Genomic DNA, 144,179 nt, shown 5'->3' on the forward strand with positions numbered 1-144,179 from the left:
TCAGTACTATGTCATAACAGACAGATAATCGTCCACTTGATCATCAAGATGGAAAACTCAGATTCTAGCGATCAAGGAAATGACCAATCTGCAGCACAGCACAGAAGGCAAGGGGATCGCTTGGATCGGGAAGAAGCTTTCTATGGATTTGTCAATAATCTGAGCGGAGAAGACTCTCGACTTCTGAGAGACAACCATTTGCTAGGCACCCCAGGTCAAAGTACTGGGGAGGAGCTCTATAGAAGACTTCAGCAAATTAAACAGTGGCCGGTGCTGCCACCTCTGCCTCCGCAGCCGCCGCAGAACTCAGAAGAAAACGGAGACTCTTCAGATGACAAGTCCAATGGTGACTCCATAATAGATTGCCTTAGCTCTGTCAGACAGACTGGCAATACAACAAGAAGTGGTCAGAGAGGTAATCAGTCCGCGAGGGCAGTGAGCCACACTAATCCAAACAGTCGTGATTTCAGATTCAGTTTAGAGACCAAAGTTAACCGTAATAATGGAAGCCAAACTTCAGAGAATGAAAATGAACCATCTGCTACAGGTCTTAGTTTAGAAAACATGGATCGCAGTATCCTCAGTCAAATGGAAAGTACAGCATCTGAGACATCATCTGCCAGAACACCTAGGTCAGAACACAGTTCTGCTGAAGCATTAACAGATGTGCCATCCACCAGAGGTCGGAGGAGGGCAAGAAGCCCGAAACCAGAACACCAGCGAAGAACCAGAGCCAGAGCTGAAAGAAGTAGTTCTCTGCCCCCAGCAAATGAAATTCCACGAAGATCTCATCATAGCATCTCATCTCAGACTTTTGAGCTGCCTTTAGTAAACGAGATCGAGGGAAGTTCTAGAGCCCCTCACCAGATAACTAGCCCTGAGTTGCTAGGTAGAGGTCGTTTTGTGGCTTCTGGGTCAAGAAATTCTGCTGCTCAAGGGACAAGCTCTTCAGACACAGATGCCAATGGTGAAGCGGCAGGATCTGGTCAAAGACCTCCAACCAGAGACCTTCAAGTCAGAAGAGTTCTGCTGGCAGAAGACCGGCAGAGAGATAGCGCAGCTAGCAGAACTCTGTCGAGGTCTCAGATCCCAAACAACACTGTCACTTATGAAAGTGAACCTGGCGGTTTTCTAGGCACTTCTACACATTCTGAACGTGCAGCTGGGACAACCTCTATGAGTACTCACAGCTTTTCCACTCTTTCAATCTTCAATACTGGATCAAGGGAAACTACATCTCCTCCAATTCAACCCAGGTTCAGGCAGAGAACAACACCTTTTGGTGAGCTTGCATGGAGTGGAAAAAACTCTGCTTCCATCCCCAGCTACAACCCTGGCCCCATTTCCATTGATGAATATTCAGAAAGTATCTCACAGATGTTTCAAGGAGGTGTTGAAGCAACCCAACTTTACCCCTTTAATGACAACCACCTAATGAGAAGACCCACCAATGTCCAGATTAATAACTTGGCAACGAGAAGTTTTGGTGAAAACGATGCATTGAAGACATGCACTGTTTGCATGACTCAATATACAGAAGGCGACAGAATTTGTGAGCTACCTTGCTCCCATGAGTACCATGCCCCCTGCATCGAACGCTGGTTTTGGGAGCATAACACCTGTCCCGTTTGTCGCACTGTTGTCTTAACTTCCTGGAGCAGATGAAGGGTTATATAATGAGGACAGAACTCTCGAAGCTGTGTTGCTAAAATAGTGACCGGCAAATGGAAATCGCTTCCTTTATCTCCATGTTTTGCATGGCGCTTTAATATAAAGTCACATCCTGAATCGAGTCATTGCTTTCTGAGGGAATCGTGTCTTTTTTCTAGTTTCTCTTTCAGGATAGAAAGAATATTTCAGACGCTACGTGCATGTGGACACTTTTGAATAGCACTCCTATCTCTTGAGATCTGTAGGATGAATACAAGTATTTTTAGTGGGAGTTGCTTTTTTATTTGACCAAGTCCATGACTATTACATATTACTAGTGTTGCAGACATTAAAGATAAGGTTGTTCGTATAGGTGTCAGGTGTCCAAAGTATTCTCTCTCAACCTTTGTAACAGGCAGAGAGCGCACGTGTGAGGGTGTCTGCTTTTCCCCTTCAGTACAGTTCACTATGTTTATGATCAATAACAGTGTTGTCATTGAGTTACCTAGTATATGGTTCTTTTCAGAAAACTGTTTTGAAATGTACATTGCTGTATCATGCTTAACTTGGCAAGGTCTGAGGAAAGAGTATCTCAAAGTCCCAGTTTAAGCAAATATAAACAGCTGTGACCTCAAAAAAAAAAAAACCAGAAAACTTACCTTGATACTTAGATCCATTAAATAACGTAAGATCATTGGTTTCAGTAACTGAAGCTAAATAAGCTGTTTCCAGCAATGCCTGTATAGCAATGTTGAGAAAAACCAGAATTTATATTAAGGATTCCAGGAGGCCAAGCTGTTTCTGGCTCATGAATACATCATGGAAAAACATTGTTCCTCTTTTCAGACCAAACTTTCTAGTTACTCAGGAAGATTAATAAGACATAAGTGGTAGACATTGAAGAGTGTCACAAAGAAAGCAGACATTAAAGAATCAGTGAAGTTGAGAATAAAAAAGGGGTTGTCGGATGATTTCAACCCAAGTGAGGATCTTGCCATGAGAGTGTAAATTGGAGAGGAGGTGAGTGGGACAAATTGAGTTTGTTTGAGTCTTATAATTGTGTGTGTAGGAGTTTCTCAGAGTGTTTGATCTCCAAAGGCACCTGGATCACCAATGTAGTTATGGGAACCAATTGATAGTGATTATTAAGTGTAGTCATGAGTTTCCAAGATGTAAATGGGTTAAAATGCTTTCTATTATACAATGCACCTTGAAACCAAGGGTCCCTTCTATCTTCCCATTGGTCTTGGTTATACATTTGGAGTGTGTTGACAATAGTGGTTTGGAGAAGTCAGAATTCCAATGACTGTCTGGTGTCATCTGCCCACTGTGTGATGCCAGTACTTGGCCAATAGATTTTGGAAATGCAATTGGGACATCTTTTGTAATTGGGAAGATCTCATAATTTTGGGAAGATTAAGCAGGTGGAGGGTCATTCATTGTGTTTCGATGAAATAGAGCAGGACTGAATAAGAATTGTTACAGGAATACTGCACCCAGTTTTGAGACAGGAAGCTTTACAGATAACACAGGTAGAATCCTTTTTTGGCTTCTAAGATTTCCATGGCCTGAATTTCTAGACATAATCTGACATATTAAGGTTGAAGAGAAGCATGAGAAGACATAATATTCATCTTGTTCAAAGATAGAGGCAATGGGGATTTAAAAATAATTAAGGGCACAAGGACCATAGGGATGAGAAAGTAAAGGAGGGTCTTAGAGAGTGTTAGTGAATGAGGAAGGCGAGGGGGATTGAAAAGGTTTTGAATGAGACAGATGTACCCAATTTGAGATTTTCCAGAGTCTAACTTCAGTCAGTCATAAATACCATAGTATAGGTTACTTGCCATTTGAGTTGCATAGGCAGAAGTGGTTTCTTAAGGCTTGCAAGGAGAATCTTTTCTGTCTACACAGAAAAAAAATGCAGGATTTGTGAATGACCTGAGAAGTAAGCTGTTAGTATGTGTTCATATGAACCATTGGATTTCCTGCAGGAGGGGGGAGTTAATTAGAGATGGAATGGGTAAGGGATATAGTCCCAGAAAAAGAAGGGGTCTCCCAAACATAAATTCAAATGGAGAATGATTGATGGGTTTTAGCTAGAGAGATAAATTTAATACAATTGAAAAGAAGGTTCACAGTAAATTTGTTAAGTATTTTTTAGGGTTCTACAGGTGTGTTATACCTTACGAGAAAACATTAAAATTATGGATATGGGATGGGAAAATACCAGGGCATTTACAAAGTTTAGCTCAGGCCCTGGGTAATCTGAGAGGTGAATTCTGGACTCTATGGAAGTAAGCAGTTCAAAGAAAGACACTATGTAATAGAGTAGAAGAATAATTACTGTGAATAAGTCAATCCAGCAAGAGTATTTGTCAATTCAGACTAAAAAATATTAATAACATTTTATAATGGGCAATTGCCCTAAGTCATTTTGCCAATCACAGCCAGGAAACAGTCACTGGGTATGGTGAGTTGGAAACAGGGGATTATATATTGGAGGTCTATTTAGCACCCTCTATACATTGTAGTTTTAGGATATATTATGTACAAAGGTCCTATCTACTGTAATGAGAGTCAGGTGGGTTTGGAGAAAGGATAGAATGGATTTGGTATTAGGGCAAAATATGTGATAATATTTGTGAATGATGTGTTGAAGGAGGGCTATGTATGTTTTTATCTGGGTCATGCAGTTGTGTACCTTGGAGGGAAGTAGGGTGAGCTATAAGGGATCAAAGGGCAGCTTGAGAGCTCCTATGTCAGCACAGGTATTACATTTACTACAGTGGAGTGGACAGTCTGATGTGCTTTAAAATGAAGAAAGCCAATTTGAGAGGGTAAGAGAGAAACCTTCAGGAATTTATGACTATATGAACAGTTAGTGATATAATTGTCTTTTGTCTTCATAAATACTGTTACCTTCCCGATATCCAAGTGTGTTAAGAGAATGGGATAAGCATATTTAGGGTCTGTGTACACTGTTGACACATATTTCGGACAATTTGGATGTCTCTGGTTAGGGATACCTATTCTGCCTGCTGATGTGTCTTTTGTGGACATATGGAAGCTGCCTGATGACATCAACTGAGAGACTACTGCATATCCCATAAACATGGTGAGCATCTCAGAGCAAGGAATTGCCATTTCTTTAAAAAGTAAAATCAGAAATAGATAGAAGAATCCCTTATATATGGAACGATGTGGGAGGAGAACTTCAAGGTTCTCATTGGAGGAGTGAAGAGCATCTGAAGAATGTTGATGCAAAGGGAATAAGTTCAAATGTGTTAATGGGGTACAAATAAGAATTATGAGTTATTTTTTATAAAAGAAGTTTGGTGATATATAATTGAGATAGCAGAAGGGATTGGAGTCCTTTGTAATTAAGGAGAGAGAGAGAGAGAGAGAGAGAGAGAGAGAGAGAGAGAGAGAGAGAGAGAGAGAGAGAGAGAAGATATGTTGTAATGGAGTTCCCTTAGTTAATGTTTTAGATTCACAGAGAAGGTTTGAAGCAGCCAGCCATGAATTGTATTGTTCAGAGTTTTGGAGAGGTAAGCAACAAGGACAAAGAAAGGCCAAAAACGTATTCGAAGACCCCATGTTTATAACCTTGTTTTCAGAAGTGTAGAGATGTAAAGGTCTGTATAGATTTGGGGAACAGAGTCCCAGGGCAGAGAGGAGAACACTTTTTTAAGTCTAAGGAACTGTTTTTTTTTTTATGAGAAAAAGTGGCTCATGAGGAGATTTAGAAGTGTTTGAGGATATGCAAGTGAAAGTCCAGTGACATGAATGGAGGAAGTTGGGCCAACCTTAATAAAAGAAATTAAAGCAACTGAGATTTTGTTGAAGGTAGAGATAGGGAATAGAGGTAAGCATGGTGGTTCTGAGTGAGGTGTTTATTGGTTGGTGTAAAAGAGATTCCTAGGCTTGTGGTGGGGTAGGGGAGAGAGGAGTTTTGAAAAGTGAGTTTTGTATTCTCTAGAGCTAGGAAATTGATGAGAGAGGCAGTGTCAAATTGACTGTCATCAAATGAAGGACTGTAAAGGAGAACATGTTCCTCTTCAATTTCTTTCTTCAAAGACTTAAAGTTCTTTTTTTGTTTTACTATTTTTATTTTTTTTCATTTTTTTTGAGACAGGGTTTTGCTTTTGTTTCTATGGCTGTCCTGGAACTTGCTGTGTAGACCTGGCTGGCCTCGAACTCACAGAGATCCACCTGCCTCTGCCTCCTGAATGTTGGGATTAAAGGCGTGCGCTACCACATCTAGTCAAATACCATTGTAGATACTGTATTTCTGAAGAGAATCTGAGACATAGTTCTTCTCCCTTTTTTGCCATATTTGCACATACATGCATGGGTATGTATGTGTGTGTGTATGTATATCCGTCCATCCATCCATCTATCACTCCCCCCTCTCTCTTTCTCTCTCTCTGAGAGAATATATGTTGTTATTTATTTATTTATTAAAGATTTCTGCCTTTTTCAAGCCACCGCCTCCCATTTCCCTCTCCCTCCCCCGATCAAGTCCCCCTCCCTCATCAGCCCGAAGAGCAACCATATCTTTCAATCCATTGGATACATTTACCCCAGGATATTTTATGCTATTTGTGGCTATCGTGAAAGGTAATGTTTCTCTGATTTCCCTCTCTGCTTCTTTGTTCTTTGCGTATAGGAGGGAAACTGATTCTTTTGGAGTTGATCTTGTATCCTGCCAAATTACTAAAGTTGTTTATCAGCTGTAGGAGTTCTTTGGTAGAGTTTTTGGGGTTGCTTATGTACAGTATCATATCATCTGCAAATAACAAAAGTTTGACTTCTTCCTTTCCAATTTGAATCCCCTTGTTCTCTTTATGCTGTCTTATTGCTATGACTAGAACTTCAAGCACTATATTGAAGAGATATGGAGACAGTGGACAGCCTTGTCTTGTTCCTGATTTTAGTACGATGGCTTGGAGTTACTCTCCATTTAATTTAATGCTAGCTGTCAACTTGCTGTATATTGCTTTTATTATATTTAGGAATTAACCTTATACCTCTAATCTCTCCAAGACCATTTTCATAAAGTGGTTTTGAATTTTGTCATATGCTTTTTCAGCATCTAATGAAATGATCATATGTTTTTTTTAACCTTCAGTTTGTTTATATAATGGTTTACATTGATAGAATTTTGTATGTTGAACCAGCCCTGCCTCTCTGGTTTGAAGACTACTTGATCATAATGGATAATTTTTTGGTTATGTTCTTAGATTCAGTTTGCCAGTATTTTATTGAAAATTTTTGCATCGATGTTCATGAATGAGATTGGTCTGTATTTCTCTTTCTTGGTTAAGTCTTTGTCTGGTTTTGGCACCAGGGTGACTGTAGCTTCATCAATGGAGTTTGGCAATGACTCTTCTGTTTCTATTTTGTGAAACACATTAAGAAGTATAGGTATTAGCTCTTCTTGGAAGATCTGGTAGAATTCTGCATTGAAATCATCTGGTCCTGGGATTTTTTTGGTAGGGAGTTGTGTGATGATAGCTTCTAATTCCTCGAAGCGTACAGGTCTATTTAAACTGTTCACATGGTTTTGATTTAATTTTGGCATATGGTATTTATCTAAAAAAGTGTCCATTTCTTTCAAATTATCCAATTTTTTGGCATAGAGGCTTTTGTAGTAAGATCTAATGATTCTCTGAATTTCTGTGTCTGTGGTTATGTCTTTCTTTTCATTTCTGATCTTGTTAATTTGCATGTTCTCTTTCTGCCGTTTGATTAATTTTAATAGGGGTTTGTCAGTCTTGTTGATTTTCTCCAGGAACCAGCTTTTTGTTTTATTGATTCTTTGGATTGTTTTCTGTGTTTCTATTTTGTTGATTTTAGCCCTCAGTTTGATTATTTCCAGTCTTCTACTCCTACTAGGTGAATCTGCTTCGTTTTTTTTTTTTTCCATAGAACTTTCAGGTGGGCTGTTAAGTCTCTAATATGTGCTTTATCTGTTTTCTTTATGTGGGCTCTTAGTGTTATGAACATTCCTCTTATCACTGCTTTCATAGTGTCCCATAGGTTTGGTTATGATGTGTCTTTATTTTAATTGAATTCAAGGAAGACCTTGATTTCTTTCTTTATTTCTTCATTGACCCAGGTGTGGTTCAGTAGTTGACTGTTCAGTTTCCATGAGTTTGTAGGCTTTCTGGGGTAAGAACTGTTGTTGAATTCTAACTTTATTCCATCGGGATCTGACAGTACACAGGTGGGTACTACAATTTTTTGTATCTATGGATGTTTGCTTTGTTACCAATTATGTGATCAATTTTTGAGAAGGTTCCATGAGATGCTGAGAAGAAGGTATATTCTTTTCTGTTTGGGTGGAATGTTCTATAGATGTCTGTTAAGTCCATTTGTTTCATAAATCTGATAGTTCTCTTATTTCTCTGTTAATTTTCTATCGGGTTGACCTGTCCATTGGTGAGAGAGGAGTGTTGAAATCTCCTACTATTAGAGTATGAGGTTTAATGTATGCTTTGAGTTCTAATAATGTCTCTTTTACATATGTGGGTACTTTTATATTAGGGGCATAGATATCCAGGATAGATACTTTCTCCTGATGAATTGTTCCTGTTATGAGTATAAAGTGTCCATCTCCATCTTTTCTGATTGATTTCAGTTTGGAATCAATTTTGTTTGATATTAGTATAGCCACACCTGATTTTTTCGTTGGTCCATTTGACTGGAAAAGCTTTTCCCAACCCTTTACTCTGAGGTAGTGTCTGTCTTTGAGGTTGAGGTGTGTTTCTTGTATACAGCAGAATGTTGGATCCTGATTTCATATCCATTCTCTTAACCTGTACCTTTTAATAGGTGAATTGAGTCCATTGATATTAAGTGATATTAATGACCAGTGGTTGTTAACTCTGTTTTTTTTTTTCTGGTGGTAGTTTGTGTATTTTCCATTTTTGAGTTGTGCTGGTAGAAGGTTGACAGATGTTTGTGTTATTATGGATGTTGTTGGCTTCCTTGGCTTGTGGTTTTCCATCTAGTATTTTCTGTTTGTCTGGGCTTGTGGCAATGTATTGTTTAAATCTGTTTTTGTCCTGGAATATCTTGTTTTCTCCATCGATGGTGAATGCACAAATTGGTGGGTATAGTAGTCTGGGCTTGCATCCATGGTCTCTTAGTATCTGCAGCACATCTATCCAAGACCTTCTGGCTTTCATTGTTTCCATTGAGAAGTCAGGTGTAATTCTGATAGGTTTCCCTTTATATGTTACTTGACCTTTTTCCTTTGCAGCTCTTAATATCTGTTCTTTATTCTGTATAATTTTTTTTGATTATATGGTGAGTGGATGCTTTTTTTTTTTGATCCAGTCTATTTGGTGTTCTGTATGCTTCTTGTACCTTCATAGGAATATCATTCTTTAGGTTGGGAAAGTTTTCTTCCATAATTTTGTTGCATATATTTTCTGGGCATTTGAGCTGTAGTTCTTCTCCTTCTTCTACCCTTATTATTCTTAGGTTTGGTCTTTTCACAGTGCCCCAGATTTCGTGGATGTTTTGTGGTAAGAATTTGTTGGATTCGTTTTGTTTTTTAATCTGTGAGTTTATTTCCTCTATAGTATCTTCAGTGTCTGAGATTCTTTCTTTGATCTCTTGTATTCTGTTGTTAATTCTTGTCTCTGTAGTTTATGTTCATTTATCCAGATTTTCCATATCCAGCCTTCCCTTGGTTTGTATTTTCTTCATTACCTCCATTTCACTTTTCAAGTCTTGAACTGTTTCCCTTACCTGTTTGATTGCTTTTTCTTGTTTTTCCTTGGTTTTCTTGGGTATCTTTGAGAGATTTATTCATTTCCTCTATCTTTTTATTTGTCATCTCCATTTCTGTAGTAATATGATTGGTGGGGCTGCGTCCCTGGCACCCGGCAGCCCGCACGGCTAGTTTTACACCTGAAATAATTACATGGAAATGGTATTCTTTTAAACACTGCCTGGCCCATTAGTTCCAGCCTCTTATTGGCTAGCTCTTACATATTGATCTAACCCATATCTAATAATCTGTGTAGCCCACAAGGTGGCTTACCAGGGAAGATCTTAACCTGCATCTGTCTGGAGTGGGAGAACCATGGCGACTGACCTGACTCAGCTTCTTTCTCCCAGCATTCTGTTCTGTCTACTCCACCTACCTAATTTTCTGTCCTATCAGAGGCCAAGCAGTTTCTTTATTACTTAACCAATGAAAAACAGATAGAATGATGACCCTCCTCCATCACATTTCTTTTGGGCAGTTTTCACGTCTTGTTTAAGATTGTCCATTATTTTCGTAATGTTCCATTTAAAGTTGATTTCTTCTATTTCTTCTGGAGTAGGGTGTTCAATTCTTCTTGTTTCGTGATCCATGTATTCTGGTGATGTAATATTGCATTTCAGGTTTTTAGAGGATTTCTAGCATTGGTGCCTGCCCATCTCTTCCTTCAAATGGAGCCAGGATATTCTTAGTGTCTTGGTCCAATCTTTGCCGTGACTGACTCTTTGGGTGGATCTCTTCAGTGCAGGAGAAGGAACTGTTCCTGTCTGGATGGAACTCCTCAGCACAGACACAGGGTCTCCTGGTAATCCAAGGACACCCTCAGACAAAAGGGCGAACATAGAGGGAGGGCAGGGTCCAGTGGAACACAGAAGACCCTGCAGCAAAGCTGAAGGTGCCCTACACTCCCTCTCGGGGACCTTCTGGCCTGCCTGGCAGAAACTCAGCACTCTGGGTGGATAGCCGTAGTGCAGGAGCAGGAAATGTTCCTGGGCCAAGGACCTTGGAGACAATAGGGCAGGCTTGGGGGGGCAGTGTAGTGTGTAACAAAGAAGCCCTTGCAGCATGAGCTAGGTGGTGTGGGCTGTGCTCCCTTCCGGGATAGTCTGCCCCGGGGATGGCACACACTCACCCTTCTGGATGGAACTCCTCAGCACTGAAACAGGGATGCCTGGTAGTCCAAGGGCACCACAGACAAAGGGTGAATGTGGGGGCAGCATACAAATAAATTTAAATAGCCACTTATATTTGATCATGTACTCATATAAATAAATATACAATGAGAAGATGTTAGCTCAAGAATGGCCATGCAATGATAATAACCAATTTTCTAAAAACTGAAAAATAAACTGGGCATGGTGACATATGCCTTTAATTACACTTAGGAGGTAGAAGCAAGCAGATCACTCTGATTTTCTGGTCATCTTGATTTGCAAAGTTCAATACTCAATACTTTTTAGAAAGACTTTGTCTTAAAAAAGTGGAAAATCTCAGGTGGCCCATCTAAAAGAGCACTGATAAAAAGAAACTATTGTACTTGTGCAACAATTTTCTTTTAGCAACATAAGGTAAAAGTATTAAAATAAACATAATTAAACTAAAAATCATTAGGCTGAATATATTAGATATAATAAACTGCATTTTCTCTATGATTTAATATACATAAATTCCACAAAATGCAAAATAATTTATGCTTACTGAAATATTAGGGATCAGATATTTAGGATGATTTTTAAGAATGAATCAATATGTATGTACTAACTGAGAAATGAAGATTATTGATATTTGTAAACCTTGTGCTATGAGCACCTCCACACTTATTGCTTTAAACAACATAGTACTTCAAGGATATGTACAGATTAGGTATTGCCATTCTTTTAATAAAATTGTAGTCAGAGCTGAAGAGATAGCTCATAGAACTATCATATAACCTTGATATTGTACTTTTGTTAACATACCTAAAGGGTTCTATCATACCACAAAGACACTCGTTCATCTATGTTTTGATGCTGTATTTACAATAGCAAAGAACAAGAAGTAGCTTGTAAGTCCAAAATCTGAAGAAAATAAAAGAAAAATGTGTCATATATTCACAATGGCATACTATTCAGCTATTAATAAAAGTAATTTATGAAATTTGAAGGTGAATATATAAAACAGGAAATTTTATTAAAGTGAGATAACCAAGGGTAAGAAAGATAAATATCACATATTCTCTCATACATGAATCTTTATAGTGATATTTTGTTTATGTTTAACACATAAAGCTGTCTGAAAAAAAAAGAGTGCAGAGCTAAGTCACTAGAAGCCAGGGAATGGTGGCACACACCTTTAATCACAGGACTCAGGAGACGGAGGCAGAAGGATCTCTGTTAGTTCAATGCTACCCTGCAATACACAATATGGAATGTGTCTAAAAGAGAAACAGAGCACAGACAAATGTGATCCCAGCACTTGGAATCACAAGCCTGTAATCTGAAGAACTAGGGAGGCAGAAACAGGAATGATACGGCTTAGGGGAAAGAAGAATATAAGATAGAAAAAGATAGGAGCTCAGGGAAGTCTGAAGTTTGTTGGAGACAGTTGCAGTCTGAGCCATATTACATGCGTGAGATCTGACCACAAGATATACAATGATACCCACTTTAAGAGCTTTTATTGAAAAAGAGTGGGGAAAGAAAGGAGTGCACAGGCCTCTCTGAAAGAAACATGGTGAGTGTGTGATGGGCATATCCACTTTTAAAGATAGTTCAGTGCGTGCATATGGGGGCTTATACAGCCCTGCCATGCATGTGTATAAATTATGTGGCCGCACCATGCAAGCACATATATTACATATGGCAGAGGGCCCTTGGTTGACTAGACAATTTGGCTGTGTTTTTATGTCAAACATGTGGCCTTGAGATCTCGGACATGTTAACATCTGGGGTGACTAAGCATTTTGCCTGAATGCTGATGGCTGTGTGTCCTCAGATATAATGGAAATGATAGTATGCCACCATTTTGTTTATTACAAAACGTGGGAGAATAAGAGTAGCAGGAAGGTGGGAATAGGGTGTCAAGTCTCTCAATGCTGCCCTGATGGGGATTGGTCATCTATAGGGGGTTTATCATGAGGTGGAATTGTGTTTCCCCCATGTTTGAGCTTTGTATAATTGTCTGACTGACAGTTTGGATGTGACAAATTTTGAATAGGCAGAAAAAATCCTTTAATTCTGGTAATTGAAGGAAGAGGATTCCAAGGTAAAAGGGTGGAATCCTGAGGGATCCCAAGATGCTGAGATTTCTGAGACCTGGGAAAAGTTGAATGATATTTATCTTGAGTGAATCTGATCTGTTCCGGTGGGTCCATTTCACCTCCCTGGAGCTTCTAAGAAATTTTAAGTTTTCACCTACTAACATTCGTAACCTGCAACTAATTGGACAAAAATCAAGGTTAGATTTAGCATTTATGCCCAGTTTAAATAAACTAGTTCTCAAATGCCTTTACATATCTGATGGCATGGCATTTTAACAAGAGATTCTAACACAGACATGCGGTTCCAGAGCACCCATTAGCTCCTCCAAAAAGACAAAAGACTTTCTACCTCCAGGCCTTGCCTCTAGTTTTGGCAAGGCAACCCACATAGCAGAAAGCAGCCTTCCACCTCTTTAGCTTCCTGGATATCTGTCCAGGAATTAATCATCTCATCCTGCCAAGACAGGTGGACAGATCTTCCCCTCTTCAGGAAAAATCTTTGGGCCTCCTGTACTCAGCAGATAATTGCAAGCACTGCTTCCAAGACTGGTGTTCTCCAAGGACTAAGGAGAGGATTTGGGACTGCCTGTGTAGATAAAAAAAAGCTGTCTCATTTTGATTATTTATCCCAGATCTATCTAATGACATTTAACAACTTAAGGAACTATCAACTTATTACTTCATCCATGACATTTAATGAACTTTACTGCTAAAATACCTACCAACAAGTATGCCTCTTTAACAGATTTCATAGTCAAGGATTAACAGGTTTCAGGTGTGTCTTCAGAGGTTCAGAGTTTCCAACTTTCTTTAATTGTCTTCTAAAATGTTCATACCTCTTAACCTAAAGCAACATCCTTTTGATATATCTGTTCCAGTTATCTTAAAGTTCTGCTACACTAACCCCGGCCGGTTTCAGGCATATTTTATAGGTCACTCCTGCTGCCTGGGCAAACACCAACTCACAAATCACTCTCCAGATAATGCCAAACACCTGTAACAGCTCCTGGGATTTCACCATAGGTACCAACTCTTCTGGATCAAGGACACCTGCCAACTAAACTCTGGTTTTATCTGCTATTGTGTCCCATCCTGTGGCTAGCCCCATTTCATAGTGCCAATAATAACAATATTTTTTCCTAGCCACCTGTTTTCTCATCTCCCTCAAAAAGCAACTGCTTAAGGACTCCAGGATGACAGCAAACCGGATGCCAGTCCAGCCAATCCTCTTGTTGAGTGTGAGCACACAAACTCTCAGCTCTCCCTTCCTCCCACATCATCCCATGCCCACAGAAAAAAAGCCAGACTTGAGTGAATGCCCCTTTATCCAAAGAGAGCCTAAAATGTTGATCATAAATATCACCTCAGCTCCTTGTCAAACCCCAATATCCAAAGAGTCTGGAATGTAAGATTAAGTTGGGGACATCACCCCAACCCTCTAACACGCCTATATCTAAGAAGTCTGAAATGATTGGAAACCCCTGGCCTGAGACTCGTCCCAGTCCAGAGTCCAACTCCCAGTCTTCCAAGTGCTGACCTCTCCCCGGGGAGGGTCAGGACTACTCCAACAGTCTATTTAGGCTCATGACAGAAAAAGGAACACGTGGTTTGGGGTTTCTGTGGGCTCCTCTTCCTCCCATTCTATCTCAGTCTACCTGAGAGTGCTGCATTTATTAAACATGGACGTGTTAATTTGGTCTAATTTGGTTTGATTGGAGTTCTTTGTGTCAGTGGAGTGGATCGTATTAAGATTAAATCAAACAATAGGTAAATCCACTGAGGAAGGCCCTCAAGTTTAGCAACTGTGGGATTTAATAATTACCTTAAAAAGACCCTGCCCTTTAGGGGAAAAATGGGGGGGCGGGATAGGGATTGGTCTGGAGGAGAGAGAAGGACCTGGACCCCAGTGTTGATTGAAGATGGACAGGGGTCAAAGTAGGGAGTAGTCAGTAAAGTTCCATAGGAGGAAATGGAGGTGATAAAGTAATGGGGTGAGTTGATGATCAGGGTTCAGATGAGAGATAAGGAGTTGGAAACATTTGCCCATATATGAGTTCAAAGAGTGAGATTGAAAAGGATAATTTGAAGACAATTCAGAGCCTTAAAAGAGTCAGAGGCAAGGTAAAGTTCCTGTAATATTTTAACAAGTATAATTTTTGAGGAACAGTTAGTTCATTCTATCTTTCTTAAGGACTGGGTGTGATATGGCACATGAAAACGTCACGGGATGTGGAAAACTTTAGATAAGGTTTGGGAAATATGGGAGGTGAATTTAGTATCATTGTCAGACTGCAGGGAGGGAGGAATCACAAATTGGGGAATAATCTCTCAGAGAAGGAGGTCAGAGATTGTCTGGGCTCTCTTGGTAGAGGTCAGAAATGGTTCTATCCTGCCTGAGAACATATCTAGTAGGACTAGGAGATATTTAACCCATCTGGATATGGGCATATCAATAGTGAAGTTACCAGTCAGTCCCTGGAAGGGAGCACCTGGCCTGATCTATAGGAAAAGAGAAGCTATGATATATGGAATTGGGATTGGACTTCTGACAGATTTTAAAAGAGGCAGTGATAGATTTTAAAAACTGTAAGTGCTCATGAGGTAGGCTGGAAGTGAATCGTGGCAAAATGGGACAAAGCCTGATTATTATGATGAAAGAGCCAGTGTATGTTGGACAAAATTTGTTGATTGTCAGGGGGTGACTATGAGGATGTTGTTTGTAGTGTATGTATTACCTGCAGTGGGTGAAGTGAGTCAGGGACTTGAAGGGCTGCTGTTTTAGTTGCGTAGTCAGCTCCCTTATTTCCCTTAGAGATGGAGTTGTTGGTCTCCTAAGAATGACAGTAAGTGATTTCTATAGCTTTGGAGAGATGAGAGGCTTTTATCATGACCATAATTAGGCCTGAGTTAGTTATGGATCCTTCTTTTGCTGTAAGAAGCCTGTGCTTTTTCCCAATAGCACCAGAAGACAGGAGGATATGAAAAACATATTTGGATTCTGTGTAAACCCTTGTGTTAATTGTAAGGCAGATGTTAGAGCTGTTATTTCAACCTGCTAGTTTCTAATATGTGCAGGGCGTACCTGTGCTTCAATCAGTCCAGTATCTGACACTATGGCATAGCCTGCTCTATGGTTTCCCTTATGTAAAAAGGAGCTGCCATCTGTGTACCAGGTATAGGAACCCTGAGTCAATGTGCCCTTCTGTATGTGTAAAGTATGTGGTGGAATTTCCTCTGTGGTTTTAATACAGAAATGAAATGGAGAATAGTCAGCATTAAGTTGAGGCAGAAGATATTGAGGGAAGGACAAGATTGGAAAGTAAGTGTGGTATCGTCCAGTAGTGCTCCTTAGAGAGTAAGAACTCTTGAAGTAGAGTTTGTAAGCCTTTATAAGTTAAGAGATAGGATAGGCTGTGGTGGGAGAATAGTGGTGGGTAAACCAAATGTTAGTTTTTGATTCACATAGAAGGAGCTCAGTAGCTGCCAGGGCACATATGCAGGGTGCCTATCCCTGAGTTGTAGAATATAGTTTTTTTTTTTAACAGATATACTACAGGTTTAAAAGAAGGTCCCTGCTGATAGTCTAGAACCCCAAGGGTATATGCCTCTTCTTCTGTTATGAAGAGGGAGAACAGGGAAGTTAGGTCTTGGAGATGAAGAGCTGGAGCCAGGAAAAGAGCATGTCGGAACCTCTGAAAAGGTTTAGTAACGGGATAGAGGAGAGGTTCATGTGGAGAGCCAAAAGCTGCCGCATATAAAAGGCAAGTAAGGGGGAAAAAGGGGGGATCCAGGAGCATAAGAAAGCAGCTATTCCTAGAAACAATAAAATCTTCTCTTTGATAGAGGGGACTAAAAGAGACTGGATTAAGTGCTTTCTGCCTAAGGTAATGGTTTTGTGGGTTGGAGGAAAGGTTAGATTCAAGTAGGTGACCTGAACAGTGGACAGTTGAACGTTGGAAGGTAAGCTCTTATATCTCCAGCTGAACAAGAAATTTAGGAGGACAACAGTGTTTGTTTGGCTAATTTGTAATGGCAGGCTTCAAAGTAGAATGTCGTGTATCTACTGTATGAGTTTACAGTTTGGGAGAGAAAAGTAGAGTAAATCAGAAGCTAGGGCCTGGCCAAAAAGATGTGGACTGTCCATAAAACCATGGGGTAAGTGTAGTGTTAAGCCCAGCCTTAGGGGGCGTGTTTGCCTTGGGCTAATGTTTACCTATAAATCTGCTGGGCTACACCCAGCCGCCCCTTCTGCTTCCTGTTCTCTGTGGGAACCTTGGTACTGTAAGTCTACTTCCCCCATTAAAGTTGTATATATTTTTTGCAATCTGTCTGCATTCATTTACGCCACTACATCTTGGTGCCCAAGGTGGGACTTTGCAGATACCTACCCCGAATCAGAGCCTCCTGGGGCGACCGCTGGGAGTCAGCAGCAACCCCCCACTCTGGAGGCCTCTCTCTTCACGCAGATTGTACCCTCTCAGCACTGCTCATTGCCGGTTCGCTTCTGCCTGACTTACAGCAGCAGAAGCAGCTGAGATTCTGAGTCACTAAACATCTACAGCATCTCAATTTTTCTTGGCGCCTGCCAGATAGTCGACAAATAAGACAAGAGACTTAGCCCTGGAAGTTTGGTATCGGCCCCGCCCTGCCCCACAGCGCTGCTCTGCGTCCCCTCCCCACGGGTGGCTTAGTTCGGCCTTGGCTGTGCCGGGCTTCCTGACCTCCCCCCCACCCCAATTGCTATTTATCAGTCTGGTGTTTGCTCCAACTTTCAGTTTTGAGTCTAGTGTTTCAGACTTCGGCAATGTGGACTCAAGTGGACTCTTTCGCCACCACTGGTAGGAACCGGTCATTGCAGGTAAAAAAAAATTGTCTTTTATAAATAAAATGTCTGAAAACGTTACCATTTGAGACTTTAACAGCCTTTTTGAGTGTCCCATGTGGGAGATTTTACAGGAGGTGTCTGTCATCCCACATCTATGGATCTTTCTGGGATTCGTAGTTTTCCTTGGTACTATGTGGTTAGATAATAGAAATATGATAAAGTCTTTACGAGACAAATCCAGGATTCTTAAGGCAGAAGTTGAACATTTAAAAACAATTGAGAATGACAACAATCTTCTCAAGAATCAGTTTGAAGTTCTCCAGGAAGAGAACAGATCTTTGTTTAACATGACTCGGTCAACTGAGCAAAATTTAGAAAAGGTACAGGCTAATGTTAAGGAGAAATTCATTACTATGGAAGAAGGAACAGCTGATTTGGATCATAAGATTAAGTCCCTTTCTGTAGGAACTGAAACATTAACTGAGAGAATCAAAACTGCTGAATGTGACAATCAAATTTTGTCTAAAGCTTATGACAGATTGGCAGAAAGATTGTCAATACAAGAAGGCACGGTTTATGCCATAAAAATTTTGTCCAAAGATGAGAAGGTATCTCTAATGGACAAACTTCATACTTTAGAATCCTCAATGAAGGCTTTGAAACATAATTCTGGACAGGAGATTCAGACATTGCAGAAGGCAATGATAAATAGAATTGAAAAGATTGAGGAATTTCTAAATTCTGATAATGAAGAGCAAAGGGTAGAAAGGCAAATTTTAACTACATCTGTGGGTAAATTTCTCCAGGACAATTTCCACAAAGTTCTACCTACAGCTCTACCTGCCTTTCCAGTAATAACAACAGAGAAGGTGATTGGTTCCAGAAACCCTAGGGTCATCAAGGAAGATACATGGGAGCCTGTCCTTATGAATGATCTCAAAGAAATTAATCAGGCTGTCATGTATTTGGGATGCACACCTCTTTTGTTAAAGAGATGCTAAAATCTTGGGCCAAAACGAGCAGGACAACCCCCTCAGACTGGCAATAGCTGAGCTCTGGAGTACTTGAGAGTGGACTGCAATTGAAATGAAAATGCTTATTCAGGCCAGAGGCTAGACTTTTAGAACAGCAGAAAAAAGGGAAGGAAACTAACATTTCTCTAGATCAAATTCTAGGTGAAGGGCTCTTTTCCGACCCTCAGGAACAAGCTAATTTGGATGAAAACACACTCTCCATGTGTACTACAGCAGCCTTAAGGGCTTGGGACAGGGTACAAGACCCAGGACAGAGAATGGAATCATTTGTCAGAGTTAAACAGGGTCAGAGAGAACCCTTTTGTGACTTTTTACAAAGACTACCTAAGGCTGTACAAATAGGGATATCTGACCCAGAAGCAAGATGTATAATGATTGAGTCTTTGGCTTATGAAACTGCAAATGTGTAATGCAAAAGGATTTTGGGGCCTTTAAAGCTCAGATCAGCGCCCTTGGAAGAATCGGTCTTGCATATACTGAATGTTGATACATTTGATTATGGCACTGAAGCACGGGTAGAAGAAGCAATTTCCAATGGTAAAAGGAGACACCAAAATACCAAATATTTTAATTGTGACAAAATGGGTCATATGAAAAGGAATTGTAGACAACGGATTTTCAGAAATAATAATAATGCATCTTCTAGAAATAACAGAAATAGGAGGACTTAGCCTTCAGTTTTACGTAGAAGATGTGGAAAAGGCAGACATTGGACGAATGAATGCAGGTCTACAAGAGATAGACAAGGCAACCTGATACAGACGGGAAACTTGAGAAGGGGGGCCTCACAGGCCCCCATGGCAAACATGGTTCAGTCATTTCCATGTTCTGCAGAGTACGTGCCTCGTCAGGACAATTAGGAAGCCCTATGCCTATTGTAACAAGCAATAATGATCAGAAAAATAAGTTACGTGTGTTTTGGCAAAATTCTATAAATGATCAAAGACCTAAGCTGAGAATGTATGTAAATGGCATTTTTATTACTGGCCTGCAGGACACAGGTGCTGATGTAAGTATCATTACCCCCGAATCTTGGCATCTGTATTGGCCTCTTCAGATTGTAAATGTTCAGCTCCTGGGGATTGGGACCCTATCTCGAGTAAGGCAGAGCACAAGAAGGGTTGAATGTATAGGGCCAGAGGGACAAATAGGAAAATTAAGGCCATATGTAGCCAATATTGCAATAAATTTATGGGGCCGTGACCTATTACAACAATGGAATACCCAAATTAACATTCCTGCTACTTATAGAGCCTATATTTTTGAGAATAATATTAAAAGATATTACAAATGGAGAAAACCGACCATTCGGGCTGTGCATGAACAAGCAATTGATGTCCCTTCAGAGATACCAACAGCCTTGCCTCTAAAAAGGTTGGCTGAGAAACCAATATGGACAAAGCAATGGCCTTTAGCTGAGAAAAAGTTACAGGCTTTAGAACAGCTGGTACAAGAGCAATTAGATGCTGGACATATAAAAAAAAATCTACCAGCTCTTGAAATTCTCCTGTATTTGTGATTAAGAAAAAAATCAGGTAAATTGAGAATGGTGATAGATCTCAGGGCCATCAACAAGGTTATTCAACCTATGGGCCCTCTGCAATCTGGAATTTCTTTGCCCTCTTTATTACCAAAAGGATGGCCTCTCATAGTTATTGATGTAAAGGATTGTTTTTTTAACTATACCTTTATAAAAAGAAGATAGAGAAAATTTTGCCTTCACAGGGCCTACTTATAATAATTCTCAACCTTCGAGGAGGTACCACTGGGCCGTCCTCCCCCAGGGTATGTTAAATAGCCCCTCCTTATGCCAATATTTTGTGAATCAACCATTGCAAATGATCCACAAAGAAATTCCCAAATCGAAAATATATCATTACATGGACGACATTTTGTTATCCGATTCAAACATGGATACATTGAATAGACTGTTTGAAGAAATAAAGATACTTTTACTTAAGTGGGGATTGCAAATTGCTCCTGAAAAGATTCCGAAGGGAGATTCTGTTAATTATTTAGGTTATAAAATAGGTTTGCAAAAAATTAAGACACAAAAGGCACAAATTAGGAGAGATTGCCTATGGACTCTTAATGACTTTCAAAGACTATTAGGAGACATTTCCAGTCTACGACCAGCTATTTGGATAACACCTGGTTCAGGATTGAGGGGGTGGGGAGATATTTTATGTTATTAGGGGTATTTTCGGGAAAAAAAGTGGGGATTAACTGGTTTGATGGGATGATGTGTATTTGTGAATTATTGTTTTTAGAAAATTGTATTGGTACTGTTTCCTGTATATTGATATATTGAATATTGAATGTGAGTGTTCCTACCTCTATTTTTGTATAAGAGTATGCTTATAACTTTGTCTATATTGTTTTGATACATCTACCATATTACAATGTACATTTCTACCTCTGATACTATCTATATAATAACATTGTTTACAGTTGAAGATCATTGTCTTCATATATTGCACAGTTGTTTATTCTTTTAGTCTTCAAGTAAGATAGGTATTGAGAATTCTATATTTGCCATATTTATTTTTAGGTTAATTAGGTCTTTAAGATACATAGAGATTATATTTAGTATAGATAGTATGCCTCCTCGAAGACCTATAGAAAATGGCCTTTAATCTAACCTAAAATCCTGTGCCAATGAGACACAATTACTCTTTGCAATGCCACCCCACTCCAGAGAGAATGTTGAGCACCAAAGACACTCTACTGGGAGCTTGTCTTCTTGGCAGAATTGGCCTTTGGGTTAAGAAAAGCCCATACCTCAACTACTGACAAAAATATGAAACAGGATTGTCTTATCTTGCCAAGACAGGGTAGTATAATTCAAAGAAAGTTCCTTACATTTATAAATGGTATGTCAGTTATGTTAGGCCTTAGCTAAAGTTGGTTGACTCAACATTGCAAACGAGACTGTGGATGATTGCCCAGGTAGTCAGTTGTCTCTGTCAATTGTTGCACATTTGTTAAGTAATATTTATTCCCTTCTCAGATCTTTGATGGAATTGAAGATTATATCATTGTAGTTATTCTCTACATTATTTAGAATCCTTGAGATAAAATGTCTAGCAAAACTTCTGTTCTCAATATTGTTTGTTATATTTATTATTTGTTATTATTGTATATAGTTGTATTTTGTTTAGTTCTGTCTTATTTAGACAAAAGGGGGGGATGTAGGGTTAAGCCCAGCCTTAGGGGGCATGTTAGCCTTGGGCTAATGTTCACCTATAAATCTGCTGGGCGTGTGCCCAGCCACCCCTTCTGCTTCCTGTTCTCCGTGGAAACCGTGGTAGTGTAAGTCTATTTCCCTCATTAAAGTTGAATATATCTTTTACAATCTGTCTGCATTCATTTATGCCGCTACAGGTAAGATAGTCTAAATAAGCTCTGTGAAGTGATGAGTATCAGGATCAGTCAATGTAAATGTGAAGGTATTTGGAGATGGAGTGTTGAAAGGGATAGAGAAGAAAACATCCTTGAGATAAAGAACTGAGAAATGGGAGTTTCCTGAAGAGATAGTGGAAAAAAAGTGTATAAAGCTTAGGCACCACAGGATAGAGGGGGCCACTGCAGAATTATTGAGCCAGATCTCTTGAACCAAGCTGTAGGTTCCATCAGATTTCTTAAGTGCAAGTACAGGGGTATTGAATGAAGAAGAGTTGGGACAAAGGAACTTTTGTCTTAGAACATCAGAAATGATAGTTTTAAGTTCCCTAAGGCTCTGGAGTGAGATTGGGAACTAAACTTGGGTAATGTACTTGATAGGATTCTCTTATTGGATGTTAATGGGGAAGTGATATCTAACAACAAAAAGGGTTTTGGAGTCCCAGACTTGGGGGCACAACTGAATGGCTGACAATGAAAATAACATCTTGGAACAAGTACAGTGGGTGGGAGCTTCTGGAGAGCCTGTGGTTAGGCAAATGGGAGGAGCAAATGAAATAGAAGCTATCATTTTGGCTAAGATGTTTCTTCCCATTAGGGGTATAGGGCAGGTTGGCACAACTGAAAGTTAATGGGTATGAGAAATAGCCCTGAAAATGCAATTGAGTGGTGGTGTCTGGTGAAGTAGGTAAGGCTGTCCCCTGATCCTGACAATAAGAAAATAAAGAGAGGTAGGACCCCAAACTCCCTCAGGACAAAGGATGTGGCTCTGGTGTCCAGAAAATAAAGGAAATGGTTTGCCCTGATACCATGATGTCTCTTCATGGCTCCCTGTTAGAGATGACAATGGTTGGATCAAGGGAGCCAAGGCAATCTCAATAGTCCAAGGGTAAGCCTAGAAGCTCAGTTAGGAGGTGGTCAGCATTTGGTGTCTTCATGAAAGAAGATGCATGGGGGCAATAAATCAACCAAAGTCCCTCTCCATGACACATTGGACATGGCCCAGGGGTCCCTAGGTAAGGATTAGGACCAGCATGGACCCAGTGACCATCTTGACCACATTTGAAACATTGACCTAGTGGCCCTTGAGCCCCAGGGGCAAGGAAGCCCATGCAGTGACCCAGGGCTGGTTGGATGGTCTTGGTCAGCATTTGATATTTCTGTCTAATGTGATTTTTCATATCTTTCATGATACACCTTAAAACCCAGCACTAGGACTTCTGCCTGTAGGTTCAGAGGCCCTCTTTCCAAATGCTTAAGTTTGTTCCTAATGGAAAGGAAACTCTGGGAAAAGAAAGGGGTCATAAGAAGCTATTTGCCCTCTGGACTTTCTGAATCTAAATTGGAATATTGTAATGAGGCATTGGTGAGGCATTCTAGGAATTGAGACATATTTTCTTGTCTATTCTGAATGATGTCTTGAAGTCTACCATAGTTCACTGGGGATTGGGCTGCATTAGTCTGGTGAATTTCATCTTCAGGTACTCTGGCCTACTCCCAAACTCACTGGCACTCCTCAGAACGTAGGTTTTTAGTTAGGTTTATATGTATAATGAAAGGTGTGACTATAAGGTTGGCTGATATATTGGAAATGTCTTATGAAAGAAGTAGGGTGAGATAGATGTTTAGGAACCCAGTTTCTTTTCTATCTGAAAGAATTCTACTGATGAGAAAGGGATATGTGCCTTAAACAGACCATCCAGAGTCTGGCTACCCCGAGAACTGTGACTGACTGGGTTTGGTCAGTGTGGGGTAGTTTTGTCCCATGAATACTTGTAACAGGAGCAGTGAAAGTGGGTACTAGAGTATGGTATTTGGAATGGACCGGTACCAGAGAGGAGGAATGACGAGAGGAATCGAAGAAACAGCTGTAGAGAACAGAGAGGCTGGAGAAGCCAAAGGAGCAGTTGTCTGCTGGGGCTGGAAAGGTGGGGCTTCATTAGCAGGGTCCAGAGTGGGTGGTTCTTGTAGTTAAGATGGCATAGCTAGGAACATGTGAGTGGGTGAACAGGAGGCAAGGTGGGAGAGTTTAGAATTAAGATAGAAAAAGGTTTGAATATATGAGAGCTCTTTCCATCTCTCAGTTATTAGAAAGTTCCTGTAAAATGTTGGGATCTGGGATCTAATGAGCCATTCAGTAGCCAGTTTAGATTGTTATCTAAGGTATATTTGGGTCATATCTTAGTGCAAAGGTAGATAAGATTAGGAGTCTTTAAGTAGGGCATTAAGCTTAGGGGTCTGAGGGTTTCTAAAAGACAACTCAGAGGAGATGTCAGACTAATAGTGTTTGAATGTTTATTCCTTACAGCTAAGTCAGCGAAAAATAAACAATTTATTTTTAATTTTAAGTGTCCCAGAAATTAAGTGAGGATTGAGTTAAACAGTTTAGGCTGCTCAAAGTTCTGTCAAACACAGAGCAGGGACCATAGCTTAGAAGCATGGGCGACAAAAGTCTGAGAGATGAGAAATGAGGGGCAAAGTATGAGGTGAAAAATGAGGCCTCAGTCCTCAAAAATGGGGAATTGATGGAAATGATTGTGTGTGAAAGGGGCAAGCCATAGGCTTGAAGACAGTGGCTTGGGGTACCACCATTTCCAAGAACAGCAAAAGGGTGTTGGACACTCAACAATCTCTCCCATGCATTCAGGGAAGCATGTGTGTCCAATAGATGGGGGCAAACTCATCTACTGAAGTAATCACTGTTGTGAGAAATGACCCAGCAGCCTTGCACAGGGAATATTGGTGGCTGTAGATGAACTCAGCCCAGGTCCCCAGCTTGGTGGGATGTGTAGGAGAACCTGTTAAACCTCAGCACCAATGATATTACCATACACAAGAAAAGACAACAAGATGTACAATGAATCCCACTTTAAGAGTTTTTCTTGATAAAGAGCAGGCAAGGTAACAAAGCAAGTGCATAGGCCTGTTTGAAAGAAACATGGTGAGAGGGCATGTGGCAGGCATGTTTGCTTTGTAAAGGTAGTTCAGCACATGAGTATACTAGCTTATGTAGCCACACCATGCGAGTGCATGCATGCAGACTGCATGGTCATACAGCTCGTGTGCATAGATTACATAACACACAAGGCCCTGGGGTGACAAGGTAATTGGGCAAATGCTGATGGCAGAAGTGCAGCCATGGGACCTTGGAAATGTTAACACCTGTGGTGTCTAACCTTTTTTCTGAATGTTAATGGTCATGGGACCTTGGACTCCTTCAGTCTGAACATTCACAGATGTAAAAGAACACCCTAGTGGCTGACACTCTGCTTCTCAGATCTTCAGAATCAACTCCTATATCTGACTTTTTTTTTATTTCAACACTTTTTTTTATTAAAAATTTTCGCCTCCTCCCCACCTCCCATTCCCCTCCCCCTCTCCCCATCCCCCTTCACCTTCCTCTCCAGACCAAAGAACAGTCAGGGTTCACTGCCCTGTGGGAAGTTCAATATCCCCCCCCCCCATCCAGGTCCAGGAAGGTGCGCATCTAAACAGACTAGGCTCCCTCAAAGCCAGTACATGCAGTAGGATCAAAACCCAGTGCCATTGTCCTTGGCTTCTCAGTCAGCCCTCATTGTCCACCACGTTCAGAGAGTCCGGATAGGGGTAAGGGGAGACAGGGAGAGAAAGTGAGAAGGGGAGGATGGGGAGAGCTTGGGGGAATGGGATGGTTGTGATGGAGGAAGGATGGCTATGGGAACAGGGAAGTATATATCTTAATTAAGGAAGCCATTTTAGGGTTGGCAAGAGCCTTGACTCTAGAGGGGTTCCCGGATGTCCATGGAGATGTCCTCAGCTAGTTTCTTGGGCAGCTGAGGAGAGAGGAGAGGGAGCCTGAAATGGCCCGATCCTATAGCCATACTAATGAATATCTTGCATATCACCACAGAAGCTTCATCTGGAGATGGATGGAGATAGAGACAGAGACTCAAATTGGAGCGCTGGACTGAGCTCCCATGGTCCAAATGAAAAGTAGTAGGAGGAAGAACATGAGCAAGGAAGTCAGGACCATGAGGGGTGCACCCTCCCACTGAGACGGTGGGGCTGGTTTAATTAGAGCTCATCAAGGCCAGCTGGACTGGGACTGACTTTTTTTATTTTAATTATGAACAAGTATAGTTTGTGCTACAAATCCTCAGTTCTAATTTTTTAATATATGTATCTAAAGGTCATTGAGATAGTTTAATAGTTAAATTGCTTACTAAACAACATGAGATTCTACATTTGGATTTCCAGCAACTACACACAAAACTGGACTTGGAAATATATTCCTGTAACTTGAGTGTGAGGCAAAAAGATATGAAGATTGTGTGGCTAGTTGTCATTCCATTCTAGGTAAAGGAACAAGTTACAGGTTTTGTGAGAGATTATGTCACAAAAAGTAAGGTGGGAAATGAATTAAAGAAGGTATCCCAATGAAAACCTCTATAATACATATGTGCCTGCATACATCAGTTCACATGAACACACAAATACCCACACACATACTACATTCACACATAAAATAAATACACATAAATAAATGAATAAATACATAGAATTAGATAGTAGTGATATTGTTAAAAGCCAAGAAACTAAAAAAAAGCCCATGAAATTGAGAAAAGGGACTTTAAAGAAAGGGTGAGAAAAACAACAGACACTATAGAATACTGAAGGTGAAGAGGCTTACTGAATTTAAAAAAAAAAAATACCCAAAGCGAATGAGGTAGGAGAAGGAATAAGTCAAGCAAATGAAATATGAAAGGAAAACTGTTACTTTATAATCTAGAAATATATATATATATATATATATCTTTTTTGAAATACTTTTAAACATCCATTCATAACTACGTTAGAATTATTTTAATGCCGAAAATATATTTTTAAGTGAATGTTTTTTATTTAAATTTTTTATTTTATATACCAACTCCAGTTTTCCTTCCATTCCCTGCTTTTGCACCCCACCTCCTCCCTTTACACTCTCCCATACACTTCTCAGAGGGGGCAAGCTGAAGCCCTTTCCCCCTGTATCAAGGCTGAGCAACATATCTCACCGCAGGGAATGGGCTCCAGAAGCCACGGAGACAGCAGAACAGAGCAAGTGTGAGCTCAAGTACTCTGAGTTTAAAGTTGGGGACCCTGTATGGGTCTTCTGAATGTTGGAGACAGTTGTGTGAATTGATTTGTTGGGGGGTGTTCTGGCAATGGGACTAGGATTTATCCCGGGAAAAAATGTATTTATAATAATAAAATGAATATATGTTGGCTATGAGAAAACACATTAATTATTAATAGCCTCAACTCGCTTTAAATTAATTTCATCAGTTGGGATCCTGGACTGAATGAAAAGGGAAAAGAGACCTGAGGAGCAGGATTTGTCTCTCTATGATTCTTAGTGAAGACACAATGCAACCATCTCCCTCAAGCTCCTGCTTCTGTGCTTTTTCTCTGACATGATGGATTTATACTTGTTCAAGTTTCACATTGGTTCCTGACAAAAAGTGATTTAAGCAAGAAAATAGTTTATAAGAGTTTAAAATTCTAGGTTGCACTCCATCATTGTGGAATTCTCTGAGAAGGAAACTTTTAGCAGCTAATCACACCACATTCACAGTTAGGATCAGAGAGAAATATATTTATGCATACTTAGAATGTAGAAATCTTTCTTGGCTGGTACAGAGTTCATGACCTCCTGACTAGAAACTGACACTACGTATAGTTAGTGGGAGTTCCTAAGTTAGGTAACAATTAAGACAATCCTCCACTGACATACACACAGGACAACACAAACTAGGCAATCCCTCACTGAGACACTCTTTCCAGTTGTCAAATAAACCATGACAACTGTAAATTTTTTGAGCTCAAATAAACCATTCTTTTTTAAAAAAGAAAAATACAAACATAAAAACATACATTCCAGTCATCCCTGATGAATTAGCGAGTTAAAAACCATGACCTAGCATTTCAGAGTGGAGATTCTTAGCTTTCACAGTAATGATTCTTTCTTTAAAAATGTAGTTTTAAGGAATGTGTTTTTAATAAATCTATTTCAATGATATTATTGTCTTGTATTAGTCTGAGCTTTGCCATCAACTGATTATTGACATGACTTTTCACTGTGCAGCTCTTCAAACTTTTATCTCCTGCAATTTAAGACAGCTATGTCTGAGATGCATGTGAAGAACAACACACACTATTTATCTTCCATAGCACCTGAAGGAATTTTTTATTCTCTTTATGGTAAAAGTTACTTTGTGACTGTGACACAACACAAAATATTGTCAGGTATAATAGGTAATCACGCCAAATGTCCTTTTTTTTCACTATTTCACACCTGCTTTCATCTATGGGATAATATGTTAAAAGCCTCATAACTCATATGTTATCTACAAAATATCTATTAATGATTCACAAGAAACAATATACAATTAAAGCACCATAATGAAAAACTGTTGAATTAAATTAAAAATACATAAAATCGGGCTGGAGAGATGGCTCAGAGGTTAAGAGCATTGCCTGCTCTTCCAAAGGTCCTGAGTTCAATTCCCGGCAACCACATGGTGGCTCACAACCATCTGTAATGAGATCTGGTGCCCTCTTCTGGCCTGCAGACATACACACAGGCAGAATATTGTATATATAACAAATAAATAAATATTTAAAAAAAATACATAAAATCAATTGTTATATGAAACTTTAAAAATTGATTGCTAAAGTTTCTCTATAATTATTGCAAGTCCATTTCAAAGAAACATGTCCTTCAGTTACAATTATGATTCAAGCATGATTGAAGAGAGTTAGAATTTCAAAGAACTGGATTCTCTTTTAACAACCTTGAACTTGCTATATAATGATCTTTCTAAAGATGCAAATCTCAATTCATTCAACTTCTAAAAATTCTCTGTTGAGATTTTTTATTCTATACAATTATATCAATAGACTTCAAACTACACAAATTCCTTCAGGATGTAAATATTCTGCATTTCTTCACTTTTCTAACATTCTAAAAGTACTTTTCATCAATTCTTTTAATTAAGGTATAATGACATTGTGTGTTTCCAGTCAATTTTAGGATTGATATTTTTAGTGTTTCTAGGGTCAATATTTCTAATGAATTAACACATGCTAATATTGTGGCTTTATAGTGGATATTCTTATTCATGCTTCTACCAGAAAATAATCTAATTTTCTAAGTTATATACTTATTCTTAAAACTAAACTGGCCAAATAAGGCAGATTATCCACAGAAAACATATATTACAGATTGTTTTCATTTGCATTGTAACAAATAGAAAAGTTGGAATTGTAGTAATTTGTGAACACTCCTTTTAGACTCATAGTAAGTAAGGGAAATATCAAAGTATTTTCCATTTAAATGTTAATAAATCCAATAAAATAATGCCTTTCTGGATATCTTGGATTTCACAATCCATTTTGAGAAATGTACAGCAATATGAACTGTACAATATGAATTGTAAAATATGTGTCCTTGTATAGGGATAAAGTAAGATGAACAAATGGAACACTAATAATTCTAGTATCAGCCAAAAATTTTTAAGGGTATGTATACAATATTTAGGTTTGTTGTTTAACACCAACATGAATGTGGTTCTGAACTGTAGGTGATCCTCAGTCAAATTTTTTGATAAATTATAACCTATATCTTATTCAGTCCCATAGCTATGATAAATGTCACAGATTGCGTAATTTATAAATAATAGAGAATTGTTTCACATACTCGAATAAACAGAAAGGTCCAAGATCAAGATGCTTACAGATCTGATATGTGATTAGGAGTCATTCTCTCTTTCCAAAATGTTGCCTTGTCATTGAATCATCCAGAATGTATAAATAGTGTCATCACTTAATGAAAAAGCATAATAGAATAGGAACACTATCATAGACTATAGTACTCCCTTCAAACTTTGCATGTTCCTAATTCAGCTAATGAGGGTTTCACTCTTAAAATTCATTCACTCACTTCAAAAATGTAAATGTAGAATGTTTTAGTACTTATATATAGGCTTTTAGTTTTTACAACTAGAATTTGAGGAGAAAATCAATATCATTTTGCCAGCATCAGCTCACATTGGTGTAACTTTACAATGTTAAAAAAGGCGTGTTCAGAAGTGCTTCTTTGCTACATTTTCTTTCCCTTTTCAAAAACACCTGAGATTTTCTTTGTCAAGTTCTTAGTTGTTGCATCAAATACTCACTCTCATCCCCAGTTCAGGAAACTTCCTCCTTTCTTAAAAGTCTAAGCCTTTGCTAATTCTGTTTCCAATCTTTCTAAATAGCAAAAACTCAGATTACAATACTGTGAATTTTAATTTATATATTTGATATTTTTAGATACTGGATTTTGATCTAAATAATTCCTGAACTTGAAAGTGAAAGTTTAAGCTTTCAAAATTGTCACATATTACATAGATTTACATTAAAAGACAAAACAGATATATTCATATAAATGTTTATTTTCAAAATATTAAGTAAATGCACATCACTTGAAAAAGTAGAAAAATGAAATTGATATTACTAATTATTTCTCTACTTTGTTATTTTGTCACTTATATTATAAAACATTTAGTTAAGTAAGTAATAAGTTTCATTCACAAAATAAAATAGTAATTCTTACAGAAAGATCACACACACACACTCACACACACACACACACACACACACACATATGGCATCCCCTGCCAGCCCTTACATGGCTTTATTGAGAGGAGATTTTTAGTGATCCCTCATAAAATCTTGAGTTTTTATCTGGAAATTTTTTGTGTTTATTTTTCAAACAGCCTTTATAGCAAAAAGTAAACTGACGGGGGAAATTTATTAGCATTTTGTTTTCTAGGTAACAGGGTGAATGGACTTAGTAACACCTACCTCTGCCTGCTCTGTCATATAGGCCATTTCAATGTACCCAGATTTATTGACCTGGTCACATAAAGGCTATTGGCTGAAGGAGCAGAATGTGCTCCCACAGCACTTAAACAAAGATATGAAAAATTAAATATATTGAAAAGAAACAATAATGTTTTTATGGATAGCTTGATTTTATGCTATTAGAAAATATCTGCTAATTATTAACTATTTCCTTAAACTTTAAAATGCCTTTAGAATGTTTGTAAAATGCAAAGTTAGCAGACAAAATCCATTTACATAATTTATATTACACGAAATACATTGGAGAAATCTATATTCAAAAGAGTGAAAAAGTTCAGGTATGTACTTTAAGTGATTACAGAAAATAATCTAATTTTAACTATGTCCATAAAAGCATAGATGAGATCTAAATAAACAGCTAAGAACTTGAAAAAGCTAAGAAGTGTATTAGACATGAATGTTTGAAAACAAGAGACTATTTAATTCTTAGTTCCACACATTGTGATAATGATGACTCTATAAAATTAGATTTAATTATCCAAATAGTAACATTTTCTGTAGTGCCCATCGTAATTATAGATATGAATCCATAAAGTACAACTATGTTCTGGTTGATTACCTGAATACCTGACCACACTGAATGTAGAAAATAAATACCATTCTTTTGCTAGTTTTTGTTTTGTTTTGTTTTTCTTTCTTTCTTTTTGTTTTTTTCAAAACAGGGTTTCTCTATGTAGCTTTGGTGACTGTCTTGGAACAAGCTCTTGTAGACCAGGCTGATCTCAAACTTACAGCAATCCACCTGCCTCTGAGTCCAGAATGCTGGGATTAAATATATATGTTACCACTGCTTGGCTTTGTCAAATATTTTGATTCATGCTGTGGTGTATCTCACACTGAGTTGTTTACTTTTTACCCTACTCAAATGCTTCTCCATCATTGTAAAAGGAGGAAATGTATACATTAGGAGAAGATAATTCACATGTTATATAGAGGTATACCTGAACTCATGAGAAAGTATATATATTGAAAATGATTTGTTTCCAAGTATATTTGGTGATGGTGACGAGATGACTCTGGGTATGTCTTTTATATGAGAAGTCATATAACCATTGGGATAAAGGTAAAATGTAACACATAGGTGATAACCCATGTACAATATTAAATTTGAAAATAAATGGTCATTCTTTTTATTTAGTTTTTTTAATATTTTTTATTTAAAAAAATTAAAAAAAAACTTCTTTATTTATTTGTATGTGCCAGAGTGGGAATATGCCAAATTTATGGCGGTGACAACAAAGTCAGAAAAGAGCATTGAATTCCTGGGAGCTGCAGTTCGAATGGTTCTAAATTGCCTGATGTGGGCACTGAAAATTGGACCTGTATTGTCAGGAAGAGCAGCAGCCTTTATTAATTTATAAGCCATCATCCAATCTTTGATATTTTCTGTTTAATTTTTGCTTAATATTTCTGAAATTCATATAAGAATACAATGTATTTAGACCACATTACCCCCTGGTTCCTGATTCCCACTCTTCCTGAACATCTCTTAAACAGCTTTCCAATGTCACTTATTTCATTTTTGTTTTGATAATCTACTGAGTCCAATTAGTGATTTCATTACGTGACATTCTTCACCAAACTCAATAATTTTCCCTCCTAATGTGGACAATTCCTGTTTATGACAGCACAACTGTATATGTCATTCTTTCATTCTCAGGAAAGCTTTGATTGAAATAAACCAAGCAAAACATTCTTTTTGCTGTTTTGGAAATTTCTATCTTCTAGGGATGGTGGCATAAATAGAAATGAAAGATATTGATGATTTAATTACTTCTCTACCCCTTAATTATAATATTTTTGGTATATGAAAACAAAAGATTTTAGATATAATGTTATAGCTATGTTTTGTTAAAAGATAAGATTTATGATTATATTTTACCATGAGAGGTAGATATAATGAATATTTTCACAGTAGAAACAACTGTTCAATGAACCAAGTAGTTTTTAGGAAACAGGTTGATTTAATTTTTAATATTTAATTGATTAAAGTGATAATTTATTTAATTTTATTGCATAGAATGTTGTGCACTATTTTATGCTATTAAATTAATTTGTTATAATTGTTGATAAATGTTTATTGATATCACAAAATTAATTGGCAAATATTATTTTCTCTATTTTCAAAATTATAGGTTTCATGTTTTCATTTATTAATGAAGAGATGTGAAATTTTTAAGAAAAGAATGGATATTTTTGCTCACTCAATTTACATTTATATTATTTTGTGAGGAGTCATAAATTCCAGTAGATATAGTATTTATGGGTTTGGGTCGGTTGGTGTGTTGCTGTTGTTTTTGTTGTTAGTGACTCTAGGGTAAATTATATCCCCTCTTTCTGTTACTGATACTGTAATATGGTGCTTACTTAATTGTTTATTGAACAATTATTGCTTATAAATATAATATTTATTGACACAGGTCATATGCAGTAGAAAATTAGAAAACAAGGATAGAATACATTGAGGAGGTGTTAAAAAAGAAGTAGAGTGGAGCAAGCTTAAAAAATAACATTGAGGATGTTTGAGTCATAAAAAGCATAATTTTAAGCAAACATCACACAGCACACACACAAGCATGCACACACACATGTATGCACATTTTCAGAGACTCCCTTTCTATTTCTTGGTCAGGGAGAATTAAAGAGTCTTGTCAAACAACTGCTTGACTGCCTACCAAAAGTTGAAAGTAAGTCTTTATTGCATAACACATTACATGCTTTGGATATAGTATTTCAGGGAATTAATCTGGATCTAACCTGAAAGACTCCCTCTTGCAGACTAGTTTTCATAGCATCAGAAGTTGCTATGAAAGATTTCAAGTGAAGAAAACAATCAGCAATTAGTCCTACCCAGTATTGATGTCAATGAACAGCAATTACCATTGTGACATGATAATCCTGAGGGTACAACGCTGGCACACATACCTTGCTGGTAGCCAACAGCTGTATAATTGAAATTAAGGCCTGTTCAAAAGAAGAGAAATCATGTCTTGTGCTGGAAATACACAGGTAGCTCATGGAGCATATAGGAGAATGGAGTACTGTCACTCTGTTAAACCCACTTAATTTCTAATTGTATTCTAAATATTTACCCAATAATAGACAAATAAGAGTTGATCTCACCTCTCTTTATGAATCATGTATAAATGACCGCAGAAAACTACAATTGCTCAATATGCAGAATGAATCATTAATTATGGGATACTGGACTACAAGTGATAAAAGACCTGAACCTCAGGTCTCAGAAAAATTTTCAATAAAGGCATCAAAAAGATGATAAGAAACAAAAATGGTGAGTTGCTGAGGAATCCCATCAGGACGGGTGAGTGTGTGCTACCCAGGGGGGGACTGTCCCGGAAGAGAGCACAAACCCCCTCCCCCAGCTCCTTCTGCAGGGCTGTCTTTCTTTCGCACGACCCAGCACCCCCAGCACCACTCCCCAACCCTGCCCTGCTGTATGCTAGGACCAGTGCTCAACTACAGTCTTAAGCTCCTAAACTAAGGCGACCCACCCAGAGCAGTGAGTGCCTGCCAGCTGGGCAGGCCTCAGGGTCCCCTGAAAGGGAGCTGGGCACCTTCAGCTCCAGCGCCAGGCTTCCTGCGCGCTCCTGGATAACACCCCCCCAACTTGCTCCATTCATCCTGTTGGCCCTGGATCATTGGGCTACCGGCGGCCCTGTTTAGTTGCTGAGGAATACCATCAGGACGGTTGCAGAGGAATCCCATCTGGACGGGAACGGTTCCTGCTTCTACACTGAAGAGATATACCCTGAGAGTCAATCACAGCAAAGACTGGACCAAGAGACCAGGCCTCTCCTGGCTCCATTTGAAGGAAGAGATGGGAAGGCGCCAATACAAGAATTCCTCCAACAATCTGAAAGGCAACATGACACCACCAGAAACCAGGGATCCCGAAATAAGAAGAATTGTACACCCTACTCCTGAAGAAATAGAAGAAATCGACTCAAAAGTGAACTATATGAAAATAATAGAGGACCTTAAACAGGAGGTGAAAAACTGCCATAAACAATTAGAGATTACAAACAAAAAGGTAGAGGAAATGAATAAATCGCTCAAAGACACGCAAGAAAACCAAGAGAAACAAGAAAAAGCAATCAAACAGGTTAGGGAAGCGGTTCAAGACATGAAGAATGAAATGGAAGCAATGAAGAAAGCACAAACCGAGGGAAGAATGGAGATGGAAAATCTGGGTAAACGAACAGGAATGACAGAAGCAAGTACTAACAACAGATTACAAGAGATAGAAGAGAGAATATCAGACACTGAAGATACCATAGAAAAAATAAACACACTGATCAAAGAAAACAGCAAAACCAACAAATTCTCATCACAAAACATTCAGGAAATTTGGGACACAATAAAAAGACCAAACCTAAGAATAATTGGAGTAGAAGAAGGAGAAGAAGTGCAGCTCAACGGTACAGAAAATATACTTAATAAAATTATAGAAGAAAACTTTCCCAACCTGAAGAAAGAGGTACCTATGAAGGTTCAAGAAGCATACAGAACACCAAATAGGCTGGATCAAAAAAAAAAAAAATCCCCTATCCCCTTGCCATATAATAATCAAAACACAAAATACACAGAATAAAGAAAGAATATTAAGAGCCGCAAAGGAAAAAGGCCAAGTTACTTTTTTTTTAATTTATTTATTTATTAAGGATTTCTGCCTCGTCCCCACAACCGCTTCCCATTTCCCTCCCCCTCCCCCGATCAAGTCCCCCCCCTTCATCTGCTCGAAGAGCAATCAGGGTTCCCTGACCTGTGGGAAGCCCAAGGACTGCCCACCTCTATCCAGGTCTCGTAAGGTGAGCATTCAAACTGCCTAGGCTCCCACAAAGCCAGTACGTGCAGTAGGATCAAAAACCCACTGCAATTGTTCTTGAGTTCTCAGTATTCCTCATTGTCCGCTATGTTCAGCTAGTCTGGATTTATCCCATGCTTTTTCAGACCTAGGCCAGCTGGCCTTGGTGAGATCCCAATAGAACATCCCCATTGTCTTAGTGTGTGGGTGCACCCCTCGTGGTCCTGAGTTCCTTGCTCGTGCTCCGTCTCCTTCTGCTCCTGATTTGGACCTTGAGATTTCTGTCCGGTGCTCCCGTGTGGGTCTCTGTCTCTGTCTCCTTTCATCGCCAAAGGAGACAGAGGCCAAGTTACTTATAAAGGTAAACCTATCAGACTTACACCTGACTTCTCTATGGAAACCATGAAAGCCAGAAGGTCCTGGATAGATGTACTGCAAAAACTAAGAGATCATGGATGCAAGCCCAGACTACTATATCCAGCCAAGCTTTCGTTCACTATAAATGGAGAAAACAAAATTTTACAGGATAAAAACAAATTCAAACAATACGTAGCCACAAATCCAGCCTTACAGAAAATTATAGAAGGAAAATCACTAACCAAGGAGTCCAACAATGCCCACAATAACTCAGTCATCTAGAGACCTTTCACCAGCGCAACTCAAAGAAGGGAAACACACAAACCCTACTACTAAAAAAGTGACCGGAGTTAACAACCACTGGTCATTAATATCACTTAATGTCAATGGGCTCAACTCACCTATAAAAAGGCACAGGCTAAGGGATTGGATACGAAAACAGGATCCAACGTTCTGCTGGCTACAAGAAACACACCTCAACCACGAAGACAGGCACCTACTCAGAGTAAAGGGCTGGGAAAAGGCTTATCAAGCAAATGGTCCTAAGAAACAAGCAGGTGTGGCCATACTAATTTCTAACAAAGTTGACTTCAAACTTAAATCAATCAGAAGAGATGGAGAGGGACATATTATACTCATAACAGGAACAATTCATCAGGATGAAGTCTCAATCCTGAATATCTATGCCCCGAATATAAAAGCGCCCACGTATGTAAAAGAAACATTACTAAAACTCAAGGCAGCCATCAAACCACAAAAACTAATAGTAGGAGACTTCAACACTCCTCTCTCACCAATGGACAGGTCAAACAAACAGAAACCTAACAGAGAAATTAGAGAATTAATGGAAGTAATGAAGCAAATGGACTTAACAGACATCTATAGATTATTCCACCCGAAGAGGAAAGAATATACCTTCTTCTCTGCAGCTCATGGAACCTTCTCGAAAATTGACCACATACTCGGTAACAAAGCTAACTTACACAGTTACAAAAAAATATTAGTAACCACCTGTGTCTTATCAGATCACCATGGATGAAAGTTAGAATTCAACAACAATGCTACCCCCAGAAAGCCTACAAACTCATGGAAACTGAACAGTCAACTTCTGAACCATACCTGGATTAAGGAAGAAATACAGAAAGAAATTAAAGTCTTCCTTGAATTCAATGAAAATAAAGAAACAACATACTCGAACTTATGGGACACTATAAAAGCAGTGCTAAGAGGAAAGTTCATCGCACTAAGTGCCCACTTAAAGAAAACAGAGAAAGCACATATTGAAGACTTAACAGCCCACCTGAAAGCTCTAGAAAAAAAAGAAGCAGACTCACCTAGGAGGAGTAGAAGATTGGAAATAATCAAACTGAGGGCTGAAATCAACAAAATAGAAACACAGAAAACAATCCAAAGAATCAATGAAACAAAAAGCTGGTTCCTGGAGAAAATCAACAAGATTGATAAACCCCTATCCAAACTAATCAAACGGCAGAGAGAGAATACGCAAATTTTTTATTTATTTATTTATTTTTTTTTTGGTTTTTCGAGACAGGGTTTCTCTGTGGTTTTGGAGCCTGTCCTGGAACTAGCTCTTGTAGACCAGGCTGGTCTCGAACTCCCAGAGATCCGCCTGCCTCTGCCTCCCGAGTGCTGGGATTAAAGGCGTGCGCCACCACCGCCCGGCCTTTTTTTATTTTTATTTTTTATTTTTTTTTATTTTTTTTTATTTTTTTTTTTGAGAATACGCAAATTAATAAGATCAGAAATGAAAAGGGGGACATAACCACAGACACAGAGGAAATTCAGAGAATCATCAGATCATATTACAAAAGCCTGTATAACACAAAACTGGAAAATGTAAAAGAAATGGACACTTTTTTAAATAAATACCATATACCAAAGTTACACCAGGATCAGGTGAACAATCTAAACAGACCTGTTGCTCACGAAGAATTAGAAGCTGTTATCAAAAACCTCCCTACCAAAAAAAGCCCAGGACCAGATGGTTTCAATGCGGAATTCTACCAGAACTTCCAAGAAGAGCTAATACCCATACTCCTTAATGTATTCCACAATATAGAAACAGAAGGGTCATTACCTAATTCCTTTTATGAAGCTACAGTTACTCTGATACCAAAACCACACAAAGACTCAACCAGGAAAGAGAATTACAGGCCAATCTCACTCATAAACATCAACGCAAAAATCCTCAACAAAAGACTGGCAAACCGAATCCAAGAACACATTAGGAAAATTATCCATTATGATCAAGTAGGCTTCATTCCTGAGATGCAGGGCTGGTTCAACATACGAAAATCTATCAATGTAATCCAGCATATAAATAAACTGAAGGAAAATAACCATATGATCATCTCATTAGATGCTGAAAAAGCATTCGACAAAATTCAACATCCATTTATGTTAAAAGTCTTGGAGAGATTAGGGATACAAGGGTCATACCTAAATATAATAAAAGCTATATACAGCAAGCCGACAGCTAACATCAAATTAAACGGAGAGAAACTCAAAGCCATCCCGCTTAACTCAGGAACACGACAAGGATGTCCACTCTCTCCATACCTCTTCAATATAGTACTTGAAGTTCTAGCAATAGCAATAAAACTCCACCAAAGAACTTTTACAGCTGATAAACAGCTTTAGTAATGTGGCAGGATACAAGATCAACTCCAAAAAATCAGTCGCCCTCTTATACACAAAGGATAGGGAAGCAGAGAGGGAAATCAGAGAAGCTTCACCATTCACGATAGCCACAAACAGCATTAAATATCTTGGGGTAAATCTAACCAAGGAAGTGAAAGATCTATTTGACAAGAACTTTAAGGCATTGAAGAAAGAAATTGAAGTGGATACCAAAAAATGGATGGATCTCCCTTGCTCTTGGTTTGGGAGGATCAACATAGTAAAAATGGCAATTCTACCTAAGGCAATTTATAGATTCAATGCAATCCCCATCAAGATCCCATCAAAATTCTTCACAGATCTGGAGAGGACAATAATCAACTTTATATGGAAAAACAAAAAACCCAGGATAGCCAAAACAATCCTATACAATAAAGTATCTTCTGGAGGCATTACCATCCCTGACTTCAAACTCTATTACAGAGCTACAGTAATGAAAACAGTGTGGTACTGGCATAAAAACAGAGAAGTCGAACAATGGAATCGTATAGAAGACCCGAATTTTAACCCACAAACCTATGAACACCTCGTTTTTGATAAAGGAGCTAAAAGTATACAATGGAAGAAAGAAAGCATCTTCAACAAATGGTGCTGGCACAACTGGATGTCAACCTGTAGAAGAATGAAAATAGACCCACATCTTTCACCGTGCACAAAACTCAAGTCCAAATGGATTAAAGACCTCAATATCAGCCCGAACACACTGAAAAGGATAGAAGAGAAAGTGGGAAATACCCTACAACAGATGGGCACAGGAGATCGCTTCCTATGTATAACCCCAGAAGCACAGACATTAAGAGCAACCTTGAATAAATGGGACCTACTAAAACTGAGAAGCTTCTGCAAAGCAAAGGACACTGTCACTAAGACACAAAGGCAACCTACTGACTGGGAGAAGATCTTCACCAACCCTGCAACAGACTAAGGTCTGATCTCCAAAATATATAGTGAACTCAAGAAACTAGACTTTAAAATGCTAATTAACCCAATTAAAAAATGGGGCACTGATCTGAACAGATAATTCTCAACAGAAGAAGTTCAAATGGCCAAAAGACACTTGAGGTCATGCTCAACTTCCTTAGCAATCAGGGAAATGCAAATCAAAACAACTTTGAGATATCATCTTACACCTGTGAGAATGGCTAAAGTCAAAAACACCAACGATAACCTTTGCTGGAGAGGTTGTGGAGGAAGGGGTACCCTCATCCATTGCTGGTGGGAATGCAATCTTGTGCAACCACTCTGGAAAGCAGTGTGGCGGTTTCTCAGGAAATTCGGGATCAACCTACCACTGGACCCAGCAATACCACTCTTGGGAATATACCCAAGAAATGCCCTATCATATGACAAAAGCATTTGTTCAACTATGTTCATAGCAGTATTATTTGTAATAGCCAGAACCTGGAAACAACCTAGATGCCCTTCAATGGTAGAATGGATGAAGAAAGTATGGAATATCTACACATTAGAGTACTACTCAGCGGTAAAAAACAATGACTTCTCGAATTTTGCATGCAAATGGATGGAAATAGAAAACACTATCCTGAGTGAGGTATCCCAGACCCAAAAAGATGAACATGGGATGTACTCACTCATAATTGGTTTCTAGCCATAAATTAGGGTCACGGAGTCTACAATAGGTGAATCTAAAGAAGCTAAGTAAGAAGGGGAACCCAAGGAAAAACATATAGTTTTCCTCTTGGCTAAGGGAAGTAGACAAAATTGCCGGGGAGAAAATTGGGATCTTGGGGTGGGGTGGGTTCGGGGTAAGGGGAGATGGGGAGAGAAAAGTTAGAAGGGAAGGAGGTCGGGCCTTGGGAAAGCAGGAGGATTGGGATAAAGGAAGGTTGGACAGGGGAGCACGGAACCACAATTCTTAGTTAAGGGAACCACTTTAGGGTTGGCAAGAGACCTGACACTAGAGGGGCTCCCAGGTGCCCAAGCTGAGGTCCCCAGTTAGTTCCTTGGGCAGTTGAGAATAGGGAACCTGAAATGACCCTATCCTTGAGCAATACTGACGAATATCTTGCATATCATCATAGAACCTTCATCTGGTGATGGATGGAGATAGAGACAGAGACCCACACTGGAGCACTGGACTGAGCTCCCAAAGTCCCAATGAGGAGCAGAAGGAGGGAGAACATGAGCAAAGAAGTCGGGACCACGAGGGATGCACCCACCCACTGAGACAGTGGAGCTGATCTATTGAGAGCTCACCAAGACCAGCTGGACTGTGACTGAAAAAGCATGGGATAAAACTGGACTCTCTGAACATGGCGAACTATGAGGGCTGATGAGACGCAAAGGACAATGGCACGGGGGTTTGATCCTACGTAATGTGATGGCTTTGTGGGAGCCCAGCCAGTTTGGATGTTCACCTTCCTAGATATGGACGGAGGGGGGAGGTCCTAGGTCTTACCATAGCGCAGAAAACCCTGACTGCTCTTTGGACTGGAGAGGGAGGGGGAAAGGAGTGGGGGGAGGGGGAGAAGGGTGGGAGGAGGGGGCGTAGGGGGGGAGGAGGGGGAGGGAAATGGGAGGCTGGGAGGAGGTGGAAACTTGTTTTTTTTTTCCTTTTCTCAATAAAAAAAAAAAAGAAACAAAAATGGTAAGGAGGGCTTCTCTAAGATTGTCTCCTAGAAATGGAAGGAAAGCTACAACCATGATACAACATAATAGCTGTCTAAATAAGACAAAGACAAGGGCACTACCAATAGACATCATAATAATGGATTCTGGGGGAGGGAGATTTAGTTTTTTTCTTTTTTCATTAAAAACATTTGAACTTTATATACTAGCCCCAGTTCCCCCTTCCTCACTGTCTTCCACCCCTCCCCCCACTTTCTGTTTTGGATGTGTAGATCTATTTGAGGAATATTGGTACTAGTTCTTATTCTGAAATTCTTGTGGAATTCTGCACTGAAATTACCTGGTTCTGGTTCTGTTGGTTGGGGAGATTTGTGTGACTTTTGATGATTGCTTCTATTTCCTGAGGGATTATAAGTCTTTTAAATTCTTTATCTGATCTTGATTTAATTTTGGTATATGATGTCTATTCTGGAAATTGTCTACTTCCTTTACAATTTCCAATTTGTGGAGTATAGATTTTTGAAGTGTGACCTAATGATTCTCTGGACTTCCTCTGTGTCTGGTTTTATATCTCCCTTTCTATTTCTATTTTTATTAATCTGGACATTTTCTCTCTGCCTTTTGATTTGTTTGGATAGGGTTTATCTATTTTGTTCATGTTTTCAAAGAACCAGCTCTTTGTTTCATTGCTTCTTTGTAATGTTCTCTTTGTCTCTATTTATTGATTTCAGTTGTCAATTTGATTATTTCCTTACATCTACTCCTGTGTGAATTTGTTTTATTTTGTTATAAAGCTTTCAGGTGTGTTATTAAGTTGCTAGTGTGCTTTCTCCAAGTTTTTTTTGTAGGCATTTAGTGCTATGAACTTTTCTCTTAGCATTGCTTTCATAGTGTGCCATAAATTTGGGTATGTTTTATTTTCATTTTCATTGAATTCTAGGAAGTCTTTAATTTCTTTATTTCTCCTTGACCCAGTGATGATTCAGTTGAGCACTGTTTAATTCCAATTATGTTTCAGGCTTTCTGCAATTAATAGTAATGTTTAATTGTAACTTTAAGCCATGGTGATCCTGTAAGATACACAGAGTTATTCCATTTTTTAAAAATATCTTTTGAGGTTTGCTTTGTTTCTGAGTATGTGGTCAATCATAGAAAAGGTTATGCATGGAGTTGAGTAGAAGGTATATTCTTTTGTACTGGGTAGATTGTTTTAAAGATATCTGTTAAGTCCATTTGAAACATAAAATTTGTTAGTTCCCTTATTTCTCTTAACTTTTCTATCTGGCTGACCAGTTCGTTGGTGAGAGTAGGATGTTGAAGACTCCCACTATTTGTGTGTGGGTTTTGATGTGTTATTTTAAGATTTAGTCACAATTCTTTTAGAAATGTGTGTGTTCTTGTATTTGGGGCACAGATGTTCAGAAGAGAGACTTCATCTGGAGGTATTTTATCTATGGTGAATATGGAATGTCCTTCTCAATCTCTTTGGATTAATTTTAGTTTGAAGTCTATTTTGTTAGATATTAGGATAGCTATACCAGCTTGTGATTTAGACCCAGCTTTTTGGAAAATATTTTCCCAACCCTTCTCTGAGGTAATGTCTGTCTTTGAGTTTGAGGTGCCTTTCTTGAATGCAACAAATTGATGGATCCTGTTCTCAAACCCATTATGTTAGCTTTCATCCTTTTTAAGGCAACTTTACTCCATTGATATTAGAAGATATTAATAACCAGTGATAGCTAAATTTTGTTGTTTGTGGTGGTAAAGTTTGTTTCTCTACTTTGAGGTTTGTTTGTGTGAGATTATCTATTTTCTGTGTTTTTATGAGTTCGGCTAACTTCCTTGGGTTGGAGTTTTCCTTCTAGTACTTTCTATAGGGCTGGATTTGTAGAGAGGTATTGTTTAAATCTTGTTTTGTCATGTAATATCTTGGTTTCTCTATCTATGACGATTGAAAGCTTTGCTGAGTATAGTAGTCTGCACTTGTATCCATGGTCTCATAGTGTCTGGCTTTCAGAAAATTCATTGAGAAGTCAGGTGTAATTCTGAAAGTTCTGCCTTTATATGTTATTTGGCCCTTTTTATTTTCTGGTCTCAATGTTCTTTCTTTATTCTCTATGTTTAGTATTTTGATTATTATATGTCAATGGTACTTTTATTATGCAGTATATATGGTGTTCTCTAACCTTCTTGTACCTTCATGGACATATCCTTCTTTAGATTAGGAAAGCTTTCTTCTTTGATTTTATTGAAAATATTTCCTACTCCTTTAAGGTATAATTCCTCTCGTTCTTCTATTCCTATTTTTCTCAGGTTTGATCTTAATATGGTATCCCAAATTTTCTGGATGGTACATGTTAAGAATGTGTTGATTTTTCCATTTACTTTGATGTATCTATTTCCTCTATTGTATCCTCAATGTCTGAGTATCTCTTTTCCATCTTTAACATGTTGTTGTTTATATTTGCATCTGTAGTTCCTGTTCATTTACTCATATTTTCCATTTCCAGAATTTCCGTGGTTTGCGTTTTCTTTGTTGTCATTACTTCAATTTCCAAGTCTTGAACTTTTTCTTTAACTTGTTTTATTTTTTTTCTCTTCTGTTTCTTTACTTTCCTTAAGGAATGTATTGATTTCTTCTAATTTTTGGCTTGCCTTTTTCTCCATTTATTTAAAGTAATTTTTCATTTCCTCTTGACGTGCCTCTATCATCTACATAAGGTATTTTTAAAGTAATTTTCTTCTGTTCTACCTAAGTTGGGATGTTAAAATCTTTTTGACGTAGAACCTCTGGTTTTTTGTGCTGTCAAGCTGCTCTTTATGATGTTAAAGATATTGTTACTCTGTTGTCTACTGATTTCTTTCTTGAAAAATTGCAGGTGTGGCCTATGGCTCTGAAGGTCACTCTTCCTCCAGATACTCCTGAGGCCTGTTGCTCCAGAAATTGCAGATATATCAGGGGATGTTCAGGGTGTATGGGAATGATGCTGATGCCTGTAGTAATATGGGGCGGCAGGGCTGCGTCCCCCACACCCGGCCGCCCACATGGCTAGCTTATGCCCCAAAATAACAACACACAAACTGTATTCTTTTAAGCACTGCTTGGCCCTTTAGCTCTAGCACTTACAGGCTAATTCTCACATCCCGATCAACCCATCTCTAATAATCTGTGAGAACCGGTCTTACCGGGAAGATTCTAGCCTAGTCCATCCTGGGTCGGAGCTTCATGCCGGGAGCAGGGCATGGTGTCTCTCTCTGAGGCGTCTGCTCCCGAGAGAGCTGTGGAGTCTCTGAGCTCACTTCCTCTTCCTCACAGTGTTCTGTCCTGTTTTCTCCTCCCACCTATCCTCTAACCAATAAAATGGGCCAGGGCAGTGCCTTTATTAGCCAATGACCTTCCTCCATCAGATGCCTGGAAACTGGAGGGAATAGAAAGTGAAGATTTGGCACATCAAGTGCCCTGGGGTTTATGACTGAGAGAGCAGGGTTGTCCAGCTGGTAGATACAATATCGCCAAGTTCTCCATGGTTTTATGGGGCCTGTGGCTCTGTTGGTCACAGATACAATTCAGTTTTCTTTAAGGATGTGATTCTTGATAGGTTTTTGGCTGTACACCCTGAAGTATATGGATAACACAAATTTGAGTTGGTGGTATATTAAATTTAAAAAAGATAGCATAAAGCATGCAGGAAATAAGGAAGTGAGGAGAGTTCAGAGAGGAGTTGCCAGTGAATATGTCTGAAATATATTATATGAAATTATTTAAGAATTAATTAAAATATCTGTGAAAACTTAAAATTATGGTATCATTAGAGTTAATGATGTCATGATGATTCAATAATTAGACAACATGAAAAAGTTTCAAAAATATACAATAAGCTATTTGTTGCATCCCTTCCATGTTGCATAAAGATATGAAGACCCATAGTGTATACAGTGAAGAAATTAATTGAAATGAGTTCGTAATGCATTTTCTATTTTACTTATCATAATAAAAATTTTATTTCCTTTTGACCTTAGAAATATGGAGGTTCTGGAGACAATGCCCTGGTGATGACCCTGTCCTATTCAAAAGGTAAAGAATTGGCAAAGGAAGGAGTGATCCAAGCCATGGTGTTGTGGAAAATCTTGCAGCCTGATTAACTAGCCTTCAGAATGCTTCTTTCCTCTTGAAAATTCAGTAAATAGGAATAGATTCATATTGTTCCAGAGCATAGATAACATCACTTTTTTTCTGGACTTGTGTTTAACTTTTCTCTTGCATATCTGGGGCCATAAGCTTAGTATTTTTTTAACAATCATTATTCCTCAAGTTTAGTCATTATTTATAAACAGAGTCATCTTTTAAAACAACTATACCCATCAACCTAGTAATCTAATTTTTAAGCATTTAGAGGAATATGATAGCTTGCTCTCAGGCTGGTAACTCTTATGTCTTCAAGAAAAATAGACAGAACAGAAATCCCCAAGTCAGCCTGATGCATATTGACATGTCCAAAGCAGTGTATTATTAACACTTAATGGTCACAGTGTCTGTAAAATCATTAGGCCAAAGCTATTACAGCTATATTTAATTTCTGGAATAATAAAATGTTCATGTTTTATTTATTTATTTATTGTATTTATTTTCTTTATATGTCTTATCCCGGTATTGTGTTCCTTAATCATATGATGCCACAGTCAGTCTGCATGACTCTTATAATATAAGAAGGCCCGGACACCTCATTCTTTTATCACTTTCTACACCTTTCTTTGTCTACCAATATAAGTCCCTATATAGGGCAGACATAACTCTGGATAATCTAACTGTATTGCTCTATTTGCATGTAACTGCCTGAGCTTCGTAGTAGGAAGATGTTTGTAATCTAATCTGTGGCCAACTCCTCTAGCTCATGAAATCCTGTTGACCATTTTAAGTTTACTTTGTTTTGATTATCTTATTTTGAGTAAGTACAAAGGCAGATGTTTCAAGAATATATCAGAACCTCATGAAGATATCTCTGGTATTTTTATTTGTGCCAAAACCTCCGTGGCATAAGAAAGAACTTCAAGTATATAAGGACATCTCCCTAAAAGTGGTAGAGATAGTATGCTCACGACTTTCTTGGTAAAAATTAGGAGCAGTACTACTGAGCATAGGCATAAATGATTCTTTAAAAATTTCCAATCAATCCAATATTTCCAAATTATAGATATATTAAAAGTCCCCAAGCATGTAAAATGTAGAGATCAAAACCAAAAGTAGCATGGTGGCCATCAAGTGGCTCAATTTTGAAAGATCTTTGTTAAGAAATTGTGGCTTTATGCCTTTTCATTCCCATCACATATGGATACACACCATACAGGGGCTGAACTGGGCCAGCCATTAAAGTACAGAGACTCAAATATAAAATAATTTATACACACAAATTGCAATGAGAAAATATATTGTAGAAACCTAAACAAAATAGGAAAGAGAAAAGTAAATATTTAAAATGTCAAAACAAGAAAGAAGAACCCTTCCTTTGACCTTTGAATTTTTTCTTTTATTTTTGTCTATCTGAGAAGCTCATTAATATTTGCTAGTTAAAAATGCCACAAAGAGTCACAATTTTATGTTTACTATAGATACATAAAGTATTCATATGCATATACACATTTATATAGTTTTATGAAATTATTCTGTTTAGGATGATAATGATCCCCTTAAGAGCCATAGAATATATAACAAAATCACCAGTATTAGGTAGAAGAAATTTTCACTGACAAATTGTTGATAGATGGAGTACAAGAGACACCATAAAGAACATAGTCTATTGATGCTACCCAGAATGGCTTGTGAGAGGTTGAAGATAAGTCTGGATTGTTGAACACATCACATAATTTTGACTCACTGTTCAGTGCAAATGAATGAGATCTAACATGAGGCTCTTCCCCAATGACTAGTTTTCATAGATTCTGAAGCTGCTATGCAAGCTGCAATTGACAAGAAGCAAGCAATAGTCTAACCAAATATGACATCTATGAACCACAAAAGATCAGGATGGTAATATAGATCTAAAAGAGCAGCGTTGGTATTTTGATGGGGATTACATTGAATCCCTTTGCAAGATATTTTATTACACTGTGTAAAAATACATCAATTAGATCGGTTCAGTAAAAAAATTGAATGGTTAATAGGTAGGCTTTTCGAGTCAGAGAGGAGAGTGGGAAGAAGAAAGTAGAGACACCAGGAGACACAGGAAGCATGTAATATAAGTTATGAGAAAACAATCCATGAACCACCTGTAGCACATAAGTTAAAATTACTGGATCCATTTAAGTTATAGGAACTAGTTTAAAAGAAGTCCCTGCTATTGGTCAAACAATCATAATTAAATATAAATCCCCTTGTCATGTTTTTAGAGGAGACTTGTGGGACAGAGAATTACTTGCTACAAATCTATACATTGCTTTTGGTAGGAAGAACATTTTTACTGTTAATTTGACCCATTCATGAGAATGGGAAATCTTCTTAAACTTTTTTCTTCAAAGACTTAAAGATATCACATAGAAATCGTTCACTTGTTTGGTTTTAATTACCCCAAGATATTTTAAATCATTTGAGATTATTATGAGTGGTTTGGTTTGCCTGAATTCTTCCCCTCTATGCTTTTTATGTGTATATTAAAGGGAAACTAATGTGGAAACACTTTCAGGCAATAGCCTTAAGGGTACCTGCCCACTGGGGCATGGTCACTTGTATTATAAACAGAAAGTCAAATCTAGTGTGTCCTCTTTCTTGGCTGCTGGATTCAGTTCCTTTTCCCTGCTTGTGCAGAAGGCTGTGATCTGTGAGTCTACTCCTAAGTAAAGATCCCTTTATTATACTCAATTCCAAGCTAATGTGGGACTGCTTTATAGTATCCATCTACATCTGGCACCTCCTTGTTCCTGACTCCATACCTGCCAAGACCAGCCCAAAATGTCTGAGGCCCAAAGGTACATGGACCAGAAGGTCTCCCACCCTTGCCTCTCTGGCTTAATTTTATCTATTCAGTGGAATAAACCCCACCATAGTGGAGCTACAGTGTGGTGATTTTGTAATTTCATGGACTCACGCCATTTTCTCTGCCATTCAGTCATCTGGTGACTTGCCTAGCTTCTGGTTTATGTTCCCTGCTAGTATGCTCTGGGTTCTTTGATATTATGGAAAACAAAAACAACCAAACAAACACAAAAAAGCGACTCACTAGATGTATTGATTTAATTGCTCTTAATTAGTCAAGCAAAGCTCCAATGTGGAACTGAATGGGACTGTTCATGCTGCTGCAAATCACATATCTCTACACTGTGACTGCTAATGCAACACTTGCTTGTCAATAAAAAATATTATACTTGCAACAATATACTAAAATTTCATAAAGAAGATAAGTCATTTAATTAATAAATAAATCAATAAATTTGAAAGCTATATAATTGCAGACTGTAGCATGAGGTCCTGCTTGTTGGGGTTTCTGTCCTGCCCAGTTCCCAAAGCCATTTAGCCCCAAAGAATCACACTGAAGTCTATATTAGATATAAACTGATTGCCCCATTAGCTCAGGCTTCGTATTAGCTCTTATAACATATACCAGCCCATTATTCTAGTATATGTTAGCCACATGACTCGGTACCTTTTTCAGCAGGGCAGGTCACATTCTGCTTCTTTGGTGTCTGGACAGTACTGCAGGAAGAGCTTCCTTCTTTTCAGAATACTCTTGTGCTCATTGCACAGCCTGTACTTCCTGTCTGGTTGTCCCACCTATATGTCCTGCGTTGGCACTCCAACATGATAGACTGACTACATGTGAAGCCTGGGAAAGCTTGAAGAGGAATTCTAGTCACAAATATAGAAATTAGCACAGCTGGTGGCATGCTGTAACTCCATTGGGAGAGAGTCTCCTGACTCAGAAGGTGTACAAAACAAAAAAGAGTTGCATGATTTTGAGACACAGCTTCCTGGGCTGTGCTGCCAGTACAAATTCCAGCTAGTAAGCATTTCAATGACATTTGTGGGCCTGGGTATTTCTGTGCCCACTCTGGTGAGGGAGGAAAGTGTCTGAGATTATGTCTGTGGCTCAGCTCTTCCTGCCTGGGCAGATGGCAGGTTCAGGCTTGGGCAGGCAGGAAAACATGGTAGCCACCATACACAGAGATGTTTCCAGGCTGTGCAGCGCTCTGAGTGGCAGAATTGGCTGTAATTCAGATAAAACATGTTTATGTTCTGCACGCTCATTCTCAGAGTTAAAGTGCTGAGTGTGGCTCCTATCTGGTGGCCCCAGAGCTAGCAGAATGGTATGTCCACAATTTTAAAATTGGAGAGAGGTGGAGCCAACATCCAGAGCAGGTACAACCACACTGCTTAGCATTTTAAAAGCTCTTCAAGACAGTAGAGAATTACAAACAATGTAATAGGAGAGATTCAGATATAAGCGACTTCTAAATGGGTCACAATGTTGTATAAATGTATGCAGGTTTGAAAGAGAAAAGATAAAAGAGCATAGAGAGTAATAAAATAAAGTTGATGCTTTAAAAAAGGTAAAGTTTTTAAAGTGACAGAGTACAGATAGTCATGGATTAAAAGAAGTAAAGAAATATAAGCCACATAAAAATGGAAATTTCTCAGAGAGTCTGTATTATGTATATTATTATGTTTTCTTTAAATATTTACTGTGAAGGAGCTAGGTACAGAGAGACATCTCATTGTTTGGGCTGCTAAGCTAAACCAGCATGGATATTATGAAAGTATTATGACTTCAGATTTGTGGTCTAAGGATATGATGCTTTGGAAAAAAGGTTCTTTTATTTTCACAGAGGATGAGACCCTGTGGATTCCTTCTTGACCATTATGGTATGATAGACCAGGCCTTCTTGAAAGGTTGCTTTCATTGGTTAATAAATAAATAAACTGCTTGGCCTGATAGGGCAGAATTTAGGTAGGCAGAGGACACAGAACTGAATTCTGGGAGCAAGAAAGCAGAGAGTCAGAGAAAGCCACCATGGAGCTGCCAGGTCAGATATGCTGAACCTTTCCCGGTAAGCCTTAACATATAGATTATTAAAAATGGGTTAAATCAAGATGTGAGAGTTAGCCAATAAGAGGATAGAGATAATGGGTCAAGCGTAATTTAATTAATACAATTTCTGTGTGATTGTTTTGGGTGTAAGCTAGTCAGGTGGGACAGGACAAAGGACCTGCTCTCCTTTCAACAGCAGACAATATCACCATCCAGGAATTTAATAACCTTTTTTGCTTATACTATGGATGGTATTCTGCAGCGGTTTTTCTGACACATCCATTTTTTTTTAACAGTTTGGGGACTTTTTTTTATTGAAAGAAAAAAAAAGGAAATTACCACCTCCTCCCAGCCTCCCATTTCCCCCCCCCTTTTCACTCTTCTCCTCCTCCCCCCACTCCTCTCCCCCTCCATCTCCAGTCCGAAGAGAAATCAGGGTCCCCTGCCCTGTGGAAAGTCCAAGGTCCTCCCCCCTCCATTCCAGTCTAGGAAGGTGAACATCCATACTGGCTAGGCTCCCACAAAGCCAGAACATAAAGTAGGATCAAAACCCAGTGCCATTGTCTTTGGCTTCTCATCAGCCCTCATTGTCCGCCATGTTCAAAGAGTCCGGTTTTATCCCATGCTTTTTCAGTCACAGTTCAGCTGGCCTTGGTGAGCTCCCAATAGATCAGCCCCACTGTCTCAGTGGGGGGTGCACCCCTCGTGGAGCCATCTTAGGGTTGGCAAGAGACTTGAACCTAGAGGGGCTCCCAGGTGCCCAGGGCGATGTTCCCAGTTAGCTCCTTGGGCAGCTGAGGATAGGGAACCTGAAATGGCCCTATCCTATAACCATACTGATGAATATCTTGCATATCACCATAGAACCTTCATCTGGTGATGGATGGAGATAGAGACAGAGACCCACACTGGAGCACCAGACTGAGCTCCCAAGGTCCCAATGAAGAGCAGAAGGAGGGAGAACATGAGCAAGGAAGTCATGACATCCATTTATTTGATATTAGGACTTAGCTTTGCCTTTCACATTATATCCTAAAAAAAATGGTTTGATAACAGAGCCAAGAATCAGATACTTTTAAAAATAATAGTGTTTCACAGACTAAAAATGAACAACTGAAAATATTAATACCATGAAAAATCAAAGATTAGCTGAAAACATTAATTTGTCTGACAAAATTGAATCCATTTCAATGGGTGCTGAGAAATTATCTAATAGAATCAATGCTGTTGAATTTGACAATCAAAATCTGTTAAAGTTATGATAAGTTACCGGATAGAGTATCTCTCAAGGAAGACAATCTGCATACCATCCAAATAATATCCAAGGAGGACATGTTATCCTTAATGGAAAATTTTCATATTTTGAAATCATATTTGCAGAATGAGGACTAGAGGTTATTTGAGTAAATTAAATTATTAGAAATACTCACAGGTCAAAAGATTTAAGCTTTATCAGACAGTGGTAAAAAATAGGAAATGATTGAGGAAATTATTGGAGCTGATGAACAGGCTTTAGCATTTCTGGCTTTTGAAAATTACATTTTAGAATGCAAAAATGTACTTGGAACTTTAAAGGGTAGGTAAGCATCAATGGATGAATAGATCCTGCATACAATGAACATTGAGACATTTGACTATAATACTGAGGCTTGGGTTGAAGAAACAATTTACAAAGGTGTGAGGAGATATCAAAATGACAAATGTTTTAATTCTGGTAGAATAGGACAACTGAGAAGAGATTGGTAAACAAGGCATCCCTGGAAATAATGTCCCCTCTAGAAATGATAAAAATAAAATGTCTCAATCTTCTAGATTAGGTAGAAGATGTGGTAATGGTCAACATTGGAACAATGAATATCGATGTAAAAAAGGAAACAAGGCAACATGATACTATCAGGAAACTCCATGGGGGGGGGGACCTCTTACAGGCCCCTACCTCAAACATGGTCCAGTCATTCCCAATCAGTTTGGAGAACATGTATCACGAGGAAATTAAAAAAAAAATCCAGTGCCTGCTGAAAAAAAAAAAAAACCAACAACATACTTTTCAGATGATGGAACAAACCTGAAAGATAAATTAATGAATCAAAAATTCCAATAGAAAATAGGAAACACATAATTTGGCAGACTTCTATGAATGATCAAAGACCAAAACTAAGAGTGAGTATAAATAATAATGTATGAAAGGGCTTACTGAACACAAGTATGGATATGACTATCATTTTCAAGAATCTCGACATCCAAATTGCCTTTTCAAGTGGCAGATGTTCAATTCCTATGAATTTAAACCATAGCTCAAGTGAACCAATTATAAGAAGGGTTGAACTCATAGGGACAGAAGGAAAGAGAGGAAGGCTGAGGCTGTATGAGGCTAATACAGTAGTAAATTTATGGGGTTGTGACATGCTGCAGCACTGGAATATGATGATTAACATTCCTGCAGTCTCAGAAAATCAAAGGTCTCCAGCCATTCAGTTTGTGCACGAACACAAAACAATTAGCAAACCTTCAGAGGTACCAATGGCCCTACCTTTAAAATCATTAACTAAGAAACCAATATGGGTTAACAATGGACTTTAACAGAAGAGAAACTTCAGGCATTAGAACAGCTGCTACAGGGGCAAGTAAGTGCTCACCATATTGAAGAATCAACTAGCCCTTGGGATTTTCCTGCATTTGTTGTTAAAAAAATCAGGAAAATGAAGAATGGTATCAAATCTAAGTGCAGTTAACAAGTTAATCTAACCTATGGGCCCTATACAATCTGGAACTTCTTTGCCTTCCCTATCGCCTAAAGGAAGGCCCCTTATACTTATTGATTTAATATATTGTTTCTTCACTATAACCTTACAAGAAAAGCACAGAGAAAAAATTGCTTTCATAGTGCCTACTTATATAATTCTCAACCAACTAGGAAAGGTCAATGAACCATCCTCCCACAGGGAATGCTCAATATCCCTACACTGTGCCAATATTTTGTAAGTCAGCCATTGGAAATAATATGAAAACAATTCCCTAGATCTATAATTTACCATTACATAGGTGACATTTTACTATCTGATTCAAATGCAGATATATTAGAAAGAATTTTTGAAGAAGTAAAAAAAGTTTTTACTAAATGGGGATTATAAATTTACCCTGAAAAACAAAAGAGGAGATTCTATCAGTTACCTAGGTTATAAAATAGGTTTAAAAAAAATTACAACACATAAAGTACAAATTAGAAGAGACCGATTGTGAACCCTTAATGACTTTCAAAGTTTCCTAGGAGACATTTCCTATCAATGATCCATTATTGGGATAATACCTGATATGATAATAATTCATTCAAACAAACCTGAAATAGTGACAAACACCTAGTCTCAGGGAATTAACAGGTGAAGCTGAGAAACAATCAACTTTGGTTGAAGAGAAATTACAGACGGCACGTGTGGATCACTTGGATTCAAATCTTAATTGCATTCAATTCATATTGCCTTATACAAATTCTTCTGAAGGAATTTTAATGCAGAAGGAAGATACTTTCTCAAAAGGACGTTTTTACCTATAACGAAAAAACAATTATGTGGAAACGGTCTCTGAATTAATTATAATAGAAAAATTGAGACTGCATCAACTAAATGGAATAGACCCAGCAGAGATTATAGTGCCCTTTACTACTCATGAAATTAAAAAAAAAAAATCTGGAAAGGGAATGAACCTGGCAAATAGCTAGCACTATTTTTTTAAGAGAGATTAATACCAATTATCCAAAAAGAGATAGAATTAACTTCATAAAGAAAACTACTTGGGTCCTTCCCTGTATTGTACGTGACACAACAATAACTGAAGCCTGTACTTTCTATACTGAGTCAAATAAATCAAGAGGGGCAGGTTAATTAAGTAAGATTTAAGTAAAGTGGAAAAACACCCTAATGATTCTATTCAAAAGGCAGAAATATATGCTATTCTCATGGTACTAAGGAATTTTGAAAGAATCTTTCAATACAGTTACTGATTTACAATATGCAGAAAGAGTTGCTTTTCATTTTTAAACTGCATAATTTATACCAGATGATACAGAATTGACTTTATTGTTCATTCAGATTCAAGATATATTTAGGAATATGCGTGGTCCCACATACATAACACACATCACATCCCATTAGGGTCTGCCGGGTCCTGTGCCAGGTCCTGTGGCTATGAAGATTATAATTAGATGTTCCTTTTGTTCTTTCTATAATGAAACACTGCTATCCACATGGAGTATCCTAAAGGGTATGCAAAGGAATTAAATCTGGCAGATGGATGTGTTACACTTTGCAGATTTTGGAAAATTAAAATATGTGTACTACACCATTGATATTTATTCAGGCTTATAATGGTCAACTGCTTTGAGTTAAGAAAAGGCTAATTCGGCAATCACACATTTATTAAGATCTATGGAGATCATAGATATACCTGCATAAATGAAGACAGACAATGCTACAGCATATGTCTCTGAGAAATGAAACAGGTTTTTGCTTATTATAATATAAAGCATATTACAGGTATATCAAGCAATTCTACAGGTCAGGCAGTTACCGAAAGATCAAACTGAACTATAAAGAATATATTACACAAACATAAAGGGAATGAAAATACCCCCAGAAATACATTCCACAATGCCTTATTAACTTTGGATTTTCTTAATGCTAATGAGAAATGAACAACAGGAGTAGAGAAACAATGGATAATAGAAAAAATTATGAATGAAATCATTCAGTGTATTTCAATGAGGGTTGACCTCACAATGGAAACCAGAAGATGTGCTATGTTGGGAAAGGGGTTTTGCTCTTGTTTCTACAGGAGATACCTGTACGGATACCATCAAATTTAATAAAGAGTTGGTTTGAAAAAAAGAAACCTCTTGAGAAAAAGAAATGACAGCTCATCCACAGAGGAGACAATCATACAGGTGATGAGAAAATCTCATAAGAGTTTGGGAAGGTTTCTGTTCTTGTCTGTGCAGGAAAATTCTCACCTTCAAAATATCAAGAGACCTTGGATATCTAGATGCCTAAAGGAGAAAAGATACTATGTAGAAAAGATCACCAAGTGAAGAGAAATCTGACTTATAAGGACAGGTCAACTGCAGGGTAAAATTTCATTACCTGAATATAATTAAAGCTGGCTTTGGAGCTGGATAATGGCTATCTTTATTAAATTAAAGCATTTTGCTAAAAGAAAAATTCAGAGTTTCTGACTCATGATAGGAGCCATCTTGTATGGAACAGAAAGAAGAAAGAATTTAGGAAAAATTTTACTTTTCTCCATACCTATTTTTGTCTCTGTCATACCATTTGTTGAATATATGTTTATATAAATAATCTTTAAGTTTTCCACAAAGAACAATACATTTTCCTGTAGTAATCTTTGAAGTTTCCAGGAAGAAGACAGGACCCCACAACAATGATTCCATCTTCTTAATATGATGTCATGATGCTGATTAGTGTTATTTTAAGATCAATTTTGGGTACCATCTACTCAAAATGATTCGAACTTGATTAAATAAAATGGTGTACCTTCCTATAATGTTCTAGCCAGAATTTCAAATAAGAATTTCAGAAAAACCTTACCAATGACTCAGAGACTTGTTGCAATTATACAAGACAGTAATTTTAAAATGTAGCCATCATTTTACTATTAGAGAATCCTATACAAAAAAGACAGCAGCCCTATGACAGCTGGAAGCAATTCTAGAAGACGATGTCCCCTCTACAAATAAAGTTTGTACTCAGGGTCAGGGACATCAATTAAGGGTTGATCGTAATTGACATGTGATTCAGTTTCGGGGTGTGAATTATGTAGACTCAGGGATCTTCTTTGAAAAAGAAAAGGTAAATTGGATAGAATAATGGATTAGTGTGATCTTAGTCACAATAATAATAATAGTGAGTAATATAGTGAATACTTGTGAACTATTATTTATAGGCAATTTATATTGGTATGGTACCTATATATTGACATAACTTTAAATTATATCTGTTATATCAAATATACTCCTATTTATCTTTATAATATTTGTACACCAATGCAAAGTTATTTTTCTTATTATATTCATTCATGCTTTTATTTCCCCTTAAGATATTTTGTATATTGATACAAATTTAGGATATATTTATCATATTGCACTATATATTTCTACCTCTAATCAAATACTTATACATTGTTTACATTTTGAGGTTATTGTCCTCATTTGCTACACAGTTGTTTTAAGATTCTTTAATATTCAAATATGAAGTCTTAGTCTTTAAGATATATAGGTATTAAGAATTATAGGTCAGTAGTCATCCATGTTTGTCATACTTATAGTTAGACTAATAAGTTTCTTTAGACACATACAGATTGTATTCTTCATGGATAGGTAGGTAATCTTCAACCAATTCAAAGAGCTGTAGAATAACTAAGGTTTTTTTTGTTTTGTTTTGTTTTGTTTTGTTTTGTTTTGTTTTGTTTGACCCGAGACATGATTTCTCCTGGCAGAATCAATGTATTCCTGAGAGTATGTTGGGCACTGAAGACACTCCACTTGGAGGTTTTTTTTTTGTTTGTTTGTTTTTGGCAAAACTGGTCTTTGAACAAGGAACTGCCCATGCTTTGAACATTGACAAATGCATGGTGTCTAGACAGGACAAACAGGATATTAGAAAAACAACTGCAAATCTTGCCAAGACACTGTAAGATGATTTTGAAAATTTGGTTGAATTTTTAAATGGTCTGTCAGTTACTCTAAGCCTTAGCCAAAGTTGGCTGCTCCAACATTGCAAATGAGACTTTGGTTAATTGCCCAGGTGGTCAGTTTTCTCTGTCATTTATTGCACATTAATTTTTCTTTCTTTAAATTATTTATTTTAAAATGCATTATAAATACATTCTGCTGGGATCAAATTTGTTCAATTTGTTAGAGTTGGCAAGATACTTGAACCTAGAATGGCTCCCAGGTGCCCAGGGCGATGTTTCCAGTTAGTTCCTTGGGCAGCTGAGGATAGAGAACCTGAAATGACCCTATCCTATAGCCATACTGATGAATATCTTGCATATCACCATAGAACCTTCATCTGGTGATGGATGGAGATAGAGACAGAGACCCACACTGGAGCACTGGCCTGTGCTCCCAAGGTCCCAATGAGGAGCAGAAGGAGGGAGAACATGAGCAAGGAAGTTAGGACCGTGAGGGGTGCAGCCACCCAAGGAGACAGTGGGGCTGATCTATTGGGAGCTCACCAAGGCCAGCTGGACTATGACTGAAAAAGCATGGGATCAAACCGGACTCTCTGAACATGGCGGAAAATGAGGGCTGATGAGAAGCCGGGGACAATGGCACTGGGTTTTGATCCTACTTCATGTTCTGGATTTGTGGGAGCCTAGCCAGTTTGGATGTTCACCTTCCTAGACCTGGATGGAGGGGGTAGGATCTTGGACTTTCCATAGGACAGGGAACCCTGACTGCTCTTTGGACTGGAGAGGGAGGGGGAGAGGAGTGGGGGGAGGGGGAGACGGGCGGGAGGAGGGGGAGGGAAATGGGAGGCTGGAAGGAGGCGGAAATTTTTTTTCAATAAAGAAAAAAAAGGTTTTTTTGTAAGGAATGAAGGGTTTTATTGTTAATACATTACTGTTTTATGTGGTGAGCCCTCTGAAACACACACACACACACACAACTCAGAGCTAAGAATACTTTTATTGTTTCTTTTTTACTTTCTTTTTATTTGTTCAATGAGTCTTGCAAATCATGTATCTTTAACTCATTTATCTCCAGCCCCTCAATCTGACCTTGTAACCACTCCACTAAATAAAACGAAATTTAAGACCAAGAAAGAAAAAGAAAAAAAATAATAAAAATCTCTTCACAATGTGACAAAGTGTGTCATGTAGTATACCCCTTTGTTGATATAAATTTACTTGTGAGTTTTCATTGCAAAGAGATTTCATTGGTCTAGTACTAAGACTCTGATATCTACTACAATATCAATATTAGGCCCTCACTACTGCTCTTCTTGGATATTCTATTGTCACCCTGTGTTGTAGAGATCCCGCAGCTTTGAGTCTGTGAGTAAGGTCCCTTCACATAATCCAGAAGATCATAGATAGTGTGGGTCTTGGGGCAGGTCAACTCATAGCCCTGATTTTGGGCCTGGACAGTTGCAGGGTTGGTCACCTCACCAATGATTCCTGTCCTCACAATCAAGATGAGCATTTTAGCACTGGCTGGTTAATTCACCCTTAGCATCAAGAAGCCAGCGCAGAGGTCAAATCTGCTGCCTTCATGCTTTCAAGTTCCTTACACTGCAAGTATTAGTGCCAGCTCCCCTATATTGCCCAGGATAGGTAGAGAGGCCAATCTCCCTAGCCTTGCAGTTGCTCAGGGGAAAGACTGTTCTCCCTCTCCCGTGTACATAGGTTCAGACTCTCTCCTTGTATAAGACATCGATGGGGTAATAGGGAGTTTATCTCTCATCTTCCAATGCCACCATATGTTAGAAGAGTAATAGGGACAACCAAGCCCATTCACAACTTTGGAGCTAGTCACCCACACCTTTGATAGCAATGCCAGTTTGCCTGTGATGCCTAGGCAAGAAGCAGTGTTAGTTTTCTCGAGTGATGCATGTGGGGAATGTCAACTCTGTCATCTCCTGCACATTGTTAGGGGCAAGGGGTAAGAGAGGGCATCTCTCTCGCATCCACACCACCACATGACAGATGTGTAGTTGGATAACTCTTCCAAACATAAAGCTTCAGGCCTGAAAAACTCACACATCTGCCAATAGAGCTGATTCTATTGTGTTGCCCAGGTGAGGTGCAGGGCCTGCTCACCCTAGTGTGGGAGCTCATGCGGGGCAGGAACATCTCTCCTGCTCTTGCAACCTCAGAAACAGTTCGCCCACCTTCCCCAGACATTTATGGGTGCCAGGGGACATTTCTGCCTCCTACCTATGCCACCACAAACAGATGAGTAATGGGAACAACTGCCTCTTGCTCACTATTTTTGAGCTGATTCACCCACACCTCAGCAAGTAGGTTTGGTTCCATTGTGTTGTTCAGATAAGGCACAAGGCTTGCTCTTCTTAGTGTGGCTACTGGTGGGGGACCATGTACAGCTGTTTTGTTTTTGTGATGCAGGTAAGAGAACTGGCATCTATCTCATGCCTGTGCCACCATACAGCAGATGAGGTGTGGAGCTAGGTCTCCCTTGCTCACCACTTCAGGACAGGCTCACCCACACCTCCACCAAAAGGGTTGACTTTATGTTATTGTCCCGAAGAATTAAAGGTCCACTCTCCTGAGTGTTGCAGCTGTTTAGAGGCAGAGACAGCTCTCCTACTCTTATGAACTCACAGCCAGTTCTCTTACCTAAGTCACTTATTGAATGGCAGGAGAGAGAAGACATCTTTTCTTGCCAACAGTTTTTATTTCTTTTTGACTTCAGGAAGATGACTTTCCAGGTTACAGACTTTTATGGTGGTAGGATTTTCTTATTCTCAAACATTAAACATTTTACTCATTCACTTTTTGTTTATATAGTTTCAGAATGAACACAAGCAAATATCAACACTTACTCTGGAGCTACAATTTTCAAAGAGAGCACTGGCATCTATAAACATAATTATATGTAATTTATCCTTGTAAATGAAACAGTGAAATTCAATGAATTCAAGGTTGATATTTTCAAACATGCTATTTTAGTAATTGGACAAGTTTGCAACATAATTAGCCAGGAACAAAGAAATTCTATATATTGATTCTTATGTTTTACAAAAATAACTTAAGCCTTTTGTGTATATCTAAATGTAAAATGCAAAACTATACAATTTTCAAAGGAAAATATGGGGAAATTATACAAAATTTGACTTTGGCAATGACTACTGGATGCAATACCAAAAGCAAAATCATTAATAGAATGAACAAATCCAAATTACTGTGAAAGGAATGAAAATATTTATAGGAAATTATAAGAGAAATGTCTCATAAATTAAAACTTTAAATGTATGTATTTATAAATATATATATGGAAACATATACATATATATATGTGAAACTATCAATATCTCCAAATATCTCATCAGAAAATATATATCATATGTATATATGAATAGAAATTGAAGACACAAAATGATGATAATCTTCGTATTTCTTTATAAAACTATAAATTATTCAAATAAATATGTAATATATAACTAATAGAAAAGGAAATACCAAAATAATGGCACTAATACAATCTGACAATTATGGAACATTACATGAATTCTGATGTTTTGCTACTAACAATGCAAATTCACTCCTAAAGTATATTACAAAACAAAATTTACTGAATTACATAACAATCTGATCACTAATATTTGTTCTAATGATATAAACAAGTATATATGGAGAAGATGATGCCCCACTTAAATGTTTATTGTTGATATGAGCATGGTCAATCCCTCAGATCCATTTTAATTAAAAGATATTATCTAGGTCAGGCTCAAAGGAATGACAAAACCTACACCTGATCTGAGTACAAATGTTGATAATGTATTGAAAATATTGCTCATATCTTCCTTTTCTTGGATAATTGCAACCTAAGACTGCTCCTCTAGAAAGACTAAAAAGCTACCTCCTCGTTAAGCTGTGTAAAAAAAACCAAGTTGTATTGTATCTCTTAATGTCAGAAATAACACTTATAAACACTCACCTACATGCCTATCTCAACTTGAGCTGGAAAAGAACAACAACAATGGACATGCCAAAGTGGACAAAGTGGGTGGGGAAAAGATCGTATGTCTCAGCCCTACACAAGGAACTAGAGACAACTGAGCAAAGCTGGAAGAAGGAGAGGAAGTCTTCCCCAGGGAAGAACCTAAAATCTTGCTGCAAGATTTTAGATGCCAGGTGGTCAGACCGGAAAACACACAAGTTATATGCTATATACTCAGCACACACACACACACAAATACACACAAAAAACACATGCACACATGCATAGCGTGTATACTCCTTACAGTTGTATGACAATATCTAAATACATATATTTGCAATGAATTTGAAAGAGAGGCAATGCATTTGAAAGAGAGAAGGCTGGTTTATATTGGAGGGTTTGAAAAAAAAGGAAAGAAGGGGAGAAATATGATTATATTATAATCTCAAAAACAAAACAAAATCCATGGTGTTGTTCTTAATTCTGCAGGTTAGACGGTAGAGACGTTACGCGAGGAAAAAGACACAGACACGCAGCGGTCCCACGTGGGTGCACTTTAATGGGGAAGGGATAACAAACAGGTAGGGGGCATGCAGACACGGTAGGAAAGGTGGGGAGGAAAAAGGGAAGAGAGAGAGAGAGAGAAAGAGAGAGAGAGAGGGGCTCGTGGCAGCCCCTGCTTTTTAACGGGGAATGCAAAAGCTTCTGGGAAATGTGTCCCACGCTTGCGTGTGCTGGAGTCCAGGGCAATGCTGGGAGTTGTAGTGTTGCAAGAGAATAACACATGGATCTGTAGATAATGGGCCCTAAGACAAAACTACTCCTATTACTATAAGAAATGAGCACATTGTTCAATTGTTCCCTTAGTATTTATCTCTATATCAGTAAATTATAACCTAACTCAGCACCTGTCAGAGGAGCTTCTTTTTGAAGAAGATTGAAAAAGTAACAGTGATGCAGACTATGAATGTGGTATTATTCAAACCTCAAAGTTACATCAATACCACACTCCTTGTTCCTAGGACTTCGAGAATCTCAAGAATGTGGAAATGGAATAATGCTGAGAGATAGAGGTGGTGGATAAGTATAGTGCAACATTATTTCTGAGCAATAGTTATACCTGCCATCTATAACTGCATGCTTAAGACCTTTGGAAAATCAGATCTGACAAAATTCCAGCACGTATGTAGGAAAGGATTAAAACATTGTGCTGCTCACCTACATGAATTTCTAGTCACAAATTCTGACTTGTGGGAGGACAATAACTTTTTTGTAGCAACTTGACCTGGGATATAAGGAAATAAGTATGTCACAAGAGATGGTCCTAAACCTCTGCATATACTGAAGCACTAAGTGGACTCAATGGGTTTCACAAAAGTAGCACATGAAATTGGCAGGAAAGTGTAGTAGTGATGGTAGGAATTTGAAGGGCACAAATGGAATATGGATTTAATTAAAGCATATGTGAAATTCTCAAACAAAAAAAGCAAAACTTATTTACAAACAATTTGTATATGATTACAAGCTGGAGGGATGGCTCAGTCATCAAAGGCTAGACACACTACCAAAGATATAAGAGTTTAGAGAGGGAATATGATTACATTGAATAATTTTGAAATTAAGTTTTATTTTTGAAAATGTTATTCATAAATGATAACATTTTAAACTGACATGATAAATTTTATTTGCACATGCTTTTTTATTTAAGTGTTGATAAATAACATTCTATTTTGCTGAAATTTATACTATTTCTCTACAATTTCTGCATAACATCTTTCTTGTGCCTTTCTTTTCTGGACGCAAACTATGTATACCTATATAAATACATAGTTTTTTTTAATTATTACTTAGTATAATAATATTATTATTATTACTTAGTATAGTAAAAATATATTATACACATTTTGCATTATATTCATTGTTAAATTTCAATGTGTTTTCTCATTTTCTAAAATAAGGTATTGATGTTATTTTACCAATGTTACCAATAACATCCATTTTGCCAGTCACAATTAATGTATTTTAGTCTTATTTGATAGCTCAATAACTGAGGCAAGACAATAGCAAAAACACAAGTTAACAAGGCAAACTCAAAATGAAAAAGCAAAATTGGCCAAAAAAATTTGGTCCTGGCAGTGGACCAAAACAATGGTACCTAATGACATGCACTCCTAGATAATCACAACATGTTAGCTGTGACCACCATTTTCAAAAGAATCAACTAGAAGTGTTACTGCAAAAGTTTAATTTTCCTAACCCTATAAAATTCCTGACCCTTTTACAATAAAGAGCTTCTGCATTAGAATCTCTTCAAGACTATGTCATTGTCTCTGGCCACAGGAAATGGGAATTGTACAACAAGCAGCAGCAAAATGTCCACAACAAATGTCACCCACAATGGACCTTATTCTTTTGCTCGCTTTTTGAGTCCTTCTTACCTTTTTTTGAGGCATTTTTCTTTCTTGTTTGCTTCTCCTACTGCTGTCCCTCTTCTGACTTTCTGCAAGCATCTTGAGTTTGCCCCCTTCTGCTTTTTCTGTTTAGTTGACCCCTATTCTAATTTTCTAAGCCCTTGGTGAGGTGGGGTTTTCTTTCCTACGACTATATTTCCTTTTCTTTTTTTATATATTTTTTATATTATTATTAAAAATTTCTGCTTCTTCCCCACCTCCCATTTCTCTCCCCTTTCCCCCACTCCCCTCTCCCTCCCTCTCCAGTCCAAAGAGCAGTCAGGGTTCCCTGGCCTGTGGGAAGTCCAAGGTCCTCCCACCTCCATCCAGGTCCAGGAAGGTGCGCATCTAAACAGACTAGGCTCCCTCAAAGCCATTACATGCAGTAGGATCAAAACCCAGTGCCATTGTCCTTGGATTCCCAGTCAGCCCTCATTGTCCACCATGTTCAGAGAGTCCGGTTTGATCCCATGCTTTTTCAATTCCAGAGGAGCTGGCCTTGGTGAGCTCCCTTTAGATCAGCCCCACCGTCTCAGTGGGTGGGCGCACCCCTCGCAGTCCTGACTTCCTTGCTCATGTTCTCCCTCCTTCTGTTCCTCATTTGGACCTTGGGAGCTCAGTCTGGTGCTCCAATGTGGGTCTCTGTCTCTATCTCCATCCATCGCCAGATGAAGCTTCTATGGTGATATGCAAGATATTCATCAGTATGGCTATATGATAGGGCCATTTCATGGTCCTTCTCCTCAGTTGCCCAAGGACCTAGCTGGGGATATCTCCATGGATACCTGGGAACCCCTCTAGAGTCAAGTCTCTTGCCAACCCTAAAATGGCTCCCTTAATTAAGATATCTTCTTCCCTGCTACCATATCCACCCTTCCCTATCCCAACCATTCCATTCACCCAGGGTCTCCCCATCCTCCCCTCCTCACTTTTCTCTCCCCATCTCCCCTTACCCCCACTTCTTTTCTTAACCCTGCTTATTTTCCTGGTTAGGAATTCTTAGTGATGAATCAGTTTGTCCTAGTACATCCACATAAGGGCTGAGCACCCAGAAGGTAGAACCAATAAAGGATACTCCAACAGGTCATTTTTGCCCAGAGACACTGTGTGATCATATGGCCATGGCTTAATAAACCACAGAAGTCTTCCACTATAAGAAGCACACTTGTTCTCTGAACACTACTTTCCCTTCAGTCCTTATGGCAGCAGACTCCCTTGTGGCCTGAGAGCAACTGATGACTTTTTCCCAGGTCTACTCTGGGATTGTCTGAAGGCTCTTTGTTGTAGGAGGCTGCTTGTTTTTTCCCAGCTGCTAATCCTGAAATAATCACACAAAAACCATATTATTTGCAATTCTGTTTGGCTAATAGCTTAAGTGTATTTCTTGCTAGCTCTTGCAACTAGAATTAACCCTTCTCCATTATTTTAAATTTTACCAAAATGCTCATGGCCTACTGACAAGGTTCCAGCTGACAGCTTCCATCTGTCTATGGTGGAGGCTACATGGCTTCTCTTGACTCTGCCTTCTTTCTCCTATCATTTAGTTTAGTTTTCCTCACCTAGCTCTACTCTTTTGCCATATCTCAGGCAAAGACAATTTCTTTATTAACAAATGATATTCACAGCATATGTAGGGGAATCCCACATTACCTGCCTTTTTCTGTTTAAATAAGAAGGAAGGTTTTCACTTTAACATAGAAAGATTACATGTAACAAAACAGGTATCAAGCAAGAATTACAGTTACAATATTTATATATACTTAATCTTTTATCATAACTAAGAAAAACTATAACTATCTATTCTTCAACTCTATCAAAGTTTTCAGAAGAATATAATATTGCCTAAGTAAACAGAACGTGTAATGTAAATAACTTCCAAAACTCTACAATTGACAGAGGCATCTTTCTACATGGACAGTCACCTAAAGTTTTTCTGCATTGTTGGGGCATCCGTCTTCAGCCTACAGACCCATAGTATCCAGCACACTTATCCATGAAGCAGAAAATTTGAAGATTTGTTCTGTCTTGTAATGGCAAAGTCCATCAGTTGCTTTTTTCTGTGTCCTGCAGAATGTCTGGCAGACTCTTTCATGTATCATTAACCCCGAAAGACAATCTCACCTTTAGGCAAGTTCAGCAGTCATTTCTTTGTGAGTCCTGAATTTCCACTTCACACAGCATACAAACAAATAATTCAGGCAATAGCAGTTTTATGCCCTAGTGGCTAGTAAACTCCATAAGGAAACTCTTTGGCGCCCATCTTCCTCTTGAAGTAGCTTGGTGCTCTCAGGAGAAGATGTGTCTCACTGTCATGAAAAGTTCTAAGTTCTAAAAACATGTTAAATGTCATATTATGAAGGTCTCTGAAAGATTTGAAGAATGCCTATCTAACGGAAATATATCTCTATATATCTAGGAAACATAACTTACATGACTGCAAGATGGACTATTATAGATGATTACCTATTAACCTATATTTCTTACATTACATTTTTAGATGTGCTGCACACACATTACCTTAATCAAGAGCAGAAATACACATATAACAAAATTGACCTTAAATTTGTATCAATAAACCAAGATCCATACCAATGCAAATCTCTATAGAATATTCCTCTTTCAATGTAAACAAGCATTTGTAAACAATATTTGGGAATTTTGGCATAGCTCTCTCCAAACTACTTCCTGCTGTATATTGGGAGAAGTGTTTTGGGGAATGTTCATGTCGACCTTTTCAGGGATCTTGGTTCATAAAATCTCATTAGTCTGGAAGAAATCCATAGGGTCTCATCTCTGTGGAAACAAAGAACTTCTTTTCCAAAGCAACATATCCTTAGACCCATATTTTGAAATAAGGTACCTTTAAGATATATATGTTGGTTTAGCTTAGCAGCCAATACAATGAAATTTCTCTATGTACTTAGCTCCTTCACAGTCAAAAAAAACCAAATAAAACATAATAGGCATAACACAAACTATCTTTGTATATTCTATCTTTATGTGGCTTAAGTTTTCTTACTCTATTACATTTTTTCTACATGTTTAACATTAATTTTATGATCTTTATTCCTTTAACCTATTACAACAGCTCATTTCCTTTATGGGGAGTCGTGACCACTCTTCAGAGTGTCACATCCTCTCCTAGTCTCTCTTCTCAACTAATCCAGTTATGTGACCACCTATTAAAGGCCATTAGGGTAGTAGCTGGCCTCTTAATTCACAGAAAGGCTTTGGCAATTCTACTGTGGTTGAATCCCCTTTCCCTTCTAGGATTGGAATGTGCTCCTCAAATGGAAGCACTGAAGTTGGCAAAAGTTCTGTGAGTCTCATGCAAGGACTGCTGCCCTTGATCTTGCCCTCCATTTTTACCTCTACCTTGGCTCCCACCCATAATATGCAAAGCCTGGAGCAGAAGCAGCATTTTCTTGAAGCTTTACTGAGCTACTTTTGCAGGACTTTGAAGTTGAGGAGGCCCAGGCCTTGAGCACTCTCCCCAACTTTCTTGTCTCCATTGAGTCCTGGTGTGGAGATTATATCACCACATGACTTTTATCTTGACAGGTGCACAATGGGTGGGCCCCTGGCTGTTTTGGGCTCATCACTATTTTCTGAGGATGTAGCTGCCCCCCTTCCCTCCTCAGACGCTTCCTCCTCTACAACTTTCTCAAAGCCCAAGCTCAAAAAATATTTCCCCTCCATTTAGTGAGATGCTCAGTCACAGATTCTGTATGAAGCTTCCTGCAGTGATGAGAGATCATTGAGGCTTCTGGCCCTCTGGATATCACATCCCACCCTCCAGTCCTGGGTAGAAACAACAACTGCAACTCCTCTGATATTGTTGAGACAGGTTGTAGCAGATTGGCTAGTGATGCCACATTTTTTGGAAAGAGATGGACTCACCTTTTTGAGAGGATGAGACTGATTTGTGAGCGGGAACCTTGAAAGACCTAGCAGGAATGGTACATAGAAAAGAGTGTTCAGTTTTGTGCAGTCTGAAGAAGCTGGTCCTGACCCAGTAGGAGTGGGTCATGGAGAAAGGGAGGCTGAACTGAATTCAGGGAGTGGAGGGAAGCCTCAGTGGCAGAAGTTTTGCCTGTTGCTCCAAAGTGAAGGAGGAGGAGGAAAAAGTCACTTGGTATTCTTCATACCACACAAAGCATCCTGGCCCCGATTCAGCATTCCCTGTTCTATTATCACTGATATCCACATAGACGTGACCCAAGAGGTGCCTGACAGGGAGAACACATTTTTGATTTAGGTAGATGTCCCTTCAGAGCACATTCTGGAGACAACTGATGCTCTTCATGTAAAGGCCTAGGTGTATGACATCCAGAAGGGCCTAAGCCCAGGACTCTATTATTATTCCCCATTCCATTACCTTTTCTCTGGATCCTGGGACCTTTTTTCTCACAAAGGATAACATAGACAGCCATACATTGCCCCACCTGAATCATTCAGAGAGTCTGTCCAGCCAAGATCTTCTCCTAGGACCCAGCGAGAGTTAAGACTGCCTGTTGCATGGAGTTTATAGTGGCCTTTTTGACCAGCCATCAGCATCCTCCCCTACTTCTGTCTCAATTGCTGTATCCCACATTGACTAAATGTAAGTGCTTCCTCTGGAATTGCCCCCCCACATTCCCACTGAGAAAGGACCCCCAGCAGGGATAATTTATTCCTCCCAAATCTCTTACCCTCCTGGTGATATTTCATAGGCAGCCACTGGGTTATGCCTCTTCCAAGGGAGTCAGAAGGCCTGAGGGGTATTTGCCCCTCTCCAGATACCCTGGGTTCCAAGACTTAAGACTGCCCAGTTAGAGATGGAAGGAGGCACTGGATCCCATGTTGTCTTCCTCATATGTTACAGTGAGATATTTTGAATGTGTCCTCACTGAATGAGGGTGGTCAGTGCTGGGTCCAACATCTATGATTCCAGTACATTTTCTATATGCTTGAGCACTTATGAGTACATCCCATCTCTGTGGAGTCTGGGTGCCCCAGTGATGTTGTCCTTGTCAGCTATGTACCCTCCTAGCAGCAGCAGAGCCAGGAGCAGGCTGGGAGTCATGCAGAGGTATACAAGGGTGACTGATGCTACCCTGATTGTCCTTATTTTGAGCAAGTACTCAGACAATGGGCCATATAACTTCAAACCCATTATGATTGGTATTCTATGTTAAGGCTGTTCTTGACCTCACAGTTTTTCTACAATGGCACTCTGATTATGATAATGCATCAGAGACTCAAGCATGTACAAATGTGCAATTTGGGCTTAATATTACTCTGGACATGCTTACTGGCCGTGCATAAATACACTGCTCATATCTCACATTCCACGATTGGACTATATGCCTGTTTCCGAAAAGTGTCCAACCTAGGCTTCAAGACCCTCAAACTTTGTATGTCCCAGGACAGTGTATGCTATTTTCACAACCATGTCCAACAATCAGTTGAACCATTTCCCAAATTTTTGACCCATGTCACCAATGCTCTAGAAAAGTATGTCCCATCTGGCCTTACCAAGGATATCCTTATTAAACAGCTAACCTGGTAGAGGTCCAACACTGTCCCAATAATGCCATTGCACTTGTTAGAAATGAAAATATTCATAAGTAGGTCTTAGCTGCCCATGATATTGACACACAGAGTGAACTCATTTACATACTTTACAGCTTCCTTCAATGCCTTGGTTAATGCCGAATTTGACAAGAATGATAATTCTGCCCCACCAGACCGTACTTGCTGGAAATGTGGACACTCTGATCACTTACATAGGGTTTGTCCAAAGGATCATCCAAAGGGCTGTCATTGGACACAAGACTGTAGAAAAGCCCAACGGGTTCTGATATGATGGCATAAAGGCTTCATACTCCTGATTTATGAAGGTAAATGGTTTACCTTGGTTTACAATTGTTAAGGTGAACTGGTTCTTATATACTAGGTAGATTGCTTTGATATAAGAAGCAATGTAGTTATAATTTAAAAAAGATGGATTACCCCAATACTTTTGTTCTCTCTGCTGAGGTTGCTGGAACAGCAATAAAACCAACCTTAGTAGAGATTTTGGTGTCTTTTCGAGATAGATTGTGTAGGGTTAAGTCAGCCCCTTTAGGGGGCGGGGTTTGCCTCTGGCGTATGCCTGCCAATAAATGGGCGCATGGAGAGGCGGCTTGGCCCTTTTTTCCTCCCTACCTCCTGTACTACGCTGGAACTTTGGTTCTGTAAGTTTAACATTAAAGTGGTAAATATTCTTTGATATCTGCATTGCATTTATTTTGCGTGGATACAAGATTGAAAGCATTGTGGAACACCTTTAGGTCCTTTTCCAGAGCCAAGGTGACAACAGGGAATTTGTGTTCTTTATCCTGTATATGCTGGGCCAGCATCCCAGGGCAGTCTATGAAAATATGCCATTTGCTGTCCTTCAGATCAGTCAGCAGCCACTTGTGGTTCTTGGTTTACTATCTGTTCCAGGAGTTACAATTATAGATATAAACTGCAGAGACATTGTCATAAGTAAAACCAGGAAAAACAACAAACCACTTAGAGAATAAGTATGTTTTAAAACAATTGCTAGGTCTGGTATAAGCACAATGAATAATCATTTTCTTCCAGACAGATGATGTATGTCCTCCCCCTTTAAAATTAAAGATAAATAATTATTACAGACCATCAAAAATTGTCATTCCCCAGGCTGTTATAGCCTTTACAGATGTCAATAAACATAGTTTGGGGTTAATAATAATGGGAGTCAATCATAAGGAAATAGCCTATACCCAACCAAATCCTGTATGAGTACAACTAGGAGAACTACTGGCAGTCCAGGATTGGAAATGACCCAATCATAACCCATAAATATTTCATCAGATAGCCTCTATGCCACAAAAGTATGCAAAATACTACCTTTTGTAAAATTAAGGCTCAAAAGAATCCCATCTGCAAAACCATGGAAACTATTTAATACTTATTATAGTCCAGACGACAACCCTGGCACATATCCCATATCTGACTGCATATGGGGCAGCCAGGAATGCTTAGCAACAGGCAGCCACAGAGTAGATCACCTAATTTTGACTATAATAGTTTCCTTGCCTTTGCTGGAACAGATTAAACTTCTCCATCAGCAATTTCATTTGTCGCCTAAAAATTTACACAAACTCGATTTACCCTTGCCCAGTTGTAACATTTAATCAGAACTTATGCAACTTACCTCAACACAAGTCAAACCATTTGATTTGTCTACCAAGTTTTTTTGGCCAAGTTTGGAATCACATAAAATACCTGCTATATCCTCCTAAACTTATTACATGGTACCTTACTGGAGGGGTAGTGGTGGCTCTAATATTTATGCTTAAGTTTCTCCTACACCTAAGATCCTGACAACAGCAAGTAAAAAATACAACACTCCAGGTGTTAATAGCTGTGGAGCATGCTGGACAAAAACCTCCAAAGAAGGTGGTTCTTGCCTGGCTGATGCAAATACAGTAGGCCATTTAAAGCCCTAGTTCTCTTAAATATCTTCCCTTGCTTTTGACTTCTTAGGACCTTCTGTGGACTCAATCCTTTGAGGACTGGTAGTCAAAGATGCATAATACCTGTCTGGCAGGCCAACCTAAGACAGGCACATCCCAAAATGCTGGGAGGGTCCCTGAGGAGGGGTTATAAAAATTCATGACTTCCACTAGGTCACTCAATAAAATAAAATAAAAAGAGTCAGATGAGGCAGGGAAATAATATAAGCAAGCACATGCAAACTCAAAATGAATAAGTAAATTGGCCAAAACTACCTGTCAGTGGATTAATAGCATGGTAACTAGTAATGCATACTCTACCCCTAGGGAAGCACAACACATGAGCTGCAACTGCCAGTTTCAAAATGACCATATGTTAACAGAGGTTTCTGTCCTGTCTGGTCCCTCAGTCATTCAGTCCCCCTCCCAAACACACACACACACACACACACACACACACACACACACACACACACACACGTCTTCATTAGTAATAAACTGGTTGGTCTAGTAGTTCAGGGTTCTTATTAACTTTTGCATCTTAAATTAACCCATCATTCTTGTCTGTGTTACCCATGTGATTTGGTACTTTTATCAGTGAGCTATTCTCATCTTGCTTACTCTATACCTGGGTGATGACTACAGACTGAAACTTTATTCTTTCCAGAATTCTCCTGTTCTAGTTTCCCAACCTATACTTTCTGTCTGGCTACAGCCCAAATGTTTTATTAAAATACAAGTCTCTAATTACAGGGTACAAGGTCATTATCACACAGCACCCCCCCCTTTTTTCAAAACATGGACTCAGAATCTAATCTCCTTTGTTTAGCTTTTTTTCCAGACCATTAGCCATACCAACTTGTAACCATCACAGTAAAAGAAAAACATCCATATTCCATTTTTGGGAATGTTGGTGTAGTTTTCTAGGCTACTTCCTGCAGATTGGTGGCACTGATTATCTTATGGGGACCTAAAGAAAATTGAAAATTAAGGTCAAGTCATGACTGGAATATTCTGTGAAGCTTCATAATCTCAGCCATCAGTTTTGAGGCTGTTCTGAATGTAGAACTCAGACATCTGGGCCATCTGCTCCTAACAGAGATTTCTAAGGGAGTCTTCTTTGGTCAAACATGATTTTTCCTAACCCAGAATGAATCCACAGCTTTTCATTTCCTGTGGAAACAAAAGCAAGACCTCTTCTCCAAAGTAACATGTCTTTTGACTTATATTTTAAAGTCAAGGCATTTTCAAAATATATATGTTAGATTAATTCAACAGCATTTATAATCAAATGTCTTTTAGCAGCTGTTGCAACTTCCTCATCTGTCAAGCAATTCAAAGACAACACAATAACATACAGTACCCAGACTCTCTGTGTATTTTACATCTTTATGTGACATTATTTTAAACTGTTTCTTTTTATTTTTAATTTCTGTTTTTTTGAGACAAAGCTTCTCTGTGTATCTTTGGCTGTCCTGGAACTCACTCTGTAAGCCAGGCTGTCCTTGAATTCACAGAGATCTGCCTGCTTCTACCTACCAAGTGCTGGGATTAAAGGTGTGTGCAACCACTTCTAACCACTCTCTTCTTTTTTAAGGACCTTATCCTTTTTCTTTTCTCTCCCAAGTCTACATATATTTTTAAACACAATATGACCTGTTCAGAGATTTTCTTCATTTGCACCTATCTTTACTGTATATCTTTATTTTTCTGACCACATCAGTCTTCAATTTGCTAAATAATAAGTCTGGTATTAAATCTGTGACTTTAGCTGGGCGGTGGTGGCACACACCTTTAATCCCAGCACTTGGGAGGCAGAGGCAGGCAGATCTCTGTGAGTTCGAGACCAGCCTAGTCTACAACAGCTAGTTCCGGGACAGGCTCCAAAACCACAGAGAGACCCTGTCTCGAAAAAAGCAAAAAGAAAAAAAATCTGTGACTTTGATGACTGGATCTACCCCATTTCTTAAATTTCTGAGAGTCTAGCTTTATTACAGAGGTACTGGCAGGAGCATGTTTATTGCCACAGCTCGATGAAGTTTCATGGTCCCTGCCAACACCAAGAAGCATGTTGTCAGCTATTTATAAATGACAACAAGCCAACAACAAATAAACTTTCGAACAATTATTAACTTTATCCTCATTTTAAAACTCTTTTGTTTGTATTTTTCTTTATTGGGTATCAAACCATAGCCTTGTGAAATGAGGCAAGCTCACCACATTGAGCTTTACCCCTAACCTCATAGAAGTCCTTATATTTATTTGATTGGTTTACATATACCTTGAAAACCCCATACATTATATGATATACATATACATGAACACACAAGACAGCACACACATGCACATAAACAAACTTATATTGCATTATATTCTGGTTACTTCCTACCTCCACTAACTTTTCCTTTTCTTGCAACACAATATTTTTCTGTGGTTTGATTATGTTTTTCCCAGAGAATTTAACTATGACATCTATATGACCATGAGTTTCACACTATCTAGCAAAACATGGTTAGTTTTTCAATGGATACACAATTATGTACTACAAATTGTTTATCCCAGATTCTCCTAACTATAAATAGTTTAATAGTGAGTAGTTCGAAATTATAAGTCTCTTATTTATTAGTAGATGACTATTTCCAGGGCCTTACTTGTGGGAATACAGTGCAGGTAGGTTCAGTTTTTGTGAGTTCATAATTGCTATGAATATGACCTGCTTTGAAGATGACCCTCTTTCTTCTGGTTGAGAAGATGTGGGATAAAGGTAACATTCCTACATTGCTGATGGGAGTACAAACTTCTATGGCCACTTTGGAAATCAGTATGTTGAATTCACAGAAAATTATGAAACAATCTACCCCAAGACCCAGTAACGATGCTTTTGGTTGTATACCCAACAGATACTATCATACCACAAGGACATGTATTTGACTGTGTTTATAACAGCATTATTCATAAGTATCTGAATACAACCTAGATGGATCTCCACCAAAGAATGGATAAAGAGCCCAACTCAGCCTGCTTCAGGGCTAAGAGTCTGAGGACTGAGTGATGAGTGCTCCTGCCACAGGGGTTTCTTTGTTCCACATGACCCTGCCTCTGCCAAGCCCACCCTTTTGTCTGCAAGGTTATTGGCCAGCAAGAGGACCTGCTCCTGTACTGAGGAGGTCCATCCAGTGGGGTAGTTGTATGCCTGCTCAGTCTGCAGGACACCCGAGAAATGGAGTACAACCCCCCTGTAATTCCCTAAATGTTTCTGGACATTCAGTGGGGCATCTTCCCAGCTACTGGCTTTCACTATTTACCCCACCCCATCTTGCTAAGAAGCACTCCATCCCATCTGCGAGGTCCTCAGATCCACCACCACAGCCTGCTTCAGAGTGTAGGGGATCTGAGAGCCAATTACAGTGCTGAGGGCACCTAAGAAATGGCAGGCAAAGAAAAAAAAACTCAAGTACACTGTCAGCCACAGCAAAGATTGGACCAAGATGCTAAGACTCTCCTGACTGCATTTGAAGGAAGAAATGGGCAGGTACCAGTGCAAGAATTCCTCCAACAACCTGAAAAGCAACATGAGAATACCAGAATCCAGCAAACATGCACTAGGAAGACTTGAACATCCTAATCCAGAAGAAGTGGAAGAAATTGAGTTTAAATGTAACATGATAAAAGTGATAGAGACCCTTAAATGGGATTTGAAAAACTCCCTTCAAGAAATGGAAGAGAAGACAAACAAAAATTAGAAGAAATTAATAAATCCCTCAAAGACACCCAAGAAAACAAAGAAAAAGCAATCAAACAGGTAAAGGAAACAGTTCAAGACTTGAAAACTGAAATGGAGGTAATGAAGAAAACATAAACTGAGGGATGGCTGGATATGGAAAATCTGGGTAAATGAACTGGAACTACAGAGACAAGTATAACCAAGAGAATAGAATAGACAGAAGAAAAAATCTCAGACACTGAAAATACTATAAAGGAAATAAGCTCATTGATAAAAGAAAACAACAAATCTAACAAATTTGTAATACAAAACTTCAAGGAACTCTGGGATGCCATGAAAAGACCAAACCTGAGAATAATAGGGTAGAAGAAGGAGAAGAATTACAGCTAAAGGGCACAGAAAATATATTCAACAAAATTTTAGAAGAAAACTTTCCCAACCTAAAGATGGATATTCCTATGAAGGTACAAAAAGCATACAGAACACCAAATAGACAGGACCAAAAAATTTGCCATATAATAATCAAAACACAAAACATACAGAAAAAAGAATATTAAGAGCTTCAAAGGAAAAAGGTCAAGTAACATATAAAGGTAACCCTATTAGAATTAAACCTGATTTCTCAATGGAAACAATGAAAGCCAGAATGTCTTGAATATATGGGCTGCAGACACTAAGAGACCTTGGAAGCAAGCCCAGACTACTATGTCCGGCCAAGCTTTCTTTCACCATCTACGTAGGAAAAAAAAAGATATTCCAGGACAAAAACAGATTTAAATAATACGTAGCCATGAACCCAGACTTACAGAAAGTACTAGAAGGAAAACCAGAATCCATGGACGCCAACAACACCCATAATAACACAGGAATCAGACAACCCTCCATGAGCACAACTCAAAGAAGGGAAACACACAAACACTACCACCAAAAAAAAATAACCAAAGTTAACAAGCACTGGTCATTAATATAACTTAATATGAATGGACTCAATTCACCTATAAAAAGGCACAGGTTAAGAGAATGGATATGAAAACAGGATCCAACATTCTGCTCTTTATAAGAAACACATCTCATCCACAAAGATAGATATTACCTCAGAGTAAAGAGTTGGCAAAAGGGTTTTCAATCAAATGGACCTAAGAAATAAGTGGGAGTGGCTATTCTAATACCTAACTAAATTGACTTCAAACTAAAATCAATCAGAAGAGACAGAGATGGACACATAATACTCACGACTGGAACAATTCATCAGGATGAAGTCTCAATCCTGAATATCTATGCCCCTAATAAAAAAGTACACACATATGTAAAAGAAACATTACTATAACTCAAAGCACACATCAAACACCACACACTAATAGTAGGACATTTCAACACTCCTCTCTCACCAATGGACTGATCAAACAGACAGAAACATAACAGAGAAATAAGAGAATTAATAGAGGTAATGAATCAAATGGACTTAGCAGACATCTATAGAACATTCCACCCAAAGAAGAAAGAATATACCTTCTTCTCAGCATCTCATGGAAACTTCTCAAAAATTGGTCACATACTCGGTAACAAAGCAAACATCCACAGAGACACAAAAAAATTGGTGTCTTATCGGAACACTGCGGAGTAAAGTTAGAATTTAACAACAATTCTAACCCCAGAAAGCCTACAAAAGCATGGAAACTGAACAGTAAACTACTGAACCACACCTGGGTCAAGGAAGAGATAAATAAATTAAAGTCTTCCTTGAATTCAATGAAAATGAAGACACAACATACCCAAAACTATGGGACACAATGAAAGCAGTGCTAAGAGGAAAGTTCATAGCACTAAGTGCCCATATAAAGAAAATGGAGAAAGCTCACATTTGGAGACTTAACAGCACACCTGAAAGCTCTAGGAAAAAAAGAAGCAGACTCACCCAGGAGGAATAGAAGACTGGAAATAATCAAACTGAGGGCTGAAATAAAGAAAATAGAAACACATAAAACAATCCAAACAATCAATGAAATAAAGAGCTGGTTCTTTGAGAAAATCAACAAGATTGACAAACCCCTATCCAAACTTATCAAAACGCAGAGAGAGAACATGCAAATCAATAAGATCAGAAATGAAAAGTGGGGCATGCAGACCATGAGGAAATACAAAGAATTATTAGGTCTTACTACAAAACCCTGTATGCCACAAAATTAGAAAATGTAAAAGAAATGAACATTTTTTTTAGATAAGTACCATATACCAAAATTAAATCCAGACCAAGTGAATAGTTTAAACAGACTTGTAATTCGCGAGGAATTAGAAGCTGTCATCAAAAACCTACCGACGAAAAAAAGCCCAGGACCAAACGCTTTTAGTGCAGAATTTTACCAGAACTTCCATGAAGAGTTAATACCTATACTCCTTAAATTGTTGCACTTAATAAAAACAGAAGAGTCATTGCCAAACACTTTTTATGAAGCTACAGTTACCCTGATACCAAAACCACACAACGACTCAACCAAGAGAGAAAATTACACACCAAAATCACTCATGAATGTCAATGCAAAAATTCTCAATAAAATACTGGTAAGATGAATCCAAGAACACATCCACAAAATTATCTATTATGATCAAGTAGGCTTCATTCCAGAAATGCCGGGCTGGTTTAACATACAAAAATGTATCAATGTAATCCATCATATAAATAAACTGAAAGAAAAAAGATATGATCATCTCATTAGATGATGAAAAAGCATTTGTGAAAATTCAACACCCCTTTATGATAAACGTCTTGGAGAGATTAGGGATACAAGGATCATACCTAAATATTATAAAAGCAATTCACAGCAAGCTTTCAGCTAACATCAAACTAAATGGAGAGAAACTCAAAGCCATTCCACTAAAATCAGGAACAAGACAAGGCTGTCCACTCTCTCCATATCTCTTCAACATAGTGCTTGAAGTGCTAGCAATAGCAATAAGACAACATAAGGAGATCAAGGGGATTCAAAGTAGAAAGGAAGGAGTCAAACTTTCATTATTTGCAGATGATAAGATAGTGTACATAAGTGACCCCCAAAACTCTACCAAATAACTCCTACAAATGATAAATAATTTCAGTGATGTGGAAAGATAGAAGATCAACTCAAAAAAATCACTATACACTGATACTCTCCTATACACAAAGGATAAAGAAGCAGAAAGAGAAATCAGAGAAAGTTAACCTTTCACAATAGCCACAAATAGCATAAAGTATTTTGAGGTAACACTAACCAAGGAAGTGAAAGATCTATTTGTCAAGAACTTTAAGGCTTTACAAAAAGAAATTAAAGAGGACACCAGAAAATGGAAGGATCTACCAAGCACTTGGATTGCTAAGATCAACATAGTAAAAATGGCAATTCTAACAAAGGGAGCCTATAGATTCAATGTAATCCCCATCAAAATCCCAACAAAATCCTTCACAGACCTTGAGAGAACAATAACCAACATTATATTGTAGTAATAGGAGTGTTGGGTGCCGTTCTGTTGTATTAGGAGCGGCGGGGCTGTGTCACCAGCACCCCGGCCACCTGGCTATCTTGTGCCCCGAAATAACAACACACAAACTGTATTCTATTAAACACTGCTTAGCCCATTTCTATCTAGCCTCTTCTATGCTAATTCTCACATATTAATTTAGCCCATTTCGAATCATCTGTGTTGCACCCCAAGGTGCGCTTACCAGGAAGATTCTAGCCTACGTCCATCCTGGGTCGGAGCTGAATCACGTCTGCCCGGGAGAGCGGAGCATGGTGTCTCTCTGAGGCGTCTGCCCCCGAGAGGAGAGCTATGGAGTCTGAGCTCACTTCCTCTTCCTCCCAGCATTCTGTTCTGTTTACTCCTCCCACCTATATTTTAACCTATGAGGGCCAGCCAAGCAGTTTCTTTATTGCTTAACCAATGAAATCAACAGATTGATATATGACACTCCCACATCACTTCCCCTTTTTCTGTTTAAACAAAAAAAAAAGAAGGCTTTAACTTTAACATAGCAAAGTTACATATAACAAAACAATTATCAAGCAAGAATTACAGTTGCAATATTTATATCTATTTCATCTTTTATCATAACAATGGAAAACAATAACTATAACTATATATCTATTCTTCAACTCCATCAAAGACTCCAGAAGAATATAATATTACATAAACAAACAAAAAGTAAGCAATTTTCAAAACTCTATAAATGACAGAGACATCTCGCTGCCTGGACAGTCACCCAAAGTTCCTCTGTACCGCTGGGGCATCCATCTTCTGCCTACAGGCCCATGGTATCCAGAGATATTTCCATGAAGCAAGACATTTCAAAGTCAGTTCAGTCACTATCTGTTTTATCCTGAAGAATGTCTTACAGAATCTTTCATGAATCAGGAACCCCGAAAGATCATCTCACCTTTAGGCAAGTTCCGTAGTCCTCTCTCTGTGGGTTCTCTGTGTCCAGTTAATGCAATAGTCCAGGCAAGAGCAGTTTCTTGCCCAAATGGCTATCAAACTCCATAAGGATCCTCTTCAATGCCCATCTTCTTCTTGAAGTAGATTGGTGCTGCCAGGAGCAGAGTGTCTCATTGTCATGAAAAGTCCTAAGTTATTAAAACATTAAATGCCATATTCTGCAGTCTTTGAAAGATATGAAAAATATCTATCTAACTGAAATGTATCTCTATATATCTAGAAAATCTAACTAACATGACTACAAGCTTGACTATTACTGATGATTATCCATTAACCTATATTTCTTAATTATACATTACATTTTTAATGAACTACACAATCACAATATCTTAATCAATAGCAGAAATATGCATATACATATAACAAAATTGACCTTAAATCTCTATCAATAAAGCAAAATCTATACTCATACAAATTATTCATATCTATATCATATCCCCCTTTAAATGTGAAAGAACGTTTATAAACCATTTTTGGGAACATGGGCGCAGTTTTTTCTCTCCAAACTGCTTCCTGCTGAATGGGGGTGTCGTTAATTAGGTCTTTCATGGTATAACCTGTGTGCTAGTTTCATCTCAGTTGGCAGTTGAGTGAAGCAATTTTCTGAAGATGTTCACAGCAACCCTTCAGGAGGGTGAGGTCCATCATACCATATCGGAATAGAAGAAATGAACAGGGTCTCATCCTCTGTGAAAACAAAATAAGAAACTCCTTTCCAAAGCATCATGTCCTTAGATCCAAATTTCAAAGCCAAGGCATTTTCAAAATATCTATGTTGGATTAGTTCAGCAGCATTTAAAAATAAATATCTTTTAGCAGCTGTTGTTCTATCCTCAGCATTCAAATAATTCAAAGAGAGCATAATAGCATACAGTATCAAGATTCTCTGTGTATTTTCCATCTTTATGCATTTTATTTTAACCTCTATTTTGTTCATTTTTATTTTTTGCTTTTTGAGACAGGTTCTCTGTATCTTTGACCTGGAATAACTCTGTAGACCAGGCTGTCCTTGAACTCTCAGAAATCCACCTGTCTCTGCTTCCCAGGCATTGGGATTAAAGGCATATGCTACTACACCTTGAACTCACAGAGATCTATTTGTCTCTGCCTTCTAGGCACTGGGATTAAAGGTGTGTACTATCACACACAACTACTCTCTTTCTTCCTTTTTGTTTGTTACTTTAAGAACTTCAACTTTTAGCCTGCATATATATATATTTTTTTTTTTTGGTTTTTTCGAGACAGGGTTTCTCTGTAGCTTTGGAGCCTGTCCTGGAACTAGCTCTTGTAGACCAGGCTGGTCTCGAACTCACAGAGATCCGCCTGCCTCTGCCTCCCGAGTGCTGGGATTAAAGGCATGCGCCACCACCGCCCGGCTGCCTGCATATATTTTTAACACACTATAAACCATTTAGAAATTTTCATTGTCTTTGAATCTCTCTTTATTATATATCTCTCTTTTTCTGAACTCATGAGTCTTCAATATACTAAGCAATATCAGTAGGACTAAAGCCGTGGCTTTGCCAGCTAGATGTAGCACATTCCTTAGCTTTCTGCCATTCCAACCTTGTGGCTGAGGTACCGGCCAGAGCAGCATTCAGTGCAACAAGTCTACAGTGTTTCAATGTCCCTGCCAGCAAGTGAGCTTCAGCAGCCTGTACTTGCAAACCGCACGAACTGCCTGTGTAAAAGAGTCAGAGTTTGCCCTAGCAGAACAGCCCAGAAAGCTGGCATGTTTAAACAGAGCAGCTTTTTTCCTGCTATGGCTGAAAACCAAAAAGTATGAGGGCCAGCCAAGCAGTTTCTTTATTGCTTAACCAATGAAATCAACAGATTGATATACAACACTCCCACATCATTATATGAAAAAAACAAAAACAGAATAGCCAAAAATCATACACAATAAAGGTACTTCCAGAAGCATTGGCATCCCTAACTTCAAACTCTATTACAGAGCTACAGTAATTAAAACAGCTTGGTATTGGCATAAAAACAGACATTGACCAATGGAATCGAATCAAAGACCCAGATATTAATCTACAAACCTATGAACACCTGATTTTTGACAAAAGAGCTAAAATTATACAATGGAAGAAAGAAAGCATCTTCAACAAATAGTGCTGGTATAACTGGATGTCAACCTGCAGAAGTATGAAAATAGATCCATATCTATCACCATGCACAAAACTCAAGTCCAAATTGATTAAAGACCTCATTAGAAATCTGACCACACTGAACCTGATAGAAGAGAAAGTGGAAAGTAGTCTGCAATACATGGTCAAAGAGACCACTTCTTGCGTATAACCCCAGTAGCACAGAAAATAAGTGCAAAAATGAATAAATGGCACCTCCTGAAACTGAGAAGCTCCTATAAAGCAAAGGAAACTGTCATTACAACAAAAAGGCAACCTACTGAATGGGAGAAGATCTTCAACAACCCCACATCAGACAAAGCTCTGATCTCCAAAATATATAAAGAACTCAAGAAACTAGATATTAAAATCCTAAATAACCCAAATAAAAAAATGGGGTAATGAGCTGAACAGAGAATTCTCCACAGAAGTTCAAATGGCCAAAAGATATTTAAGGTCATGTTCAACTTCCTTAGCAATCAGGGAAATACAAATCAAAATATCTTTGAGATGCGATCTTACAACTGTCAGAATGGCTGAAATCAAAAACATCAATGATATCCTATGCTGGAGAGGATGTGGAGTAAAAGGAACAGTCATCCTTTTCTGGTGGAAATACAAACTTGTACAACCACTTTGGAAATCAGTGTGGCGGTTTCTCAGGAAATTGGGAGTCAAACTACCTTAGGATCAAGCGATACCACTCTTGGGAATATACTCAAGAGATGCCCAATCATACTACAAAAGCATTTGTTCAACTATGTTCATAGCAGTGTTATTTTTAATAGCCAGATCCTGGAAACAACCTAGATGCCCCTCATTAGAAGAATGGATAAAGAAAGTGTGGCACATATACACATTAGAGTACTTCTCAGCAGTAAAAAACAATGATATCATGAATTTTGCATGCGAATCAATGGAAATGAAAAATACTATCCTGAGTGAGATAACTCAGACCCAAAAGGATGAATATGGTTTCTACTCACTTATTAATGGAGTCTAGCCATAAACAAAGGACATTGTCCCTATAGTTCACGATCCTAGAGAAGCCAAATAATAAGATGAACCCAAAGAAAAAAAATGCATAGATAATCCTGGAAATTGGAAGCAGAAAAATTCACCAGCAAAAAGTTTGGACCATGGGGGGGGGGGGGGCGAGAGTGGAGGAAAGGGAGAGGAGGAGAGAGAAGGGAGAAGGGAAGGATTGGGGAGAGATTGGGGGAGTCGTATAGTTGAGATGGAGGAAGGGAAGATATAGGAGCAGGGAAGAAGATATCATAATTAAGGGAGCCATTTTAGAGTGGGCAAGAGACTTGGCTCTAGAGGGGATCCCAGGTGTTCACGGGGATGTCCCCAGCTAGGTCCTTGGGCAGCAGAAGAAAAGGTGCCTGAATTGGTCTTGTCACATAGTCACACTGATGAGTATCTCGAATATCGCCATAGAACCTTCAGAGACCCACATCGGAGCACTGGACTGACCTCCCAAGGTCCAGTTGAAAAGCAGAAGGAGGGAGAAAATGAGCAAGGAAGTCAGGACAGCGAGGGGTTGGTCCATCCACTGAGATAGTGTGCCTGATCTAATGGGAGCTCAACAAAGGCAGCTGGACTGGGTCTGATTGAGCATGTGATCAAACCGGACTTTCTGAATGTGGTTGACAAAGGGGGCTGACTGAGAAGCCATTGATAATGGCACTGGGATTTGTTTATACTGCATGTACTGGCTTTTGGGGATCCTAGTCTGTTTGGATGCACACCTTCCTAGGCCTGGATGGAGGGAGGAGGGCCTTGGACCTCTCACAGAAAAGAGTACCCTGCCCTCTCTTAGGAATGGAGGGGGAGGGAGGTGGGTAAGTGGGGGAGTGGGAAGGAAATGAGTGGAAGTGGAAATTTTGAATTGAATTATTTATAAAGCAGTAAAAAAAAGAATGGATAAAGAAAATGTGGCACATTTACACAATGGAGTACTATTCGGCAGTAAAAATAATGACATCTTGAAATTTGCAGGTGAATGAATGGATCAAAAAAAAAAACACAAACACACACATTGAGTGAGAGAACCCAGACCCAGAAAAACAAACATAATATGTAGATACAAATAAGTGGCTTCTTGACATAAAGCAAAGAAAAACCAGCCTACAATCCACAATCCCAGAGAACCTAGAAAACAAAGAGGACCCTAAGAGAAACATACAGGGATCTAAATAGGAAGGAGAAAAAGACAAGATTGCATGAGTAAACTGGAAACATGGTGGTCATGGGAGAGGGTAGAAAGAGAGAGGAAGGAAGGGAGGGAAGCAGAGAAAAATGTATAATGCAAAAAATGATAATAATTGATAGAAAAGAAGAAGTCTCTCTCTTTATCTTGAGGATTTATTATCATTTCCCAACTATACTTTGCTGTAATGCTGCCTGAGCCTTAAGGGTGTAGTGTAAATGCTTTACTTAGGGCTAAATACATAACCAGAAAATTTCACATCAACAACTCTTAGCAATAACCTCTCTAAACAAGTAGATGCTTCTTTGATTAAGACTGAGATGTAACTCTTGTCAGTAGTTATTAACATAGATATACATAAGTTATATAAATTTTAAAATAATTTAGAACACATTGTTATAGTTCTCCTGCCTTTATACTCTTTTGTTATTCTGCTACAATATTTTTTTCCAAACTGTCTTCTACTCTATTTCTAAATGTTAGATTCTCAATTCTCAGGACATTCCTCTCTTAAAATTTGTTAAACTGTTATATGACAATGAAGATTCTCTCAACCTCATCTATTCATTTTCTTTTTTTTTTTATTTTTTTTAATAATTTTTTTTATTAAGAAAAGAAGAAAAAAAACATAAACAAAAAACAAGTTTCCACCTCCTCCCAGCCTCCCATTTCCCTCCCCCTCCTCCCACCCTTCTCCCCCTCCTCCCACCCTTCTACCCCTCCCCCCACTCCTCTCCCCCTCCCTCTCCAGTCCACAGAGCAGTCCAGGTTCCCTGCCCTGTGGTAAGTCCTAGGTCCTCCCCCCTCCGTCCATATCTAGGAAGGTGAACATCCAAACTGGCTAGGCTTCCACAAAGCCAGCACATTAAGTAGGATCAAAACCCCGTGCCATTGTCCTTGGCGTCTCATCAGCCCTCATTGTTCGCCATGTTCAGAGAGTCCGGTTTTATCCCATGCTTTTTCGGTCACAGTCCAGCTGGCCTTGGTGAGCTCCCAGTAGATCAGCTCCACTGTCTCAGTGGGTGGGTGCACGCCTCGTGGTCCCGACTTCTTTGCTCATGTTCTCCCTCCTTCTGCTCCTCATTGGGACCTTGGGAGCTCAGTCCAGTGCTCCAGTGTGGGTCTCTGTCTCTGTCTCCATCCATCCCCAGATGAAGGTTCTATGATGATATGCAAGATATTCGTCCGTATTGCTCTAGTATAGGGTCATTTCAGGTTCCCAATCCTCAGCTACCCAAGGAACTAACTGGGAACCTCATGTTGGGCACTTGGGAGCCCCTCTAGGGTCTAATCTCTTGCTCACCCTAAAGTGGTTCCCTTAACTAAGAATTGTGGTTCCGTGCTCCCCTATCCACCTTTCCTTTATCCCAATTCTCCTGATTCCCCAAGTCCCCCCTCCTTCCCTTCTACCTTTTCTCTCCCCATCTCCCCTTACCCCCATCCCACCCCACCCCCAAGATCCTAATTTTCTCCCCGGCAATTGGGTCTACTTCCCTTAGCCAAGAGGATAACTATATGTTTTTCCTTGGGTTCACCTTCTTACTTAGCTTCTTTAGGTTCACCTATTGTAGACTCCGTGGCCCTAATTTATGGCTAGAAACCAATATATTTTTATTGAAAAGTAACCATATTAATTTGTGTCTTCTATGTATCAACTTCCCCTATGCATAGATTTTAAGCAGGCACCCTCACACTGTATTTATTCAGTGGATTGATGAAACCTTGGGCATTTTGCATGGGTGAAAGGCACTTTCCTGATTGAGAACTATTCCCCGTGAATACTGAGCATTGCCATATGTAATTCACTGTACTAAGTGCTTGTCATGGACCATTATTTTACAGGTGCTTATAGTTGAGCATTACCTTTATTTACCATATATGAAAATTAAATATTCTCCAAAGCATTTATTTTATAGTTTGATAACAAGCATTGTAATCTACTGATTTATTATTAACATACATCTTTACATAGTTTTGAAATATACCATTTCTTACTATATATTTTAAAAGTTTCAGTATCCAAAATGCATGAATAGATAAACCCCTAATTTGAGAATCAATTACAGCATAACTGTTTACGGTCATAGTGCCTTGTGTTTTCTAAACTGATAGACTGCTAGTGTCACTTTGAATGTTAATATGAAAATAAAACAAGTCATATTTTATACAGAATAACATCCAATGTGCATGTTGTCTGTGATTGATGTTCTCTGCATGGGTAACTTCTACTTCTTTTTGACATAATTATTGAGAATCAATTGAGTCTCAATTTTCTCTTTGTATCTTTTCTCTTACATAAGCTGTATTTCCACACAATACACCCCAACCTTCTATCTTACTTTAAAATGTTCATATAAATCAATGTATGCTCTAATTTGCTTGTTAATTTTTTGTTTCCTTTTATTATGTGTAGTTGTGTATGCCTGTGTGTGAGTAAATACCTGTAAGTGCATGTGTCTTCATAAGTCAGAGACACCATATTGTAACGGTGTAAATGAATGCAGACAGATTGTAAAAATATATACAGCTTTAATGGGGAAATGGACTTACAGAACCACCGTTCCTGCAGAGACCAGGAAAGCAGAAGATGCGGCTGGGAGCATGTTCACCAGATTTATAGGTAAACATTAGCCCTAGGCGAACACACCCCCTAAGGGGCTGGACTTATCCCTACATCTCCCCGTTTTGTCTAAATAAGACAGAACTAAACCAAATACAACTATGCACAATAATAAGAAAATAATAAATATAACAAACAATATTGAGAACAAAAGGTTTGCTAAACATTCAATCTCAAGGAGTCTAAATAATGTAGAGAGTAACTACAATTATATAATCTTCAACTCCGTCAAAGATCTGAGAAGGGAATAGATATTACTTAAGAAACGAGATATATCCAAAATCTGCAACAATTGACAGAGATAACTGACTACCTGGGCAATCACCCAGAGTCTCGTTTGCAATATTGAATCAACCAACTTTGGCTAAGGCCTAACATAACTGACATACAATTATTAAAGGCAAGGAACTTTCTTAGAACTATCCTACCCTGTCTTGGCAGGATAAGATAATCCTGTTTCATTGTCAGAAGTTGAGGTATGGGCTTTTCTAAACCCAAAGGCCAGTTCTGCCAAGAAGACAAGCTCCCAGTGGAGTGTCTTTGGTGCTCAATGTTCTCTCAGGAGTAGAGTGGCATTGCCAGGAGTAATTGTGTCTCATTGGCACAGAATTCTATGTTAGATTAAAGTCCATTTTCTACAGCTCTTCTAAGAGGCTGAAGTTTATACTATCTATACTAAATATAATCTCTATGTATCTAAAAGACCTGATTAACCTAAAAATAAATATGACAAACATATAATTCTCAATACCTACCTAACTTGAAGACTAAAAGAATAAACAACTGTGCAATATATGAAGACAATGATCTTCAATTGTGAACAATGTCATTATATATCAAATGTAAACAATGTCATTATATAAATAGTTTCAGAGGTAGAAATGTACATTGTAATATGGTAGATGTATCAATACAATATAGGCAAAGATATAAGCATACTCTTATACAAAAATAGAGGTAGGAACACTCACATTCAATATTCAATATATCAATATACAAGAAACAGTACCAAAACAATTTTCTAAAAACAGTAATTCACAAATACCAATCATCCCATCAAATCAGTTAATCTCCCCCTTTTTTTAAAAAATACCCCTAATTCCATAAAATATATCCCCATCCCCTCAACCCTAAACCAACGACTAAAAGATGTCCCTAACCCTGAGGTCAAACTCTGTTGGGAGAGGGGATGTCATGCTCTAAAATTGCTTCTAGCTGACATGGGGGCAACGTTCTTCTTAGGGGCTCCTGTGAAAGAAAATGATGGTAAAATTCCCAAATTAACCTTTGACCTAAGAAAATTATAACTAGTTTCTGAGTGTTTTGAGAAGGCCCAGCCAGAGTGTTGTCTAAAATGCGCACCATTCAAAATTGTTTCGTGCAGTTGGTACCAAAAAACAGGTTTAATTTTAGCGCTTAAAAAAATATTCATGACGTCATAAAAAGCAGATTGAGTTGATGTCATGGGGCCCCATCTTCATCCTGGAAACTTTAAAAATTACTGTAGGGAAAGTTGTTGTTTGTTATGGGAAATTTAAACATTAACAACAAGGACATATACTGACATATATAGAAAGACACAGATAAGAGGAAAAGCAAAGAATGTTTATCAAGTACATAATTATTCTTATTCTGTCCCATTTCATGGCTCCTGACCTGAGACAGAAACTCTGAAATATCTCTTATGAACAGGCTTGAGATTGAAGAGGGACTGAGCCATAGTCCACCTCCAAAACCAGCTCTACATATTTATAAAGAAACGTTTAATAATATATATATAATATATTATATATAATATATTATATATAATATATTATATATTAATATTATATTATATTATATTATATTATATTATATTATATTATATTATATTATATTATATTATATTATATTATATATTATAATATATATAATATATTATAATATTATATTAACATTATATTATATATAATATATTATATATAATATATATATACATATATAATTAATACTTACAAAATGTGTCCATCCATCAGTAATTAAATATTCATGGTCCTTTAATTTCTTTGAAGATAAGTATATTCCTGTGGAGATAAGAAAAGAACCCTGCCCCCAATCTATCTGTATTTCTTACCATCAATATGCTCGCCATCCTTGTGAATGAATTGTTATTATCTTTTCCAAGTGGCTTCTCTTCTTCAAACTGAACCTTTATTAATTTTGATGGTATCCACAATTTTTCCTCACCTGTGGAGATAAGAGCAAAACCCCTTCCCCAACGCAGCACATATCCTGGCTTCCATTGTGAGGTCAGCATATCCTTGAAATAAACTGGTTGATTTAGTTCAGTAGGCTTTTCCATCATCCAGTGTCTTTCTGCAGCTGTTGTTCCCTTCTAATTAGTGTTGAGAAAATTCAAGGTTAACAAAGCATTATGTAACCTATTTCTGGGGGTGTTCTCCACCCTTTCTGTTTGCTCAACATATCCTTTATAGTTCAATTTGATCTTTCTATGACTGCTTGACCTGTAGGATTGTATGGTATACATGTAACATGCTTGATATTGTAACAATCACAAAACCATTTCATTTTCCTAGAGACATAAGCAGGACCATTATCCATCTTTATTTGTGTATACCCATGATAGCCATGACTTCTAATAAATGAGTGATTACCGAATAAGCTTTTTCTGAACTTAAAGCAGTTGCCCACTGAAAGCCTGAATAAGTGTCAATGGTGTGATGAACATATTTTAATTTGCCAAATTCTGCAAAGTGGAACACATCCACCTGCCAGATTTCATTCCTTTGGGTGCCCTTTGGATTAGCCCCTACAGGCAGTGGTGTTTTCTCCGTTTGTAATATCTTTTAATATTATTCTCACAAATATAGGCTCTATAAGTAGCCTACAAGATGTACTGGAACAAAGGAACATAGAACATCTGGGAGTGTCTAACCAAAGACTATTAAAACTTGAGACCAACATCTAAACGTCTGAAGGGCCTGGCCAGATGCTTTGCAGACACTAAGAGACCACAGATACCAATTCAGAAATCTATAACTAGCAAAACTTTCAGTCACCATATATGGAATATATAAGATATTTTATGATAAAATCAAATGTAAAAAAAATATTTTTCTTTACCAAAAGTAATAAAATTCCAGAGATAGATACTGGGGTTTGAAAATGACCAGGACCATGAAAATATACCAATTATAACTACAAGTTCAACTGTAATAGTTGACTAATTGGTAACCTGAATTTCCTTATTATCTTAAATAATTAATAATAATAAATTTCAAGGTATAGAATTTTGATTACATTGTTAAATGAGTTGCCTAGGTACAATACCTTAAACAAAATTAGAAATATATGTACAATATGTTCTAAGAAAAATAATTTCAACTTTGTATCAATATGCAAAAATTCAAGCCCTTTTAAAATATTTAAAACTAGCCATAACTCTTTTGGTTTAATAGTACAATCAATAATCTACTTTTTAGTCCTATTTATATATCCCCCTTATTTTGTTTCAGAGTAGATTTGATAAACTACCCTTTTATTATATCATACATATATTCTCAATTTTTATTCTATTCAAAAGAAGGAATTTGAATCTAATCTCTTTTGCTAAACTTAACTCATGAACATGACCAATAACAACTATTAACCAAGTCGTTTAAAAAATGATAAATATTTATAACCCATTAAATAACATAAAAAAACACCCACCCCACCTCCTGGAAATGTGGGCACTTTATTCTTAAATTTACATCCTTTTGTTTTGGGACAATGGCATCTTTAGGGTGTCCTGAAAATAAAAATTCAGATTAATTGTAAAATCCTGGGAACATTAGCTGTATCATTTCTTGTTCATTCTTCGTGTAATTAGAAAGTGCATGACTTGTCCCAAGGTCCAACTTGAATAGTCTGTGAGGCTAGATGATCTCAGTTAGCCATAATTGTTAGCTTAAAATTGTTCGGAGCAGATTATAGTCCAAAGCCTATCTTAAATGTTTTTCAGCTTAGTGATGTTGTCATAATCCTGGAGGAATTGGGGACCCCATCCTCCGTCTGGAGACTTCAAATATCACTCTTAGACTTGCTCATGTTTCACTACAGAAAACTGATGGAAACTCAAATCAGAAATCAGGAGCAGAAAGGTATATAAGGCCTTTTTCGAGAATTAGTACTCTCTATGACCATTAATATAATGATAATATTTTAAAATGCACACACACACACACACACACAAACACACACACACACACACACACACACACGAATCTTCTGACATGAGACAGAGGGTTTGGATTTTAGTTTAACAATCATGCTTGAGATTAAAGAAGCAAAGAGTCGATCTTTAACTGAAATGTGACTACAAAAATACCATTTGATTTGTAGTATATTTCTATAATAAATGGAAACATTTGGTAAGATTTATAAAATATTATCCTGTTGAAAATGTGATATACCAGTAGTCCAATTTACTCTTTTCTTGGAACATTTTTTTTGGATGATTTGACATTTTTCTTTAGTTGTCTTCTTTGGGCAGTGGTGTTTGGATTTCTTAACTATATGCCTTTATTCGCTTAAAAAGACAGAAATAACACCCTTTCCTAACCCTAATTTTGGGAAAATTGTCTTTTCACAAATAATGCCTAATCAAATGAAAGGCATTGTTTAGCTATATAAGTGAGTTTCAATTAAATAGCCATGTTGTTTAATGAACTATCATCTCTTCTAATTAAGAGGTGTCTCTTATTCAAATTGAATCTTTGTCAATTTTCATGGTGTCCATAGATTTTCTTCTTCTGTAGAAACAAAAGTAAAACCCCTTCACAAACGTAACATGTCCTAGTTTCCATTTTGAGGTCAGTAAATTAATTCTGCAGTTTTTTTCAGCTATGCAATGTCTCTCCACAGCTATTGTTCTTTTCTCATAAGCAATTTGAAAATTCAAAGTTAATAAAGCATTATACAATCTACTTCTGGGGGTTTTTATCATCTCTTTCTGTTTCTTTAATATATCGCCTAGAGTTTAATTTAATTTTTCTATAAGTGCCTTTCCTGTATGACTGTGTAGTATATCTGGAATATGTTTTATATTGTAATAATCAAAAAGGTTTTATCTTCTTAGAGACATATGCTGGAGTGTTGTCTGTCTTTATTTGTGCATGTGTGCCCATGATAACCAAAGCATCTAGGAAATGTATAATTACTAAATTAGACATTTAAGAACTCAAAACATGTGCCCATTGAAAAAATGAATAGATTAAAATTGTGTGGTGTACATATTTTATTTTTCCAAATTCTACAAAGTGGGACATATCCATCTGCCAGATTTCATTCCTTTGAGTACCCTTTGGGTTACTTCCTGCAGGTAGTGGTATTTGATTGTATAAAGAACAAGTAGGAAATCTTATAATTTCCTTGACTTTTTGGCATGTGATGGAAAAGACCTATTTTATTTTTTCTTTTAGTTTTTCAGGACAAAGTTTCTCTGTAACTTTGGAGCCTGCAGCACATTTTGAATCAATAATCAATCAATTTCAGCATTACCATGTACTAGAGGACCTGGCAGACATGTATAGGATCAGATGTGATATATATATATATATATATATATATATATATATATATATATATGACAAAGCCTATTCCTGATTATATCTTGAACCTGAAAAATAATAGTCAATTCTGTATCATCTGGCATAAATTCACTGATTTCATTATGCAAAAACTCTTTCCTGAATATTTTGAATTGGTATCTATATTGAGAGGTTCTTTGAAATCCCTTAGTACCACAGGAATAGCAAACAATTCTTACTTTTGGACAAAAGCATAAGTACTTTGTTCCACTTTACTTAAATTTTCTGATTTGTAACTTGTCTTTCCTGATTTATTTGCATTAATTTATAAAATATAGGGGCTCCAGTTATTTATACATCCCATACAATGAGAGCAATGAGCCAATTAGTTTTTGTTTTAAGATGAATTCTCTCACATTTGGAATAGTTGTTTTTAATCTCTCCCAGAACTACTGCTACAAGATCTTTGCTAAGGTTAATTTTCTTTGTATAATTTTCAATTTCATCATTAGTAAAAGGTAATGTACGTCATCTCTTTGCTTATCAGTTCTGACAAGTTCTTCAATGGTTTCAAATCTATGTATCACTGCCTTTTTTAGAGTCTGATTTTCTTGACCTGTGAATATTTCAAATGATTTAATCAAATAAATCAATTTCTGTTTCTCATTATGTACATATGATTCCAAGTCTTTAAGTTTTTCTATTAATCATATTTTCTTATCCTTACAGTTTATTTGGATGCCATGTATAATACCATCCAGGAGTGAAGTAATAATGGCGGCGGGGCTGCGTCCCCAACACCCCAGCCGCCTGCCCGTCTAGCTTATGCCCCGAAATAATTACACGGACACTGTATTCTTTTAAACACCGCTTGGGCCATTTCTATCTAACCTCTTCTAGGCTAATTCTCACATATTAATTTAGCCCATTTCTAATCATCTGTGTTGCGCCCCTAGGTGCACTTACCGGGAAGATTGTAGCCTATGTCCATCCTGGGTCAGAGCTTCTTAGCGTGCGTCTGCCCAGGAGCCAGGAGCATGGCGTCTCTCTCAGGCGTCTGCTCCCTAGAGGAGAGCTGTCAAGTCTCTGAGCTCACTTCCTCTTCCTCCCAGCATTTTGTTCTGTTTACTCCTCCCACCTATCCTCTAACCAATAAAATGGGCCAGGGCAGTTCCTTTATTAGCCAATGACCTTCCTCCATCACAGGAGGGATTTTTTATCTGGTAAGTTGTCTGCTTGTCATAACTTTTGAACAGATTTTGATTGTCAATTTCAACAGGATGAATCCATTCAGATAATCTCTCAGTACCATTTTGTAAGGTTTCATGATCTTTGACATGGAATGAATTTTGCCATTCAAATTATGATTATCATCTTCAAAGGTATGAATCTTTTCAACCAACTTCTCATTGTAAACAACTTCTAGTCTGTAAAATCTGTATCATTTCTACAAAGCTTCTCCTTCTTGACTCTATTATCAAACCATTTCTTTAAAGATATAATATGCAATATCAAATTAATAGCAGCTATGGTTAAAAAATGAATGTATAGCCGGGCGGTGGTGGCGCACGCCTTTAATCCCAGCACTCGGGAGGCAGAGGCAGGCTCTGTGAGTTCGAGGCCAGCCTGGTCTACAAGAGCTAGTTCCAGGACAGGAACCAAAAGCTACGGAGAAACCCTGTCTCGAAAAAAAAAATGAATGTATATATCCTATATAGGTCCTATACCTTTTTCTAGAATTCCCTACAGATTAAAAAATAAAAGGTTTTTAAATTCCTGGATGGTGATATTCTTTGCAATTATTAAATGTCTTACCTCCATTAAAATCCTGATTCAGATGGGAATTTTAAGGCATAATAAAAATGTGGGTCATCAGTTGTCGCAGTTATACCACCAAGGCAGTCCACAGATGCTGGAGCTCAAGTTTTACTTGTTCCTATGTCGATAGACTGTTGGTTTTCTAAGCAGAACTCAAAATGAAAGAGAAACAGATTTTTGCTAAAGAGATCTGTCAGGGCAGCCCTGCAGTGGGTGCACATGCAATGGGAGCCATGGAAAACTGCGTTAGCTGGTTAGGAGCCACACATGGGGTTGATAGAAAGCCATGGGAACCACGGAAGCCACATGAAGCTGCAGGTGGACACTGGAAACCGTGCAGTTGCTACACTGGATGGCAGGAAGCCTCCAGTGCCACGGGAAGCCACAGGCATACATGCAGTGCCAGAGAAGAGTTGGGAGTCGTAGTTTTTCTTCCAAACACAGATGGCTAGGTTTGGGTCCAGCTCTTGCCTGTGCATGTGAGTAAAATACCTAAGGAAAGTGGATTTTTGGGGCATTTGAACATTGGGCACCAAATGTGGCAAGGTTAAGGAAAAACCCAGAGACCGAAGGTCAGAAAAGTGAAACAGCCAGCTGATGGCTCTTACCTCTACTTTTTGCTTGGATATGGATGGATACTGTTTAAGTTTTCCACAGTGCACAGTAAATTTTCCTACAATAATCTCTCAAGTCTCCAAGAAGAAGATGGCACTCTATAACAATGATTTCATTGCGTTTCTATGATGCCATTCAGTTGATAGGACCACTTAAAGATAAGCTTTGGATTACAAACTTCTCAAAATAATTTCAAGGTGGCTAGATGAGATGAGTCAGCCTAACAGAGTACTCTAGCCAGTATTTGAGACAAGACCTGCACTTTTCTATTATGCACAGACTGTACAGAAAATGATAGAGCTACCTCTCCCAGGACTTGACAATAAACCAATTTTTTCTTTTCAGGATCACCTAAAGATACTGTCACCCTCAGACATCAAGAGCTAAATTTAAGAATATGAAACCCACATTCCCAAGAAGTAGGTGGGTGGTTTTTGATTGTTCAATGGAATATTAGTCATATTTTAGGGGTGTTGGTTGCAAGGTATTATTGATAATGGTCAAGAAAAAGATAATCAAAGGAAATTAGATTCAAGGTTCTTTTTTTGAAAAGAAAAAAAGGGGTTCAGATATGATAGGATAGAAGGGTAGATTATTGAATCTACTCTGAAAGAAAAAAGGGACTATATATGCACACATGTGTGTGATAAAATATCAAGATAGATTATTGAATCTAATTTGAGAAAGCAGCTACTAGATTTAAAAGTTTTTAATTTGATTGGACTTTTGTATATTGTATAACATTTTTTATATAGATGCAAATTTGTGATTAATTTTGTTAACACATACTGTACATTTGTTTCTAATCTTGTTCACAGTATTGAACATATACATCTCATTTAACAATGTAATGCAAATTTCTAATCTTTGAAAGTTATTACCAACTGTTGCAGATAATAAGGAAGTGATGGTTAGTAATTAGTCAGTTATAATAATCGAACTGATGCAGAAATCAACTTATTCTAGGAATTAGATATAAGACTTCGGACTCACCAAGTTAGGATAGATAGGGCATATTTTCTCTGAATTTGTCAAATGCAAATGGACAAGATATTGTTGATGTATTTAGTGTCTGCATATATTTTATATAGTCACTGTACTTATTGTATATAGATTTTCTTATATTAGTTATAGCCTTTTTTATTTTAGATGAAAATGGGACATTTAGTGATACTTCATATGCATGTTAATAAACAAAGATTTCCTGGAGATCAGAGAGAAAAATAGCCACTCTGGACAACCTTACAAATCATGCTGTGTTAACACGCAATTGTAATCACAGGAGCCCACTATTTTGTGGTACTGGTACACGTTTTTTAATCCCAGCACTAGAATGGAATGTAGGTTGTGAGGAGAGAGCTCTAAAGCTCAGTCTCATTCTGAGGATTCCTGGAGGCTGTATCACCATTCTGACTGAGGTAGATGTAAGAACCAATGGCTGGATGTTTTGCTTTTCTGAACTTTATATTGAATCCCAACATTTGTCTCTGAGTTTTTATTAATTATGCTACAACTATAAGAAACCATCCTTTAGGCAGCGAGGAAAACAAAGAAATTGCAGATTGTAGAGAGCCCATTGAATGAATCACCTTATTAACAGCTCTTAAATTTGTTACCCTTCTAGGTTTTACAGAATTTTTTAACAACAAATACAGGAGAATTAGAAGTACTGGTCAATTATTTCATATGCTGAGTATTTAGTCACTCCTGTAACAGCTCTTCAAAGTCTGAAGTTTCTCTGTTATTAAAGGCCATTGAGAATCCCATACAGGTTCATCTGTCAATTATTTTAAAGGAAGGGCTGTTGATGCCTTTGGAATATCATGAGCTGTTGTGCCCTGATATAGGCAGTCCTTCTATATATGTACTGCTTTTTTTATTGGTCAATGAACAGAGAATCTGTCTTAGACCTGGCAGGACAGAATAGGGGTAGATGGGTAAAATTAAACTAAATGGAAGGAGAAAGAAGGTGTGGTCAGAGAGAAGCCATTTAGACCCACCAAAGACAGATGCCAGACAGAACCTTGTCAGTAAGCCACAGACACATGGTGATACACAGGTTAATAGAAATGGGTTAAATTAAGATGTAAGAGCTAGCCAATAAGAAGCGAGAGCTATTTATTCAATGATGTCCTTAATGTCTGTGCTTCTGGGGATATACATAGGAAGTGATCTCCTGTGCCCATATGTTGTAGAGTACTTCCTACTTTCTCTTCTATCAGGTTCAGTGTGTTCAGATTGATATTGAGGTCTTTAATCCATTTGGACTTGAGTTTTCTGCATGGTGATAGATATGGATCTATTTTCAGTCTTCTACAGGATGACAACCAGTTCTGCCAGCACCATTTGTTGAAGATGCTCTCTTTCTTCCATTGTATACTTTTAGCTCCTTTATCAAAAATCAGGTGTTCATAGGTTTGTGGGTTAAAATCCGGGTCTTCTACTCAATTCCATTGATCGACTTCTCTGTTTTTATGCCAATACCAAGCTGTTTTCAATACTGAAGCTCTGTAATAGAGTTTGAAATCAGGGAAGGTAATGCCTCCAGAAGTTCCTTTATTGTATAAGATTGTTTTGGCTATCCTGAAACTGAGAAGCTTCTGTAAAGCAAAGGACACTGTCACTAAGACAAAAAGGCAACCCACTGACTGGAAGAAGATCTTCACCAACCCCGAAACAGACAAAGGTGTGATCTCCAAAATATATAAAGAACTCAAGAAACTAGACTTTAAAATGCTAATTAACCCAATTAAGAAATGGGGCACTGAACTGAACAGAGAATTCTCAAATGAAGAAATTCAAATGGCCAAAAGACACTCAAGGTCATGCTCAACCTCCTTGGTGATCAGGGAAATGAAAATTAAAACAACTTTGAGATACCATCTTACACCAGTCAGAATGGCTAAAATCAAAAACATGAATGATAGCCTTTGCTGGGGAGGTTGTGGAGTAAGGGGTACACTCATCCATTGGTGGTAGGAATGCAAACTTGTGCAACAACTTTGGAAATCAGTGTGGCAATTTCTCAGGAAATTCGGGATCAACCTACCCCAAGACCCAGTAATACCACTCTTGGGAATATACCCAAGAGATGCCCTATCATATGACAAAAGCATTTGTTCAACTATGTTCATAGCAGCATTATTTGTAATAGCCAGAACTTGGAAACAACCTAGATGCCCTTCAATGGAAGAATGGATGAAGAAAGTATGGAATATATACATATCAGAGTACTACTCAACGGTAAAAAAAAAATGACATCTTGAATTTTGCATGCAAATGGATGGAAATAGAAAACACTATCCTGAGTGAGGTAACCCAGACCCAAAAAGATGAACATAGGATGTACTCACTCATAATTGGATTCTAGCCATAAATAAAGGTCATTGAGCCTATAATTTGTGATCCTAAAAAAGCTAAAGAAGAAGGTGAACCTAAAGATAAACATATAGTCATCCGCCTGGATATGGGAAGTAGACAAGATTACCAGGCAAAAACTGGGAAGTTGGGGGTGATGTGGGATGGCGGTAAGGGGAAATGGGGTGAGAAACGTGAGAAGGGGAGGGTGGGGAAGCTTGGGGGAATGGGATAGTTGGGAGAAAGAAAGGGTGGATATGGGAGCAGAGAAGTATATATCCTAATTAAGGGAGCCATCTTAGGGTTGGCAAGAGAGTTGACGCTAGAGGGGCTCGCAGTTGTCCAGGGAGATGTCCCCAGCTAGTACCTTGGGTAACTGAGGAGAGGGAACCTGAAATGACCCTATCCTATAGCCGTACTGATGAATATCTTGCATATCACCTTAGAACCTTCATCTGGCAATGGATCGATATAGAGACAGAGACCCACACTCGAGCACAGGACTTAGCTCCCAAGGTCCAAATGAGGAGCAGAAGGAGGGAGAACATGAGCAAGGAAGTCAGGACTGCGAGGGGTGCACCCAGCCACTGTGACAGTTGAGCTGATCTATTAGAGCTCACCAAGGCCAGCTGGACTGGGACTGAATAAGCATGGGATGAAACCGGACTCTCTGAACATGGTGGACAATGAAGGCTGATGAGAAGCCAAGTACAATGGTACTAGGTTTCGATCCAACTGCATGAATTGGCTTTTTGGGAGCCTAGCCTGTTTAGATGCTCACCTTCCTGGACATGGATAGAAGTGGGAGAACCTTGGACTTAACACAGGGCAGGCAATCTGGACTGCTCTTCAGTCTTGAGAGGGGGAATGGAGTGGGGGGAGGGCAAGAGGAGTGTGAAGAAGGGGAGGGGAGTGGGGGGGAGGGGGAGAGGAGTGGGAGGAGGTGCAGGGAAATGGGAAACAGGGAGGAGGTGGACATTTTTTTCAACAACAAACAAACAAACAAATAAATAAATAAATAAATAAATAAATAAATAAATAAGAAGAAGCTAGAGCTAATAGGCCAAGCATTGATTCAAGTAATGTACTTTCTGTGTGGCTATTTTAGGGCTGAGCAGCTGGGAACATACAAATGGCCTCCTAGAACAGTGCAGTGTTCATGTATAACCTTAATGTTCATGTTCAGTGATTGTTCTTTATAATACTTTCTGATATTTTTCCCAGAAACAAATGCTAATTTATGTTTTGTTTCTAAGATTTGGGGAATGTTATTCTGAGTATTCTCTTGCTGTAACAAATCATGTCCCAACAAATCTATTGCTATATTAGCCACATATAGCTTTATTTTTCTCTCTGCCTTTCTAACCCTATAAATTTGATACATGTTGTACTCTGTTTTACCTGAGTTGAAGTTCTGTTTCCTAAATTCTGAATACTTACCACCTAAAATGTCCAATTTGGATGCAAAGACTTTCGTGAAATTATTGTTTCATCTCTACCTGTGTCTACCAGACCTTCAGTGACAATACCATTTATTGATATTTTTCAATTATGGTCTTTATTCATTTATACAATCTACCAAAATACTTACCTTATGGTTTCTCCTAAATTTTTAACCTCTCTTCTATATCAGTTCCATCATAAAGAACACTATTATTTCTTACAAAAAGCATTAAGTTTTTTAATTGCTATGGGAAGAAGTTTTCTCTTTTATGACAAGAAACAATTAACCCAGATTTGGCATAGGAGGCTGTGAGAGGCCCCTCTAGAAGTTTTCTGCCAACAAAGGGTTATCTTGAATATTTCTTGTTTATCTACATTTATTAGTCCAATGTCTTCTTTGCCCCATCTTATGCATAATCCAAAAGGGAGGGTTATTCTGTTTGGATTATGCTTAGAAAAAACATTGTTTCTGGCTATGCCCTATTTACAATCCCTTTTAAAACAGTTGATGTTGTTTGCCACAATCATAACTATTTGCATGTTGATTTTTCCTCAAACCTCTGGAAATTACCTCTTGTATCCAAGCATCATCATGTTCACAAGATTCAATATTGATTCTATCTCAGATCCATCCCTCCATTGGTGCTTCTCTTCCCTTTATAGACCTAATTATCCTTTACAAGGAGAATTAGCATTTTCAAAACCAAGAAATTCAATTATTATTTTTCTAGCTTCTGAATTTGGTATCATTCTGTTTATTGCCAAAGTCAATCTTTCAAAGTTGTGAAGCTCTGAACAACTGTAGTGACTCAATTATCTTTCCTACTTTTTAATTCTGTTCCAAGCATTCAATGCTGCTTCATGGCTTAAAGCCAAGGCATGGTCATCATATAAAGATTGCCTTTCTAGTAGCATAATCTCCTTTTCCAAGAATTTGATCTTGGGAGATTTCCTTATCAGTAGATTTACTCCATTGTTCAATGACCTTAGCCTCTTCTCTGGAGCAGGTACTCCACTGCAAGTTTGGGACAGCTTCTAAAACAGCTTTAAACAATCTATCCAGTCTTTAGGAATAATTTTATTATAAACTGACAACAAGTTTATCATTTGATTCAAAAAAAGGTGAAGGCATGTCATATCAGAATAGTACTTTCTTGAATCTCCTTAAATCCATCATTTCCACAGGAGTCAATTTTACTCTTTCAGAACTTTGTGGATATCTATCATTTGGCAATTGTTTCATTGTTTCTGTAAGGCTCCTGGATATATTAAGATTGGTTGCTTGAAAAGCTTATTCTGTTCCTCTCTAACCTAATATGCAATGTTGAAATGGATTTTTTCATTAAATTCCTTTGTCTGGATCTGAATATCTGTATCATCTGTTTTATTAAGTTTTTGTAAGGCTTGTATCTTGGCAGTCAAACCAAACATTTTAAGAGATAAACCAAGAATTAATAAAAAATTAAACCAGTAAGTATTATCCAAATGATAATTAATAGGATGTCAGTCCCACATACATTGATTATTACTTTATTTAGTTGTTCCACTTTTAAACCATGCATTACACAGCAATACAGAGACCTAACTTTCCCTGTTGTAATCATGTTTTTCATTTTTTTAAAGTGGTGAAAAGCTCCCCCTTTTAACTAATTCTACCCTTAAGAATTTCTATTTTTTTCACAAAATCTGCCACTGATGAAGATGAAATTTGAGGCTTATTGTTTCTGCATAGAACAGTAAAAGTCTAACAGGATTTCAAAGCATCTACCTAATTCAGCAGCAGGTCAATACGAGGGTTCAGTAAAAGCCAACCAGTAGAGAAGAAAAGAAAACCTAGTTGGTTCAGTAATGACGTTGGTCACATGTATATCTAGCCTATGGTGCTGGCTGCAAAGCAATGAGAAAATGGCTTTTTCATAAATTTGTACCCCAACAGTTGAGCGACAGACAGATATATCATGACTAATAAAAGTCAAAGACAGATAGTATGGTTCAAGCAGAAGATCAAAGCAGTCAAAAAATAGTCAAGAAACTTTTTACCTCTACCAAAGCTCAGACAAAACAAAAAGGTGATCCTATCCTCAAAGTGTATGCAGACTGCAATACTCTCTACAAAACCTTAGACTGCAATGAGGTCAAGTCTCCTCCTGCCTTATATATCTGTCACCACCCAGCCATAACACTCTTGTCTCCATTGTCCTAGTACTGGGATTAAAGGAAAGTGACTCCTGAGTGGTAGGAGCACCTTTGTATGAGTTCTATTTCACTTTTTAGATAGATTCAATCTCATGTATGCCAGTGTGGCCTTGAATCCTGAGATTAAAGATTTGTGCCACCATTTCCTGGGCTCTTGTGACTTATCTTTTTCACTCTTGTCTCCAGGTAAGCTTTATTTATTAATCTGCAAATAAAACATCACTATATCTATCCATAAACCTAATCCTTAAGAACAGTCTAAAAGGAATACCTCAATACAAGTAGCTTAACTACATCCATGAGAACAAAAGCAATAGATAACCTCACACCAAGGTAATATCTCAGTTCTAAACATCTAAGCCTCAAGATCAAGAGCACCCATATTTGTGAAAGAAATATAATTAAAGCTTAAATCACACATCAAGCTACACACATTAATAGTGAAAGACGTTAAGCCCCATTGTTATCATTAGACAGGTCACTGGCAGAAACTAAACAGAAATAATGGAACTAAAATATGATATGACTCAAAAGGACCTTAAAGATATCTAGAAAACATTTCAAATCAAAACAACTCTGAGATTCCATCTTATACCTATAAGACTGGCCAAGTTCAAAAACACTGATGACAACTTATGCTGGAGAGGTTGTGGGGAAAAGGGAACACTTCTACATTCCTGGTGGGAATGCAAGCTGGAAAAGCCCCTTTGGATGTAAGTGTGGTGATTTCTCAGAAAATTAGGAAACAGCCTTCCTCAAGACCCAGTAATACTACTTTGGGGTATATATCCAAAGGATGCTCAATCGTGCTACAAGAACAGTTGCTCAACTGTTTATAGCAGAATTGTTTGTCATAGCCAGAACCTGGAAACAACCGAAATGCCCCTTGACCGAAAAATGGATAAGAAAAATGTGGTACATTTACACAATGGAGTACTACACAGTAGAAAATAATAATGACATCTTGAATATTGCAGGCAAATGGATGGAGCTAAAAAACATTATTTTGAGTGAAGTAATCCAGACACAGAAAGACAATTGTCTCATGTACTCACTCATAGGTGGTTTTTAAACAAAAAGCAAAGAAAACCAGCCTATAAACCACAATCCCAGAGAACTTATACAATAATGAGTTGTATACATAAGCAACCCCAAAAACTCTACCAGGGAACTCGTACATCTAATAAACATCTTTTTTTTCACAATTTTTTAAAAAAATGGTTTTTTATTGAGCTCTACATTTTTCTCTGCTTTTTTCCCTACCTCTCCTCTCCCCTTCAACCCTCTCCCAAGTTCCCCATGCTCCCAATTTGCTAAGGAGATCTTGTCTTTTTCTACCACCCATATAGACTATACATACCTATGTATATTTCTCTTAGGGTCCTCATTGTTGTCTATGTTCTCTGGGATTGTAATTTGTGGGCTGGTTTTCTTTGTTTTATGTTTAAAAACCACTTATGAGTGAGTAAACATCTTTAATAAAGTGGCTGTATTCCAGATTAACTCAAAAATTTATTCAAAATTAAGATTAATTCAAAATTAAAATTAACTCAAAATATGAATCACAAATGGGGTAAGACAGAAACATTGAAAACATCAACCTTCACAATAGTCACTAATAATATAAAATATCTTGGATTAACTCTAAATCAAGTGAGAGAGAAATATGATAAGATTATCAAATCTTTGATGGAAGAAATTGGAGATGGTATCAGAAAATGGAAAATCACCAATGATAATGTATAGGTATGATTATTATAGTAAACATGGCCATCTTACCAAAAGCAATCAACAGATTTAGTGAAATTCCAATTAACTTTGCAACATAATTCTCTATAGACCTTGAAGGAATAGTACTCAAATTCATATGGGAAAAGCAAAAACCCCAGATACCCAATCAATCTTGTACAATCAACAAACTTTAAGAGGTATCACAATCTTTGATTTTAAGCTCTATTACAGAGCTATAGTAATAAAAAAAAACCAGGATTGTATTTCCATAAGACCAAATGGGTAGATCAATGAAACAAAACTGGAGACCCAGATGTAAATCAATGTACCTATGAACAAATGAATTTTGACAAAGATATCAAAATTATACAATGAAAAAAGAGCATCTCTAACAAAATGTATTGGCATATATGCATGCCCTTATGTAGAAGAATGCAGATAGATTCTGCATAAAATTCAAGTTCAAGTGAATAAAAGACCTCAATATAAATCCAGTTACAGTGATACTGATAGATGAGAAAGTGGGAAATAGCCTTGAATACACTGGCACAGAAGACATATTTTGAATAGAATACCAAACAAATAGCAGAGACACAAAGAATGACAGTTAATAAATGGAACCTGTTGAAACTGCAAAGCTTCTGCAAATCAAATGATATCTGCAGCCTAAAGAATGGGAAAAGATCTTCACCAACACCATATCCAAAAGCCGGCTGATTCCCAATATGTGTGCATGTATATATGTGTATATATACATACGTGTTGTTATATCTATGCATATATATATATATATGAAATTAAACATAAAACAGATAATCCAATTAAAATGGGCTACAGATCTTAACAGATTTTCAACATAAAAATCTCAAATGGCCACGGAAAATGTAAAGACTTGTTGAACCTCCTTAGCCATCAGGGATATGCAAATCAAACTAACTCTGAGATTCTATGTTACATATGTCATAGTGGCTAAGAGCAAAAATACAAATGAGCAGATCATATTGGCAAGGATATCCAGCAAGGGAACACTCTTTCATTGCTGATGGGAGTGCAAAATTCTACAGTCATTTTGAAAATCAATATGACAGTTTCTCAGAAAATTGGGAATCAATATAGCCTGTCTCAGCTACACCACTCTTTTGTATACACCTAAAGGATGCTCAATCATACAACCAAGACCATTGATCAATTATATTCATTGAGGATTTATTTAAAGTACCTAGAACCTTGTAACAACCGAGATGTCCCTCAATTGAAAACCAGATAAAGAAAATACAGTCTGTTTATGCAATGGAATATTACTTAGCTGCTAAAAGCAATGACATCTGGAAATTTGGACGCAAATCGGTACAGCTAGAAAAAAAAATATCCTAAAGGAGTTAACCCAGACCCAGAAAGACAAACATGATAGATATTCACTTAAGTGGATATTAGCTGTAAAGAAAAGAATAATCATGTTATAATCTATGAACACAGATGGGATAGGTAACAAAAAGTGTTCAAGCAGCAGGGACCCTCAGCTCTTCTTGGAAAAAAAAAACTAACAGATCTCATGGGTGACCTGGGAGAGTGTAAGGATAGGAACAAGAAGGATTATATTGAGGGTGAATGGAGGTAGGAAGTACAGAAAGAGATGACTTGAAAGTGGGGCAATTCAGTGTCAGATGCAAGGAATACTCTTAGGAATCCATAAGGATGACCCCAACTAAGACTCCTAGCAATAGGGGATACATAGCCTGAACTTTCTATCTCCTGTGACCTGGCAAGTCTTCCAGTGGAGGAATTGGGATACCAGCCTACTTCACATAACTTTCTATTAAGAGTCTGCCCTGACTATGGAATGGGTTGGTGTAAGCAGGGTGTAGAGATTTTGGGAAGGACCAACCAATGACTGGTCCAGTGTAAGACCCATTCTACGATAATGGGTCAAACACTGACACTGCCTGGAGTGCCAGGTCTCAGAGGCTGGATGGCCCAGAGAACTAGGATAGAAACAAGCATTATTGAAGAAAAATATGTCAACATACTGATGCCTAACAACATTCTACTATACTCAGAGCTGGTGCCTATCTTAATTATCTTCAGAATTGCTTTATCCAGTTAATGGTGAAAACAGATACAATGTTGTACAACCAAACAATAGGATGAACTCTGGGGATTCTCCAAAAGAGAGGAAGGACGAATTGTGTGATACAGTTATACAGGATTTAAAATAAATAAATACCTTTAATAAAAAAATGAATGTGTTTTAAAAGGATTTGAGTCCATTTGGATTTGTAATATTGTAATAATTTTGAGTGATGCAGAAACTGAAGCCTGAAGTCACTGAAAGTATTGAAGACTATCCAGAAGCTATGATTATTAATTCTGCTAACACACACACACACACACACACACACACACACACACGAGCCCCATGCAGCTATCACTACTCTTTCAAAAATTATGTGACTTTTATAACAATGTTGAAATAAGGGCAAACTTGACAATTTGAGCTAGTGAATAGTCCTAAGAATAAAAACAATGTTTTATATATATATATATGTGTATATATATATATATATCACAATTTTATCAACATACCCTGTACTAATTTTTATTTTTCAACTACTAACCTTAATGGCAATGCATTGAAACATCTCTTGTTACTTCAATTTTATAGTGCTATTTTTGTGTGAAATAGCTAATGAGAGTTATTATAGGGATTTATTTTTTATACCTTTTCTAATTTATCAATTGTTGTCTATAAGACATGCCATGCTAAAATGTACTTAGCAAAAGTCCATAATCTAGTGCATAAAATAAAGAATAAAATGCTATCTTTAAAATATGGTTTGTGATTTTAGGTAGACCTATTTAAGACGATAGAAAAAATGCCTAGGGTGTGGGATCGAGTAATTTAGGGGTTATCCAAGTCTGTTTTAACTGCAACCATAGAACTGAAAACATTGTTGCTAAGTCTCTAGAAAGTGGAAAATGTGTCCCATTGAATATGATCTGTTTTCTCTATTGGTATATTAAAATAAATGTTTTTATCAAATATAAATTATTCCTTATTGTTATGATTTGAGAAAATTATGCAAGGCTGACTGGGAAGTTTCTTAATATAGACATTTTTACCTAATTTCTTTAGGAAGAATATAGTCAATATCATTGTGAAGATAATCTAATAATAAATACAGAAATACAGATACATTATAAAAATTATGTGTCAATATTGATATAAACCAGATACATGAAATAGTTAAATTTTCTCTCTTCATACAATTCATAACATTTCTCTTATTTCCTTTTATTTCCTTATGATGTAAAATGTCTCTTCATTTCTCTTTTTGCTATAGTTCACTTTGACTATTTCCTATCAAATACAAAAATTTTGTATTCTTAAGCCCAAATAGTCACTTGATGCTTATCAATTTTTGAGTCTAGACATCTCCCTAATTTGATAACTATTTTCGAGTGACTTGGCTCTAAATTTGTTTGTGTTTAAAGGTATTATTCTTTTATATAATAATGAATTATTAAAATTATCCAAGTGTTTTTCTAAATATAATTTACTCTATAAAGGACAATCTTAAGTCTCTGTCATATTTTCATACTTCCCATTCAATTTTGTCATATAGCTTTGTTACTTTTGTTTTACAAAGTCATAATTTTCTTCCTGCCAAAGACTCCACAATAATTGTCCATTATCCTAATGTGAGACTATGCAAACATAACGCAAAGAGTTCTTTGCTGGATGATATCCAAGAGACTTAAGCCATCATCCTGCAGTGATGATTGTAGATGTTCTGATTTTTGATGAAAGATAAAAGAAACAACGGGCTATAGTTAGCTGCAAATCCCAATATTCCTGCTTATCCATCTAATTATTCTAGAAATCTCAGCCTGAAAAAAAAACATACCCCATAGATATGCATTTGACCAATTTACCAAGAGAAAGCTTTTAATTTGAAATCATATTTTCATCTGTTTAAAGGGGAGGTAAAAGCTGCTTTTTGGTTCTAATTAACTTTAATGTGTTTTGCTTTTGCTTTTCCCACCAGTTGTATTTAAGCTGCTGCATCAGTTTATATTCTTCTCTAATATACAGATTTGTGGAATATAGATAGAGATCTGTATAAAGACCTTTAAAGATCAAATTCATTCAAAATTTACTCTTCAGAGAAATCAGAAAAAATATTAAATTGCTTTCAATGATGAGAAGTGAATATTGCAATGAAGCCTAATTTATAATTACTTGTTCAAAGGTCATTTTAATCTTATGTCCTCAGTGGCTCATACAAAACAATACAGCAATATTTATAGGAGGGACAAAGTGCACTACAGGTTTTGATAATGGATCCATTGGTAAAAATTATCATTCTCAGAGACAAATATTTTTCCACACATATATTCAAATATAGATACTTTAATTAATTTGAACTTATTTTAGTTGCAGTTTTTATTTTTCTGCTATACTAAACAGTTAAATATCTATTTTCTTTGATTTATTTTAGTTATAAAATGATGAATTTTCTAATAAATATAAACCAATACTATGTTGTATTGATTAATTTCAGTTAAATTTTTCATACTTTGTAGATTCTTGATAAATTAAAAACTGTTGTTATAATTTGAAAAAAGATCATATCACTATGTATGTACTTTTCTACCTAAAATAAGCCAATTAATCTCAAATAAATACTGGACAAGGTTTTAAAACTAAATAAATTGACAGGTATGTAGTTTGAAAAAGCCAGAATCTTTATTTCTTTTGTTGTTGTTTATTTTATTTTTTTTAGTTGTTGCAAAAAAAAATTTCCATTTCCCTCCCCCTCCTTGCACACATCGCCCCCTCCCCCTACTCCCCTCCCTCTCTCCCCCTCTCCCCCCCACTCCATTCCCCCTCCCTCTAGAGAATGAAGAGCAGTCCAGATTCCCTGCCCTGCGGGAAGTCCAAGGTCCTCCCACTTCTATCCAGGACCAGGAAGGTGAGCATCCAAACAAGCTAGGCTCCCACAAAGCCAGTTCATGTATTAGGATCGAAACCTGGTGTCATTGTCCTTGGCTTCTCATCAGCCTTCATTGTCCGCCACATTCAGAAAGTCCGGTTTCATCCCATGCTTATTCAGTAAGTCCCAGTCCCGCTGGCCTTAGTGAGCTCCCAATAGATCAGTTCCACTGTCACAGTGGGTGGGTGCACCCCTCGCGGTCCTGACTTCCTTGCTCATGATCTCCCTCCTTCTGCTGCTCATTTGGATCTTAAGAGCTCAGTCCGGTGCTCCAATTTGGGTCTCTGTCTCTATCTCGATCCATCACCAGATGAAGGTTCTATGGTGATATGCAAGATATTCATCAGTATGGCTATAGGATAGGGTCATTTCAGGTTCCCTCTCCTCAGTTGCTCAAGGTACTAGCTGGGGACATCTCCCTGGACACCTACGAGCCCCTCTAGAGTCCAGTCTCTTGCCAACCCTAAGATGGCTTCCTTAATTAGGCTATATATTTCTCTGCTCCCGTGTCCACCCTTCCTTTATCCCAACCATCCCATTCCCTCAAGCTCCCCCATCCTCCCCTTCTCATGTTTCTCACCCCATTTCCCCTTAGCCCCATGCCACCTCATCCCCAAGTTCCCAGGTTTTGCCCTGCAATCTTGTCCACTTCCCATATCCAGGCGGATGACTATATGTTTTTCTTTGGGTTCACCTTCTTATTTAGCTTTTCTAGGATCACAATTATATGCTCAATGTCCTTTATTTATGGCTAGAAACCTTTATATACTCACAGGAGATCAAATAGAAAGTATCCAGAAGATATGTATTTAAATTTAAGTTCTGTATGCTTATTTGAATCATGGACACTTAAGTTAGTAAGAAAACATAGGACAAGAATCTTGAGAACCTTCTTATAATACCTAATAAAAATACACATAAAAAGCCCCTTAATTACTGGTACTTTACAGAAAGCCTAAAGATCTCCTGGGGTTATTCATATAAAAGAAAATTGCCTTTAATAAATCAGATCACATACTTTAGATAATTAATCTTAGGATTTTTATAACATATTATATCAATTAGTATTTGAATTTGTTTAGCTCTAATATCTGGATAATTATATAGTTTGATAATTTATATTTGTCAACAAATACAAGGTTTTTAGATATCCCTGCATTCTACATAAATAAGATCTGTTTCTTTATATTTCCATTCACCAATAATTAATTCTAAATTGTTTAGCCACCTCGAATAAATCACTTTTTTATTTAACAACATTGAAATATTAAATATGGCTATAAAGGCTTTATTAATTTTTCCTTTTTAGTAAAGTGTTACACAACCTGTTAATCAGTGTGTGTAAATAATTTTCTGTGATCATTTATGGTTTGGAATGTTTTCTGTGAAAGTACTCTTAAATGTTCTGCTTAAATCATGACAGCAGTAGGAAATTTTAATGTGATCTGATTGCAAAAAAAAGTTTTTTTCTGTTTACTATGTGGAGACACTAGTAAAAATAGAAAAATGAAAATGTTTGTCTTCTTTAGGAACTAAATTGCCTACTTCTTGTACCCAGATAATCCTTTTTTTTTCTAGAGAAATCAAAGAAACAACTCTTCTATGAGCAGTAACTCAGGAAAACAAAGGAATGGAGAATAGCATTGATAGGTATTCAGTGTATTACGGAAAGAAAGAAGTGATATGTAGTAGTAGGATGCATCTTTGTATCAATAGCTTAGAGGTAGAACACTTTTAAATCCTTATTATCTCCTGAAACTTGTATCTATGAAATCTGTAGAAGGGAAGGTGAAAATTAAGTCATTCAGATTGTACAACAACTTAAAAACTGTTTGCTAACAGGCGTACTCCACAAAGAATATGGAAAGAAAACTATAAAATTGTACATTATAATTCCTGATACTGATTTTGGGCTGCAAAAATACATTGTGTACCCTTCAATGCTATTTTCTACCCTTTTTAATTAAGTGCTCCCAGAAGAGTTTTTAATTATTCATTGCATTTCTACAGAGTAAAATGATTTTCTGGTAAAATATGGAGACATTCTAGTTCCTGAAACATGAACACTGGCCCCTACCGTGCAAAATGTTTTTAATGCAGTCACAAAAATGAATCAACTAAATTCTATTATAAATATGAAATTATATACTATAATTTTGATTCTACTATAAATTTAAAATTATCCTTTCATGATATCCTAAATTTTGAATATTGTATTGATGGCTGCACATTGGACAAAATTACCAAAAGCTATAGTATAGAAAGTTGGTTACTAATTTTCTTTTGGAAAATACACCTTTCAAGATATCGAGACATAAGTTCAAAAGTGTATCTGCTAGTCATTCTAAAAGAAGAAATAATGAGAATAAAGTTGTATGAAAGTTGTATATATATATATATATATATATATATTCTGTTATTTAAAATTATTATTCCATAGCAACCCAGAGACCACTCCAGCCAAGCAAACAGGTAAAATAACTTCAGATGTTCAATCTCCCTCTACGCATACAAATCCAATCCTCTAGTCTCAGTCGATCTCTGGATCAGAATACAGTGCTATCGACGCTCATACCTCCCTACTCCCATCTCCAGTGGATTACACAGATCTTCTCTTCCAACCTTCCTTCACAACACTTAATACAGTATTCTAGTCACCAACTACATCAGGCATTTCCTGGGAAGTCACATGGAAATCATATGCCATATATTCTGTTATTTAAAATTATTATTCCATAGCAACCCAGAGACCACTCCAGCCAAGCAAACAGGTAAAATAACTTCAGATGTTCAATCTCCCTCTACGCATACAAATCCAATCCTCTAGTCTCAGTCGATCTCTGGATCAGAATACAGTGCTATGGACTCTCATACCTCCCTACTCCCATCTCCAGTGGATTACACAGATCTTCTCTTCCAACCTTCCTTCACAACACTTAATACAGTATTCTAGTCACCAACTACATCAGGCATTTCCTGGGAAGTCACATGGAAATCATATGCCATTCTTGTCAGCGAATCAGATACCCTTACTGCAGATCATCACATCTCTCTACTCCCCTACAAATGCAAACCAACAGTCTCATACCCAGTTCTGTAGCAGAAAGTTTGTTGCAACTTCCCCTTACTCTCTGCTTTGACCGCCACTGGGTCACACACATTTTCCACTTCAACCTTCCTTACCTTGATTTATCCATCTATACCAGCTTCCAACATCAGCAGGAATTTCCTGGGAACCACCAGACCTAGAGGTAGTCTAAGTTCAAATCTTCCTTTTTTCCCACCTCTCTTCTAAATCAAATCCCATTACTTGACCCTCAACTCTGTAGCAGACAATCTGCTGTTGCTCCCCAACTTCCCTAACCCCACCTCAAATAGTTCAAAATTATACCCTCAAAATTTCTTCTGTGCCTATCCTGTTATTGCAATCCCCAACTCCTGTGGGTATTCCCTGGGAACCCATCAAATAAGCCTGCCAGTAAAGCAATTAGGCAAGTAAAGCAGGTATGTCAACTTCAGATCGTTATTCTTTCTTCTCCACTTCATATACATTCTTCCCTGTCTCATCTTCAGCTTTGCAGCAGACTGCCTCCCGTGGCATTGGTTCACTCTTTGCCCCATTCCCAGGGGCCTTAGCAAATCCTGGTGGAGCATCTGACCTTATATCCACTAGTGAACTCTCTCAGTTGTCCAACAGACGATCCTCATTTCTAAGTGTCAGCTCCTCAATACCTAGAAACACACTTTTTTCCCCAACAACCATAAGTGGCCACACTTACCAGGATCACAGAAGAATTCCTCACCACACAACACAGTCACAAAAACTATGCTAAGGATCTTAGCGGGCATAATAAAAAAGGAAAGAAAAACACCCATATAATAAAGACAAAACAGGAAAACATCATGTAAATTATTATCTTCTCAAACCCAGATTCCTATATGCCAGCGTAAAAACACAATCAACCAAAACCAGGACAGTATGTCACCTTTGGAGACCAGTAACCTTACCATAGTAGGCCCTGAGAGTAAGAACAGAGCTAAAGTAGAAGAAAACGAGCTTAAAACACTCTTCATATTATGAAAATGTGTCTTAAAAGAGTATTTAAATGAATCCTTTAAAAAATCTATACAATACAAACAGAAAGGGAAGAAAATTAATAAAACAGTAGAAGTTATGAAAGTAGAAATGGTCACTAAGGAAAACTAAAACTAAGTGAAATCTAGAAAGACAAATGTTAAATGCACAGGATCCACAGAGGCAAACTTCACCAACATTATGTAAAAGACAGGAGAATCTTAGGCTTTAAAGTCAAGATAGAAGAATTAGATAGGATTTTTTTCTATGATTTTGTTAAAAAATATTTTTCTTGGGCTTTGAACTTGGTTTCTTCCCCCTCTTATTCTTAGACTCGATATTTTCACAGTTTCACAGATTTCCTGGATGATTTATTTCATGGGTGCTTTTGATTTAATATGTTTTTGACCATTTTATTCATTTTGTTATAGGATTTTTAAGCCATGAGATATTTATTATTCCATCTTGTATGTTCTGTTGATGAAATATGACTCTCTTGATCTCTTCACAAATTCACAAATATTTCTATTTCAGAATTTCCTTAGTTTCAGGTTTTTTTATGGATTCTACTTCTATCTTAATGCCACAAATAGTTTTGTTTTATGTATTTCCTTGTATTGATTGTATTTTCTGGATTTCTTTAAGGGATTTAATAATTTTCTTTTCAAATACCAGAATCATCTTCATATAGGCTATTTTAAGTCTTTGGATGTTTTCAGAGAAGGGAATACCATGAAGCAAGGTGGAAAAAGAAGAAAGAGGTATTTGAAATGAGTTGTGGGAGGAGTAAGAATACTGTGTGTGTGTGTCTGTTTCTCCTTTTCATAGGGAGGTCATAGATTAGGATTTGCTAGAGTCAGTAGGTAGAAGGATGGAGATCCAGTTAATAAATATAATTGCTGAGTATCACCAGAAGGAAATCTGACAATTCATCAGCAAAATAGTCTAATAATTAGATATGCAACCTAAAAGTAGAATACCTAAACTGGGCAAAATGTTGTCTTAGTTACTTATTTATTATTACTAGACTTAATAATAGCAGTAGAAAAATTCCAAAAGATTGATGTGAAAAATTCCATGGGAGACCAATTTCTAAATATAACCACAGCAGCACAGACACTGAGAAAAACAACTAATAAATGGAACCTCCGAAAACTGAGAAGCTTCTGTAAAGCAAAGGACATGGTCAACAAGACAAAACAACAGCTACAGAAGGGGAAAAGACCTTCACTAAACGCACATCAGATAGAGGTCTGATCTCCAAAATATACAAAGAACTCAAGAAATTGGTCATCAAAAGAACAAATAATCAAATAAAAAATAGAATGCAGACATAAACCAAGAACTCTCAACAGAGGATTCTCAAATGGCTGAAAGACACTTAAGGAAATGTTCAACATCCTTTTTCATCAGAGAAATGCAAAGCAAAAACAATTCTGAGATTACATTTTATACATGTAAGTATGGTCAAGACCGAAAACACTGATGACAACTTATGCTGGAGAAGTTGTGGGGAAAAGGGAACACTTCTGCTTTGCTGGTAGGAATGCAAGTTGGTATTTTAGTGGTTTTGTAATTGTTGTAGTAATTCATAGTTTTATAATTAGAGAATCTCCTTTTGAACCTACAATCACTCCAGCAAGCAATTTTTGTCTTGGTTTACTGTGTGAAGAATGTGTTACCTCTAATTTAGTCAAATTTAGTACAGTAAAATACCTGTTGGTTACCTGTAAAATACACTTCTCACTATTATATCATTGATGTTATTTCATCAGTCCAGTTGTGTGGTTCTCGACTTTACATCTAGATAGTACTGTTGATATCTTTTTATTTTTTTCAAAATCAGTTTACAGAGAACCATTAGATTTTATGAGTGCCAACCTTTATGAAGGAAACTTTAGTCACTATCAGCTAGATTTTTCCAAGTACTTTGAGGCAGAAGTATACTTTGTCTTCAGCAAGATGCTTGTACTTTCATGTTTTGGTAAGGTATAAAGAGCAAATATACTGTCTTCTATCGGGGAAGACTTTGTACTACCCTGACAAAAATCTTAAATTAGGTATCTCAATTTCACATGAGATTTTTTTAGGTAGTCTATAGCTCTTACAGGGAGCATTATCCAAACATGTAGGCCAACTACAATTTTATCTACATCTATAGGTGTGTGTATATATTGAACAAATTTAATAAAATGATAGATTTCTTTAAGCTTTTCCAAATACACTTACTGTTTTTTATGCCCCATCTTTCCCTTTCCCTCTGTACTACTCTTCTTCCTAGCTAAGTCTCCCATTTTGTTTTCGTTTTCCCCTTCAGATCACTGTAAACTGTTAACTCCATCCTTGAAACTACCATACTCCAATTATGATCTCTTTCTACTACACTGGCTTCTCTGGATAGAGCAGGTACTAAAATCCAAAGTTTTCTATATAGAATTTTCAAATAAGGGACAGCATATAGCATTTGACCCTTCTGGGTCTGAGTTACTTTGTTTAATATGGTGAAGAAAATTTCTGATTTTAATTTCCTTCACAGAAGATTAGACTACCATTGGAAAATATAGCATGTTTACATTATTCATTTATGAGTGCATGGACATTTAGGTGTAGCCAGAGAATGCTTGCTCATTTCCCAGCTGCTCAGACATTAATAATGAAACAGAAACTATTTTAATTGCAAAATTGTTCGGACAATGACTCAGGCATATTTCTAGCAAGTTTCTATTAATCTGTGTGTCTCCACAAGGCTGTAGCTTTCCAGGAAAGGTTCTGGCTGGCATATTTCTCCTTTGGCAGCTAATGGCTTCTCTTTGATTTTATCTACTCTATATATTTGTTTTGATTACCCCCTGGCTTTACTCTGCTAAGCCCTTGAACCAAATATTCATTAACTAATTTCATTAACCAATAAGAGCAACACATTTACAGAAAGACACCCAACATAATCCTCCCTTTTTGTCTAAATAAAAAGGAAAATTTTAACTTTAATATAGTAAAATTACATATACAAAGCAGTTATCAGTTAAAAATTATAGTTACAATGCTTGTTGCATTTCATTGGGCAAATTAGGCAAAATATTTTATCATCTATCCTATCTTTGTGACTCTAAAGTTTTATATCCAATTTATCTTTTATCATAACTAAGGAGGGCTATAACTATCTGTCTTCAAATCTGAAAAGACACAAGAAGGCTATAATATTATCTAAGTAAATAGGAAGTGCATTGTAATCAACTTCCAAAATTCTAGAATTGACAGAGATATCTTGCTGCCTGGACAGTCACTCAAAGTTCCTTTGTAATATTGGGGCCTCCATCTTCAGCCTACAGGCTCATAAATTCTGGCAGACTTTTCAATAAAGCAGGACATCTGAAGATCTGTTCTGGTATGTAATAACAATGTTCATCAGTTTCTTTCTTCTGTGTCTTGAAGAATGCCTGGCAGTTTCTTCTCTGAAGCAGAAACCCTGAAGTACCATTAGTCTTTTGCAAAGTTCAGCAGTCACTTTTCTTTGAATTTGCATATCCAGTTCATATAGTATACCATAAAACAGTCTAGATAAGAACAGTTTTGTGTCCAAATGGCTACCCTTGTCACATTAAAGGCAAATTTTATAATGAGTTTTTTAATGTCAACCATCTCTCTGAATCAATTTGTATGCCAGCTGCAGACATGTCTCACTGTCATGAAAAGTCCTAAGCTTTTAAAATATTTTAAAGTCCATATTCTGTATGTCTTTGAAAGATTTGAAGAATACCTATCCATCTGAAATATATCTCTGTATATATAGAAAATCTAACTAACATGACTAGAGTTTGACTATTATAGATGACTATTAATCTTTATTTCTTAATTATACTTTGCCTTTTTAAATGAGCTGCACAGACACAATACCTTAAACAGGAGCAGAAATACATATACACAGTATAACAAATCAACCTTAAATTGTATCAATAGACTAATATTCATACCAATGCAAATTATTCATTTCTATATCATATCTCCTTTATTTATTTTAGAAATTGACTGTGACCATTAATCAATTATAATAAACCCTTTTGAGGAGAAAATATAATATATATATATATATATATAACCCAGGCTTTTTGTGTATATTTTACTTTTACATGGCTTATTTTTCTTTACTCCATTAATCTATAACTGTCTGTACTCTTTTATAATACTTTTACTAACACTTTAAAGACTTTGTTTTATTTATAAAACTATTTTTTTCTATAACTTTCTATACTCTTTTTCTACTCTCTCCCAGGCTTACATATATATTTTTAACAAACTTTGTCTTGCTTAGAGGTCTTTCTTTTTAGTCTGAATCTATCCTATTGTGTATCTGAAATCCTTTACTGATAAGGAGCTCTTTAAAATGGTATGTAGTATGGTTGTAGCAGCCCTGAATGCTGGATCCACCTCTCTTTGCCTTTCAATATGTCAGAGGTATGTTTACTGCCAACTGTAGGACAACTGAATGAGAACTGTGCTCACCACCTCAACTCAGGGAAGCATCATGTAGTCCATAAACACTTTTTGTCTGAGTAAAAGACAAATCTGCCATTCAGTGTGCTGCATGTCCTAGGAATATTTCCATGTATGGTAGCAGGAATCTGCCATGCTTTTTCTGACTTCAAATTCCTAGCAGACCTGATCCAGCTGTTTTCCCAGGAATTGGTGTTGAGTAGCAGGCAGGCTCTTAGTTACTTTCCTCCTAATGCTGAGTAGTCATATGAGCACCCAGACCTGACGTTTGTACTTGGACAAGTGGGTCAGCCACAAATGTATGGGCACCCTGTTGTAAGCAGGAGCTGTTCATTTGTTCCCCGGATGCCCAGACACAAATAACAGAGAAACAATATTAATTATAACACTGTTTGGCCAATGATTCAGGCATATTTCTAGCTAGCTCTTACATCTTTAGTTACCCCATTTCTATTAATTTGTGTATTGCCACAAGGTTATGGCTTACAGGGTGAAGTTCTGGCTCTCATCTTTCTCCTTTGGGAGCTACATGGTGCCTCTTTGACTCCACCTATACTCTCTATCGATATCTCTGTTATGATTCCCTGCCTGGCTTTACCTGCTAAACCTTTGATCCAAATATCTTTATTCATTAACCAATAAGGGAAACACATATATAGAAGGACATTCCACATCATTTAGTTGATTCCTTTCCCTAGTTATATAACTACAATGACAATGAACATGCTGTATTATTTGGTTTAGCTATTGAGCTCCCTGGGTTTATGACAAGAAATGGTATACTTCGGGCTTATGATGGATCAATATCTGCTTTCTGTTTTCTAATGTAATATTGGTTCTTGTATTCATTTGATGCCTTAATTACGTTGACATATGTGTCCTCTAGTCCTATACTTTCCTGGGAATTTTATCATAAAAGCATGATGAATTTTGTCAAAAGCTTTTTGTGTGATTTTGAGATGATAATATAATTATTTTAAGTATACTTACAGAACTTCTGGTATTGCTATATTAATATGTTGAATCATCACTAATTTCCAAAATAAAACTATCTGATCCTAGTAGTTGAGCATGTTAATGTATGCCTGTATTAAATTCATAAATATTATGTTGAAGACTTTTTCATCTATGTTTACCAGGAACATTGGCTTGTATTTCTCATTGGTTATTGTGTATTTGCCTCTTCCTCCCAAATGCTGGGTTTCTGGGCATATGCCACTATATATAAGTCATTTTTTAAATTTTTCATGTCAAATTGTTACTTTTATAAGTGAACTTAATGCTCCATACACTAGACTCATGTAATTTTTACTCTAAGGTAAATGCTTTTATTTATCATATGTGTACTCCTTTCTGCTGAAATAATTGGTTTTATTCAAACATAACTGCATGAAGAACAAGGAGAAGATAGGTTATGGAAATCTTTCAAATATAAATGAAATAAATGATAAATGTTAAATTAGCACGAATGATTGTTAGTTTTCGTAAAAGCTAATTAGGCTACTGATTTGAAAATTTGAAAATCACCAAATGTAAGTTTTTGTTTTATGATCATTAGGCCTACTTTACAATGCATTTAGTCTACAGATATATACAAAAATTGATCTTAGGCAGGACAAGGTAGTAATTCTAAATCAACATCTTTTAATTGAGGCAAATTTCAGGCCAATGTTTTAAACATATATGATTGTTTTATCATATGAAATTCCAATAGCACATGTGCAATAAAATGTTTAATCATGTTATGAAGACTGTTCTTTAATAATTCTAATTTAGTATTTCACATTATTTTATAAATAGTGAAGATGCCACTTATTAGCTTAAACATAAAGATTATTATCATCATTTTGAAACTATTTTATTACAGCTAATGTCAAAAGGATAATCTCAATATGTGAATACATCACTATAGCATGTTCATTCAGACAAAGTTTCCATGGATGTTTACAGAGAATACAATTAAATGTTCTTTTAGAAAAAAATTAGACACCTGAATCCATGGATATTCTCATTACTGGGGGAGCAAAACAATTTATTGCTTGAACTGAAGGAATTTTACATTTTTATTTTGCCAACGAGGAATAAAAACTAATACTTACATATAATAAAGGACAAGAATTTTCATGGAAGCATTCCAAAAACTCTTATTCATATCATATTGTTTAACATAGAAAATTCTCTTCATATTCGGAAAATAATCAGGTTAGAATGTACTTCCTCTAATAAGGAACATTTATTTTACAAACACAACATTGTAAACTTTTGCTGCTTGATATTTAATTGTGATTTATAACTAATTATACATTTTTTCCTCCATGGCATTAAGCCATGCATGTTATTTAGAAGCCTGTCTGTCTCAACTATTCTATCAGATATCAAGACATATTACATGCTTCAATATTTTATATATTTAGTTTACTCATGAATATGAGTGAATTTTAATTCAATTTAAAGAGTTCTATTGATTTTACATTATCAAAAATACAGTTATATGTATGTCTATGTGAGTATGTGCAACATATGAATGCAACAAATATTGAATACTTACTATGCAAAAAGAACATGATTAGCACAAAAGTTCATGATAATTTTTATTTCCTCCCTTAAAGTTAGGATGACTTGATACAAATAAATTCTAAAAATTAATACATTTATATTAATTTCATTTAGAAAGAAGAAATTTAAAAACCTGATAAGTACATTTTTTTACTCCGAAAATGGTGTTATTAAACTTAAAACACTAACTCTTTAGGAATCTGACTTTAGCATTTGAAAATTTGGTGAGGATATGTCTTAACTAAGTATTCAAAATGAAATATTTCAAGTAATGTCAAATATTTTCATAATATCAGCAGCAGGATATTTTGTTTATGCTGAGTGACAATATAATACACAGGTTAGAAGTGTCTGTGCAAGTAAAATCTTTGTATGATTAAAAATTCCAATCTTTGATGAAAGAAATTGAAGAATATATCAGAAAATGGAAACAACTTCCATGCTTGTGGATCAGTAAGATTAACATAGCAAAACTGTCTATCCTATGAACAGTCTACACATGCAATTCAATGCCCAACAATATTCTTCACTGAACTTGAAAATACGATTCTCAGCTTCATATGGAAAAAAAGGACATCTAAAATAATCCTGTCAAACAAAAGAACTACTGGAGGTCTCTTCAGTCCTAATTTCAAGTTGTACTACAAAGCTATGGTAATAAAGCAGCAAGGTATTGACATAGAACAGAGTCATGTTGATCAATGGAAACGTATTGAAGACCTGGAAAAAGATTTACACACTTACAGACATATGATTTTTGATAAAACAAAAATCTTGAATAGTACACTGAAAAGAAAAGTACTGTCTTCAATAAATAGATCAGCTAAAACTGGATATCTACATGTAGATGAATCCAAATAAATCCATACTTAAAGTACTGTAAAAATCTAAATTTAAATGGATCAAAGACCTTAACAAATACAGGTACACCTAACTAGAAAAGCTTCTGTAGAACAAAAGACACCATAATCTGAAAAAAAGTGGCTGCTTACAGGATGGAAAAGGTTTAAAATGCTCTGTATATGATAGAAGACCAATATCCAAAATAAATAAAAAAATAATAAAACTGGATATCAAAAACCCTAAAAATTCAATTAGAAAAGAGGATATATTGAGACAGAGAATTCTTGATAGAGGATTATCAAGTGGCTTAGAAAGAGATGCTCAGCTTCCTTTGTCATCAGGAAAATACAAATCAAAACTACTTCCAGATTTTATTTTACACCTATGAGAATTGCTAAAATCAAAAACACAAGTGACAGCTCATGCTTGAGATGATGTGAAATAAGAACACTTATACATTGCTGACAGAAGTGCATGTATATACAGCCAGAGTGTCAGATCCTCTAAGAGAATGGAATCAATCTAACTCAAGATGAATCTATAAAACTCTTGGGCACATACCCAAAGGATGCTTCCTCCTACCACAAGGACCCTTGCTAAACCATGTTTATTGCTGCTATCTTCATAATAGCTAGAAAATGGAAAGAACTCTCAAGTGAAGAATGGATAAAAGAAATGTTGTACATTTACACATTGAAATACAACCTAGCTGTTAAAAAATGACATCTTGAAATTTGGAGGCAAGTTGATGGAACTAGAAAAAAAAAACATCTGAGTGAGTTAACTCAGATCCAGAAAGATAAATACAGTATACATTCATACATGTATATATTACCCGTTAAAAGGATGGCAAACCTTCAATCAATAGACCCAGGGAGGTGAGGCATAAAAGGAACTGGACAAGGACACATGTATCTCCCTGGGATGAGGAATAAAACAAATTGTATGGGTAGACTGGTGGTATTGGGCTGGCATGAGCTGAATACTTAGGGAGGGAAGGGGAAACAGGGTTGAAGAAGGGAATGCTGAGAGAGAAGAGAGACAATACAGAGTTGATAGGACATTTGTGGGGTGGTAGGGAAACCTAATTGTGTGGAATCTTTCAAAAATATATAAAGGCACTCCTAATGAAGTGTCAAAATCATTTGGGCAATAGAGATCCATGGGACATCCCTTGTTATCAAACCAAGCTTCCAGGTCCAGGACAGGTCACATCTAGTTGAGTTATTGGACAAAAGAGCCCTATGGAAATCCATAATGAACTCTGGCTTTCAGCAAGACAATAAGATTCTTAAAAAAAAAAAAACACATAATACCAAGGACCCAATCCATTGCTGAGAGTAGCAGCAACACAACTCATTGAATCTGGTCAGATTGAATGGTGCCTAGATAGAACCTTCACCTGGATATTCTAGTGTCTTTATTACAGAAAGATACTATTCAGACTACCAAAAGAAAAACATAAATACAAACCCAGCCAGAAAAAAATGTCCTACAATCTGTTTTGCCTGAAATATATCACAGGGGGATGACAATAGAGAATTTCTGGGGTAACCAACACTTGTCCAATTTGGCCTAAGGCCCACTCCATGAGTTGAAATCCATACCTGCCATTGAACCAGAGACTAGAAAGCCCAATGACTAGGGTCATACCAAATACCACTTCTCTACAGGAAGTAAAGATAAAATGATGCCTAATTATATTCTACTATATTCATAGATAAGTGCCTTATTCATCCATATCACAGAATCTTCTTGTTATAGCAGATCAGAATAAATACAGAGACACAGTCAGGCATTAGGCAGATATATAAAGACCTTGGAACACACAGCTCTAAAATTTAGAATTTCATCAAATCCTTCCCCTGAGAGCACAGGGAACCCCGAAGGGAGAGGAGGCAGAAAGAATGTAAAAAAAAAGAAAGAAAGAAGAAAAAAAACAGAAGAGAAGGATGATACCAGAAGAATAAGGCCCTTTGAATCAACTTGGTATAACTCATATGAATTCAGAGACTGAAAGTATAAACATAAACTTACATGGTTCTGCACCAAGTGCCCTGCATATATAGCATTCAGTTTAATATTTTTGCATGCTCTTGAGTTTGTGGACAAGTGGGTCTCTGATCTTTGTGTCTTCACTAGGAGCTCTTATCCTTCTCTTACTTTGCTTTGTCCAAATTTATTGTGATTTTTTAAACGTTCTTATATTTTATTTTGCTACATTTAGTTCTTATCTCCAATAATTTTGTTTTGTTCTATTGAGAGACAGAAAGGCAATAGATGGGGAATATAAAGGAAGTGGATAGGAACTGGGAGGAATAAAGAAAGGTTAAATTGTAAGCCAGACTCATTGTTCTTATGAAAAAGAATTTATTTTTAATAAAAAGGGAAAAGATAAATGTTAAAAACTGAGAGTAAGTACTTAAATCCTGAATAAAAGTAGTATATTGTGTATTAAAAAAATTAAAAATAACTTTCATTAAAAAAGGAACTGGCTTGGAATCCTGATCTCAAATTTTAATTTAAAAAAACAATTAAATTATCTTAATATGGTGTCCTTAATTAAAACAATCTATGCCATGTTTTAAGTTTGTCATACATTTGTTTCTTATCATACATATCCACCTTACCTTGTAACAACTGGGTAATGTACATCATGACATTTTTATATAAATATGATAAAATTAAGGCATATGTTTCTAGACATTCTAATATTTAATTTGTCTATCTGGTTATCATAGACATTTCAACATTTCCTACTTTAACTCACTTCAAAATATGTTCATATCACATATTTCATTAATGATCTTCATAAATAACACATTATCTTCATCATTATTTTATATAATAGTATTTCACAACAAAGTTATATTCTTCACAAGTGAAAATACAGATTATCTTCAGTAGCACAGAATATTTATAGATTACCTTCTTTTCTCAAATTGCAAATATGGAGGGAAAATAAATGAGCAAAACTTAAAAGTAAATAGAATACTAACCTATAACTATATTAACGTAAGAGCTGATTAGATGTCTATAAAGAGTACAATGACAATGCTATATTTAAAGGAATAACAGATATGAGACAAGGTACTCCAACAACTTTCACTTATGAAAACATTGGTAGTTATGTAAAACAACATCTAGGCTTTCTTCCAGAGGTGTCTTAGAATAATTCTCTACATGTTGTTCTATGTATCTATTTTATTAGGTAGTTGTGGAAGTACTTAGCTCTTCATACTACTTACATGTGTACCTCAATGTTCAGATCTGTGATCTTGAGTTATTAATAATAGTATCCAAATTAAGATATCCCTCTATAGCTTAGATTTTATTATATATAGTAAAAAATACTTTATGTCAGTTTGATTAATAGCTTTTGTTTCCCTCAGATCATGATATATAGTAATAAAAATACATACAATTTTCTACATCAGATAATAATATATTAATTGAAATTTAGACTCTATTATAAAAATATGGCATGTGTTTAACACATAAAAATTTGGAAAATAGCAAACAGGTTACTTAAAGAATTAAGAGCTAAAATTTAATATTTGGAAATATTGTTAAATAGAGACAGCTAAATCATATATTTGCTATGTTGTTTATCAAATATTCTTCATTCAATTAAGTTATATTTAATAAGCTAGTATATATTTACATTTTCACATTATTCTATATTCAACAAAGGCATATTTAGTAAGCTATTCCTATGAAAGTATATACCTTAAAACACTGAAAATTATCACTGTTCCCTTCTTCAAAATCTTGATTCTTCATTACTTTGTTGATACAGGAGTCACCACTGTGTGCTTTGATTACCATTAATGAATAAAGAAACTGCCTTGGCCTGTTGGTGGGCAGAACTTAGGTAGGCAGAGATAACGGGACTAAATGACACTGGGAGAAAAGGGGCAGAATCAGAGTGCTGCCAGAGGTAGATGTGCTGAAAATTTGCTGGGAAGCCACGAACTTGTGGTGATATACAGATTAATAGGAATAGATTAAATTAAGATGTAAGAGTTAGCCAATAAGAATATTCCTTTAAAAATTACCTCGTCCAATAAATAGCAGGAAGAATTTTGGAGAGAAATTACTATGCCCATATTCCCAGATATTGACTTTAAATTTTGTTTACATTTAAAGGGGAATATGCTATAGAGATTTGCATTGGTACGGATCTTGGTTTATTGATACAAATTTAAGGTCAGTTTTGATATATGTATATTTATGCCCTTGATTAAGGTATTGTGCTTGTATAGTTCATTTAAAAATGTAATGCATAATTAAGAAAAATAGGTTAATAGATCGTCATCTGTAATATTCAAGATTGCAGTTATGTTAGTTAGGCTTTCTAGATATATAGAGATATATTTCAGTTTGATAGGTATTCTTCAAATCTTTCAGAGACCTTCAGAATATGGCATTTAAATGTTTTAAAAATTTAGGACATTTCATGATAGTCAGACACACCTGTTCCTGGTAACACCAATCTGCTTCAAGAGGAAGATGGGCATTTAAGAGGCTCTTTATGGAGTTGGTTAGCCATTTGGGCAAGAAACTGCTCTTGCCTAGACTGCTTAGGGACCCACAGGAAAATGACTGCTGAACTTGCCTAAAGGTGAGATGGTTCTTTGGGGTTCCTGCTTCATGAAAGAGTCTGTGAGACATTCTGAAGTATGCAGAGGAAAGGGACTGAAATATCTTTAAAATTTCTTGCTTCATGGAAAAGTCTGATGAATACTATGAGCCTGTAGGCTGAAGATGGTTGCCCCAACAGTACAGAAGAACTTTGCATAACTGTCCAGGAAGCAAGATATCTGGGTCATTTTTAGAGTTTTGGAAGTTGCTTACAATGAACTTCCTGTTTACTTAGGTAATATTTTATACTTCTGGAGTCTTTGATGGAGTTGAAGAATTTATAGTTGTGGTTTTCTGTAGTTATCATAAAAGATAAAGTAGATATAAATATTGTAACTATAATTCTTGTTTGAAACATGTTTTGTTTTATGTAATTTTACTATGTTAAATTTAAAATCTTCTTTATTATTTAAACAGAAAAGGGGAGATGATTTGGGAGTCCCCTCTGTGAGCTATGATTACCATTAATGAAAAAAAAAACCTATTTAAAAAAAAAAAACTTGGCCTGTTGATAGGGCAGAACTTAGGTAGGGAAGACTGGACTGGATGCTGGGAGAAGAAAGGGTGAAGTCAGAGAGATGCAATGGATCTGTCGCTAGAGATAGACCTTGTTGAAAGTTTTCTGGTAGGGCATGACCTCATGATGATATATAGTTAAATAGAAATGTGTTAAATTAAGATGTAAGAGTTAGCCAGTAAGATGCTAGAGCTAATGGATCAAGCAGTGATTTTAATAATGCAGTTTCTGTATGATTATTTTGGTTCTGGTTGGCAGGGAAAACAAGCAGCTCCTTGAAACATTTTGCGGATGTTTTAGCCATAACCTTCGCAAAATTACACAATATGGAGGAAGTTAATTATGTTTTGCCCTAGGGTTCTGTGTAATTAGAATGGTATAGTTCATGCTTTTTGTACCTATATGTACTCATAATACAGACTACGTTTTTCATTTAACTTACTACATTCTTACAATTTGTAGCAATTGAAACATTGAGTGATTTGCATGTGATCCCATCAATAACATAGGATATGTACTTACTAACTAATTCTCACAACTTTGTTATTTTATACTGGAAGTTGGAGGGCTCTAACAGGCACAAACATGATACTGTTTGTTTTTACCTCTTTTTCATTTCTTTTAATTAATTGATTATTTATTCGATTTATTTATTTACTATTTTCTTGTGTGGGAGGTCCTTCTGTCTATGTGTTGTTTTATTAGTTAACGAATAAAGAAACTGCCTTGGCCTGATAAGGCAGAGCTTATATAGATGGAGAAGACTGGACTGAATGCTGGGAGGAAGAAGGGCAGAGTCAGGGGTGCCATGGATCCACTGCCAGAGGTAGACATGGTAAAAATTTGATTGTAGGCCATGACCTCATGGTGATATGCAGATTAATAGAAATGGGTTAAATTAAGATGTAAGAGTTATCCAATAAGAATTTAGAGCTCATGGGACAAGCCATGATTTAATTAATACAGTATCTTTGTGGTTATTTTGGTTCTCAGCCACCAGGACACACAAGCAGGCCTTCCCTATATTCCCTATAACAATTTTCTATTTATTTTTAGAAAGAAAACAAACTATTGTTTTTCATTTGGCATACCAATTCCAGTTTCCTCTCCCTCATCTCCTCCCATTCCCTCTACCCATCTTCCTACCACACCTCCCATCCACTCCTCAGAGAGGTAAGGCACATTGCTTTGGGCAAGGTTCAAGGTTCTTCTTACTATATCTAGGCTGAGCAAGGCATATAATCAAAGAGAATAGGTTCCAAAAAAAGTCAGTAAAGAAATAGGGATAAATCCTGGTGCCACCGCCAGTTGCTGCTCAGTCTGCTCTAGCCATACAACTGTTACCCACATTCAAAGGTTCTAGTTTGGTTCTATGCTTCTTTCTTCCCAGTCTGGCTGGTGTTGGATTCCCATTTATGGTTTAACTTATTTGTTAACATTCTCACTTCTTCCAATCTTCAATTGGACTATGTATTCCGATGGACTATGTAATCCTGTTCTATGCTTCTTTCTTCCCAGTCTGGCTGGTGTTGGATTCCCATTTATGGTTTAACTTATTTGTTAACATTCTCACTTCTTCCAATCTTCAATTGGACTATGTATTCCGATTGGACTATGTAATCCTGTATTCCGATGCAAGACTCTACCTCTGTTCTGTAAGTTGCTGGATGAAGGTTCTATAGTCATATTTCAGATATTTATCAGTCTTTCTACAGGGCAAGGCCAGTTATGGCACTCTCTACTCTATTGCTTAGGGTCTTATCTGAAGTCATCCTTTTGGGTTTCTGGGAATTTTTCAATTCTGTATGGCTGCATTTGTGGATAGGTATTTTTTAAATCTGATTTTGTCATGGAATATCTTGTTTTCTCCATCAATGATGATTAAAATCTTTGCTGGGTATAGTAGTCTGGGTTTGCATCCATTGTCTGCTAGTTTCTGTAGCACATCTGCCCGGGACATCCAGGCTTTCCTGGATTCCATTGAGAACTAGGGTGTAATTCTCATAGGTCTATCTTTATATGTTACTTGAACTTTTTTTCTTTACAGCTCTTAATATTTTTTTCTTTATTCTGTATGTTTTGGATTTTGATTATTATATGGTGAGGGATTTTTTTTTTGATCCAGTCTGTTTGGTATTCTGTAAGCTTCTTGTACTTTCATAGGGATAGCCTTCTTAAGATTAGCAAAGTTTTTTTTTTCTATGATTTTGTTGAATATATTTTCTTTGCCTTTGACCTGGAATTCTTCTTCTATCCCTATTATTCTTAGGTTTGGTCTTTTCATGACATCCCAGATTTCCTGGATGTTTTGGGTTAAGAATTTTTTTTTAATTCAGTGTTTCTTTGATGAATGAGTCCATTTCCTCTATAGTATCTTTAACAACTCCTGAGATTCTCTCTCCCATCTCTTGTAGTCTGTTGGTTATGCTAGTCTCTTAAGTTCCTGTTTATTTACCCAGATTTTCCAGATCCAGAATTCCCTTGCTTTGTTTGTTTTTTCTTTATTGCCTCTATTTTAGATATGAAATCTTGACCTGCTTTCTTGACCTGTTTGATTGTTTGTTCTTCGTTTTTTTTTTTTTTGAGTTCTTCTAAGAGTTTCAATAATTTCTTGATTTTTTTCTTTGTTTTTCCCCTTTATTTCTTTAAGGGAGTTTTTCATTTCCCCCTGAAAGGTCTTCATCATCTTCATAAAGTTACATTTAAAATCATTTTCTTCTGCTTCTATTGGGTTAGGATGAGCAAGTATTCCTGTTGTCTGGTGTTGCCATGTTACATTTTAGGTTGTTGACTGAAATCTTGCTTTTGTGCCTACACATCTCTTTATTCAATTGATGCTGGCAGTGTTTTTCTGCCTTGGTCCAATCCTTGCAGTTTTTGTATGTGCCTTGGGATCTGTCTTTGTCTGATAGATACTGTCAATGACTGTGTCTCAGAGATTTTCAAGCAGCCTGCCTGCAGAAAACTCACCCACTGGATAGAAGCTGAGAAGGTAGAGTAGGGGTCCAAAGTTTTGCCCCAGTATACAGGGCCTAGAGAGTTAGCTATCTTGCCAAGTAGCTGGGCACTCACCTCTTGGTCTTCTCTGTGTAATATCAGGCTGTGTTTCAGAGTTCCACTGAGGTTGCAGGGAGTGATAGGTGAGTTCATGTTTGGGATGTGATTTGTAGCTTGCAGGATCCAATGTTTGGGATAGTGGTAATGGAATAGCCCACTTGCAGGAAACTCTCCTGCTTGCTGGCTAGAGAAGCCAAGGCAGGTGGGGCTGGTGCCCAGGATTTGGACACAGTATGGAAGGCCTAAAGAGTGGGGTGTCCCACTGAGTGGCTGGTCACTCACTTCTTGATCCTCTCTGTGTAATAACAGGCTGTGTTTCAGGCTATTTTATTTCTTTGTTGACTCTCTTATTTGGCCACTTCCACTTTCCTGAGGTTGATTATCAAGGCTCAACTATCAGATTTCCATATTTGGCTGCAGTGACCAACATGTTGAATCATGACTAAAATGGAATTCCCCATTTTCTCCTTAAAGTCACTCCTGCTGCTTTACTGCTATTGTTTCTGTCTCATTGACATATAGCAGACTGTCTATCTTGCTCAATATAGGGTCTTTTGTGCGGAAATTGGTATTTGGGAGTGGTATTAGCTTAATTGGGGGTCTAGAAGTAAATATCCCATGGTGCATGTGTCCTTTCATTTTGGTTCCATGACTTGAATTAACCTTTCAGCCTTTTCCTCACCTTCAGTTGCCTCTGCATACAGTATCTTCATTCAACAGCAGCTGATTGGTAAGTATGCTACCCCTCACTTTCTCCAAAGTCCTGCAGGTAATCGGGTGATGACCATTGACTGTCTAGCATCTATGCTCTGTTACATGGTATTGGGAAGATACCAACCAACCACAACATTCATTGTTTTTTCAGACTTAGTTGGAAGGCTGGTAGGCAAATTCTGATCACTTAAGTTTGTTCGGTGGTTTTCCCTTCTTTTTTTTTTTTTTGTTCTGTCAATATCCAGTATCCATTATTCATTGTCCAAAAATGCTGTCAAAAGGCTCACATATATCTCCTCAGACTATTGTGTCTACCAGTTGGTGAGAGATCTTGGGTGAAGACCCTTCCCTTCAAAGACCGTATTAGCAAACACTAAATACTCTAGGGGATGCCCTTGGCTCTTGTCCTTGGGTTATCATCCACCATTACTGATGGAATCCACTCTATCCATCCCAAATGATTTACCTTTGGGGTGTCTTCTCCCAAATCTCAAATGGCTACAAATCACTCTACATCTCAAATATCTTAAACTCTTTCATTTCAATATTCAAGATTGTCTGAAATATTTCCTAGAAAACCAGTCTAAATGACTGCGAAAGGGCTTTCTTGATCCAAATATTCAAGATTTTACAAACTCTGTGAACACTAAGGAAAATAGAAAGCTTACTCTGCTCTTTCTTTACTCCAAGTGTTCTGTTTACCTCCTTTTTGCCTTCCCAGATTATCCTTATTCTTAAGGCTTCTAACTCACCTACCAATCCTTCTGCTCCTAAAATTGAAAGCCCATCCATTGATCCTGCTGATGAACCTTTTCATGTCCCTGTGCTCTTCCCTCTAGTCAATTGTCTTCCCCAAACTCCCCCACATCTAAGAGGCTCCCTTCTTCTCTATCTCCCTTGATTTCACCAGAGACAGAAGAGTCAGCTTCCACAATCTCAAACCCTAATTCCTCCTTTCCCACCTCATCAATTCAATTCAGGTCATCCTCAGAATCAAATTGCCCAGTGAGCCACTTTCCTTTTAGCTTTTGTAATGCTGGATTCTGTGAAAAATTGCCTACAGCCTTCTCCCCATGGCTATTCCTTAAAGAGGTTGCTAGAGTTCCTTCTTGTGTTTATGTCCCATTCTCCTTTAGTGTCTCTTTCTCTTTTCCATGTGGAAAAATGTTTGGATTCCTTTATCTTAGTCCCTACCACCTTGATGAAACTATTTCAACACCTAACGTAGTCCACAATCCTACCATTCATGACCTCTATACAATTATTTCTAATAACTGTATCCCTGAGAATACAGATGTGTTTAGGAAAAGACTTGTAATAATGCACATAAAATACATCAAACAGATTGCTCCCACCAACTATATTTACGGCAGTCCCCAAAATTGATCCTCATTGGAATTACAAAGGCAAAAATGATTGTCTCCTCTTTGTCCTAAGGGGAACAGACCTCAAAACATTAAATTTCAAAAGTTCCAAGAGGTAATTCAAGACAACTCTGAAAATTCACCTCAACTCATCCTTTGCCTTACACAGATCTTGCTCCACCATACAAACCTAGAACTGGAAATCCCATATGGCCAACAGCTCCTTATGACCTAAATTTCTGCCCAATCTTTTACACATATAAAGGCCAAAATCAAAGGTCTAGATTGAGGCCAGCTTACACACCAAATCAAGGTTCTGGCAGTGGCATTTAACATCTTCCATAACCATGATGAGTGCAACCAAAAACATAAGTACTACTCTTCGATAAGCCCCTCCAACAATCTCCCAGTACTGGGATATCCTAAAAGAGGAAAACTTCTGGTCAGAAGGAATAGGCATGTTCTTGCTTCGAGTTAGGAAACAAATTTACTGGGCTTGTGTTTTTTCAAATCCTCAAAGACCTCTTTGACTTTGTCCTAAGTTTCACTATGAGGGTCATTGAGAATCACAGTGTCCTCAGGGCACAACATTCCTGGAGTAATCCGACCTTTCTACATTACCATTATTATTATTATTATTATTATTATTATTATTATTTATTAAAGATTTCTGTCTCTTCCCCGCCACCGCCTCCCATTTTCCTCCCCCTCCCCCAATCAATTCCCCCTCCCTCGTCAGGGTTCCCTGACCTGTGGGAAGTCCAAGGACTGCCCACCTCCATCCAGGTATAAGTTGAGCATCCAAACTGCCTTGGCTCCCCCAAATCCAGTATGTGCAGTAGGATCAAAAACCCATTGCCATTGTTCTTGAGTTCTCAGTAGTCCTCATTGTCTGCTATGTTCAGTGAGTCCGAGTGGACAATGAGTTCTACACCCCTTTTAAACCTACTGTGCCTAGCAGCTGAGGATTGATGTGGCCTGGGCTGTACTATGGACCTCACTAAACTGACACCAATCACTCTCTGGGAGCTTTGAGTCTCAAATCTTGTTTTAGGTCACCTTATTATGTTCCTTCTGGATATCAATATCACTCTTTTAGTCTTGATGAAATTCTGGAGTCCTGCTCATCCCTGTACCCCCTGAATAGTCAGGGGGAAGGGCTGGTTTTCCATACCCATTCAGATCTTATTCTATAACTAGTTCCTTCAAAGGCTTTTCCTTTTCTCACTCATCTTTTCCTTATACCCTCACATGCTTTTTCATTACTAGGGAGAGAGATTCTCTTCAAACATGGCATGAATTTTGTCTTTGACCCTGGCAACAGCTCCTAAGACACCTCTAAAACTCTTTACCCCTTTCTTCTGCCTCCATTTGTACTCTCTCTCCAAGGAATCACAAAATCTCTCCTGTCCTCTGCCTTCTTATTTTGTCAGTCCCACTTAATAGATTACTACTCTCCTTTTCTTGCTATAAATCATTTTCCACTTTATTACTTTCATTGACCCTCTGCCTGTATCTCCAAATGCCAACACCCCCTAACTGTAACTAGGCTCTGAAGCCTCAAACCTTTTATTTAATCTCTTTTATCCAAGCTGTTTCAACATTTCAACTCTTCACCATAAATTACCCCCATATTGGCCGTGAAAAACCAGAACTTTCTCATGGTTCTGGACTTTTCTTCCATTAATGCTGCCATTGCTCCACTGAATCCTGTGATTTCTATTCTTTATACTATCCTTATTATCTCTGGCTACACTACTCACTTCTTGGTCCTAGAATTTAAAGATGATTTTTTTCTTAATTCCATTAGATATCAATTATCAAGATCCACCTGCCTTCATATAAGCAGACTCTAATACTCAATAATCCCAACAATTGTCTTTCTCTAGTGATTTGTAGATAGCCCCCACCTCTTAAAGTAGGCCCTTGCCAAGCAGCTGGACTGCCTTCCCCCTTTTCCTCCTGTCAGCTTCAGTAGGAACATGTTCTCCTTTACAGTCCTTCATTTGATGACAGTCAATTTGACACTGCCTCTCTCATCAATTTCCTAGCTCTAGAGAATACAAAACTCACTTTTCAAAGCTCCTCTCTCCCCTACCCCACCACAAGCCTAGGAATCTCTTTTACACCAACCAATAAACACCTCACTCAGAACCACCATGCTTACCTCTATTCCCTATCTCTACCTTCAACAAAATCTCAGTTGCTTTAATTTCTTTTATTAAGGTTGGCCCAACTTCCTCCATTCATGTCACTGTACTTTCACTTGCATGTCCTCAAACACTTCTAAATCTCCTCATGAGCCACTTTTTCTCATAAAAAAAAAACAGTTCCTTAGACTTAAAAAAGTGTTCTCCTCTCTGCCCTGGAACTCTGTTCCCCAAATCTATACAGACCTTTACATCTCTACACTTCTGAAAACAAGGTTATAAACATGGGGTCTTCGAATACGTTTTTGGCCTTTCTTTGTCCTTGTTGCTTACCTCTCCAAAACTCTGAACAATACAATTCATGGCTGGCTGCTTCAAACCTTCTCTGTGAATCTAAAACATTAACTAAGGGAACTCCATTACAACATATCTTCCTCTCTCTCTCTCTCTCTCTCTCTCTCTCTCTCTCTCTCTCTCTCTCTCTCTCTCTCTCTCTCTCTCTCTCTAATTACAAAGGACTCCAATCCCTTCTGCTATCTCAATTATATATCACCAAACTTCTTTTATAAAAAATAACTCATAATTCTTATTTGTACCCCATTAACACATTTGAACTTATTCCCTTTGCATCAACATTCTTCAGATGCTCTTCACTCCTCCAATGAGAACCTTGAAGTTCTCCTCCCACATCGTTCCATATATAAGGGATTCTTCTATCTATTTCTGATTTTACTTTTTAAAGAAATGGCAGTTCCTTGCTCTGAGATGCTCACCATGTTTATGGGATATGCAGTAGTCTCTCAGTTGATGTCATCAGGCAGCTTCCATATGTCCACAAAAGACACATCAGCAGGCAGAATAGGTATCCCTAACCAGAGACATCCAAATTGTCCGAAATATGTGTCAACAGTGTACACAGACCCTAAATATGCTTATCCCATTCTCTTAACACACTTGGATATCGGGAAGGTAACAGTATTTATGAAGACAAAAGACAATTATATCACTAACTGTTCATATAGTCATAAATTCCTGAAGGTTTCTCTCTTACCCTCTCAAATTGGCTTTCTTCATTTTAAAGCACATCAGACTGTCCACTCCACTGTAGTAAATGTAATACCTGTGCTGACATAGGAGCTCTCAAGCTGCCCTTTGATCCCTTATAGCTCACCCTACTTCCCTCCAAGGTACACAACTGCATGACCCAGATAAAAACATACATAGCCCTCCTTCAACACATCATTCACTAATATTATCACATATTTTGCCCTAATACCAAATCCATTCTATCCTTTCTCCAAACCCACCTGACTCTCATTACAGTAGATAGGACCTTTGTACATAATATATCCTAAAACTACAATGTATAGAGGGTGCTAAATAGACCTCCAATATATAATCCCCTGTTTCCAACTCACCATACCCAGTGACTGTTTCCTGGCTGTGATTGGCAAAATGACTTAGGGCAATTGCCCATTATAAAATGTTATTAATATTTTTTAGTCTGAATTGACAAATACTCTTGCTGGATTGACTTATTCACAGTAATTATTCTTCTACTCTATTACATAGTGTCTTTCTTTGAACTGCTTACTTCCATAGAGTCCAGAATTCACCTCTCAGATTACCCAGGGCCTGAGCTAAACTTTGTAAATGCCCTGGTATTTTCCCATCCCATATCCATAATTTTAATGTTTTCTCATAAGGTATAACACACCTGTAGAACCCTAAAAAATACTTAACAAATTTACTGTGAACCTTCTTTTCAATTGTATTAAATTTATCTCTCTAGCTAAAACCCATCAATCATTCTCCATTTGAATTTATGTTTGGGAGACCCCTTCTTTTTCTGGGACTATATCCCTTACCCATTCCATCTCTAATTAACTCCCCCCTCCTGCAGGAAATCCAATGGTTCATATGAACACATACTAACAGCTTACTTCTCAGGTCATTCACAAATCCTGCATTTTTTTTTCTGTGTAGACAGAAAAGATTCTCCTTGCAAGCCTTAAGAAACCACTTCTGCCTATGCAACTCAAATGGCAAGTAACCTATACTATGGTATTTATGACTGACTGAAGTTAGACTCTGGAAAATCTCAAATTGGGTACATCTGTCTCATTCAAAACCTTTTCAATCCCCCTCGCCTTCCTCATTCACTAACACTCTCTAAGACCCTCCTTTACTTTCTCATCCCTATGGTCCTTGTGCCCTTAATTATTTTTAAATCCCCATTGCCTCTATCTTTGAACAAGATGAATATTATGTCTTCTCATGCTTCTCTTCAACCTTAATATGTCAGATTATGTCTAGAAATTCAGGCCATGGAAATCTTAGAAGCCAAAAAAGGATTCTACCTGTGTTATCTGTAAAGCTTCCTGTCTCAAAACTGGGTGCAGTATTCCTGTAACAATTCTTATTCAGTCCTGCTCTATTTCATCGAAACACAATGAATGACCCTCCACCTGCTTAATCTTCCCAAAATTATGAGATCTTCCCAATTACAAAAGATGTCCCAATTGCATTTCCAAAATCTATTGGCCAAGTACTGGCATCACACAGTGGGCAGATGACACCAGACAGTCATTGGAATTCTGACTTCTCCAAACCACTATTGTCAACACACTCCAAATGTATAACCAAGACCAATGGGAAGATAGAAGGGACCCTTGGTTTCAAGGTGCATTGTATAATAGAAAGCATTTTAACCCATTTAAATCTTGGAAACTCATGACTACACTTAATAATCACTATCAATTGGTTCCCATAACTACATTGGTGATCCAGGTGCCCTTGGAGATCAAACACTCTGAGAAACTCCTACACACACAATTATAAGACTCAAACAAACTCAATTTGTCCCACTCACCTCCTCTCCAATTTACACTCTCATGGCAAGATCCTCACTTGGGTTGAAATCATCCGACAATCCCTTTTATATTCTCAACTTCACTGATTCTTTAATGTCTGCTTTCTTTGTGACACTCTTCAATGTCTACCACTTATGTCTTATTAATCTTCCTGAGTAACTAGAAAGTTTGGTCTGAAAAGAGGAACAATGTTTTTCCATGATGTATTCATGAGCCAGAAACAGCTTGGCCTCCTGGAATCCTTAATATAAATTCTGGTTTTTCTCAACATTGCTATACAGGCATTGCTGGAAACAGCTTATTTAGCTTCAGTTACTGAAACCAATGATCTTACGTTATTTAATGGATCTAAGTATCAAGGTAAGTTTTCTGGTTTTTTTTTTTTTTGAGGTCACAGATGTTTATATTTGCTTAAACTGGGACTTTGAGATACTCTTTCCTCAGACCTTGCCAAGTTAAGCATGATACAGCAATGTACATTTCAAAACAGTTTTCTGAAAAGAACCATATACTAGGTAACTCAATGACAACACTGTTATTGATCATAAACATAGTGAACTGTACTGAAGGGGAAAAGCAGACACCCTCACACGTGCGCTCTCTGCCTGTTACAAAGGTTGAGAGAGAATACTTTGGACACCTGACACCTATACGAACAACCTTATCTTTAATGTCTGCAACACTAGTAATATGTAATAGTCATGGACTTGGTGAAATAAAAAAGCAACTCCCACTAAAAATACTTGTATTCATCCTACAGATCTCAAGAGATAGGAGTGCTATTCAAAAGTGTCCACATGCATGTAGCGTCTGAAATATTCTTTCTATCCTGAAAGAGAAACTAGAAAAAAGACACGATTCCCTCAGAAAGCAATGACTCGATTCAGGATGTGACTTTATATTAAAGCGCCATGCAAAACATGGAGATAAAGGAAGCGATTTCCATTTGCCGGTCACTATTTTAGCAACACAGCTTCGAGAGTTCTGTCCTCATTATATAACCCTTCGTCTGCTCCAGGAAGTTAAGACAACAGTGCTACAAACGGGACAGGTGTTATGCTCCCAAAACCAGCGTTCGATGCAGGGGGCATGGTACTCATGGGAGCAAGGTAGCTCACAAATTCTGTCGCCTTCTGTATATTGAGTCATGCAAACAGTGCATGTCTTCAATGCATCGTTTTCACCAAAACTTCTCGTTGCCAAGTTATTAATCTGGACATTGGTGGGTCTTCTCATTAGGTGGTTGTCATTAAAGGGGTAAAGTTGGGTTGCTTCAACACCTCCTTGAAACATCTGTGAGATACTTTCTGAATATTCATCAATGGAAATGGGGCCAGGGTTGTAGCTGGGGATGGAAGCAGAGTTTTTACCACTCCATGCAAGCTCACCAAAAGGTGTTGTTCTCTGCCTGAACCTGGGTTGAATTGGAGGAGATGTACTTTCCCTTCATCCAGTATTGAAGATTGAAAGAGTAGAAAAGCTGTGAGTACTCATAGAGGTTGTCCCAGCTGCACGTTCAGAATGTGTAGAAGTGCCTAGAAAACCTCCAGGTTCACTTTCATAAGTGACCATGTTGTTTGGGATCTGAGACCTCGACAGAGTTCTGCTAGCTGCGCTATCTCTCTGCCGGTCTTCTGCCAGCAGAACTCTTCTGACTTGAAGGTCTCTGGTTGGAGGTCTTTGACCAGATCCTGCCGCTTCACCATTGGCATCTGTGTCTGAAGAGCTTGTCCCTTGAGCAGCAGAATTTCTTGACCCAGAAGCCACAAAACGACCTCTACCTAGCAACTCAGGGCTAGTTATCTGGTGAGGGGCTCTAGAACTTCCCTCGATCTCGTTTACCAAAGGCAGCTCAAAAGTCTGAGATGAGATGCTATGATGAGATCTTCGTGGAATTTCATTTGCTGGGGGCAGAGAAGAACTACTTCTTTCAGCTCTGGCTCTGGTTCTTCGCTGGTGTTCTGGTTTCGGGCTTCTTGCCCTCCTCCGACCTCTGGTGGATGGCACATCTGTTAATGCTTCAGCAGAACTGTGTTCTGACCTAGGTGTTCTGGCAGATGATGTCTCAGATGCTGTATTTTCCATTTGACTGAGGATACTGCGATCCATGTTTTCTAAACTAAGACCTGTAGCAGATGGTTCATTTTCATTCTCTGAAGTTTGGCTTCCATTATTACGGTTAACTTTGGTCTCTAAACTGAATCTGAAATCACGACTGTTTGGATTAGTGTGGCTCACTGCCCTCACCGACCTCTCTGACCACTTCTTGTTGTATTGCCAGTCTGTCTGACAGAGCTAAGGCAATCTATTATGGAGTCACCATTGGACTTGTCATCTGAAGAGTCTCCGTTTTCTTCTGAGCTCGGCGGCGGCGACGGAGGCAGAGATGGCAGCACCGGCCACTGTTTAATTTGCTGAAGTCTTCTATACAGCTCCTCCCCAGTACTTTGACCTGGGGTGCCTAGCAAATGGTTGTCTCTCAGAAGTCGAGAGTCTTCTCCGCTCAGATTATTGACAAATCCATAGAAAGCTTCTTCCCGATCCAAGCGATCCCCTTGCCTTCTGCGCTGTGCTGCAGATTGGTCATTTCCTTGATCGCTAGAATCTGAGTTTTCCATCTCGATGATCAAGTGGACGATTATCTGTCTGTTATGACATAGTACTGAAATCCAATCAACTGGACCTTCAGGTTTCTTCACTAGGCTTCGGTGGTCCGGCCTGGAGGGGACTGGCTGGGCTCTGCCGCCTCCGCTGCCCGAGAGGCTGCCTGAGCTCTGCCGCCTGCCTGCCTCCTGCACTCTAGCCCGCCTCAGAATGCCTGGGAGAGACCTGCCTCTAGCCCAGCGCCTGCACATTCTGAGACGTAGCTCCAGCAACCATTATCTTCCCCATTGTTACCTAGCAGTGACAGAAATACACTCAAGATGACTTTTCTTAAAGTCACCCCAAATTATCTATTGAATGTATTTCAGGTCCCCTTTCTCAGCTACTCCAGAGGACTCAAGAAGTCCTATTTAGAAAGCAGATGATTCAGCCAAAGCGTACCAGGTGGGCTTGGGGAAGAGTGACTGGTAGACCTACTCATAGGACAAACCCACTCTTCTTGCAAGGCTGGCATCACGCTGGGAAATTTAGTGAGATAGTGACTGCTTCATGATACGTTGGCATCACACAGGATGTTCATTGTGCCCTTCCCCAATCACAGTGGCTAGGTGCCATCATGAGAAGGAACCAAGGGGTTGACATTTGCTACTCTGGTGTCATGAGAACAAGGATTAAGTCAGGGAGCTTGAAGACACCCTGCTATAGCCCTCGAGTGGGAGATAGCTATAGGCACTATTACAGAGAAGGGGAAAACAGATATGGACATGCTGATCCTTTCAGGTTGGCATCCGATTAGGGAGCTAAGGGGATTGGTGGTTTCTAGACCAGCCCTCCATGTAAGTGTAAGGAACTGTTACTGTCACCCGAGGTCGGCAGGAAGTTTGACATCTAAAGGTACCTTTCTGTCATGCATTTCACTACCGGCAGGATGGAAAACAGAAACTCAGACCCATTGGAACGCTTGTTTTCCATAGCCTCCTTCCTCCCACTGAGTGTTCACTGAGGGGTGACTCATGAAAACACAGAGCCTGAGCCTCCTGCTCAGATCTCAGTCCTCTCTTTGCTCCCCTTCCCCACTCTTCAAAGTTTTCAGTGGCCTCTCATCAACTTGGTAAGTAGGCCCAGCCCGAAACATAAACTCTGGAGAAGGTGGCACATGGGAGCACCTGCATAGCCCTAAGGCTTGGAAAGCAGAGTGTGTGTAGTAGATTCTGTTGTTATACAAAGAAGAGACGCTCCCAAAGAAAATGGACATGTTGAAGGTCTGACCCTTGGCTAGTCCAGGATCAGCAGTTTCATAAATGGTAGACAAGGTAAGAGAACTCTATTTAAACACACCACTCTTTGCTCCTATAAGACTCCAATGTTGGGAGACTCAGAAAGAAATCACACACTGTTGTAGGTGGATCTTCTATCTATCTGTTGCTTTTATTGGTTAATTAATTAAGAAAACTGCTTGGCCTGATAGTTAAGAACATAGGTAGGTGGGGAAGACAGAACAGAATGCTAGAAGGAATAAGGCAGTGAGACAGACGTTATCGCTCTCTTCTCCACGATGGATGCATGTTAAGATCCTTCCTGGTTTCTCAGGTAACCATTTTAAAGGGAGAGCCATTGGTATGTCTAAAGCATACCAATTTGCTAGTTGCTTTGTGTTCTGGTACTCCCTGAATCCCTGGTGACCTTTGCTGATAGAAACTTAAAATATTCTTCCCATTAACATGAGTTTTGGGGACTGCACTTATGTTAATCTGGCCATTCAATTGCTTCAACGGGTGATGTCCTTATAAATTAACTGTTATATTAAACACATATGGCCTCAGCCTTTCTCACTGTCCTTCTGGCCCCGTGCATTCAACCCATCTCATTCTTTGTTTCACTAGATATAGGGTTCCAATTCCTAGGAATTGAACATCTGTCTCTTGAAGTGGTCAATTTGGATGCCAAGATTCTGTAGTAACAATAGTCATGTCTGTACCTGTGTTCAGTAATCCCTCAATTGCAATGCTATGTATAAGATCTCTTTAATTTGGTCTTTGTTACTTGGAGGAAGTTTGCCAACATATGCATTTCCTATTTCCTAAGGGAGTCCTTTTTAATCCATCCTCCATGACTAGTCTATCATCCAGAACAGTATGGTTGTTTACAGCAGCCACTAGATTTTTAATTTTCTTGGTGGGATATTTTCTCTACAATGACTGGGAAAGACTCAAACATGTTTGACATGGAGGCCTGCAAGAGCCCCCCCCCCCAAGGAGTTTCCCAATGGTACAAGATTGTTTTGTCCGTCTTTCTCAATCTACATCCATTGATCCAATGTGGGCTTTTGCCACCTCATCTACATAATCCAGGAGATTGAGACCTTCTAATTTTGCCATCTCTAGGGGAGACATTATTTCTAGGATTTCCTTGCCTACAATTGCTTCTCAGATATCTTATTTTACTACAATTAAAATACTTAGCATTTCGGTGTCTCCTCATGCCTTTGGAAATTGGTTTTCCTATCCAAACCTTAGTATCATAGTCAAATGTTTCAACATTCATTGTATGTAGGATCCATTTATCTTCTGATGCTGATCTGATCATTAAAGGTCCAAGTACATTTTTGCCTTATTAGTTGGCATCTTCAAATGCCAAAGATTTAATAAGTAGTTATCTAGCTTCTGAATCTGTTACTCCTATTTGTACAGCCTTATGTAACCTTTCTCAAAAGTCACTAAAAGGGTCTCTCAGTCCCCTTTTAATCCTGGTATATTATTCAATTATTTTTCTTAGTTCTTGAATCCTGTCCCAAACATTTAAGGCTGTTGTGTGACCTAGGGACAAACTGTTTTCATCACATATATTCCAATCCTGTGGATCCTTGTAATAGCCCTCGCCAAGAATTTGCTTTGGAAAGCTTCAAATTCTTTTGTTTTTCCCTATTGTTCTGAATTTTTTGCCTTTTTTTGCCAATAGCATTTCCTTTATAGCTTGGGTCTGTCTTCAAGAACTTCTGAGACTAATTGGAGCCAATTTTGTGGGATAGCCTTTTTGCTTGAAATCCACCTTTTTTACCATTTCCCTAACAAATGAAGAATGCAAGGCATAGGATACTATTGCTTGCTTAATTTCCTGTAGAACATTCATACTTATAGGTTGCCATTTACATCCTTTGAAACCTTTTGTGCATTTAGTACTGGATGGCTTGTTAGGGGAGACTGCAGGATACCTAGGTAGACTGCTGGATAAGTCATCCCTGACTCTGACATATATTGTTATGTACTGTCCTTGTACCTTCTCTCCCTGCTCATCAGTAATGATAACTTTCTCCATCATTTCAAATGTTTTTACCACTGCTGTTTGTGAAGTCTGAATTTCTTTTCCTGTGTATAGTTTTAGTGCCTTCCTTGAGTAACTTAGCTTCTGGTCCTTCTTCTCCACATATGATTCCAAGGTATGATTTTTTTTTCCAGTAAAGATAACATCTCATCCTTGGACATTATTTGGATGGCGTGCAGATTGCCTTCCTGGAGAGATACCCTATTTGTTAATCTATTGCAATTTTTTAACAGATTTTGGTTATTAAATTCAACAGTAAGAATTCTTTCAGATAATTTCCTTTCACCATTTGCCATTGATTGAAATTTGTCTCTAAAATTAATGTTATCATTTTCATAATATTATTTTTTCAGCTTGCTCATCATTATTAATTTGTAAAGACTGTATAATCTCTAAAATTTATTCATTCTTGGCTCTGTTATCAAACTTTTTTATTAAGAATATAATAAGAAAAACAAAGCTAAATCCCAAATAAAATTAATAAATGTATAAAAAAATCACAGACACCTTGCAGAATACCATCCATAGCATAAGCAAAATGGTTATTAAATTCCTTACTGGTTATATTGTCTATAATTATATAGGTTTCAAATTTATTAATTCACTTACATGCCTTAAGAAATTTTAGTAAATTGTTGTAGCTGTAATAATTTTTATTGGCCTGCAGGTGTCATGATTTTAGCTACGTGATTAGTGCCATGACCAGTGGCAGCATGAACATTCCCTCTTTGGTTCCAGCCTAAAAACTGATAAATATGCTTTGCTTGGCAAGTTAATAGCAATTATTGTGTTGACCTGGTTTTGGTATGGACTAAGTTAGTGATGTACATTAATCCAAATCTCGTTTTTCGCCACTACTTTTTTGTTGTTCAGAAAGAAGATGGAAGGTATGTAGAAAGTACCCTGAAACAATATTTTTCTCATACAAGTGAAAAAAGAGCTGTATTTCTCATATATGGTAAAGCAAAGGACACTGTCACTAAGACAAAAAGGCAACCCACTGACTGGGAGAAGATCTTCACCAACCCCGCAACTGACAAAGGTCTGATTTCCAAAATATATAAAGAACTCAAGAAACTAGACTGTAAAAAACTAATCAACCCAATTATAAAATGGAGCAAGGAGCTGAATAGAGAATTCTCAACAGAAGAAGTTCAAATGGCCAAAAGACACTTAAGGTCATGCTCAACTTCCTTAGCGATCAGGGAAATGCAAATCAAGACAACTTTAAGATACCATCTTACACCTGTCGAATGGCTAAAATCAAAAACACCAATGATAGCCTTTGCTGGAGAGGTTGTGGAGAAAGGGGTACACTCATCCATTGCTGGTGGGAATGCAAACTTGTGCAACCACTTTGGAAAGCAGTGTGGCGGTTTCTCAGGAAATTCGGGATCAACCTACCCCTGGATCCAGCAATACCACTCTTGGGAATATACCAAAGAGATGCCCTATCATACAACAAAAGTATATGCTCGACTATGTTCATAGCAGCATTGTTTGTAATAGCCAGAACCTGGAAACAACCTAGATGCCCTTCAATGGAAGAATGGATGAAGAAAGTATGGAATATATACATATTAGAGTACTACTCAGCAGTAAAAAACAAGGACTTCTTGAATTTTGCATGGAAATGCACGGAAATAGAAAACACTATCCTGAGTGAGGTAAGCCAGATTCAAAAAGAGGAATGGGATGTACTCACTCATATTTGGTTTTTAGCCATAAATAACAGACTTTGTGCTTCTAATGTGTGATCCTAGAGAAGCTAAATAAGAAAGTGAACCGAAAGAAAAACATATTGTTGTCCTCCTGGATATTGTAAGTAGACAAGATTGCTGGGCAAAAATTGGGAACTGGAGGGGTGTGTTTTAGTAGGAGCCGCGGGGCTGCTTCCCCAGCACCCCGGCCGCCTGCTAGCTTATGCCCGATATAACAACACACAAACTGTATTCATTTAAACACTGCTTGGCCCATTTACTCTAGGCCTTACTGGCTAATTCTGATATCCTGATAAACCCATTTCTAATCAACCATGTAGCACCGGTCTTCCTGGGAAAGATTCAGCACATTTGACCTGGCAGCTTACTTCATCACGTGTGTCTGTCCAGGAGAGGGGAGCATGGCATCTCTCTGAGCTCATTTCCTCTTCCTCCCAGCATTCTATTCTGTTTACTCCTCCCACCTATGTTTTAACCTATCAGGGCCAAGCAGTTTCTTTATTGCTTAACCAATGAAATCAAAAGATTGATATATGACGCTCCCACATCACTTCCCCTTTTTTGTTTAAACAAAAAAAGGAAGGCTTTAACTTTAACATAGTAAAATTACATATAACAAAACAGTTATCAAGCAAGAATTACAGTTACAATATTTATATCTATTTTATCTTTTACCATAACTAAGGAAAACTATATCTATATATTCTTTAACTCCATCAAAGACTCTAGAAGGATATAATATTACCTAAGAAAACAAGAAATCCAAAACTCTAGAAATGACAGAGACATCTCGCTGCCTGGACAGTCATCCAAAGTTCCTCTGTACCATATGGGCATCCATCTTCGGCCTTCAGGCCAATAGTTTCCAACAGACATTTCCACAAAGCAGGAAATTTCAAAGGCTGTCACAATCTGCCTGTCCTGAAGAAGGTCTTGCAGACTCTTTCATGAATCAGGAACCCCGAAAGAACATCCCACCTTTAGGCAAGTTTAGCAGTCTTCTCTCTGCGGGTTCTCTGTGTCCAGGTTATGCAATAGTCCAGGCAAGAACAGTTTCTTGCCCAAATGGCTATCAAACTCCATAAGGATCCTCTTCGATGCCCATCTTCTTCTTGAAGTAGATTGGTGCTGCCAGGAGCAGAGTGTCTCATTGTCATGAAAAGTCCTAAGTTATTAAAACATTAAATGCCATATTCTGCAGTCTTTGAAAGATATGAAGAATGTCTATCTAATTGAAATGTATCTCTATATATCTAGAAAATATAACTAACATGACTACAAGCTTGACTATTACTAGTGATTATCCATTAACCTATATTTTTTTAATTATACATTACATTTTTTAATGAACTACACAATCACAATATCTTA

At 37.6% G+C, this 144,179-nt stretch overlaps 1 protein-coding gene and 2 pseudogenes across 1 annotated transcript; 2 read left to right on the forward strand and 1 right to left on the reverse strand.

The window, feature by feature from the left end:
• Positions 1-48: 48 nt before the first annotated feature.
• Positions 49-1,665, forward strand: LOC121441599 (E3 ubiquitin-protein ligase RLIM-like). The gene has a single exon (XM_041642812.1). The coding sequence runs from the start codon at positions 49-51 to the stop codon at positions 1,663-1,665; it is 1,617 nt and encodes a 538-aa protein (XP_041498746.1).
• Positions 1,666-16,821: 15,156 nt separating this feature from the next.
• Positions 16,822-67,993, forward strand: LOC121441600 (annotated as a pseudogene).
• Positions 67,994-136,608: 68,615 nt separating this feature from the next.
• LOC121441601 lies at positions 136,609-137,780 on the reverse strand (annotated as a pseudogene).
• Between the last annotated feature and the right edge of the window lie 6,399 nt (positions 137,781-144,179).

Source organism: Microtus oregoni, unplaced genomic scaffold (assembly GCF_018167655.1).
Source record: "Microtus oregoni isolate MIOR12 unplaced genomic scaffold, Mior012 000079F_ref0000094, whole genome shotgun sequence".
NCBI classification, from domain to species: domain Eukaryota; kingdom Metazoa; phylum Chordata; class Mammalia; order Rodentia; family Cricetidae; genus Microtus; species Microtus oregoni.

Bases quoted from the DNA above. Each gene is read 5' to 3' on its own strand.
- LOC121441599 (XM_041642812.1), top strand. From the start codon at position 49: ATGGAAAACTCAGATTCTAGCGATCAAGGAAATGACCAATCTGCAGCA.